Here is a 144,179-nt window from a genome sequence, read left to right as displayed (position 1 = left end):
TGGCAATACTGTTTGAAAGCAGAACAGTTACTTACCAGCAGTTCTGCCATTCTGAAATGCAGGCTCATCGTGTCAAAGGGACAATTGAAAATGGGAATTTGAGTTAGAAACTTTCGGAAGAGCTGTGAAGTTGTAACTTGGGCTGACAGCAATTCATTTAGGAAGTGAGATTACTGACTTTTTTTCTCCACTGCAGGGAAACACTCTGGGTTTTTTAGCTTGTGTCAGCATGAATCAGACACAGTGTTTCTACACTCCTTTGGCCAGTAGATGAAGAACTAATTTTCCTTTTTTTTCAACTGTTCACTTGCGTGTGTGTGTGTGTTCAGTGACCACAATTGATTTGGAAAGTGAACTCCCATGTACAGGCAGTTGTCATGTTTTGATTTCATTGGTAAGGAAACACAACAGGAACCAGTTCTCCCATCCTGATTTTAAGATCACAGCCATAAACTCATGTGCCAGACATCTCTTCCAGATCAAGCTACTCATATGCTTCCCATGTGGAAGTTAGAGCAGCAGCCTGGATATGCTGGAGGTGAGTGTAACCCCTGCTCCCAAGCTGGCATTGGAAGAACTGAGGATGGCATTTTCTCCCAGATTCAGGATGGTTTCTCTCTGATATATAAGGAGATAGCAACCTCATTCCCGCTCTGAGAAAGTGGGGAAGTGAAGCAACTGACTGCAGGTATAATCCAGAGTGTAAGTCCAGGGGAACAACAAACCACATATTGTGGTACTTGCAAGTAGTGCCCGGGGAGAAGAGAAAAGATGGTGAGCTAGGACAGCTGGCTTGTCACAGCTTACTTAGAAAGGCTTACCTGTTGCTGACAGTGGTAGGTGCCATGTAAAAGGAGAGCTTCTTTCTCTCTGAAATCCTTTCTAGCAGGATACAGCTCAACACTTCTTGCATGACTCCCACATTGGCCTTTACTGTATGAGGCATGGATGGCCAGGACCAGGGCTGAGGCTCCAAGGCAGTTCCCAAGTGTGAGGTGAGACCCCCACCAAGGCCTCTCCCTGCTGCTTCTCACCAGGCTCCTGCCCAGTAGCCACAGCCCAGGTCCCACCACACTGGTGAGGCAGAGCCCACTGGTGCCTGCAGGGCCCTTCCCAGCCTGGGGAAGTCTGACTAAGGGCACAGCCACCCCCGTGCTGCTGCCAGTCCTGCTGGGGTGAGTGCCTGTAGGAGTTCCCAGAGCAGCTCAGCTAGGGAAAATAAATGCGACGGTACTGTGTAATTTGTAACACCATGCCTTATGTCTGGCTAGAACTGCAGCATCAAATGACTGCTCTGAGGGACTGAGACAAATGACTGGTTTATATTTAACTGAGAACCTAAAGAAAACAGGCTCGAAAAAGCTGTTTAGCAGGTGGTGGTTTGTGGCGTGTTGTCTAGACCTGTGTTTGCCAGGCTGTAAGAGGCACGAGGCGAGAATGCACATCCAGAACAACACCAGATGGAGACAAGTGGGCCTCATCCTGCTACGGATGGTCTGCCACCCCTGCCATGTGCTGTAGGTTTGCATCAATGTAGTGAAGCAGCAGCCAGGGAGTAAAATACCAGGAGCCTTCAGCTATGGCCTCACATTTCACAGTTAGGTCTGTGGACATAAAGCATGGGGGCTTGTATTCCTTTCAAAAGAAGGCCTGTTAATTTGTTACAAAAAAAGCCCCAAACCCAAAAGCCACCAAGCCTCAGCAGCCAGAGGGTGAGTGACTGGTGCGCAGGCTGTCACAACTCCAGTGATGTCTTTGGTGCAACAAGAATATGCAAAGGACAGGAATCTCACAGCTAGATTAAAATTTCAGAGATTTAATAGTAGCTTGTTGGTGACATGTCAGAAGTATTTATCAATTCAGTTGCTGGGAGATTAATTTTGATCTCCCGTCCTGCTTTTTGACCTGTGTCATAAGGAGTAAATCATCCACAGCCCTGAATGACAACTGACAACCTGTAGCCACTGAACCCAAAATAATTAGCTTTTGTGAACTGACCTATGTTGCTATGTGAACAGGTATACAGATTCAAACCATAATGCAGGCAAGAGGATTTATCTGGTAGAACTAAACTCCAGAAAATGTCTCAATGAGAGTTCACAACCATCATCAGAATCTGTCGTCAGCAGTCAGATTAATTTTGACTGCAGAAAGAAAAGAAACATTGGGAATCACCCATGCTACAGTGCAATGAAATAGTACAGTAACTAAGCTGGTAGCATCCAAGGCTAGTAAAGGCAGATCTTGCTCCTAGAGATTCATGTTTACACATAGATCTTTACAATACACTGAAGAGATATCATACATCTTGTAGAGACCAAAAGGTCAACTACAGGCTGGGTGTCCAGTTGTTTGTTTAGACCAATCCCTAACCTGAATTTACTGAGGTTCACCAAAAAACATCTATTCAAGGTATATACCATAGAATCATAGAATTATCAAGGTTGGAAAAGACCTTCAAGATCATCAAATTCAACTGTTAGCACAACACCACTGTAACTCTAAACAATCTCCTGAAGTGTCACATCTACCTGTGTTTTGAATAGCCCTAGGGACAGATATTCCAACACCTCCCTGGGCAGCCTATTCCAATGCTTCACCACTCTTTTGGTGAAGAATCTTTTTTTCTTAATATCCAATCTGAAGAAGAACCAGTGGCAGAGAGGAGGTAATCATTAGTGTGGACTCCTGAAAGGAAAGTATTTCTGGAGGTTTTTCTTCCGAGGAAGAAGGTAGAGGAAGGAGATAAGGAAATCACAATGAATAGTTGGCACTGTAGGTCTCAGGCTGATGCCTTGGCTGTCATAAACTTCATGGCACACAAAAGCTAAACTCGGTACCCAGGTAGGGATATGATGTGCAGCCAGGCAAAGGGAGGTGATCTCAGGGAGGACAAACGGTTCAAATTTTTAAGAACTCCAAATTTTCATGTTATACTCTGTACTTATTTTCACTTGAACATAATAGGTTATGTTTGCTTAGCACTAACGCCTAGCTGGCCTAGTCAACACCAGTAAACATTCTATCTAGTAGTACCTGTGCACCTCTGTGACCCTTTCCTGTGACCAGACAAGCAGAGAACTACATTTGTAGGTACACAGTTAAGTCTTTGAGCTAGCAAGATCCATGTTAAACCTGTGTTTTGGTCTTCTGTTTCAGATATCTGGTGCTTTGCAGAGGAGGTCTGGGAAGGAACTTCTACTAACATGGAGAACCAACTTATTACCTTTGACCACCCAGATTTTAAAGTTATATCCATATTACTGCACATCATTTCTTTACCCCACAATGGAGCATTTCTGGCTTTGTACCTTCCCCCACACAGCTGTATTTCCAGAACTGCTTCTGTAACTACCTATCCTGTTTCTCATTCATTGTGAGAGAAACTTTGTTTGACTGATATGCCAAAATCTGCTTTACGGGCTTGAAAAATTCCTAAAGATACTCCTTATCCATGCTGAGAGAGATAGGATACTTGGTTCTCAGCTCAGCGTGTTTAAGCCATAGCTAGGCAATTATATTGAAACTCATCAGATAATTGTCTAGCCCAAATTTTGTATATGTTTGAAGAAAATTCTCATAGGTTAGCATTCATAGTGATGGTTGAAGTTGTTGTAGTTTTGCATGGATGGGTTCTGGTGGAGGAGGGGGGGCTGTAGTGGTGGCTTCTGCGAGAAGCAGCTAGAAACTTCCCCTAGGCCTGCCAGAGTCAACACCAGTTGAACTCAAGTCTGAGCCCATCAACAATGGTCATAGTGCCTCTGGGAATCACATTTAAAAGGAAATACCACAAGCAGCTGCTTTTTGCCACCAGAGAAGGGAGTGAGATGATGTAAGGAACTGTGCAGGCACCAAGTTAGTAAGAAGCTGGGGGAGGAAGTGCCACAGGCACTGGAGAGAGAGATTCCCCTGCAGCCCATGGAGAAACCCAGGGTGGAACAGGTTGTCGCCCTGCAGCCCATGGAAGATAATGGAGAGCAGAGACCCCACCTACAGCCCATGGGGAGGCTCGATGATGGAACAGGTGGAGACATGTGGAAGACTCTATGACATCCTTTGGAGCAAGCTCCTGGCAGCACTTGCAGCCTGTGGAGAGAGACAGAGAGAGAGAGAGCAACAGAGAGACTCACTCCAGAGCAGGTTTGCTGGGGGAACTTGTGACTCCATGGGGGTCCAGACTGGAGCAGTCTGAGCCTCAGAAACTGAGAGACACTCTATGATTTATGACTGCACCCCATAGAAGTGACCCACGCTGGGGCAGCTGGTGCAGAGCTGAAGCCCTGTGGGAAAGGACTCACGTTGGAAAAGTTTATGGAGGACTGTCTCCCATGAGTGGGACCCCACGCTGGAGCAGGGGAGGGGTGTGTGGAATGTCCCACCCCAATGAAGAAGGAAAACAACTCCTGAGGAACTGACGGAAACCCCCATTCCCTGCCCCTCCCCATGCCACAATGAGGTGGGAGGGAGAGGGAGAAGGCAGCAAAATCATGACTAAAGTGAAGTCTGCTAAGAAGGCAGGGGTGGGGGGAGGTGCTTTAAGATGTGACCACACTTCTCATTACCCAACTCTGGTGTCACTGGGTGTGCAGTGCAGGGTAAGAAATTAGAGAGTTTTCTTCCCTTTATTCTGTGCTGAGTCTGTTTTGCCCATGACATTGATTGCGGAATGATCTCTCCCTGTCCATATCTCGACTCCTGAGCGTCTCAATATATATTTTCTCCCCTGTCCAGCTGAAAAGGAGAGTGATAGAGTGGCTTTGGTGGACATCTGGCCTCCAGCCAGGGTCAAACCACCTCAGAAGTTTGAGTAGAAAGTATTTTCCTCTCCCTTGCACTACCTATCATCTCACTCCCCAAGTAAGAAAACAAAGAAAAGAATAATGAAAGTTCTGTTTTCTAAAGATTTGATGCAAAGCTTTCCTTGTACAATGGAAGATCTAAAATGAAACAAACCCAACTACCTAGCACAGGGTTATGCGCTACATACTTGTCCTGGCTTCAGTTAGGATGGAGTTAATTTCTTTTCTAATAGTGGATACAATGCCATGTTTGGGAGTTGGGATGGGAGCAGTGCTGATAACACACTGATGTTTCTAGTTGATGCCAAGCAATCAAGGACTTTTTCAGTTGTTCATATTTCCCTGCTAATGAGAAGGGAGGGGAGACAGCCAAGACAGGTGACCCGAACTGGCCAAAGGGGGTATTCCATGCCAATTATGTCATGCTCAGTATAAAGGGGGGCTGGTGGGAGGAGGAGCAGGTGGCCTCAGGACGTGCGGTTTTTGGGGACAGTCCAGTTTTGGGACGGCTCTGGGCTGTAAGGCCTGAGTTGTGTGGTTTGGTGAGAAGCTGCATTGTCTAACACCAGTTTCATATATGTTTTGCTAGAAAGTCCTGTTATCATTGTTGTATTTATCTTTCTGCTATTCTAGTAAACTATCCTTACCCCAAACTCTGGGGTTTTTGGTTTCTTGGTTTTGGTTTCCCCTTCCCTTCCTTACCTTTCCTTTCCCTTCCCCCAGCACACACACACCCCCACACACTTTCCTTTTAAAGAACAAGCGACTGTGTGGTGCTTGGCTCTTAGCTGGGGCAAAACCATGACAGTACTACATAGCCTGGGGAAGAGAAAGCTACAGGGAGAACTTTCAGCAACCTTCCAGCACCTGAAGGAGGCCTACAAAAAAGATAGAGAGGGACTTTTTATGGAGTGATAGGACAAGGGATAATAACTTCAAACTAAAAGTGGGTACACTTAGGTTACATATAATGAAGAAATTCTTTACTGTGAGGATGGTGAGACACTGGAACAGGTTGCCCAGAGAGGCTGTGGCTGCCCCCTTCCTCCCAGTGTTGGAAGGCCAGGTTACATGGGGCTTTGGGCAACTTGGTCTAGTGGCGGGTGGCCCTGCCCATGACAGGGGAGTTGGAACTAGATGATCTTTGAGGTCTCTTTCAAGCCAAATCAGGGTGTGATTCTATGATAACTAGCTGTGTCAGAAAGTTATAATCTAGATTTATTTACATGTACACAAGTTTTAGCTCTACAAAAGAAAATTATATAATATGTTAAGATCAAACATTTGGATTAACAGTTGTCAGACCTTGTCAAATGCACCAAAGTAAATTTACAGATCTTTAAAGTTATAAGGTAGCCCAAATGTTATGCCTGTTGACCATGGCTATGGGATTATACTATGGCTATGTGATTATGTTTTGGAGACTTAAAGTTATTTTAGTTAGGTCAGTTTCAGTTATGTTTCCTACAGAATATTTTTCTGATCCATATGTCTATGACTTTGGAGCTCAGGCAGAAAGACAGCTAGAAGCTGATAAGACAAGGAACATCATAAATTTCTAATTTATTAGTATCTGTGCGTTTATGATACAGGTTGCTTGGATTAAGCTGAGAGATGTGCATCCAGTGGGAGAATTAAAAGCATTTATGCAGTGAGTGTTAACACATGCGTATCCTATAGCAGATTCTTGAAAGTCATTGGCTCTCCTGTTACCATGTGACTGAGTGTCTATTCTTGAGAAATAATATTTAATGAAAACCATAAATTTTCAATATATTTTAATTTAGTTTGCACTATACACCATTGCTCATCTTCTTTTGCCAATTCTTATCTTCTACGTTATTGCCACCACTTGAGCATTTAACTAAAGTGGTATTTAATATTAAACTAGAGGGTTCATCACTTTCCTTGTTATCATATCCTTCAGCACTCAAAAATATATTTTCATTAGAATTAACACCAACAGTTCCTTTAATTGATATTAGGTATGCGAGGTCACTAATCTAATGGTCTTTGCATTGTCTTCTCAGTATGGGTTAGCTCCATGTATTAATACAAAATCTTTTTGAACAGAAGACGTGGGGGTTCACAGTTACAGGACATTAACTGTGTAGCATATACTGATTTATGATCATTATGCATTCATCTTTTGTCAGTGAAGTAATTTTGGAAGAGCTTTTTTAAAATCTACTCATCACACACATATAAAGGCAAATCTATATTCAAAAATTAAACATGATAACCTGATTTTAATTCTACCGAAAACAAGAAAATAAGTTGTTACAGCTGTACAGAAGGTGTATTCTAATGTATCTGCACACAGCTTTAGCTGAATTTGAACCTATTGTGTTAATATCCAGTTAAGAAATGTTGTTGTCTATACCTGAGATGGGCCTTACCAGTGAAGATAAATCTTAAATAAGCTATTTATTGTGGTAAACTGACAGATCTATATTAAGCTTCATTGGGGTTCCATCGTCCTGTTACAGAGGTGTGACATTTAAACACTACTTAAGAGCTTGTTACTTTTCACCAAGGTTCTCCAATCTGTCAAGAAAGACCTAAGAAGATATCTGGATTTGCTGCCAAAAAAGAAATCTCCTGGCTGGTAGAATTTGCAGTAGCACAACGCTTCACTATGAAGCACAATCAATTGATTTTTAAGTGGCCATTATTTTTGAAGTAGACAGTCTGTTCATTAGTGGAACTGATGAAGAGAGAGATGTTAACAGCAAGTATTTTACTGCTAGCTTTCAGAGCCATGAGAAGAATATGCAGAGGGAAGGTGAGCCTGCAGAATCTCCATTCCTCATCACTGCAGCTACATCCTTAGAAATGCAAAGAAAGCAGAAGAGCTTTGATGACTTGCCAAAGGCTGCCTTTTACAGCAATTCATGCTTTGGATAGCTTAATCATATCATGGTGCTTTTCTTCAGATATCAATTTGAGAGAAGTCTAGTCACTAGGCTCTATTTAGCCTTGATTTATCAGAAGTTTGTGCTTCTTTCTCATAGAGGAAAAATCCCAGTCTTTTCAAAAGTGCAGAACCACGAATGCAGGCAGCACTGCTTTCTTCTAGTGGTAGAGGGTACATGTCATTCTTTCACAACCCTCCTGAATAGTGGACTTGATACTACTTGTGAAAGGTGGTCAGGGCATAAGAGAAGCAGACATCATCCCCTTTCAGCGCTTCAGAATGTATTGCTTCTAGTGCAGAGATATAACCTACTCCCTTAATGCAAATCCCCATTGCAATCAGGTTTCAACCCTGTACCTCTAAAGGTATGGTATGGACAGCTACAGTTTGAGAGGACTAGTTACCAAAGATGGTAACACTAAGAATTATTTTTTAAATGTCATAGGAGATTTATTTTGAACCAGTGAGAGAGAAGAAAACAGCCAGGTATGGCTTCATTTCTATCAACTTTGCTCAGAAACTGGTGATTGCAAAGGACAGGACAATGGACCTTTCCATGTTTAATGGATAATAGGGTGAATTCTCAGCCATATGCTTGTTCTCCAGCCCTGGAGGTGAGTTTCAGCTTTAGCAGAAAATTCATTAGACCTAGGTGTTTGGTAAGGAGATATCAACCCAGGATTTTTCTTCATTACACAAGGCTCTGGAAATTCCTAGTGCTTTTGGATGTTATGATGACAACATGAGACAAACTGTAACATTTCTTTAGTCATTTGACAGACTGCCATGTAGCTCAGAAATTCAGTCAGGATGTTAGAAATGACAATTAAGATCCTGCATATCAGTAAATTTGAGATACTTGGCCTGATCTTCTGGGATGAGCTTTTGTTCCTTGCTGGGCAGAGCCTGCCATGTGAATGAATTTAGAAAAGTCTGCAACAATCTTTTTATATTAAAATCACTAGGTAACTGAGCCTTTAAGCTCTCAGTCCAAACAAACCTTACCTTTTCAAGCTTGATGTACCTCCACTTACAGACAAATTTGAAACTCAATTTTTGACAATCATAAAAATCTCTGTTGGTTGCATCTTCCTGTTAACGTGCCATTACACCCCTGCTGCAAGACCTGTAGCATACTTGTTATGATTAGTATTGCAGTTTCTCAGACACCAATGAGGGATACTATTAGCTCCAAGTACCATTTAACATTGAAAAAGCAGCTCTAACTTATCTAAATACTATCTCTGGCAATCTGTATTTCAGTATCTGTTGTGATTTCTGCTATGTTTTGCAACTGTTCATGGTTTTGGCTTGCATCTGTTCCATGCTGCAGTTTTCTTTGGTTTTATGCCAAGCAGTATATACCTGAATATATTTACACTTTATTACTTATTTAAGAAATCTCAGCAGATGAGGTGTGGAGTTTTTTTCTGTTCCACAACATATCACAAGCCTTCCCTCTGTTCCTGGAACAGACAGTTTCAGATATGAGAATTTGGTTTGAATTGAACAGTTTCTTCCATTTTCTCTTAATGACACTTTCCAGTATATACCCAGAGGTAGCTGTAAAAATACAAGTGGAAGCATGTTAAGAATAATTTGTTCTGCCTGAAATTTGGCATGTTTGATGCATTGTAATAACACAATTTCCTTTTTGATGTAGATAGTGTACAGTGATGGTATATATATTGTGTCTGATGATCCCTCAACAGTTAAGCAATTGTCACAGCACTGACAAGTCACCACACAGCAGAACATTTAATGTAGCTGCTGGGAGGCCTTATTTTCCTTCAGAAATAATAAAAAGGTTGTAAATCATCAACTCAATAAACCTTGGGCTTTTATTCCTAAGTAGTTTATTTCAGTAGGAAGTCAGCTTATCCATTGCCCAAACATACTGACCTACAGTTAATACTTGTCCATTAAAACTCCCACAACCAATGACATGACCTGCCTCAGTCTCTTCACATTGAAGTACTGTAATATAGCATCTTACTTCTGAAGGAATCAATTGTACTGATGCACATGAGAGAGCCTGCTTTAAGCTTGTGACATCTGACCAAATAAAGACAACTAAACTCTTTCTGTCAAGGACAATGGGTGAAAAATTAGATTCCATTATGCATAAGTGCCTCAAATTATTATTTTCCAAAAACAGGCTCTCAAATCTATGCCGTCCTCTTGTCACAAAAAAGTACAAGCTGGTACTCGTCTGCCTTTGAGGATTATTGCTACTTTTGTTTCTGATGGGTATAAGGGGTTCTCCTTCTATAAACTGGGTGACAATGCTGCCTGACAATTGGATGATGAGCTGTACATTTCAATGGAACACACTGGCTACTGAAGCCTTACATAGCACAGTAATTCAAAACCAAGTACATATCTTGCAAGACAGAAGCTCTGCAAATTAAGAATCTTGTTTAATGAAATGTGTGTTGAACAACCCATACTCCAGCTTACCAAAATCACACCCGTGTTTGCTGCTCAAACAGCTCCATGTTAGGGCAGATTCATGCAGTCATGGTGAAGGGGTTATTCAGTCTTTTCATTGCACATGCCAACTTGGGTAGAAAGTTTGTAACATTATCAAGCCCACAGATGGATGCACAGTGTTTCTGTCTTGTTGACAGAAACAGCAGATAAATTAATAGGGCCCTGATGGGATGCATCCATGTGTGCTGAGGGAGCTGGCGGAGGTGATTGCTGAGCTGCTATCTATCATCTTCAACAGGTCTTGGAGAACAGGTGAGGTACCTGAAGACTGGAGGATAGCCAATGTCACTCTGGTCTTTAAAAAGGGCAAGAAGGAGGATCCAAGTAACTATAGGCCTGTCAGCCTCACTTCTGTCCCTGGAAAGGTGATGGAACAGCTTGTTCTGGATGCCATCTCCAAGCAATTGGAAGAGAAGAAGGTCATGAGGAGTAGTCAGCATCATGCTTAACCAGTCTCGTAGCCTTCTGTGATGTCATCACCAGCTGGGTAGATGGAGGGAGAGCAGTGGATGTCATCCACCTTGACTTCAGCAAGGCTTTCAATACTGTCTCCTATGACATCCTGATAGCAAAGCTGAGAGAGCATGGGACAGATGAGAGGACAGTGAGGTGGGTTGAGAATTGGCTGTCGGGCCGAGCTCAGAGGGTGGTGATCTGGAGTGGAGAAGAGTCTGTCTGGAGACCTGTGACTAGTGGTGTTCCCAAGGGCTCAGTGTTGGGTCCAGTCTTGTTTAACATCTTCACTGACAACCTCGATGAGGGAACAGCATCCAGCCTCAGCAAGTACCCGATGATACAAAGCTGGGAGGAGTGGCTGACACGCAGGAACACTGCGTTGTCATCCAGCGTTGGCAGACCAACCTCATCTCTCTGCTGCCCCTTGTGCACATTGCCACTGGTAGTCTTTGACCACAAAAGCATGTTTTACCCCAATGCTCCCTTCTTCAACTTTCATACTCTGACTCCTCCCCCTCAGCACCTCCAGCTCATGTATCTGTATCTTGAAAACTCCCTCACCTCCTTTCAGGCACTCAACCCAGTCCCCAACCTATTTCTCAAGGAAACCTGGGAAGGAAATTTGAAAGCTTGACATACTTAGACCCATGTTATCAATACCTAACAATATAGTCCCTTCTTCAGATGCCTTTTCCTCTCTTCAGTCCTGCAGTTACCTTACCAGTGTAGCAGACAGTACTTTCTCTGAAATCACAGGAGTATTAAGTATAGTATCATCTGCTTGTCCTTGAAGCCTCAAGTTGTTCTGACATTGTTCTAACCACCTACTTTCTTAGCATCTGTGAAGAGAAGATTACTTTCTTTCCTTGGCTGTGACAGTTCTGGAACCAATGGCAGTCCTTAATCTAGAAGATCTTAGTTATAGGATCAACACTTCTATAGCAATCTTGGACTCACTCAGCTAGGGAATTCTACTCAAGAAACTAACACTGTCACTCCTCCTTAATGTACACCCTGAACAATGCTTTTATTTCCCTTAAAAGTACATGCAGGCATAAAAAAAAAAGGTACAGGACCTTAAAGACTTAGATGTTTTCTCAACTGCTGTAAGCATACAATTTTAACTGCAACATTAATATTTAGACAAAATCATGCATTTTTTATGTTCTTTGTGATCAAATCCCCTGATGATAATGAGAAATTCTGTGCTGTATTTCCTAGTTATGAAGCAGAATTCATAATATTCTACATTTAAATTGAGATGAACAAGAGTTTTGACAATTTTTATCTTTTATTTGGTTATACCATTACTCTTTCTACAGAGATAAAAATGGGAAATAACTTTGAATCATGGGTGCCTGTTGTAGGCAAGAGAACTTTTGAGGTGTGCTTGTACATCATTTCCTGATGCAGGAAAGAACTGTGCCTTAACTGGCAACAGTTGATTCCTCCCAACACTGTTTCATATGTATTTTAGCTTTCCTCGGGTTTAAACCCTGATGGAACATTTGCTAAGTTAAGACAATGGAAAAAAGAAATTTTGATGATTTTTTGTATCCTGAGAGCAATAGAGGCAAGGAAACATTTTAAAATTATATCCAAAACACATTGATTTTTTTTTCTTGTCCCTTCAAACCTAATAAAAACTGCAGTATCCCAAAGGTATGTTCTCTATTGCAAGAAGATCCTTGTTCAGATGGATTCTGTAGAGCATAAATAACCTTTTCCAAACTGTGGTGTTTGTTTCTGACACAAGGCCTGTCACCCACCATAAACAATAGTCTGCTCTTAATGTGTGCTTTATCGCTTTGTCAGGGCTTCCAGCGTGCTTTTGTTCAGGCTTTGAAGAGTCATCTGTAAGAAGTGATCAATTTTTGCCCCTGGTTCACATGTTAGCATTTAAATGTATTGCGGTGAACTTTAAATGAGAGCATAACAAATTAAACTAGAGGAGTCCCTAGGCATTTATAATGTTAACAGCTGGAGCACTATAACAAATATTTTTCCAATTTATAAAGCTCTAGCTCATTAAGTGTGAAGGAAAGTTCATTTCAAATCTTCAAATGCAACGGGCTATTGTTGCAGTCAATTAACTTTTGAGTGCTGTCTTGTTCTCCAACCTGAATGTTAATAGAACTCTATTAATTGAACATTATATCTAAGAGAGAACAAACAATCCATTTCATACCTAGTAATTGTTTAAATGAGCCCAATTACAGGCCACCTTTAACGCCACATGTATTACATTCCGAAGTGAAGTACATGTACTGTCTGCATTGCTGACTTTGAGATTTACATTCTGTGCAATAACCAAAATCAGGATTATGCTACGTTAGTGATAATGATGGTTACAGACCATTGAGGCTACGTTCCCTTTCACATTCATATAAGCAATTTTACCTTTTCACCAATTTGTCCATTGCTTACTGTTTTCAATCCCATATATTATAGTCAGTATGCATGTGGCTGTCTTGGCTTGTTACGTTCTTAAGGTCATCTTGACATTTACAGAGGCCATATCTTAAAGAAATACATTTGGGGAGAAGAACTGCAGCCTGAACTGCAGCTTGAAGCACAGAATGTTTTTTACTCTGCTGAACCACGCACTTCACCGTAAGGAGTAGCATAGTGGGAGGAGGGGGGTGATAATTTGCAAAGAAGCTTTGGAACAGAAAGGTATTGTGAATGGAGTTTCAGCTCAAATAAACCACTACAAAGCAGGGAGTAGCACCTTGTTGACACAGGGTAAAATTAGATGAAGTGACGTGATATTGTACGGAACTGTATGCTAGAGGCCTACACAGCCAAGGTCAAGGGTTGAATTTGTAGAGACAAGAGTTTTCTGCAGTCCATCATCTCTCCTTACTTTTAAAGGAAGGAATACTAACTTTAATTAGCAAGTATACTGAAGAAGGAGACTTGACAGATTTGTTTGCACTAAGGAAAGGGCAAGCATAGAAGTATTCAGATTCAGTACATGCATACATACATACATACATATATATATATAACGTTATCTTCAAGAGCAACAGCTACTGCTTAGTGTTTAAACCAAGATAATATTTATCACAGGTGTTTCATGGATATGCAAGAGGGGCCAGATATATTTTGAAGAAAAAATTCATAAGCAGAAAGTAATTAAGAAAGCCCTGTTCAAAAAAGATAACTGCAGCCAGTTATCATAAACCTTCTGAGAGGTGTGAGGCTGGAAGATATGAACCTGAACATGGATTCTGTCAAATTACTTTCCTTGGGCACAGGGAGACCAAGCCAACTTCAACAGATCTTGTTTTCATTCTCCCTAGTTTCTTTTTCTGTTCTCAGAGAACTTTTACTTGTGTGACACTGACTACTGAAGAATGACAATTTCATGAAACAAGAAACCCCAGATCGAAAATCCTTAACTTCACCCAAGGGGCAAGTGGCTCTGGCAAGTATCCAGACCAGGACCACCCTGGGTTTTTAATACTCAAGTTACACAGATGCATCTAGCCTAGGAAATAGCCTCCAACTCCACTATGTTTATCTGTTTTTCCTCCGAAGCTACTCACACTGACCTGAAGTCAATTTCCATCCATGTGGTAGTGGATTCTGATTTAGAAAACATTTTTTCTATTCACCCCTTATCTGCTACAAACCTCAGAAAGCACAACACATTTTAAGGCAGCATGTGTGATCATACATAAAGAGAACAGAAGTCATGAAGCTATTTTGTGCAGGACAGGAACCATACTAATTTATGCCTTGGAGAAATCAAAGTTCACTGTTGAATCTAGTGCAAATAGCTTTTCACTTTACATATACCACTGGCTTTTATGAAAAGAGAGAGGGGCAAGGGCAATAGGTCTTTTTTATTTGTCTCTGCAGTACACTCCTCTCTCTCTATTACTAGAGTAAAAGCACATCTATAAAATGTCATTCCCTTCAGCATCTCTTTCTGAAAATCCTCTATTCTTGTTCTAACACTTAATTGCTATAGCCTCTTGCTGGATGCTCTGTTCCTTCAAGCAAGCAGTACAGGCCTGTATTTCTGTTTCTCTTGTGAAAGTCTAAACCTATAGTATAATGTTTATAGATTACACTAACATCTTTGTATCTTTTCTATTTCATAACATCAGATTCATAGAAATGGAGAATGGTTTGAGTTGGAAGTGACTTCATAGTTCCAAGCCCGCCTGTCATGGGCAGGGACACCCTCCACTAGACCAGGCTGCCCAAAGACCCATCCACCCTTGAACACTACCAGGGTGGGGGCAGCCACAGCTTCTCTGGGCAGTCTGTTTCAGTGTCTCACCCTCCTCACAATGAAGAATGTTTTCCTTATATCTAATCTAACAGAGGGTAGATTTAGTGCTTGGCCTTTAACTTCATGCAGTTCACATGGGCCCACCTCTCAAGCCCGTCAAGGTCCCTCTAGATGGCATCCCCTCCCTCCAGTGAGTTGAGTGCACGAGACACCTTGGTGCAGTTGCTGAGAGTGCACTCAATACCACTTTCCATGTGTCTAATAATGATGTGAAACTGTGCCAGTCCCAATACTGACCCCTGAGGAACACCACTTGTCCTTTGCCTCTGCTTGGACATCCAGACATTGATTGCAACTCTTGAAGTGTGACCATCCAGCCAATTCCTTATCCAGCACGTGGTCCATCCATCAAATCCATGGTCTCTCCAATTTAGAGATAAGGATGTTGAACGGGATAGTGTCAGGTGCTTTGCACAAGCCCAGGTAGATGACATCACCTGTTCTTCCCTTACCCATCAATGTTGTAACCCCATTGTAAAATGCCACCAAACTTGTCAGGCACAATTTTCTGTTCATGGAGCCATGTTGGCTGTCACCAGTCACCTCCTTATTTTTCATATGCCTGAGCATAGTTTCCTGGCAGATCTGCCATTCACAGAGGTGAGACTGACTGGCCTATAGTTCCCCTGGTCTTTTTTCCCTTTTTTAAAAAATGGGGATTATGTTTCCCCTTTTCTGGTCAGTGGGCACTTTACTGGACTGCCATGACTTCTCAAATGCGATGAATTAGCTTAGCAACTTCATCTGTCAGCTCTCTCAGGACCCGCACATGCATCTCATCCAGTCTCATGGACTTCTGCACTTTCAGGCTTCCTAGATATTCTCAAACCTGGTCTTCTACAGTGGGTGCTTCTTCATTTTCCCAGTCCCTGTCTCTGCCTTCTGTGACTTGGGTGGTATGGCTAGAGTACTTGTCAGTGCAGTAGAAAAGTTGTTGAGTGCCTCAGCTTTCTCCATATCCCAGGAAACCAGGTATCCCATTTCCCCTTGGAGAGTGCCCACATTTTCCCTCATCTTCCTTTTATCACTGACATACTCATAGAAGCTTTTCTTCTTGTCCTGGATGTCCCTGGCCAGAGTTAATTCTATCAGGGCTTTAGCTTGCCTAACCTGATCCCTGGCTGCTTGGACAACATCTCTGTATTTCTCCCAGGTTGCCTGCCCTTGCTTCCACCCTCTGTAGGCTTCCTTTTTGTGTTTGATCTTGGTGTTTTTGCCTGGCTTTTTCTTTATTGAGATGCATTGCTCCCGAGTTTAGAGGTGGTCATCCTTGATTACTAACCAGCTTTCTTGGGCCCTTCTTTCCTTTGGGCCTTTGTCCCATGGTACTCTACCAAGCAGGTCCCTGAAGAGGCCAAAGTCTGCTCTCCTGAGGTTTGAGTTTGCTGTGCACCCTCCTCACTGCCCTAAGGATCTTTAACTCCACCATTTCATGGTCACTGCAGCCAAAGTTGCCCTTGAGCTGCAAATTCTCCTACCAACCTCTCCTTGTTGGTAAGAGCAGGGCCCAAAATGGCACTTCTCCTCTTTGGCTTCTCTACCACTTGGAGAAGGAAGTTATCATCAATGCATTCCAGGAATCATCTGTGTTGTTTATTCCTCCCTCTAATCCTGATTCATAAACTTTCAGATGGCTCCTCATCCATCCCCAGGTGGAGGTCCATGCATTCCAGCTGAGCATTGAAATAATGAACCACACCTCCTCCTCATCTCCTCTGCTTGTCCTTCCTAAAGAACCTGTATCCTTCCATTCCAACACTCCAGTAATAGGAACCATCCCACCACATCTCCATGATCCCTGCAGATATGTACATTTTTCTAACTAATTTTTTTTATTCCCCATACTGTGTTCACTTGTTTGGAGGCATTTAAGTTGTGACAACTTCCTTACATCATCCTCAAGAATGATTTATTTTAGTGAAAAGAATAAAATGGTAAAGTAACTATTCTTGAGAAATGCTGGTTTCATTCAACCTGTTGCCACAGGAGAGATTCAGTACAGATGGATTTCAAAACAATAATGGACATTAAAGGAATGCTAAAGAGCAATTTGGTTCCTATGTGCAGTCCCAAGCTACTACACTGTTCACATTCAAATTTAAATGTAATTTGATGTTATTATTCTAGCATAATTTAATTATCTTAAGAAAAATAGAATCACAGAATGGTTTTGGTTCAAAAAGACATTCAAGATCATCAAGTCCAACCATCTATCCAGTCCTATTAGGTCCAACACTAGATCATGTCACCAAGTACAACATCTACTCTTCTTTTAAACACCTCCAGGGATGGTGACTTAACCACCTCCCTGGGCAAACTAGATTACAACTTCTTGAGCAATGCAGGAAGATAACTAGAGCTGTATAACCTGGAATTCTAAAATTACAACTGAAGACATCACCTTCTGAAGAGACAACTACCTCAATAAGTAGGTACCATGAACCATAGAACTCCTAGATTTGTTTAGGTTGGAAAAGACCTTTAAGATTGTCAAATCCAACCATTACCCTAACACTGCCAAGTCCAACTGCTAAACCATGTCCCTAAGCACCACACCTACATGTCTTCCAAATGCCTCCAGGGATGGTGACTCAGACACTTCCCTGGGCAGCCTGTTCCAATGTTTGCTAACTATTTCTGTGAAGTAAGTTTTCCTAATATTCAATCTAAAACTCCCCTGGAACAACTTGAGACTGTTTACTCTTGTCCTATTGCTTGGGATCAGAGACTGACACTCTGCTGGATACAACCTTCTTTATGGTAGCTGTAATGAGCAATAACATCTCCCCTAAGCTTCCTTTTCTACAGACTAAACACCACCAATTGTCTCAGCTTCTTCTTGTAAGACTTGTGCTCTACACCATTCACCAGCTTCTTTGTTCTTTTCTGGACACGCTCCAGAATCTCAATGTCTGTCCTGTAGCAAGAGGCCCGTAATTGAACATAGTACTTGATATGTGGCCTCACCAGTGCCAAGTACCGATCACTTCCTTAATCCTGCTGGCCATGCTATTTCTGGAGCCAGGATGCTGTTGGCTTCTTGGCTACCTGGGCACACTGCTGGCTCATATTCAGCTGGTTATCTATCAACATCACCAGGTGGAAAACCACTTTCTAGCCACGCTTCCCCAAGCCTGTAGTATTGCATGGGGTTGTTGTGACCCAAGTGTAGAACCTGTCACTTAGCACTGTTTTATCTCATACAGTTGGTCTCAGACCATTGATCCAGCCTGTCAAGATTCCACTGTAAAACCTTCCTACTCTTAAGCTCATCAACACTTCCATACAAACTTGGTGTCATCTGTGAACTGAGGATGCACTCTATCCCCTCATACAGATCATTGATAAAGTTATTAAACAGAACTGGCCCTAAGACTGAGCCCTGGGAAACACCACCTGTGACCAGCCTTGAAGGTACTTAAAAGTTGTCTAGACAGGTCTAGCTGGCCCTACTTGAGCACAGGGGTCAGACCAGGAGACTTCCCTTCCAACCTCAGCCATTCTTTGATTCTGTTTTTACTGGGTTTGGGACAGATTCTGTACCAGCAATGTACCTCAAGAGAACCTGGCTTGCATTCACAGATCCTTAAACTTTATGCAGAGGATGTAAGCTTTTATGCAGCCTGTAATTTTCCAGGTTGAGCACTTCCAAACCTCAGGGTCCAAAGCCCAGAAGAACAAATACTCATTTTCATGTAAAAGACTGGCTCAAATCTTAAAGGCTTCATAAACACAAAAAGAGAAATTTTAACTCACCATTCATTTCTGAAGGATCTTTCTGGAGTCAATAACTTTTGTTAAGCTCTTCTTATGCAAGGTGATAAATTCCTGTCTGAACTTTTACAAAGATGGCTTTGCCCCAATCAGCAGCTAAAACCCTGGCAGGATGGAGGAGAAAATCAGAATGATAAAAGGGAGAAAACTCATGGTTTTAGATAAAGACAGCTTACTAGGTTAAAAAAAAAAAAAAAAAAAAAAGCCACTCATGCAAGACAAGGAATTGATTCCCCACTTTCCATGGGCGGGCAGGTGTTCAGCCATCTCCAGGAAGGCAGGGCTCCATTACATGTAACCGTTACTTGGGAAGACAAATTCCATCACTCCAATCATCACCCCCCCCTTTCCTTCTTCCCCCAGGTTTATATGTTGAGTGTGATATCCTGTGGTATGGAGTAACCCTTTGGCTGTCCTGGCTGTGTCCCCACAACTTCTTCACACTTCTCACCATGTCACACATCTTCACCAGTTCCCACCTGCTACAGCCGTTGAAAACCATTTCTCCCTCATTACAGCTACCAATTTACCCTCTGAACTCCATGTCTCCTCAATTATATGATTTCCCCAGTAGAAGTAGAACTTATGGCATCTGCTTTTAAAGGTCTGTCACCATTCTGAACATGCTTTCTATCTCCTTTATATCTGAGGAAAGCTAAAATGTAAGTATAAACACATTTGATGGAGTGTAAAAATCTAAAAAGAGATCTACAACTAGATACGATGTGTTGGGGGAAACTGGAAAAAAAGCCTTAGGGACTCCTCCTCCCAGGGTAAAACAGATGTTGCCCTTACGGCAGGTAATTTCAAGTTCAGAATTACCAAGTGCTTAGACATCTCTAAATGGTACACTGACCCTTCCAAGTAAAAGTAAACGAAGAGTTCAGATACCCACAAAAGCCTCTCATTTTCTCACAAAAAAGAAGTATATGATTATATGAGACTAAAGCAAGTATTTACAGATCTAGAACCTTCCAGATGACTGAAAGAAGGTGGCCTGTCAGTTATGATCTAAGATAACCTATCACAGCAATTAAATACTCCAGGAGAAAAAGAAATGTAATTTTTGCGATTATTTCCTGAGCCTCACCTGTGTCTCAGTGTGCAGTTAAAGACTATTAGGAATGAAATCTGTTGTACACATATATTACTGATTACTTAATTTTTATAGGAGGTAATCTCCAGCCCTTTTAAATGTCTTCAGGTCTCAGGTTTCACTTTGCAAGATGAGGTGGTGAGACAACCTTTAGTAGCTTTTTTATTTTCAAATAAAAAAGGATTCTAAGGTATCAAAAGGGCTCAACTTTCAGAAGGGCCAAAGTTTTTATAACCTTCCTTTAACACATTGGCAGTATCTGTTGTTTGCAATAAGGGGCTGATTCAGATGTGTTTGTCTTTGCCGCTGCTGTTGCCTAAGATTCCTGATTCTCCTTGGACTATCAGGCAATTTCTAATCAATCATCTCCAGCAATGTGAAATTCATAGTTTCAGATTACTTAGAAAACACTAAGAGCCCACATTTTCTTCTAGCATCTCTTTATCCCACTGTTTGAAAAAACTCTGAAACTAGTAAAAGTGTATTCACAGGTAAGTGTCAGAGTATGTCTTTCTCTCTGGCTCAGTGTCATGCAGGATTTTCTTATCATGGACAAACTGTGATGTAGAGAACAGGAATATCCATCGCACTCCGAGTTACTGACCTCAGTTTTTACTGTTTTCTTGACACACATTTTCTGGAGCAGTCCTTTTCCCAACAAACTTCTGGTTTGCCAGTCTGTGAGTTTCCTCTTCATCTCTGACTGCTTTCCCATGGTTGTATCCACACTTGCTGTGTTGGACCCTAGGTGCACAAGAGGTTACCCCTGGATAGACAGCTTTACCCCAGACCATGGCAGGCTGGGTGAAGATCAAGGAGAATGAGATTGATCAGAATTAAGGAGGCTTCTTTCCATGTGCAGTTGATGTTCTTTAAGGTCCCTTCCAACTCAAAGCATTCTATGATTCTATGATTCTGTGATATTACTAACACAGAATCATAAAGGTTGGTGTCGTGGTTTCACCGGCTGAGGGCCAAGATCCACGCAGCTGCCTGCTCCTTAAAGGAAAAGAGCAGGTTAAAGGGAAGGGGAGGGGGGCGAGAAGTAAGGGAAGGGAAAAGGAAGAGAAAGGGGCAAATAACCCCAAAATCAAGAAATTAAGAGGCCCGTGGGTTGGGATAAGGATAGTTTACTAAGATAACAGAAAAATACAATGTAACAATACTAACAGGACTTCAAAGCAAAATATATGAAGCTGCTGATACACAATGCAGTTTCTCACCAAACCACACAACTCAGGCCGTGCCACCCAGAGCCGTCCCAGAACCCGACCGTCCCCCAAGAACCGCGCGTCCCGGAGCCGCCCCAGGCCTTCCTCCCGTCAGCCCCCCGATATCCTGGGCAGGACGTAACTGGCGTGGAATACTCTCTTTGGTCAGTTGGGTCACCTGTCCTGGCTTCGCCCCTCCTTTCTCATGAAGAGCTGAGAAAGTCCTTGACTGTCTGACAGCAACTAGAAACATCAGGGTGTTATCAGCACTACTCCCATCTTACTCTCAAACACAGCATTCATCTGCTGTTACAAATGAAATTAACTCCATCCTGACCAAAACCAGGACAGTTGGACATGTGTCATGCCATTGTGTTAGAGAGACTGAGCAGCTACCAGACTTCTCTCCATCACTGGGAGATCCAGATGGGTTGGGGGGGCGGGAGGGGGGGTCAGTGAGCATGTGCATGCATGCCTCTGTGTCTGTGTGTTGGTGGTACTACTCTCTTAAAAGTCGTCTCATGACACTGCTTCACTAGGAGCATTTGTAATGTCTCTCTCCTACTCCCTGGTTCTCTCTTTCCACATAGCTTATGAGAGGGCGAGGCTGCCCAGCCTGAGATATCAGTCATTGGCAGAGTTTGCTTGAAGCAGAATCAGCACTTATTTGGGGGCATGAGAAGATGGAGGACAGCCTTGGTCCTACACTGTGGTGATGGATTCTTTATTTCTTTAGGAGGCTACATTATTGAGAACTTCTGAGGCTCTCCTGCAGAACAAATTGTTTCTCTTTCTTCCATCTACAGGAAAAATAGGGATTAAAATGTTAATACAGTTCCTTTTGCCATTTATTACAGCTTGCAGGTAACTAGGTCTGTCAGTGGCCTTTCCTTCCAGGGCTGGAGAATTATCTCCAGCATACTCTGTTGTCATAAAATTTTCCTCACCTTATGAAATAATTACAGCTACTAAACCATAGCTAGGAATGTTCTTCTGCCCTATCAAATATCCATGTTACTTGTGTGTCTATATATGATTCTTTCTTGTGGGGAAAAAACAAAGAAAAATAATTACTCCATAAATTTCTCTGCAGGTTCATGTTTTGCAACTGGAAGACCTACATCAGAATGTGGAAAAAAATATTATTTTCCTTATATATTACATTCTTTTTTTGAAGCAAAAAAAAATTGTTTTTCCTTCTCTTTAGCTATCATTGTCTGAAAACAATATATACAACTTGACCTTTACCAGCAGACATCTCATATGTAATGCTATTCCATCCTTAGGCAATATATAATTCTGAAATTCAAAGCTATCTCATCAAAATATAGCCACAGTATTAATCCCTCTGGCCACACGGAGCACTCTCAGAGAATAAAAATATTTGATATAATGTCAAAGACACTAAACATACTAATAGTCACCCTTTCTATAACAACTTACTAGTTTCTGTGTTTACATTGGTCGATCAGAAATATACAAAGTATTAGAGAAATAAAAATTCTGCAGTAACAAACATGACAAATGATGGAATAACATTCCCTTCTCTCCTTTCTCCTTTTCTCAGTGAAGCACTCAACTGTGACTGCAAAGGCTGGATAAAGTGTAGGTAGGTTGAGACTGTTGTATGTCTAAAATGAGTTTTAATAAAAATTTTTGTACTCTATATAATTATAGATTGTGTGTACAGTTACAGGTGTATAGAAATGTACATATGAGGTATTGTATTGTACAAATTCCTGCTACAGAATCTACCTACAGGTTCTTCTAAGACCAGAGACCAACCATCTATAACTAAAGAAGGGCCACAAAGATGAGCAGAGGGCTGAAGCACCTCTTCTGTGGAGACAGTCTGGGAGAGTTGGGGTTGTTCAGCCTGGAGAAGAGAAGGCTCCAGGAAGATGTTAGAGCAATCTTCCAGCACGTGAAGGCAGACTGCGGGAAAGCTGGAGAGGGACTCTTTATCAGGGAATATAATGACAGGACAAGGGGTAATGGGTTTAAACTATAAGGAAGCAGGTTTAGATTATATATTAGGGAAAAAAAAAATATTTATTGTGAGAATGGTGAGACACTGGCACAGGCTGGCCAGAGAAGCTGTGGCTGCCACCTCCCTGGAAGTGCCCAAGGCCAGGTTGGATGGGGCTTTGGACAACCTGGTCTAGTGCAGGATGTCTCTGCCCATGGCAGGGGGGCTGGAACTAGATGATCTTTGAGGTGCCTTTCAACTCAAACCAGTCTGTGATTCTATGAACTATGCATAGCATTTTCTATAGGTAAAGGACATAAGATGTTGGCGATATATGCTGTTCATATGTGCCCTATATTTACAAGTTAAATAATGTATTAACGTGTCTTAAGTGATTCTTAATATGCTATGTTCCAAGGTGTGATCAATATGAGGATCACCTCCTTTTTATACCCATGTAAGAAGCCTAGGTATTAATCTAAAATGACTGCAATGCAGAACACATTCTCATGACAAAATAACTTTCTATTTGGAACAAAGAAGTACTGACCTGTTTCGAAAATCATCAAAGCCAAGAAGAGGCCACAGAGTGGAAGAAAGTTTTCAGAAAAAAACCCACAATTGCTATCAATAATAAACTCTTTTGTGCAAAACTAGACATTCTGGAAAGCCATCTTTAATTCATGCAAAAAAGTAAATATGTGCAGATAGCAAAATGATTTCTAAAATCCAGAAGTAAGTCATATTTTTACTATTATAGAAGAAAGCTAAAAGTAGTAAATACATTATTTACAATAAATAATCTAGCTGTTACAGCCCTCTCAGCAATTTTAGCAGTATCTCCCATGGGACTATTGATGTCACTGAAAGGGGGGTCATGGAAGCAGACTTGAAAGCTACTGTGATTTGCAGGCTACTGTGACATTTTTTTAAAATAAACTGGTATTTTTTCTTTCATTTTAGATAATGTATCATAAAGTATGACGAGGACTACTTCAGTAAGAAAAATATAGAAGAAATTAAGTACAATGAATCACCAAACCACAACAATTAAGATTTAGACAGTATTTTAGCATCCTGGTTGACAATATTTTCCTTGGTTTTAATAGCCATTAGTAAATAATTATTTTTTTTAATCAGAAAAATATATTTTCCTTCTGAAGTATGTAAGTTGGAATATTTTGATCTTTTTTCAATAAACATTCAGTTTTTCAGAATTTTTTATACATTTCTTTAATCTTATTTAAAAATATTTCAAAGACTCCACATTGAAGCAAACAGATTAAAACCAGAAGCAGTTCTGACAAACAGTATGAAACATTTTTACAACCTAGTAAAATCACAGATTAAAATGCTGACACATTGTTATTGCCAATGAATCAAAAGGCAGGTGAATTTTTTTCAAATGACCTAACCAATATTTACTGACTATGAGCTATAAAATTAGGCATAAGAATTAGAGATCAAAAGACAAAAAGGAGAAATGGAAATTGAGGTGGTATCTTTGGCAGGGTAGGGAAGAACATAAGACTCAAAAGATGGGATAATATAGCACATTTATATTTGGAACTTTCTCTTAAAAATACCTCTGACTGAGCAGCCTCTCTTCTGTTTCCAGTCACTTTTTAAAAGGTTATTGACCAAAATATGTACCAAAGTTTCCTCGGAAACCTGAAGCAGCCCCAAAAATAAACACATTAGTAGGAAGTCATCCCCAACAGCCCTTAGTGTTTTTAAAATGTTTCTTCTTCATGGAGCCAGTCCCAAGCATTTTGTTGACTCCTTTTCATCTGCTGGTCCTAATTTTGAGAACATTTTGACAAAGGGCTTAAGCAGGATGACTGTATAACTAGCTACCCCCTTTTAGTAAGATGACTAGTTTGGTGATTTCAGTGTTATTTACTCTGCATTATGGACAAGGTTGTGACTTCAAGTAGGATATTTAATGCTATGAAACTAGAAGTGGCTAAGGAAGGATATTTAATACTTGGAGGCTTGGAGGTGTCTTGTGCTGTATGTGTTTTTAAAGATCAGTGTTGGACACAGCTCACAGCCCTAGTACATCCATGGTTCCTGCCCTAACACAGAAACCAGGACCAAGAAGGACAAAAAAAAGAGCCAGAAAGTCCAAGGCAGTACAAGTAAATTTCCTTTCTCCTCTCGCCTGAATTGGATTAAAGAAGCTGTGGAATTGATTAGTACAGAGGCAAATTAATAATATAGATGTTTTTCAGAGTGCGTGAGGCATCAATGGCTATTGTCTTGTGTCAGAAAATATCAGCTGAATTAAAGGCTTAGAAGTAAAGAGGGGAGAATCAAGGGGAAGGAAATAGATTCTTTTAAAAATGACGAGCAAGTGGGAGGGAAAAGAGCAGAGGTTTTGTTTCTGTGATTACTTGCCTCCTTGAAACAGGAGAAAGAAAAGAAAGAATGGGAACTACTTTATTCTTTTGCTCTGTATACTAATACTCAAAGTGAGTTAGGAAAGAAGGAGCAACATCCGTAACCTTGCCAAAGGCAGGTTTTATTCTGTCTTTCAAACCTCCAAGAACAGTAACTCCTTCCTGGAGTCTGAAGCAGTGTGCAAGTTGGGTTTTTTGCTGTTAAAGCACCCTAAGAAAATTGTAGTGTATCATATATTCTATAAACGTATTTCTATTCTTGCAATTTTTAAACAAGGCAACCAAAAAGTCCTATTAGTGAAGTATTCTGTCTGTTGTGATATTGCTACCTTTTGGGTTATCTGGGAAATGGAAGTTACTAATATATCACCTTTTGATTTGTACTTCTCAGGAACTTTTATGAGGTAGCTGCAAGCTGTCCCATATTTACTTGAAATAAAACAGCATTTAGAGGCATGGAAACAGAATCCATCCAAGATCAGGGTTTAGTTACAGAAATTTACAAAATGTTACATTAAAAAAAAGCCCCAAAAGTTGCCTTTCTTTTTCAGTGTTCAAGGTGTGAAGAAGGACTGAGATTTATCACATAAAAGTTGTTTTTTGAGAAGAATTAGTGCTGTGTGCCAACTGAGGAGGACCAGACACTTCCCAGATTAATGACGAGCCTAGAGCCAAGGTAGGGAGGGACTCAGAGAAGCAGTGGGCTGTCTGGAACAAGGGGGCATTCAAGTTCACATAACTGGAATTACAAAGATCATAGCAGAAATTTGGTGTTAAAGAGGAATTGGGTAGCTGCTGACCTGTATTACCTTTACATTATAAAAACAAACAAAAAAAACCAAACCAAAAAACCCAAACCTGAAGTAAGAAGAAGAAAGCCCCAAGGCAGGCTTTGATGCATGGAAGTCAGGTTTTTGCATTACCTTGAACCTTAGTGTTCAGAGCTGAGCGAAATCAAGCAGCAGGGAAGGATCACACTGTGCCAGGCATAGAGTTCCAGAAGGCTTTCATACACCTTGGAGTCTTATTAAATTTGTGTTTTCCAAACCACATTTATGACAACAAGAATGGCTGGAAGAGATGCTGGGTAGCAAGCAGAGTACAAGGGACATAAACATCAGACCAGAACACAGTACAGTGCCGTTCAGCATATTATCTCAGCTTCGTATTAGTAACACTGCTGTGAGATGTTTCTTGACTGACTGATACTGTACACTGAATAAATCTAAGATTTAATATCACTTAGAGCAGGTGAGGGGTGGACATTTATTAGACCTGTTTTAGGAAGTCTAGTCCTAAGTTTGCACATAATGAATCTCATTCTGTAATACAGTGAAAGACAAACACAAATGTAATATAATTTTTCTTTGTTTTGCCAAGGGCCTTGAGTTAATATACATGTGCTAACGATTCTGCTATAAGTAAGCAATCCCCTAAGAAAACTCCCCAGCAGACTATGCAGTCCCCTGTGGTAGAAGATGTGTAAAACCACTAGGACATGGAAACTGCTGACAATATGTAACTAGCATTTATCAAGGGAGGGTTGGAATAATTTGTCTCTCTCCAGTGAAGTGGCTCCTTCCGTAAGAGGACTAAATATCCCTATTGGAAATGATACAGGCACAAAGTGAATTGCAACTGTAAAAATCACCAGAACAAACCAACCAACCAACCAAAAAAATCCAAAACCAGAAGCAGATGAAAATTCGGACCAGAACCATTTATTGAATGTTTGGGGGTACAGTGAGCAGTAGCTTTTCATTGCAGAAGTGAGTTCCCTTATCTGAGAGAGGAGGAAAGTGTGAGTCCCTGTAAGGCTGCAGGAAGATGAGCGCTAGTGAAGGGATCCAGCATGTTTGTGAGGTGTCCTTGTGACAGAGAAGTGGGGTAGCCAAGGCCCACAGACTGAAAGGAAGATAAAGAATTAATCTGCCTCTGAGGGGCTGTTACGTTACTCCCCTGAGGTCATTGTGGGCCTAGCCAGACTGCCTCTCTCCTGAGATGGGTCTGTGGCTGAAGCTGATGAGGGTGATGAAGGAGGTCTGTGCCAAGGCAGGAGGTGGGACTGGGTTTGATGAGTCCCTGATTTCCTGTCTGCATTGGGGTGTGAGAGCTGCACCTCCACTGCAGGGTGAGAGGAGTACCTCCTGCAAGAGACACTGTAAGCTGCAGGCAGAAAACTGAGTCTTTCCTCACCTTCCCTCCTGAAAGAGGATGGGACATGCCAAGGGTTTGTGGCCCTGGTAGGACCAGCAGGTAAGCCAGAAGGGGCCCTTCCACATGCTGTCCGCTGAAGGCATAAGGACACAGGACCCTTACCCTAGGTCTCCTAGAAATCAATCTCTTCCTCCAAGACTGACTTTGCTGGAGAGAGGTTTTCTTCTTCAAGAACAATAGCAGAAGGAAAATGTTTATGCAGTTGACTCTTCAACCCCCACAGTCCAGCTCTCGACTCACAGTGCAGTCCTCAGGGGAAGGGAAAGGACAGCGCTGCCAGAGACACAGGCAGAAAGCCTGCAATGAGGGTAAGAAATGGTAACAGAGGGCACAGTAACCTCAGCCATCTGACTCATCCCCTGTCCAATTTTCCCTGAAAAAGCTCATTTCATTCCACAGTGACAAGCAGTGAAACTGCACTGTGTCTGTGGTGGAGAGCTGGTGAGGCACAGGGAAGAGTTGCTGCTTGGTGTATCTGGTTTAAGACCCTATTTTGTATTACACACAATTGCATGATAGTTTTACTGTCTGTACCAAAATACTCAGGCTGATGGTCCACCTTGGAAGCTGAGCCACAATTAGGGTAGAGCTATCTCCATATACCTCTGCTGCAGAGAATATCTGTAGATGCACTCCAAAGTGGTCATCCTCACTCCTCAGTGGAGCCAAAGGGAGCAGCAAGGCTGTCAGGGGCATCCAACTACGAGACCTGCTGTCTTACACAGCACTGCTATGCAAATGCACTTCAGTGAGTTTATTTCTAATGGGCCTTCATGTCCTGTCCTTACAGCACTGATCAGAGGTGTTATACATTACAATTTTGTTGTCTTGCTCTGTATAATAGATATGAAAATAAGTTGAGAGGAAATTAAGGCAGACACAAGTAATGGAGGATTTTTACATGTTGTCAATAAACTACCCATATCCAGGGGAAGCAAGAAACACTTATCTGTTTCTAGTTTTATTTGATTACTTTTTGTCAGAGTAGAAAACAACCTTGCAAATGTCCTCTTAATATAGAAATTAATTTATTTGTAATTATGTAAGACTGGCATTTTCTGGAATGTGTTATGTTAGTCATAGATTTCAGATAATACCAATTTGACATTCATGAACAAAAAAATGTGCATGAAAGAAAGATTTCTTAAATAACTTGGCTAACACATAGGAAAATTCAGACATTGTTTTAATTCTGCAGAACCACAGAGCACATGTGTGTGTGAGTCTGCACAGGCAGGGTGCAAGAACAACTACAAAGTCAAAAAGCAAAAAGTAAATTAATTTTTGTTACTTTGCCAACTGGGGGATCTCCAAAGTAGCACCCAGGCAGAGGCATAAAAGCAGGGATGTAGGCACTGCTGAGTTCAGCCCACAGTAGAGGATCCCCCAGTTGACAAGTTTGGTCAGTTTGGGTCAGCTGTCATCTCTCTTCCCCCTCCTAATTTCTTGTGCACCCCCAACCATCCTGCTGGTGGGGTGGTGTGAGAAGCAGAAAAGGTCTTGGCTCTGTGTCAGCACTGCTCAGCAGTAACACAAACATCTCTATATAACAAAAAATCTCTATGTCATCAACACTGTTTCCAGCACAAATCCAAAACACACCCCCATACAAGCTACTATGAAGAAAATTATCTCAGCTGAAACCAGAACAGGCATAGTCATCAGGAGCCAAGAAGTTATGCCATGGCCAGCAAAAAAGTAAAAGACTGGGGGAGGCCACAGCAGTGACTCCTCATATTCCAGGGTGGTCAACTACCGAGTGCTGGAACCTTGTGGTTCTGCCTAGCCTGGCTCCACTAGAAGCATGGTCTGAAACAGATGATGGGGTGCTGGTTACCCCCCAGGCAATTGAAATAGCTGTATGTGGACTGCCATGTGAAGTGGCACTGGAGTCTTCTTGCAAGTTAGCAGGGAGATTGGAATGGTAGTTAGTTGCTGGTCTTAGCCCTCTTGATCATGAAGTTGTAGGATTACTAAGTAAAATGAGAGTTAGAAAGGGAAGTCAGGACTTTGTAAGATAGAAAGGCTATCATGCAGGAAGCAATTACTGCAAGGTACTGTAGAGTGGTTGGTAGGACAGATATGGAAAAAGTAAGGTTTTAATCTTCCAGGTTTCTGCTGTCACCACAAAACCTTTGTGGAATCCCAAGGCATGAGATGGAAATATCTGGAGGGAATCCTTGGACTCCAAGGTTGAGTTTGAGTCAGACTTAGAAGGCAGGGATGTGGTGGAAGTATGGACTCTGGTACAAATGAAGGGGCAGCAAGAACAAGCAGATGGGGGGGGGGGTGTGCAGATCTTGTGTACTTGCTCCCTGAAAATGTTAAGGGAATTTTTAGAGCTCTACCAGCAAAACAGCAGGGTTGGCAGTCCTTTAGCACGGCCTGAGCTCAGCATTGCCAGAGTCCCCACTTCTCTGCCTCTGCCTGGGTGCTGCTTCGGGAATCCTCTGTTCGGTGAGGTGACAGAAAGGAGTGTTCTGTTTGCATTTCATCTGTGGTTTGTTGGCTGTCCCTGCGTCCTGTCTGTGCTGACTCACAGTGTACTCCCCTTGAGATACGTTACTAGTGATTTTGACGAAGAAATATCCAGACATAATTAAAGAGACATAAATGAGTACATAATGAATTTTATCAAAGTGAGACACCCATGTACTGTAGCAGTAGTATTTACAGTCTTAAGATGTTTATTCGGCACATTACAGCAGGCTCTGTACCTTTCCAGGGAAAATACCTATACCACGCTTGGGTCAAAACTGTTACTAAAATAACATATTAGTAAGATTAGAAGATTTTTTTTTCCCTTTAAAAATAGGTACCTTAGGATACTTTTTCAGTGCATCTTACTATCTTATTTTACTGGGAGCTGTACTATTTCTTTGCAAGTGTTTTTTGAGATGCATCAGATATTAAAATGGTAACAAGTAGTGTTGAGCTTTCAATATAATAGAAAATCCTTTAATATACAGGAGGGAATTATCCCACTGCTTTTTCATGACCACAGTTTAGTCAGGGGATGAACTTAACAAAGATTCCAAGTTTCTTCCATCTTAATTCCAGCCCTCCAAGCAGCTTTCAAATGATGCATTTGTTGCTCCACCTAGTGACCATAGTAAATATCTCCGCGGTCAGGAAGTATTCCTGGGTTCAGGAAACAATTGCAGCTCATGGGGCTCCAAGAATTGTAATGTCACAAGAGAATGGTTGGCTGTTTATGTACTCTGAGCTGCAGAGAACCAAAACCCAAGATGATTTACTTTTCCAATCATTTGGGTGACATAGGAAGGGTCTTCAGAAAGGATAGGGGCGAGTGATGACTCTAATGCTAAGGTGCACAAGGTCAAAAAGTCTTGGATTCATTCCAGTGTGGGATGCAAGTGAGTTTTGAGGGTTTTTTAAAGACTGGACTGTCTCCAGCACAGGTGTTATATAAATTCATAGATCTGGATGTCTCTTTGTCTTTCTGTTGTCCATGAGAAGGGAGGGGTGGGGGGAGGTGTTTTAAGTTTTGATTTTACTTTTCATTGTTCTACTCTGTTTTCGGTGTGTGCACGTGGGTGTAATAAATTAGATGAGTTCTGTTTTGAGTCCATTTTGCCCATGACACTAATTACAGAATGATCTCTCCCTGTCCTTATCTTGACTCCTAAGCCTTTCACTCCCCTGTCCAGCTGTAAAGGGGAGTGAGAGTGACTGTGGTGGGTATCTGGCCTCCAGCCAGGGTCAAACCATCACAGTTTCTGTCTGAGTTGCCCAATCTTCTGCCTGTGTATAGACGGAAATGCAATCATTGCCTATTTCCAGTTCATAGGGATGCACGAAATAGTACATATATATTCAAGCAAATCTAGTTATTCTCTCTTTCATAGCAGTAGTGGATAAATGCAGTTTTAAAAGGATTTCCTTCTCAGAACTCAAAAAAGAAGCTTATATTGCAAACAGGCTTATCTTAAGTGATTCCCATGTCAATGGCTCAGAGAAGAGAAAAAAGCATCTTTTAGTGCAGTGCTGAAAAATGTCAGGTTTATTCCATTTCTTGATGTACAAGAAAATCAGTCCTGATGGATTTAAGAATAAAAATGGAAATTAAGTGTCATTTTAAACAGTAATTTAAATTCCAATTGTAATAGAAACCCCACAACAACCTCAAACTTGTACTTCATTGTAATACGCTGCTGCTGTTCCACGCTAATTAATCCAAGTCAGCTATCTAATTGCAATGAATAAAGAACATCATTATGTGTTCAAAAGATCATGTATAACTGGTATGAAAGTCTCAGAGCAAATACTAGGTCTAAGATAAATTTTTCCAGGGAGACAACCATCTTGTCATGCAGACATCTTGAGAACTACTTACTGTGAAAACTTTCTGGATGTTCTCAGTTCTGTTCCCAGAGTGATCCTGGCCTTACCTTATTTTTTCCCCTTTTCTTTTCTGGATGAAATATGTGAAATGTTAAACACAGAAGTGTCCACTGGTATTGGAAGAAGTAAAAACTTCTATTGCACCAATGTCCTCTGGCAAGAAACAAACAAACAAACAAACAAACAAAAACCCCACAGCTGGATCTAGGTCACTGAAAACAGTCCCCAGAAAGAAAACTGTTACTTTGAGTATTCACTGCATTTTTTCACACAAACATCTGACTGGTGAAGTGCTTGCATTAATATGCTCACAGTAAAGTGGGACAGAAGAATTTCTCACCTGTACGTGTTCTTCAAGTGTCATCCTGTGGCAAAACAAGCTACAGGAGTTAGGAAAAAAATAGTTGTTGGCCATCTGGAGGGACTTGGAGAGAAAGGTGGAGTGGGAAGTTTAAAAAATATATTTTAAAGTACAGGTATGACCTTCTACAAGTAGCCAGTAAGTGAAAGCAAGATGAAAATGTTGCATTGTGCCAGGCAAAAATACCAAACCAATGAAGATAGAATTCCTGTTGTGTGACAGAATAAGGTTTGGATAGTAATGCTTTTTCAGAAAAAAACTTACTCTTGACAAGTAAATTATAAGTTGTAAAACCAATTTGCTATATAGTTGCTAGATACCTCATGACAAGTGAGCTGAGCCAGCCTCAGCAAAGGTTCTTTGGAAGTCACCAGCACAAGTTAAAGTAAAAATCAAGCACTCAAGCTCAAACTCAGTTTTACCCAACCTAGCCTGGTTTCAGTGGCAGTTTTTCATCCATGCTATGGGTTGTGGACGAACAGGATCTTGGGAAGGCTTTTGTTTTGCTTTCCAAACTTTCCTCTAAAGCTCCGAAAGCTCTCTGTTGTGTAATCATGTAAGTAAAAAAACAAATTCTACCTGCAGGTGACCGGTTGCAGTCCCTGTGGAAGACAAACAGTCACAAAAGAGGTGAAGGAAACATTAAATTCTCTCGTATTCATGGGAAACTGAGGTATGAACAGACCAGGTGCAACTACGAATCTAACCTGGAGCTTGAGCTAGATTTTAATTTGATGCAGAAGACTGTCAGAGAGGCCTGTGCTGGTTTACAAATCCAGCCCTTTCCAGATGAATCACTGCAGGTCTTTTCAGCCAGAAACACCGTCAGCAAGGCGTTCAGCAACGCCCGCTTCTCGCCCCTCCTGTCCTCATTCTGGGTGACTGCCTTCCTGGATGCCTACTTCCAGACTGGATGTGACCTCTGAATTTCCTTTCCCTCTCTACTCTTTCGGAAGAAATGAAGAGCTATTCTTTTCTCCTCAGGTCAGCAGCCTGTCTGTAATTTCTCACAGCATCTCCAAAATGAATTAATTTGTACACCATTTTCTAATATGAATTTCAGAGTGCTCAGAGACTTTGCTCTCATACTTTATTAGAGAAGGGTAATTTTCATGGGTATAAGAATTATCTTGTCTTTCTGACAGGTGCTTCTAAGTGTGGAAATTAGTGTGGTGCTGATTGCAGAGAGAAATGCATATACTCCACTCAAGCAGGAAGCTGTTTCTGCACAGGGAAAATATTTGATCCCTGAATAGGCAAGTACAACTGTAATTTTTTTTATAACATGTCACTAATGAACACTTATCATTCTAGTGGCTAGGTAGGACAAAGAACAGAAATGGCAGAAATTTCAGGTAGTTTTTTGATAGAGTCAAACTCATGAAGGAACCAATCTCAGACAAGAAAGGCCCATGGACCTGTTTTAACAGGTCCAGAGAAGGGCTAAGTAGATGATCAAAGGGCTGGAGCACCTCTCCTATGAACACAGTTTGAGTGAATTGGAGTTGTTGACCCTGGAGAAGAGAAGGCTTTGGGAGCACCTTATAGCAGCCTTACAGTACCTGAAGAGGTCCTACAGGAAAGCTGGAAAGGAACTTTTTACAAGGGCATGGAGAGTTAGGACAAGAGGTAATGGCTTTAAGGTGAAAGAGTAGATTTAGATTAGGTATTAGGAAGAAATTCTTCACAATGAGGGTGGTGAGGCCCTGGCACAGGTTTCCCAGAGAAGCTGTGGCTGTCCCCTCCCTGGAAGTGTTTAAGACCAGATTTGATGGGGCTTTGGGCTTACTGGTCTAGTTGAGGGTGTCTCTGCCCATGGCAGGGGGGTTGGAACTGGGGGAAGATCGCTTCCAACCCCAACCATTCTGTGATTCTATGGTTGATAAAAACTGCTTCAAAGAGGTAAACATTCTTGACATTCAAATTGCTATTATGCAGCCATTTATTTCTTACTCCCAAGTGGCCCATCTTTCCATATTTCACGCACACAGCCACCTTCTGTTGCTCCCTGTTTGAGTTGGTAGAGTCACCCCATTGCTGCAGTGCCATGCCTTGGTTGCTAGCACTTCTCAGGAGCTTCTTTTACAGGTGTGGGGGATTTGGTCATTATTGCTCCTGGCTCCACCCAGGTCCCACCAGCTACTGTCACCCAAGCTAAGCTTTCCCTGGTTCAGAAAAGCACCCCTGTGCAGCATGTTGTAGCTCTCTGCTGAGGTCCCTGCTGGCACCAGAGCTGCTAGCCTCGACAACTGACTTAGAAATGAAGTAAACTTACCATTGAAGAAAGGAAAAAATAAGCTCCAGGAAATGTCTATATCCTAGGAATTAACACTAGTACAGAGCTGAAATGCCAAATCTGTCTTTGGGAGGGATGGGGCCTGGCCTGCCAGCAACCTGGTTGGAATACAGGGGGAGCACTGAGGACCTCAGCTTACCCCACTACAACTGTTTCGTTTCCAGGCCAAGATGCTTGGTTCAGAGCAGTCTGCAAAACCTTGTCATCACCTGCCATAAGGAACTGCTGAGCTTCTACAACCTCTTTGATAAAAGCTGCAATTTCTGAGCTGAAGGTTGCTGAAGACTCACAGTGTCCTGCTCAGGCCAGCCATGTAAGAAAGGCAAATTTCTGGATGACCAGTGAAGGGATTGGAGTCTTCTCAGTTCCAAGTCATCCAAATGTCATAGGCCACCTCCACATGGGAAAAGAGCTGCATCCTCAGGATCTGTTTTTTGTAGGAGGGCAGTAAAGAGTTGATCCTAAAGGTCAGACTTCCTGATCTGCAGCCCCATTCTTTGACAGCAGGACAGTTCTTATAGAAATAATACTCTTCCTCAAGAACCTATCTCCTGATGGAATCCTACAAGACTGCTTAGCTCCTCCTACCACAGGGTGAGAAGGTAAAACTGTATGTAGAGCAAGGGAATTCTTGTTTACCCAAGCTGTTTGGGGCACTTTCTGTAAAAGTTGGGTGGGGAACAGTTTTAAAGAAACCAGCCCTAATTACACTGAGATTTGACAAGACTGCGGGCCCACTGCTTTTTACAGTATGTAATTTACTTGTCCCAGGGAAAGATTTATAGGCCAAAATCCCATGCCTTGCAAAATTTACTGTCAAATAAGTCCCTCTCTTCTATGCTTTTCTGAATGAAGGAAGGAGGATGGCTTGAACTCTGTCTGGCACAGCACCACACCATGTTTTTATTGCAGTATTTCAACATTTGATCTGTGCTTCAGAACAAACACAAAACCTCTGTCTTTTCTCTTTTTCCATTCCCCAACACCCCTTTCAAAATAAAATACCAGTCAAAGCAACTTTTGGCTTGATACACTACACAGTTAGCATCATCACAGATCAGCATCCAGAGACAACAGGGGTCTGGAATCTTTCCATGCTGATAATAAACTGTCAGTTGCTTCTGTGAACACGTCATGTTAGTGTCCACTCAGGCAATGCCCTCACAATCACAAAGCCAGTACCGTTACTGCCCTTTCCCAGGGAAGTATCTCGTGGTCCTTATTGAGCTCTTTTGGAGTCGAAAGGCTGAGCCAAAGAATCAATGTCTTTTTTTCTGATGTTAAACTTACCACAGATTACCGCAACGTAGGCTAGGAAGAAATTTATTTTACTGAGAAGAACCCTCTAGGGGAACGTGGAAAAGACCATAGCTGTTAAGTAAACATGTATGAGCATTGTTGAGCAAGAAAGTACCAGGACTACTGAAAGCCTCCCTAAGATATTTACTAAATTGAAGGGATTACTTTACAAAGACACAGTATTACAATCATAATTTGTCAAAGGGATTTACAATCAGCAAAACAATAATTGGCCCTGTCAAAATGGGATAAAGAAGATGGGATTTTCCATACAATGCTGTGGAGCTGGCAGAGGCACCAGCATGTATCCTGGGAGAAAGGGGAAGGATAAGCCATTTCATTTGATGCAGAGTGATCTGACAGCATAACAGCACCCCATTGGTCATGACAGCAGCCACGTTTGCCTCTTAATTGTGGCACAGATATGGATCTGGCTGGAAGGTGAACGTTTGTTTCGTTAGACTCTAATACGTCTCCTCCTTCACCCAAGTGTCCGTCCGGGGCACTCACAGCCCTTGCTGACCTGGTTTGTTTCTGTGCTTTCGCCCAGAGATCACTGAACTGCTGATGAGTCCTCCTGTCACTGTGCTGTGGCTCTGCCCTGATGGCAGGGCACAGCCTGGCCCAGGCCAGGGACACCCTTGGCTCTCCACTCAGCCTGAAGGAAGCAGCTGCCGTTGCTGTGCCCTGACAGTCCGCTCAGGCCATCTATTGCCCCAAGCTGGCCATTGCCAGGCACAGCCCTCATGCTCTGCCAGAGCCTGTCCCCATGACTCTCCCCAGTCCAGGAGCCATGGGGCCTGACCAACAGGATGCACAAGCCGGATAGAAGAGTAAGTCCTTAGGGTCTGCTGTGCCTTGGGGCCAATGGAGGTGCCCACAGGTGAGATGGCCGGGCCTGATGTCCCCATGGAACCTGGAGCATTGCCTGCTGTGCCTGGCTGCAGCTATCAGAACATTCATCCAGCACACAGGGGAGAGCCTACCCACACCCTGTGGTGAGCCCAGCCATTAGCATGGATTGCTGCAGCAGCCTCTGCTTTAGATCTCTGTCTCCACATGCCCCTCATTTAACTGGCCCTGGTCTGGTCATCTGATTCGCCATGGTCTGAGGGATGAGGGAGACTAAATACTACAGCAGAACAGCTGAGGCAGTTTAAGGGCTGGGAAAAGAAGTGCCACAATTAAACAAAGGCTTCTGTAACTTCAAGATACCATCTTGAGCTAGCAGCTATTCCGAATCAGTGTTGGAATAGGAAAGATACAGGAATAGGCCCCTGGGGAGGTGACTGCTGCACCCTCTATTCAGAGACAGCTTAGAGAGGAAGCCTTTCTCTAGTTGCATCTGTGCATGCACATTTTTACCCTCAGAAATATGTAAAAATGAAAATACCAAGCCAATGTCTGTACACTGTACACTAGGGATAGTATCTGAATCACCAATGAAATACTCTAAGGCAAAATAATTACTATTAATCCAATGGAGTGTAAATATAAATAATATTCTGTGGATGGTACAGAAGCCATAAGCTGCTCTAGAGAAACGGGAGGGGGATGCGTGGTCATCTCCAACATAGCAATTAAGAAAGATCACTATATAAACCTAAAGTCTTAATGGCATTATTGAGGTAATTTTTAAAAGGTAAAATGCAATTCACCAAACTCCATCAAAAAAAAAGTTTAATTACATAAAAAGAAATAAATTTCTTTTAAAAACTTACATTTTTTTTTGCAAACATTTAAAGAAATCAAGTGAAAAAATACATTTTATGGACAAAAAATAGTTTCTCTTGCAGCAATTTTAGGAAGCAAGACAGTAAAAATAATAAACATGGAATAAATATGAATTCACACAAGTATCAGGTTCAGATTCAGCTGACTTGGAAAAAGCAATGCTTACTCAAAACTTGCTGTTGGTCACTGGGTTCTAGTGCCACCTGCTGAAGTAACAGTATTTTTCCCCTTGCAACCATAGCTAGCAATTTAAATTAATCCACTGCATTAGAGGGCAATCCATGAAGAAAGGTCACAAAGGTGACGTGGTGTTTGAGTAATCTAAGTGCACATCCAGGCTGCCGTACACTGAGCCTAGTAAACTGAGAACCTTCTCTTGAATGATGTCAACCTGCTCTGCAGGGCAATAGTCATCTAAACTTGATCTGTAAGAAGGAATTGCAAACAAAACATGAGAGATTGCAAACATCACCACCATCACCACATTTGGTATTCCTGTAATGCTCTGTGTCTAGACTGAAGCTACTTTCACACTCTGGTGAGTTCTGCCTCCCAGTATCTCTTCAAAGCATAGTGCTGTGCTTCTCACTGCAACAGTTAACAGTTGAGTAGAAAGTTTGGAAGTTGAGTAGAAAGTCTGGAGCATATTAGGAATGTGACCTATCTATATTTCCAGTTCTATTCTCTCCCTGACTTAGAGACAGAACATTTTGCCAGTCAAAGTTTAAGCAAATGATGTACTTAAAAGTTTGGTGGCAAGTTAAAATTGAAATACTCAAATGCTACTAGTAAAGTATGTAAGAAAATTTGAAAAAAACAGATCTTCAGAATCCCAGGGATATAACATTATTTACAGTATTTACTGATCAACTGCAAAGAGATAATAATAAGAAAGAAGAGCTGACACTTCCTGGATTGTTTATCTGTCAAGATCTACATAAATGATTCTGTTATTTTCTCTGCAGCAGTGGATTATAACCCTGCAGTTACGAGGGTTATAATACAACTTTACAACTGTATGCAGTTCTAATACAACTTTCTTTTACTGTAGGTATTATCCATGCTGTTTCTTGTTGTTGACAAAACCAATTTCATGTCAGCTTCTGCTATGGTTCCCTGTCCTTTAAGAGCACAGTTAGTATTTCTGAAGTGATTAAATTACAATAATTTGTCAGCATACACACTGTGGTCTTCAAATTAAATTCCCTTGGACAGATCCCTGGTTCTTCTAGGTCCCTGGCCTCAAACTCCATCCTGTTCTCCCAAATAATTCCCTTACAGTTCTGGAAACATCACTTTTACCCCATATAATGATTTACTACAGCTTTCTAGAATATAAATCCTTTTCAGTCTATGAAAGGAAAACCACTTCCATCAAATTTCACTGCAAACTGAAATCTTACCTGTAATACAGTGAACCTGAGAACAAGAGAGTACAGAGGTGTGATTTCAGCCCATCCAGGCTCCTCCAAACTAGCTCTGCTGTAACTAGCACAACTATTAAAAGCAGTGGAGATTTACCAACTCTGGTGACAGCTGTTAATCTCAACACACAGAAGGCCTCATCACAGGCTTTATATAGCCTGTGCAGAAGCTCATTAAGTCATCATGTTTTCACTGCTTTCAAAATCTGTGCTGGCTGTGCTACAGCCCAGTGGCCATCAGTGCAGGCCGTTCCCTCAGCTGTGCAGATACTGTCACAACTTTATGATCAACATTTTCAAACATCAATTTTCACTACACTGTAATGCTTGCACTTTGAAGAGAAGATTTAAAGTGTCCCAATCAGCTATATTGATAAAATCCTCTAGCTTTGTGTGCAGAGTCTGAGCATTCTGAAGTAAAGGCATCTACACAAGTCTTACCGAGCAACTGTCACGAGTGTGGGTTTAGGCACAGCACGTAGAAGAGTTCTAATGGATCGTATGAGCCCTTCGATCTCCTCTTCAGTGCTGACATGGTGGGGAAGCTCCACATAGTCACAGGTCAGACCAGCCTGATGGACCTGCACGTGAGTTAAGCAGAGATTTAATTTCTGTTGATGAATTCCTGGTACAGCTTATCTCTAAGATACTGCCTCTAGCCCAGGAGGTAACTTACACCTCTTCAGGCAGTGAGAGTTGTGGGGTTTTCTTCCCAACTTGTTTTACAAACAAAAAGGATAATATTCTGGAGTTTGTATGGATTGTTGCATTATCTCCAGTAGCTCTCCTACGAATTCAGAGTATGCTGCAGCCCTTGAGGGTGAATGGTATAACGTTTCTAACATTTCACTCAGTCACATGCTCTGAGCTCAGCCAAGCTGGGTGCTGTGACCACTTTCCTTGGGAGCCAGTTCCAGAGTCTGACTACCCTCTCAGCAAAGAACCTTCCAACCCTTCCAACCTAATGCATTCTATGATTTTATGATTCTATTGTATTCTATGAACTTTAGAAGCTTCAAAAGAAAAGCTGGCTTAAGTAATAAGACACACAAAAAAACCCCAACAAAAAAGGCAAGCTACCAAAATACCACAAATTCCTGAATCAAGAAGCAGGTCTGAATGAAGCATGATCTTCTCCCTCCCTGCTGTTACTATGCTTTCTAATCTGTCTACTTTCTGCTCTTTTACTTAGTCACCTACCATTTCATAGTCTGGGCTCTCCATCCTGGATTTCAAACTGTGAACTAGCTGAACAAGAGACTTCATTCTGGAATTAAAACAAAACCAAAACTTGTTACATAAACAGCTGTAAACATATCTATATTTAACTTAAGTAGTTTAAGAAAAAAAGGAGAAAGAGAAGAAGAAGCTACAATGGCCTAGGAAAATGAGATTTGTCCCTGTCATTTTGCACCTGAGAAAAATGGAAATTATCAGTACTACTGTCTTTCTCAGCAAGCCTCTGTACTTGTACATGACTCTGGCAAGACCTCTTTGCATTTCTTTTAAGGCAGACCTGGAGAAAAGCTGTTGTAGCTCAAAGCCATGTGAACTTGATAGGAAATGCTTGTGATAACCATTACCTCGATCTGGCAGGGACTGCTGTATCTGACAGGGAAAATAAGTGATATTCCTATCAAGGGAAAGCTTGGACTTCTGTTGTTTCTCTTCAGGTGAAAATACTTAGTTTTAAGAGCACAGCAGATCCTGAAGAGATGTTCTGTGGACACTGCTGCTGAGGCACAGCCTTTTATTCACTTCCGTTTTTCCACAGAAAGCCAACAGACTTTGGGGACACCAAAGTCATCCTCCTCCATGACCTCCAGAGTTTGTTGGTTTTTTGAGAGCTCTGCTTTACACAGATCACTAAAATTTTAGTCACCAAATCTGCTTCCCTCCACAGGCAACAGAATTTGTATGGAGCTGTAAAAGGCTAGCCTCCTTGGAAGGCTCACTATGGCACTCAAGACAGAAGACTGCCTTTTCTTTTGTTGTGTATGACTCTTTCTCCTCTAGAACTGTAAGAAAAATGGTAGCCTTCCACAGATCCTATCCAGCTTCTCTCCTTTTCTGTTAGCAAAGTGCTAGGCTAATCAGTTCACAAGCCACTGTTTGCACCTTAAGCCATTTAGGAATCTCCTACCCAGGATATGAAGCCCACTTTTGGATGGTCTCTTCATCATCATTGTCACACAAATCTGCAAATGCTGCTTCTAGATCTTCCAGCTGATGAACACGGTTTTCAACACAATCCAGCAGGCCCTCCTTTAAATAAGCACATACAGAAATATGTCAGGGCAAAAAAAGTTGTGAGAATGTCATGGCTTACTCTATGATTTAAATCTGAAGTGACTGATCTGCTGGAAGTAGGGAATCAGAAACAACTGACTCATTACTACAGAACATCTTGTCAAGAGGATCACAATGAATGGCTGCAGAAGCTGTTACACCTGCAGAATAAGTCACCTCTCTTTGCTCTGTCTTCACAATAGATGGGTAACAACTAAGAACCTAAGAATTCCCTCTTAGGATTCTGCTCTCTGTGTTGTATAACAGCTAGTGCTTCTTTTGGCTAATGATGTCAACTTTGGGCTAATTTTTAATAGGAGCTGTGGGTATCAACCATTCACAAAGTACAGCTTTGTGATCCTATCCTGGGGTATGAATAAGATGCTCTTCCAAGCAGCACCACTAACCTTAAAGCCATGTTCAATCCCCCTCTATACTACTTTAAAAACAAAACCAAACAAAACCGCTACAATCAATCTACCTGTACTCTGAACTACGACAGCAGATTTTAAGAGACTATACACCCAGGGTATTTTCTGAAACTTTGAAAAACACAAAATTCACTAGTTTTCTACTTTTAAACCCTTTAAACTGACTCTTTCACTACAAAACCATCCATGAATCCGCTCTTGCCTTGTAAAGTCCCAAACCTATCCATTGCTCATTGTCTGCTAATCATTTCAGTTGCCCCCGCCTAGCAAAGACAAGACCTTGTTTAAAATTGACTTGTGCCTGTCTCTGTAGTTAGGGCTCAGGGGTGAGAAACTATTTTGGCAGCTGCAGCAGGTTTGCATTTCCATAATTCAGACACACACAATGCATACAATGGAAAGTAAATTGTAGTGGTATAATACCCTCCTCTCCCCATCTGAATAGGTAAAACACTAGTTAGGTACTGAGCAGAGCTCCAACTATCAACAAGGAATAACTACAGCAAGGAAGGGGAGGGCCTGAAGAGAAGGAACAAACCCCCAAACCAAAAAAACCAACCCCCAAAACACCTAAACCCCAACCAAACCTGAAACCAAAGCCCTGTTGAGTCATAAAAAGATTGCAGCTGCCTTACTATGTTTTCATTTCATTCTTGTCAATTGCCACTTGTTTACAGAAATTAATTTTGACATTCATGCTAAATATTTATGCAGTTCACATGTTTAACCAAAATGCTTAATAGGAACCTAAGATGTTGCTGATTAGCATTCAGCATGCTGCACAGCTCAATTGGGGACCACTTCATTAAGCACCTTTCACAGGTTCCTTCCTTGCCATAACTCATTTTTATTGGGTAAATCAGAAGAATCATTCCCTTGGGCATCTCACAAGGAAATACCATACCTCTGTTGCGTTTCTGTGAGGCTTCTTGAAACTGTACAACTCTTGCAAAAGCTCATATTCTGTCTTTGAGAAAGAAAGAAAGAGAGAGGTAAAAAATGAGGCTCTTCAAACGAGAAACAAAATCCTCAAAGCCCTTCTTCAAAAAATAATTTGATTGCTAAGATCATTCCTCTACTCTAGTACTGCAGACAGCTCTCTGTAAATGCTGGTGAGGAAGAGGCTGTGGGGCTTGAGGAAGCAACAGGGCCTCAGGCAAACATTTTGCATTGCTTAACTTCAAACCAGACTTCAAGAACACAGCTTTCAAAGCTGAGCATTTACTATCTGTTAAAGAGTCTCTGAAATTAAACACACATTTTGCTGAACTATGGTCCCAATGAGATGCTGGGATAGCAGATTTAGACAGGCAAAACCAGCAGGGACTACGACTGTGAACGAAAACCAGACAGGTAAAGGCTTCAGGCTGGTTGGCCAAGTTCACAGCTAATCTATTATAGGGGCTTGTCAGCCCTACTCCTTCATAATATTCAGGTTTAATTAATCAAGGATAAACAGATCTCCTTATTTATTTAACAGCAGTGAAACAGCACTCATGAATTTTTCAGGAGTAGAGGGAGAAAGCAAGCATAATCTAGTCAATTTTTACAGAAATACAAAGCATCTTTAGGGCAACATTTTGGATTTTAGACTTCTTTGGTGAGAAGACAGTATTCTTCTATAGTGGTGAAACATCTTTGCCTTTTAGGTTTTCCTTGTATTCTTACATTTCAAATGGTAACATTACATTTTTTTGATAGAATTGTAATTTGCAATTGAAGGAACCTAGTTAAATATTAACCACAAATGAAATTGTTATTTAAAAAAAGGTATACTGGGTGGTCTGCTCAAGTCCTGAGAGCCTATCACAGCACAAAACAACCAAAAAAGCACAAGAAACACCCTTCCCCCACCCCCAAACCAGCTAAACAAAAATTGCCACCAAAACTCCTCCCTTATTTTATTCAGGATGCATTTTACCTAAAGAGAGGTACTGATTTTATTCTTATATGGCAAGGCCCACCCCCTCCCTCCTCCCCTCCAGTGCTTTCCCTTTGCTATAGACTTCTCTCTGTGATTCAGAGCAACTGGCACCACACATTGTCTGGGTACTGCAATCATAAATACTGAATGTCAGAAGGTAACAGAGGTCAGGGACACTGTTCACTTCTTTATGGTGAACAAGGAAGCATTAGTTTAGCTGAAACTCAAAGAAGCCAGCTGTTCTCCAGCACTGGCTGAAGTTAAAACAGTGTTAAAGGGAGATTAAATGCTAAAACCAGTTAGGATATCGCAGAAATTTGTGAACCTAAATGCTATACCTAGTTTTCAGGGTAGATCAGTTAGTTCCTAAATATCCTGTTCACATCAAGAAAAGCTGCTGACTGCTTTGCACCTCTGAAGAGCTATGTGTTTATGACCCTATACAGGTGAGCTACAGGCAAGTTATAAATGCCATATGAGCCTCATGCTCAGAGCCATGGCATCAGGGGCAACAGCTTCTTGCTCACTCTTAGATTCAGCAGCGAGACAAAGGAGAGGAACTGCCTCTCCTCAGGAAGAGTTATCATTCTTTGGACAATCTGTCAACCCTTGCTGGTGAATGCTGCCCTGGGTATTTGCAACATGAGGGCTGGAAACCCAAGCATAGCTTTGATGTCCCAAGCTGCAAGCAGAAGTGAGCCATACACCTTTCACCTTTCATATGCACTCAAATACCTATTTCAAATACAGGGATCTACCCCTATTAGTTTGTTGTACTACTCTGGACTGTACACTCCCTTAGAACATCAACACAATTCATTAATCATGGTCAGCTGATTTACTAATTTAGCTTAAATGACTTTCTCTGTAGACATAAATGCTAGGACTGGTACTCTTTTGTGAATGCTGAGAGGCCTCTCCATTGTCACACTTACCTGTGTATACATTTCTTTGAACGGATTTTTAACTGAAAAAAAATCTAAGTCAATGTCTAAAACATAAGCATCCCCTTTCTGCAGCACTTGGCAGACATCTTTAGCAACTTCCCTCACTGGGCATTCACTGTTTCCAAGAGAGCTTGAAGCTGGGCACTCCAGCAATGTCTCTGCTTTCTTTGGGGCACTTGCACTTTGTATTCCCTTTTTCTTCAGACTTGGGGTGGTGTGATCAGGGTCACCAGCAGCCACCGGTGAGGAGACAGAAGAGGTGCTTGCTGTGTCATCTGTATTTAGCTTCAGTCTCTTAGCAGATGCTACTTCACCATTTTCTTCCTGGCTGTTTGATGCTTCAGTAGGATTAATGAGAATGACCTGTAAGTTTAGAGGCTTCTGGTTCTCTAGCTGATCAGCAGGCACATAAAGACCATCACTTAAAAAGTAATGATCTGTACCCGTAACCCTGCAATTGACAGTAACTCACAGTTAATATATATATATATTTGCAAAGAGCTTAGGAAAAAGCATGTACACTTAAGGTATTATGAGAAGAATGAATAGATGATTGATGGGTAACAAAAGGAATAGAACTGTGTGCAAAAAATTACTTATTTTAATCTGCATGTTTTTAAATTTAAGGTTTTTTTAATAGGTTTTTATTGCTGAATCAATATATTGACAGTCAGTCCATATTTTTATGGTAATCCTACAAGATTTTTAATGGATAGAAAAAACTACCACATTATGTGCTACTAAGATTAATTTTCCATTGAATTGCATCTTAAAGACAACATTGAGAACTTAACAAGATTTTGTCAATAATGTGGCATAAGACTGTAAAGCTATGGATATTTTGGTTTGGATTGCTTCTTTTTTATGGAAAAGTTTGTTAGTTGTGTTTGAGAATTGCCCTGAAACCCATGGATATTGATTTAATAAAAGCAGATTATTCTGAATTGATAGGCAGCACTTAAGTTTTATCACAGATCTAGATTCCCTGTCCTAAGTGGGAGAAACCAGGTAGCTCGAGGATGAGTAGTAACATATCAATGGAAACCACTTAATTAAAAACAAACAAACAAAACCCAATACTAAAAACTCCACTGACAGTAAGAGTTTAAAGATTATTATTTTCAAGCTATAGTGTATTTTCAGTACATTAAACCTTAAGCATCATAAATTCAGATTAAAAGACAAGCTTAAGAGGTGTGAAATTCTGCTCACCTGTGTTACTTGATTACAGAGTATCATCATCAGTAAACCACAAATGATTTCATGAGCAACAGAAATTTGAAGCTTAGTTCCCCTGTGTCTTCTGGATGGATTATCTTATGCCTGTTAAGGTGGGAGCTTGGACCACAACTTCATCTTGTTGATGGGGCATTTAGAGGGCCTCTTACCAGAAATGCTCCAGGGTTTAATACAAGCTCATGCTACAGCCTTTCCCTTAGTGGGACACTAGCTAAGGTATCTATTGCCTAACCAGCCATCTGCCAAAATTTTAGGAAGCTCCTATTTCTGAGGACTCTTTGACTTGCTTCCTTCCATGATCTTTGTAAGCCTGGAACCAAGAAGAGATACCTGACCACCTTCAAAAGGAAGCGTGAAATGCTGTTTGCAAAGTTGCTGAGTGTACTGGGTTTGCATGGCCAGGATTTGATGGCAGGGGGGCTACAGGGGTGGGTTCTGTGAGAAGCTGGTAGCAGCTTCCCCTAGGTCCAACAGAGCCAATACCACATGGCTCCATGATGAGCCCATCAGACGTGGTAATGGTACCTCTGGGATAAAGTCAAAAAATCAAACCAAACCAAAACAGCAATTTTGCAGACAGGGAGAGGAGTGAGATGATGTGAGAAAAACAACTGCAGAAACCCAGGTCAGTGAAGAAGGAAGGGGAGGAGATGGAAGGAACAAGAGCAGATATTTCCCTGCAGCTCCTGGGGAAGCCCATGGTGAGGCAGATATCAACTTGCAGCCCACACCACAGCAGGTGGATGCCCTGTGCTCATCTCAACCTGGGAACATTCCATTGTATCTTCTCTCCCCTGTACAGCTGAGGATGGACAGAGATAGAGCAGCTTTAGTGGGCACCTGGCCTCCAGCCAGGGTCAGCCCACCACACTAAGGCAACCAAAGTATATGTGGGAGAGCTATGCAGCCATCGTTAAGTATCTCTATATGTGTCTTAGCTCTCATGGTTAAACCTAACTGAAAGCACTAGCTCTTGTCTTATTATTTAGGTTTACTTTGGGCCTCAGACTCATTATTGTAATGGTTTTGTGTTTTGAGGTGGGAAAAGAAAGCAATTCTCTGCTGTCTTCTGTTAAACTGGCTTCAGAAGATTTATTCTGATATGCTGGTAGGAGACATGACTTGTAAATGTCCATTCAAGCTCAACAAAATCACAATGCAATGAATGCAAAACTGTCATTGAGTGCATCCCACAAAATGATGAGAGGCTGTCACTGGAACTTGGATCGCAGAATGATTAAGATTGGAAGGGACATCTGATTAAAGCTGAACTAACTTCAAAGCTAGATGTAGCTGCCCAGAGCATCATCCAGATGAGTTCTGATTTCATCAAAGAACTGAGAATTTTCTGTCTGCCTCTATACCTGTTTCAGTGCTTAACTAGTACATTAACTTAAAAACACCAACAAGACCATGACAAACAAAAAGGAAACCCACACAAGAAAACCAGAGTCATGAAGGGAAGAGATTTCTCCTCTTATTGAGCACTGGTGAGGTCACACGGGGCATACTCTGCTCAGGTTTGTGCCTCCAGGACAAGAGAGATGACATCAAACTGAGGAAGGGCTGCTAAGGTAACTAGAGGGCCAGAGCAAGAGCACATGACAGAGAAGCTGGGGGAACTGGGTTTGGTTTGTCCTGACAAGGGAGGATTGAGGAAGGTCTATCTGCTGCCCTCTGCCACCCAAATCCTTTGTTAGAAATTACTGCTTTCTGAGATTTTGACTTTAATGAAGAGAGCTAATTTAAAACTTGGGAGCTGAAATGAAATGTGCATGTCTGTCTATTAGAAAAAAAAAAAAACCACAATTTCAACTGTATCCACTGACACATTCAGTCACTTTAGGTCCCAAAGAACTCACAAATACAATTACATTTTCCTCTTTATGCAAAAAATTTTACAAAATAAAAATCACCCATGAAAAGCTACAGAGATAGCATTTATACCATTAGCATACTGGAGCAGACAATTTACCTGATTGTAGTTGTTGATAAGTCTTTCCCAACTAGAAAATGATGTTTTCCTTCCGAGATCTGCTGAGCCCAGGGCGGGTGAAGCCATACCACCTGAGAAATATGGCCAGCATAAACTGCAGGCATAATCCAGTTCTCAATACTTAATTCACTGCAATGAATGGAAAGAGACAGGGGATGATACTGTTACTTTCTCTGTAAGTAAAACACAGTCAAGAACACAACAAACATCTTTCAAATCATGGAAACCACCATCTGAAAGTGGTACCACGTACAGTTCACCACAAATAAACAAAAAGAGTTAAATCTTTATTCATAAGACAGACCAAAAATATCTAGAGCAGAATTTTAAAAAGTTAGGATTATAGAGTGCAATCAGCTTCAGCCTTAGGATGAAGCTTTTGTGGATTTGTTCTCCTTCTTCTCTTGACACATGATACAGAAGGAAGTGCAGTGAGCATCATCAAGGGTGTTCTAAATAACACCAAACTGTCCTCATAGGAGTATTTTACTGTAGACTGCTCTGAACAGACTTTAAATATAATCTCAGTAATTAAAGTGAGTCAATCACCACTTACAGAATAACAACTTTCTTGATTATTTACGCTACATTTTTTCAGGTGTATGATCTAGTCCACAAAACTACTTATTCAAACAACAAAGAAAACAAAGTATTTACTATGGGTAGCATGATACAATTACTTACATTCCAATTACATCGTCAAGTCATTGCTGTAAACCATCATAACACTGAATCAATCAATCAATACTTATTTTAAAACAGGAGTAGAAAGACAACAGCAAAGCCCACTCTGTGTCCTGTTACGTACCTATGAAGCTGGGGGAAAATACCGGTCTTGATCTTAGTAGAAAAATCTTGTTCAACTTCACATATTTGCCATGTCAACAGAGGATAAGTTATTTTAATCTCAAAGTCAATTTTCCAGTGTGAAGAGAGGAAGGCTTTTTTAAAACCACAGCTCTTCAGACATAAAGCAACCTCTCAGGATGCTGTCCTGATACCCAGAGGGATCACTCATTGGCCTAATAACATGATATAGTATTGAATAACTAAACAAAGTAAATGTGTAAGTCTTAAATAGCTTGATATGTGACTGAAATATTTGACCACATTGAAAAAACCCACAAACATAGTTTTTCTCATTAAAAAAATATAAAGCTTTCAGCAAAAGTCAAAGGAGAGACGATGCGACTCGAGGCTGACTTACACCCCGTTGGTTCATACGCCCTGCACAGTCATACCAGTATTCACTGTACACCACAGGCAGCGGGAAGCAGACTGTAAGTATTCTGATGCAGTACCCAGGACTTACCTAAAAAGAGCTTCTTTGTCAAATACAGTGTCTGCGGGCATATTCACAGGAATAAGAAGGTCTGGGTGGGAATCAAGATGAACAAAGCTGATGTTACTGGCAGGAAGATGCTTTGAACCGATGGCACGATAGATGAAAGGCAGCACCTACACCAACAGGAATGAAAATATTTCCATTGTAACTAGTCAGCTGAAAAATGCAATGACTTTAACAGCAAAAACACAAGTCCCACTCTTATTCCTTTAGAATTTAGGTTACAGGGAGGATGAGACAGAAAACAATACAAAGGAGACACAACTCCAGAGGCAAGACAGCTCATGAACTGTAAACATTATGGCCCCAGGAGTTCCACATGTGAGAAGCTGCTTAAGAATCACAGCTCTTTCTAGGAAATCTTGTTTGCAGAAGCTCTTCTCACTAATCATCCAATTCAGTTCCTAGGGTTTTTTTCATTTATAGCTGAATCTCAGACATGCCTTTCCTCTTCTGCAGGACATCACCCCTGCACTGCCTTCTCCATGCTACAATTCTTCCTTACCATGCATGGGTGCTGTGGAGACAAAACCATCTCATTATTTGCATTTGATAATTTAACTGACAGAGAGTGAAAACTGACCCCACCATCGCTGAAACTGTAGCTGATTTTTTAACCTATCTGCCTCAAAGAAAGAGCTTAGTTCCTAATACATGATTCAGTGGCTGCAGTAAAGAGACTACTTTTCTCAACTGTCCAACCTTATCCCCCCATGAAGGCCTTCACTCAAAGGAGGGAAAATCAGGAGATGAGGCAACTCATTTATCTACAGCATAGCAAACCACTGAAGTGTAACAATGTAGGGTAGTAAAATGAGACAGCTGATGGCTGATTAATGACACCTCTTACACTGAGCTGCAGTACAGGGAGTCCCTCCCACAGTTACGGGACAGGAACTGCCGTAGCTGCCAGAGCAAACGCAGCAAGGACAGTGAATCGCAGCCCCGTCATACAGAGTATGTGAAGACTGTAGAATTCCTGGGAAACAAAAATTACAACAGAAACTGATCTAATTTTTTTTTTGCATAAAATGGATTAAGATGCCAAATCCTGTGTACCACATAGGCAAAGGCATAAAACATGACTGACATCAAAAATTTGGACTGTATTCCATTTGTCTAGTAATAAAATCTTCGGTTTACCCACTACATATGGAGTTACATGTGTGCTACTGTAACAGTAGATAAAACAAGGTTAAAAATAACAAGGGTTCCCTGGTCCATGATGTTTGCTTGTTTGGAAAAAGGAAATAATCTGGCCTACCTAAAAAGCCACAGTCTTTGTAGGTTAAAGTTTTATCTTGGGTACATGTCAAAAATTGTGAGACTTCAAGGGAATGAAGACAACTCACAAATAACTAAGACCTCTAACATTACACATTCTCCTGCTTTGGATTAAGAACAAAGTCTCCTTTACACCAGCTGTAACTATTAATCTCAGTATGATGCATCCAGTGATACCTGGGCCTAGACAAACATCAGTATCAGCAAAGGACCATATAAAGTTTCCATGCAGTTCTTGCACTTTGGGATGAAAGGCCATATATGCTTTAGGCAAGATACACTAATACATATACACACACATACTGAAAAGACAGAGTGTGTTTAGTGCATGAATAGACTTTGTTAAGTGACAACATAGAGAGCAAATCAAAGGCAAATTATGAATAGTCATTATCTCAGTACCCCTATCAATCATAATGCCACTCTCAGGCCTTGGTTATCATAGAAAACCAGCACAATATATTCCAGTGATCCTCAGCAAAAATGGTATCTGTTAAACTATTTGCTTCCAAGATTGGAACATTAATAAACTTTATTACACTAAAATTTTCTGTTTGCAAGACACTGATTGTGTTGATATTTTAACTCCACAAGGTCTTTGTGCCCCCAGCAACCCTCACTGGTATCAGCAGGCTTCAGTGCCACTGGGCCCACCTACCACTGAGGACTCAGGCCTCAGCTTGCAGCACTACAGACAAACCAGGCAGGAACTATGACAAAAAGGGGGGAAAAAAACCAAAGTTTAAAAAAAAAGTCAGCAATAATTGGTTAAGAAAATTCCAAAACCTGATCACGTCCTTAATTAACTGGAATCGGGAAGGAAACTCAGGCCACCTGAGCACTGAACCCAATCTGTGTTTCATTAGCGGAGGCCAGCAGCGCAGGTTCAAGCACTGGGCACGGCTGGGGATAGTCCCCAGGGAGTGCCCGGGCCGGGAAGATCACAGAATCACAGAATTGTAGGGGTTGGAAGGGACCTCGAGAGATCATCGGGTCCAACCCCCCTGCCAAAGCGGCTCCCTAGGACATATCACTCAGATAGGCGTCCAGGCGGGTCCTGAATATCTCCAGTGAAGGAGACTCCACCGGTTATACTGTGGGAAGGGTCTTCTCGCCAGGAAGCCGCCGGCGGCCGCCCAGGGGATTGACCGGACACCTCCCTTCGCTTCCATCTGCACGACTAAACCTCCCCATCGCAGAGGAGGAACGGAACGGCGCTACTCCCCACGCACTATCCAAGGGACTCCCCCTTCTACGGCCCGGCCCCACCGCCCAGCGCCGAGCACTCACATCCTGGTGGTCCTCCACCACCCACACTGGCAGCGCCGCGTAGGCGCGAAGGCAGCTCCCGCGGGGCGAGTTCCCGCTGCCGGCAGCCTGACTGTTCATGTCGCGGCGGCCACGGGCAGGGTGAGGGGAAGGGCGGCCCAAGCGCCTGCCCTCCCTCTCGGCGGGCGGCGCTTCCGCCCGCAGTGCCCTCCCACCACTTTCCTCTTCCGGCGCGCTGAGGGGCCGGGCTGGCCTCGGCGGCGGTTCGGCAGGTGGGCTCGGCGGGCCCGGCTGCCTGGCGGGGTGCCGCGGGGCGGGTGGGGGCTTCCCTCGGGCCGCTCCGCTCGCCGTGCTGCTGTTTCCTGTGCGGCCTGGGGTTCCGGGGCTGGGGTGGGCGGCGGCGGAGGAGGAGGAGGAGGAGGAGGCAGGTCCCCGAGGTGCTGGGCGGGAGCGCGGTGGCCCCCGGTGCTTGGCGAACTCCTCGGTGGTGTTGCGGGTCGGGGTGGCGGGGGCCCCGCCAGTCTCTGCCGGCAGCACCTCCCGCGGCAGCCGCCCGGCCTGCGACTGAGAGAGACCGTGTGTCCGTGCGGGGAGCGGGGCCGTGCGGCGGGAAGGTAGCGCGGCACAGCCTGCTCGCCCGGGGGCTGCTTTCGTCGCCGCGTCTGTCCCCGCTGAGCCTTCGGGGGGCCGCTGGGCGGGAGGTGGTGCTTGGGCGCGGCCTGCGCCCCCCGCAGCGTTGTTCTCCGCCGGGTGCAGGCAGAGATGGGTGAGGGCTGTCCCGCGATGGGGGGGGGGGGGGGGGGTTCGTGTGGGTGGGTGTGCGTGCGCCTGGTGGCTTCCACCCCCGCAATGGGTTTCCCCTCCTAGGAGGCAGGAGAAGGAGAGTTTGTGCTTTGCACTGTTTCTGAAGTTATTTAAATGAGAACTGAGCGTGACCGGAGTTTGCAGCGGAGCGGGCTTTAAAGTAATTCGAGGGGTTTAAATGAGTCAGTGTATTTCTTTGTTTTGTTTTGTTGTTTTTTTAACTTGTGCTTCTGTGCGTTCTGAAGCAGTGGAAGTAAAGTGGTAGGAACCAGAGCAGTTCTCCGGTGTTGGGACGTCTTAGAGCTGAGCTCAGAGAGACCTGATAAACAAGGCTCTTTGTTTGAATGATATGTCAAAAGGAAAGGGCATCAGGCATGGTACAGCAGCTTTTGCTTTAAGGTAACGAGTTTAGCTCAGCCTGTTTAAATAAAATGTGCCATGTACATACCAGAAAGCTGTTTTATACCTTGCTGGCATAAACCTGAGCTTTGTGAGATTGTGGCCAGTGAATTTAAGCATTTTGCTTTGATTCAATGTCTGATGGCTTAGAATTAATAATATAAAAGGTTACTGTTGCAAAATAATGGAAATGAACTTTTTCTTTCCTCGTTTTTGAGAGCCTTTACATGGTTGGATGGTATTGATCAGGCACAGGCTGACAGGAAAGCTTTACCATCCTGGCTGCTACATCCTAGAAATGCAGGATTCTCAGTTACTTTGGCCTTTGTCCTGTTTCTCTGGAGAGGGAGTGAATCCAGACACCAACAATTCCAGTGGCTTCTGCTAAGCCCTGTTTGCATAAGGAGTGACACAGGGTCCTTTTGGTTCCTTCTGCATGATCTCTGTACTTTCCTCCTTAACTTCTCTTCCTTTATGTGACTGCCTCACTACAAATTGTTTGCGATCCCTCAGCAAGCTACATCTTTTGCAGCACTGGCACCAGAATGCAGCTGAAAGCAGTGCTCTGGGCAGTCCAGGTTGGCTATGGTGTGTGATAGCAGGTGGGAGAATATTCTCTGTGTGTACTTCAGCATCAACAAAGCCTCAGTAAAAGGGAGGCTTTGTTTTCTTTTATCTGGTGACTTTTCCAATGACATGTGTGACTTTTCCCCCTATGGAAACCAGGATTTGAATGTTTTGGGTTTTTTTTTCCCGGTCTTTGAAACTTAATATTGTAATTAAAGAATTAATTTTAACTTTAATGAAGCACAGTGGTTTTCATTTACAAATACTAATACGAGGTGTTAAATACATGCATATCTTGTAGCAGGCTTAAGCCTACTTGAAGCAGTGCCTACTGCTGGAAAGGTAACAGGGCCAAGCAGGCAGATGAGGGATTTTTTTGCAACCATGAAATTAAATTGCAGTAACAGCACAGTCTACATAATTCTTTTTCTGTAGCCTCTAAGATTCTCGCTCCACAAATACATAACTATCTAAAATACTTTGAAATAACCATTGAGTTCAGTCCTTTACTAAATTAAGATCTCAATGGTCAACGTAAATTCATTTAAAGCTCGCATGATTTGTTGGACCAGGTAACTTTGAATGAGGTGTTAGTAAAGTCATTCTACCTGAAGTTTAGAAACATGTTCTAGAAAAGACTCCTCCATAGAGGATTCTGGGTGGCAATTGCAGTTGCTTGAAATGAAAGGTTTCTTTGGTGTGGGGTATCTGAAGGCACTATATCTAGTCTCTGTATGTGTAGTGAGTAGTAGAGGTGCCTGTGTCCTTGGCCAGTCACTGTATAAATGATTTGTTGAAATTAACATTGCCCTAATTCAGAGAGCATTGTCAAGTTGGGGTTCTAGTTTAAAGATGGTAGAGTGCTTTCAGGGATTAGAAGCTTAAAGGAATGTAAAGGGCATAAATGACCTGTACTAGAGGTCCAAGGAGCACAAAGCTTGCAGTGAAAAACTGGATATCATTTACTGCTTCTGCCAAAGGAAACTGCAGAAACAAACTTCGATGCTTTAGGAGCGGTTCCTACAAATGCATTAAGGACACTGTACAAAAATTATGTGACACTGGACTTTTATTTTCCCCATTTAAAGGTGAGCCATGTCTTTCCATTCCGGGCGAGGATGTCCCCGTGGGCAGGGGGGAGCAGGATCAAGAACTTCAACACAGACCTACCGCCCTCAGAACCTACGGCAGCTTCACCCACAACAGCCCTCTGTACAATACCAGTATGACCAGCAACCTACCCCTCCAACAACCTATTCGAACCCTCCAACCACTGGTTACATGCCTCCCAGGCCAGACTTCATGCCCTATCCTCCTCCAGTGCCCCCTTCCACACAAAATCCTATCAGCCAGTGTCCCATGAGGCCACCGTTTCCAAACCACCAGATGAGACAGAGCTTCCCAGTGCCTCCGTGCTTCCCTCCCGCTCCTCCACCAGTGCCAAACCCTAGCAACACTCCTGTGCCAGGAACTCCCGCTGGGCAAAGCACCTTTCCTTACCTGATGCCTCCTCCCACAGTACCACACCCTCCCCCCGCCCCAGTCATACCACAGCAGGTCAACTACCAGCCTGTGTACTCCGCAGGGTACTCGCAGCAATCCTTCCCACCACCCAGCTTCAGTAGCTATCAGCACAACTCCAGCTCCTTTCAGAGCAGCACTACCAACAGCAGTGGCAGCAGCAGCCACTTTCGGCACACGGGTCAGTACCAGGGAGAGAAGCCGCAGAGCGATCGGCGGTCTCCGGAGAGGAGCAAGCACTACGAGGAGCACCGACATCGTGAGCACAGTCACATCCACGGGGACCGGCACCGGTCCACTAACCACGGGGATCGTCGGGACCGAGGCCGCAGTCCGGATCGGAGGAGACAGGAAAGCAGTCGGCACCGGACAGACTATGACAGAGGAAGGCTCTCACCTCATCACAGAAGTTACGAGCGTAACAGGTAACGTGGGGTGTATGCCTGTGGAGATACAAGTGTTACAGTTTTCCCTGTAGCATTTGTGTCTATCAGTGTTCCTCCCTCACCCTCATTTTTCCCTCTAGCTTGGGAGGTAACCAGTACTTGGGTCTGATGAAAAGACCTGTTGTTTTGACATCTTTCCTGTACATTACCTCCTTGCCTTTGCAAGCTTGGCAGCTTTGTTGCCCTTGTTCTTGGAGATACCTGGAAGTAAAGCAGCTCTCATTTGAAGACTGAGTGCTGACCAGTGTTCTACTCTCATGAGTGTTTACCGTAGAAACTCATGTGGTATCGAAGATTTGGCACAACTTTGTGCAAGACTGTGTTTGTAGTTGAGCCTTATGAACAGTTAAGTCTCAGCAGGTCAGACTTCAAGATTTAGGTACCCAAGTTAGAGTTTTGGGTATACTTGAATTTGGTCTTTCTTTGAGTAAGCCTTGAATTTGTAGAGATCTAGCATTTGTAGGGTTTCACAACTGTTCACAAGGGCATGTGGAAATAGGACAAGGGGTAATGGTTTTAAACTAGAAAAGGGGAGATTTAGGTTGGATATCAGGAAGAACTTCTTCCATTCTCGTGTTTTAGATCACTGGAACAGGTTGCCCATAGAGGTGGTGGAAGCCCATCCCTAGAGAGTACTGAAGATCAGACTGGATGGGGCTCTGAGCAGCCTGATGTAGCTGAATGTGTCGCTGCTTACTGCAGGGGGGGTTGGACTGGGTGACCTTTAAGGGTCACATTCTGTGATATTCTGATAGGTGCACATATCTAATCCCTGCAGTGAGGTGTTTTAGCAAAAAGCATGTTGTGTAGCATTCTTCATCCTGCCCTGCCCTTGACCTCGTGGGGCACGAGTGCATCTGTTTGCAGGCTTCATGGGACCTCCCAGTGACTGTTTATACTGGCCCATGTGATTTTCTTCAGGATGAAGACCTCAGTAAGCCAGCCTGTGATCTCAAGAGAGGACTGAGGTGAAAATTAGCATACACCTGCTAAATAGGCAAGTTGTAGGCTATGTTGCCATGATGCAGATGGATGAATGCGGACTGCATATTTTGGGAGGTATCATGAAGCTTCATAGATGCAAACAGCTTGCAGATAGAGCTGACCTGGTGCAGTTTGATGTGTGGTGTTTCAGAGAAAAGCACCACCAGTTAAATCTTACAGATGTGTTTGATCTCTTGCCTCTTTTTTTGTGTCTAATGATCTAGGTCAGAATATTCAAAGAGATACTATAAAGTTTCTAAATATGTCAGGGCACCTGGATCACGTACTCTAATTTTAGAAGCTCTAAACTTTCTCATGTCATGGGTGAAATGTGAATTTACACATAGTGCCTGTGGAAATGAAGCCACTTGAATTCAGATATGCAGAGATTTAATTGCAGAATGTTAGACAGCTGTATGAAAAAACACTAAAAAAACCAAACCAAAAACCCCAAAGCTCACATTCAGTAGGTTTACTTTTATTTCAGAAAGAGGCTTTTCCTAAAACTGAGTTCAGCTGGCATTAAAGCACTGGCCTTCTCTGCGTGACAAGCTTGTGGAATTTTTTTCCCTTTGTAGGTCATTAAAAATGGAAACAATGAATTGTGAAATTATGTAGCAAATATTTGAAAGTTCAATTTTAAGTTTTGAATATGTTTTCAACTTCTTTCTCAAACATTCCCCAGTACAAAAAAGCCAGGGGTCTCTTGGAAAGAGTCCAGAGAAGGGCTACGAAGATGATTAAAGGACAGGAGCATCTCCCCTACGAGGAAAGGCTGAGTGAGCTGGGGCTGTTCAGCCTGGAGAAGAGAAGACTGAGAGGGGATCCTATTAATGTTTATAGATAGGAGAAATGGCCCAGCCCCTTTTCAGTGGTCTCTGGAGACAGGACAAGGGGTGATGGCCTCAAGTTGGAGCACAGGAAGTTCTGCATCAATAAACAGAATAACTTTTTCACAGTGAGGGTGACAGAGCCCTGGCACAGGCTGCCCAGGGGGGTTGTGGAGTCTCCTTCTCTGGAGATATTCAAGACCCGTCTGGATGCCAACCTGTGTGACCTGTCCTAGGGAACCTGCTTTGGTGGTGGTGGTGGGGGGGGTTGACCCGATGATCTCTGGAGGTCCCTTCCAACCCCTATGGATGTGTGATTCTGAATTTCTGGAGTACTGCTTGAGCAGCTTCCAGGCCTACTTGGCAGTGAATCTGCCTATTTTAATGAAAACTTTGGTGGCCTTGGTGTGTTTTTCGCACAGCATCCATCTCAAGCAAATCAGATATGCTCTCTCTGAAGGCTGACAGTAGATAATTTATATGAACTTCGTGCTTTGTACATTTGCATTCTATTTCATATTATGCATATAGAAATGTATATGTTCATAAATAATCTTCATTCATTCACACATTTATAATTCTTTGTGTATCAGCAGGCTCATTTACTGGGAGACTTGACATATACATGAATGATTGTGGAGAAATGAGTTGTCAGGTGTTAGCAGCGTATGAAAACTGCCTGTGTGATATTTGCTGGCTCATGCACGGTGATGTCAGAGTCATTTAGGTTGGAAAAGACCCTTAGGACAAGTTCAACCATAAACCTCATGCCACCAAGTTCACCATTAAACTGTGCCCCTAAGTACCGCATCTGCATGTCTTTTTAAATATCTCCAGGGATGGTGACTCGCCCACTTGTTCCCTGGGCAGCCTGTTCCAGTGACTGACAACCCTTTTGGTGAAGAGATTTTATTTTTTATTTTTTTTTCCTAATGGAAAATGTAACTTGAGGTCACTTCCTCTTGTTCTATTGCTCTGTACTTGGAACACAGCCTGGCACCCACTTGGCTACAACCTCCTTTCAGGTTGTTGTAGAGAACAGTAAAATCTCCCCTCACCTGAATAACCCCAGTTCCCTCAGCTGCTCCCCAGAGGACTTTTCCTCTAGACCCTTTTGCAGCTTTTTTGTCCTTCTTTGGACATGCTCCAGTACCTCAGCATCCTTCTTGTGGTGAAGGACCCCAAACTGCACACAGCCATACAGGTGCAGCCTCACTGGTGCCGAGTATAGAGGGACAATCACTTCCCTGGTCCTGCTGGCCACACTGTTTCTGATACAACCTGGGATGATGTTAGCCGTCTTGGTCACTTAGGCATGCTGCTGGTTATTTGTCTGTTGACTGACACACCCAGATCCTTTCCTCTAAATCTTCAGTTAATTTAAAGCTCTTTTCCTCCAGAAATAGGTTTGTGTGGTCAAGTTCCATAAGTGTATGTGCAAGATGAGATTCGTATTTATAGCTTGATGCAGATTTTCTGTATTTAACAGGGATTGACACAGTAGAAGGAAAGGAAGCCATCCAGAGGGATCTTGACAGGCTGGAAAGGTGGGCCCGGGTGAACCTAATGAGGTTCAACACTGCCAAGTGTGAAGTCTTGCACTTGGGTCGGAAGAATCCCAGACGTAGATACAGACTGGGAGAAGAGCTTCTTGAGAGCAGCCCTGCTGAGAAGGACTTGGGGATTGTGGTGGATGAGAAACTTAACATGAGCCAGCAGTGTGCACTTGCAGCTTGCAAGGCCAATGGTATCCTGGGCTCCATCAGAAGATTGTCCCTCTCTACTCTGTCCTCGTGAGGCCCCATCTGGAGTACTGTGTCCAGGACTGGGGACCACAATACAAGAAAGATGTGGAACTGTTGTAGAGGGTTCAGAGGAGGGCCACAAAGATGATTAGAGGGCTGCAGCACATCACCTACGAAGAGAGGCTGGGGGAGCTGGGCTTGTTCAGCCTGGAGAAGAGAAGGCTGCGGGGGGACCTCACTGAAGCCTTCCAGTACCTGAAGGGAGCATACAAACGGGAGGGGAATCAACTTTTTAAAAGGGTAGACAATGGCAGGACAAGGGAGAATGGATTAAAACGAAAGGAAGGAAGGTTTAGATTAGCTATTAGAGGGAAGTTTTTTACGGAGTGAGTGGTGAGGTGCTGGAGCAGGCTGCCCAGAGAGGTAGTGGATGCCCTGTCACTGAAGGTGTTCAAGGCCAGGTTGGATTGGGCCCTGGGCAACCTTGTGTAGATCCAGGCCTGGAGGTTGGTGTCCCTGCCTGTGGCAGGGGGGTTGGAGTTCTATGATCCTTGGGGTCCCTTCCAACCCATGCCATTCTATGATTGTTTTGTATGTGCTTGAGGTGATTGCCAGGAAGAGAGGCCTTGCCTGAAGCACTTGAATGACTGCTGTACTTACAAAGCTATTGTGGGTGTTACAGGTTCCCCCCACTTTGCTTCTTAATGCATTAGCAATGTTTAAAGAGGCAATATTCTTACACACTGCCACTTGTAACAGAAGAGGAAGAATGGCAACGAGCCCTGCTTCTGTGCTCCTTTCAAGTGTGGAATGTATGAAATACCAGATTTTACACTTACCTTCTGTTTTGCACTCTCCAAGGGAGCGGGAGAGGGAGAGGCACAGGCACCGAGACAGCAGAAGGTCACCGTCACCAGACAGATCCTACAAGAAAGACTACAAGCGAGCAGGAAGGTAAGGAAGGTTACGGTCAGTCCCGTGGGCCTGAGGCCCTGTGTACCCACACGTGAGTCTGTGTGTATGTGCCTGGTTTGAAACTTGAAAAATATGAGCGTCTTGAACTTACAGCCATCTGTGTGTATGTGCAAATGTAAGCTATCTCAAGACCTTGTAGACCTGGAAACAAGATTAATGTCTGGAGAGGGGGCTTTACTGCTGTGTCCTAAAGACTTCCTCTTACATCTGCTTCCAGTGTCTAAAGTACCAAGGCTATTTAAAGTCAGTCTGTATTTAGATTATATTTTAGGAGCTTGGGTTGTTTTTTTTTTACTGTTGAGATAGAGAGATTCCTTCTGCATCCTGCATAGTCGAAATCAGTAAAACATTATTGGCTTCGTAGACAGAGGAGATTTAAAGAAAAAAAAAAAAAGTAGTTTTTCTACATTCAACTTTTGAAAGCATTATTCTTGCAAGACATGAAGAATATCACAAGTTGGGGTGTTTGAGCGGGTACCAGAATTAGAATGAAACAAGCAATGTGGCATCTGTATAATCCTCCGAATAAACCTCTAGTTCTTTTGTCGTGCAAATAGTTCATGAGCTATTAATTAAAATTTCTTTATATTGTACCTTTTAGTTCTGTGTGATGTGACTCTTGGGTTCTATTGGGTTTTCTTCCAAAGTTTCTAACTTTGGAATAAACTTAAATGAAAGTCATCTAGAATGCAAGTAGGAGTTTTAATCTAAAATAACATGTTGTTTCATTCTAATTCTTGAATAAAGTTTAACGTACAAAAGCACTTTCAAACTTAAGTCTTTTTTATAGTATGTCAGAACTACAATGTACTCTGTTACATGTTAAAAGCAGAAAGATGCAGTTGAATTTTGATGTAGTTGATATGGTAGAACGACAAGTTGATATGGTAGAACGACATACTGATCCGAAGCAAACTATTTGTTTTTCCATTATAAAACTGTCACATAAAATAATAGAGAATTGCTTTTGTTTGTTTTCTCCCACTAAGCCGGTCTCCAAGCAGAGAAAGAAAGAGACCTCGATGGGAGGAAGACAGAGAGAGGTGGTCTGAGAACCAGAGTTCCAACAAAGAGAAGAATTATGCTGCTATTAAAGAGAAGGAATCAGAGGAGAATGCATCTGAGAAAAATGAAGAGGAAGATGAGGAATTACTTAAGCCTGTCTGGGTTCGCTGTACCCATTCTGAAAACTATTATTCAAGTGATCCTATGGATCAAGTGGTATGTCTGTGAGAACTCTAAAATTGCTGTTCACAGTCCTTTATTGATTACTCGATTAACATGACACAAAACACGATCCTGCTGAAGGGTTCACTTAATCCTTCTCTCCTCTCAACCATATCAGTCTTTTAAACCTGTTAAGGGCTTCATTTGTTGCTATTCTCTTTTTTCATCAGTTTCTTCTGTCTGTTTTAATTCAGATTAGTGCTACATGGCAGAGGGGTCCTTTGTTTTGTCTCCAGGAGGGAAGGGTGGGTTTCTTCTTCCCCTTACAGCTGTATTTAAGCAAATATGCTTCAATCATCACATCTTCCCACAACCTTACAGAATTTATGTACAGAATTGGAAAGTCAGGATTATTTGCACTTGACAGTAACACTTGCTGGTGGAGTAGTGATAGTGGAGGGGAGGCTTCCAGCTTTTTGTGGTGGTTTTTTTGGTGTTTCTGTGATTGGTTGTGGAGTATTTTTGAGAAATAAGAGACCTATGGAAAATAGGTAAAAAATCGATGTTGGGCTGTACTAAAAATGCTTACCAATGGTTCTACTTTGTTAGGCCAAAGGTTTGATGATAATGCACCAGCAAATTAGGTAATATGTCTGCAAATTCATCTGATGGAGCAATGTAATGGTATGCTAAAGCCTCCATGTTTTTATTGCACTACTAAGGTTCATCTTCCCCCCCCCTTGCCTTTCTTTGGAATGCTGGTGTATGTTGTGTTTGTGTGCTAACACTGTCTGTTGTTATTGTTTTGTTTTCTTGATAAACAGGGGGACTCTACTGTGGTAGGAACAAGCAAGCTCCGAGATCTGTATGAAAAGTTTGATGATGAGTTAGGAAAGCGACAGGCAAAGGCCAAGGCAGCCAGGCCACCATGGGAGCCACCAAAGACCAAGCTGGATGAAGATTTAGGTAGGCAGAAATGAAGCCAGAACTCTGAATTGGAATAAACTGTAATTAACCTGGTTTGGCAGTTGTTTGTATCTAATTGTTGTCAGGTCAATACTTTTTTTTTTTTTTAAATCCTTTCTGTTGGGTGTCTGTGGGAGTTTTCCTGTTGCTTTTGACTGGAGGAGAGCTAGATTCTTTACCCAGAAAGCCTGAGGTGTAAATGGAGAGTATCCAGCACTGTCTTATGCTGAAGTCTATTCTATGGCTTCAAAACACACTGCGAATAATCCGATAGGTCAAAGCATTGTGCATAACAGGCTTTGAGGAGCTCCTGGTTTTCCATTTCTAAAAAGGAAGCAAGGGTAGTGGTGGTAAACTCATATGGTTGCTTGTTTTAGCACTGCATTCATCTTTCTTTTGGGATTATATTTTGGTTGTGCAACTCTGTGATCTTATGCAGAAGTGTCAGTTTTCAGAACATAGTTTGTCTGCATTGTCATGCACCATCTGTAGGGATTTTCTTGTAGTGAAATATCAGTTATCTGTATCAGTTGCTGGGGAAATCATGGTTGAATTAGCAGGACATACTTTTATGGGCTTGCCTTTTAAATTAACCTTAATGTCTGCCCATTGAGCTGCTTCAGATTAATAACTGAACCCAGCAACTCTTTAAAAATCTCCTATCAAAAATTCTAAAGCTTAAATACAGGTATATGATGACGTGGGCAGTTACGTGCAGGCAGTACAAGAAGATATAATGATGACGTGGGCAGTTACGTGCAGGCAGTACAAGAAGATACAATAAATGTGAAAGAAAAACACAGATTAAATAAAATGTGAGTTCACTTCTGTAAAGGATACACCTTTTTCTGAGCAGTGGATTTGGACATAATTAAATCAAAGTTAACTGCAGGCTTTTTCAGGAGGTATTTTCTCCTGTGGGTGAAGCCAGGACAGAACTACTACATTAAGCAGACCTGTGTGAAGCTTTGATTCCTTGGATCTCTGCAGTAAGAGTTCCTTTGCTGCTCCAGGCTAAAATACAGGGCCAAGAGCAACTTCTCTGTGTCTTTTTCCACTCTTTCAAGAGGATCTAAAGGCTCTGTGTTTGCACTGGTCTCCTGGGCTGAGTTGGTTTCTGTGTCAGCTTCACCTACACACATCCTTCTGCAGCATCTACTTGTTTGTCTTATGTTGTACTTCAGTAAATGCTGTCTCTTTTCTGCTGTGTGTTCGCAGTAATTGTGTATTCTCGTGAGGTAGTGATGGACTTGAAGAGCACTTTGAGGTCATAAAAGGTTGATTTTAGTACGTGAAATGCAAAACGTTCTACATTAGTGTTTCAGAATTCCATCTTAACTCTGATTTTGCACCTAAAATTAGACTTATACAACTAATTAATGTTTATCAGAAACTTCTAGAACTCAAATGTTTGTAGGGATACATATGTATGTACATTCAGACAAAACTTAGTAGCAACTGAGCAGATATGACCTATGTAAATCATAAGTCTCCATAACACAACTTAATAACACTGTATGCATAATTATGGACTGTATAAAAATCCATCTGGGTTAAAGAAAAAAAGGGGAAGCATATTTTAGTAGTAATATTCACTCATTGTCTCTCCCACTTTTTCTTTTGACTAGGGAGAGTCTTGTATTCAGTAAATCACCTATTTTAAATTATCGTTACACGGTTTATCAAAGGACTGGCAGTGTATTAGTGTTTGCTCTTCAGTCAAAACTTAGAAATGGAATATATTTTGCATCCTTCCTTCCAAGAAATAATAAACCTTACTTTCTTCATGCTATATGTCTGGGCTATCAAGGCATTTATTTCATTTGGAGCTGAGATCACCTGTGGAAATGAGTGATACTACATCTGTAAGAACAGGAGTCACTCATAAGTACCACAGAAGGTTAGAGATCGTGATAACAGGCTCTAGGGTTTTTTGAGGGTTTGGTTTTGGTTCTTGTTATCGTCCAAACACTTATTAACATAACTTTGACAAGACCACAAAAGAGACATTTTAACATGTTTGTTATCTTCTGTTCTTTTTTTTTTTAACATTGTTCTCCTCTCTGATAGATCAGGAAAATTGTTTTAGTTAATACAAAGAAATATGTCATTAAAAACTAAAAGTAAGGAGGAGGAAGACTCACAGAACAGGGCTTCCAAAACACTTACGGCTGGATCCACTCAGCTAGTAGTTCCAGACTTTCTTCTTGTCTGTCATTTTTAATATGTGATAATGAATTTATCAGAAATAATGGATTTTGAAAAATTAGTTTAACAGTACATGTTCTATAATTCTATCTATGTGTGCTGTTTTGTAGCTGTTAAGCAGATAATATCCTCCTACAGACAGGAGCATTTTTAGGTAAAGTGAAACTAGGTACGAGCACTTTACTCATAGTAATTGCTCTTCTACAACTGATTGGTGGTGCTTCTGGACAGCCAAGCAGCAATCTGATGCATGCAAACAAATACAGTTCTTGTAGGCATTCAATAGCCATAGCATTTGCTGTCATTATGCAGTTGCTGTCCCTCTTTTTCTTAGTGTGAACATCATGCACAACTTTTAATACCTTTCAGTATGTCACAGTTATATCACATTAGAGAATGCATTGATACTGGAGAAGAGAGTTTTTCAGCTGACTTCAGTTTTCCCTGTGTGAATCAGAGACCTCCAGTGACTCAGAATGTGACTCTGAAGATGACAGCAGCTGCTCCAGCAGTTCAGATTCCGAAGTTTTTGACGTCATTGCAGAAATAAAGCGTAAAAAAGCGCACCCTGACCGGCTCCATGAAGAACTGTGGTACAATGATCCAGGACAGGTGCGGTGAGAGGAAAAAGTACTATGTTTTTGAAAGTCATTCTTCCCTACAGACCTAAAATTCTTTGTTGTTGCCAAACATGCCAAGTGATACTACATTTCATTACACGTTTTTTATCCCCCCCCCCCCCCCCTTTTCTCTCTCATCTTCTTGGAAGCACTTTTTTCAAGAGAGTGGTTCCAGCTAATGAATCCTGGGGATTATTCAGTGTTAATAAAACCTGAATTGCTAACGGTGTGGTAATACTATCCTCTTAGCCCTGAGATAAAAGTACACAGATTAATTCTGGGATGGCGAAAAGGCAGCATGTTTACCTCCTCTCCAAATTTTTCACCTAAAAGCTCTCAGCTCATAATGATAAATAATGTTTTAAATATGCAGTTAATGCTCCTAATTTCTTGTCTAATGGCTCTTTTGTAATTGTGTGGAGATTATAGTTTTCATTAAATGTAATTGCTGAGCTCATGAAGTGTTGTTTTGAATATATACATTGCACAGAAGACTAGTTTTTGTTTGCAAATTTGCCATCTTCATCTTTCTCACTTAAATGTTTTACAGTGTATTCTAGCTCCTTGTCAGATGGCATCTCAGTAAATGTATTTTTCTGGCACTTTGTGTGATGCACGAGTTTAGTATGCAACAAATCATAGTGCCAAGAGATACTGCAATGCTTATTGCCACTGTGGTAATTCAAAGGTCTGTTGAATATTCCGTTGCAGACTCATATGTATGCTTCTAGTTTATAAAAATAATAATAATTTGCCTGAGCCTAGCTAGCTGTTTATATTTGTATGGAAAACAAAATTAGCCAACCGTTTAGATATTTAACTGAAGAAATTGCATAGCTCTTGGGCACGCTTGAAAGTAATGCTCTAGGCCAGAACATTAGCTAAATGAAAAGAAGTGGAATTACTGTAGGATTAATAGATTCAAGAGTGTGTGGTTTGAGATTCCTGCTGGAAAACTTTCTTGCACAAAAACTTTCTTGAGACTGACTCATCAGCTTTCTTGAAGGGGCTAAAATCAGGATGTGGTGAGGTTGTCACTGCTGTACTACTTTTGAGTAGGTTTTATTTGAAAATGTTTGAAGGTTTCCTAGGTATTTATCTGGTATGCCAGAATGCTTTCTAACTGTCACTGCATAAACCAGGAATGATTGCCGTGCACACTGACACATACAAGTACACCGTCCGACATGGAACTAGATTTTTAGGATGGATCTTCCCAACCCTTCAGTCTGAGTGGTGTGTTTGTTATTTTGGATTATATCCAGCAGTCCTGGCAGTTGTCAGAAAATAAGTTGTTAAAGCCAATGCCACCACAGTGGCCTTTTGCTTACAAGTGTTACCTGGTTGTGTTGGCCAGAGGTGAGAAGCCGCTGCCTTAGTTTGTGTAAAATTGTGTTATTTCAGCATCATTTTATCATACTTCATGATTGCTCTTATGCTTTTTGTCCAAGAGCTTTGTCCTTAGGGACAAGAGAGATAGGTATCTGACTTGCTTTTTGAGTCCTGAGCTTTACAGGTGCTTCACGTCTCCCACTCTTTTGGTCCTGGTGCTTAATGTATCAGAGACAGTTTTCAAGCTTAATGATTCTAAAGATTAAAGATGAGATTTTTAAAAAATAACTGATTATTATTAGCCTCCGTAAGGCTTTTATTTCAGGGGGAGCGATGAACAATTGCTATTGACTGCATTTTTTTTAAACTCTGCTCTGTTTTATGGCTGAGCCACTGAGGAAGTATGCTTTTACCTGTAAGCATTGTTCAGTTTCATTGAGCTTGTACTCTCTTCAAGGGGTTTTTTAGAGTGCGGGAAGAAAATGTGCAGACAAAGAGCTGTCATGTCACCCTTGTTAAGATTGCATGACTAAGTTCCCAAAAGAGGAAAGAAGTGCCCTACCCCTTATGTTCTTTGGATGGATGCGCTGTTGGAAAAAATTAAACTGAGATTAATGTTCAGAGAATAAATCTCGGAACTAAAGGAAAAAAACTGAAGTTCTGAAGACAACATTAACAGCACTTCAGTGGTTCTTGCTTCCTGAAGTTTCTTCATGTTGTGTCTATTTGTTGATGATACCATTTAGCCCTGCCATTGACACTGTTTCCAATTTCAGGCTGCTTATAATGGCATGGAAAGTTCTGCGGGGTTTTGCCTCGAATTGCAAGGTTGTTGGGTTTTTCTAAGAAGAATCACAGAATCATAAGGTTGGAAAAGACCTTTAAGATAACCAAATCCAACCATTCCCATCCTAAGCTAAACCATATCCCTTAGTACCTCATCTACCCTTTTTTTAAACATACCCAGGGAAGGGGACTCAGTCAGCTCCCTGGGCAGCCTGTTCCAGGCCCCGACAACTTTCAGTGAAGAATTTTTTCCTGACATCTAATCTAAACCTCCCCTGGCACAGCTTTGTGCCATTTCCCCTTGTCCTATCACCTGGCTGAAGAGACCAACACCCACCTCTCTACACCCTGCTTTCAGGTAGTTGTAGGTGGTGATAAGGTCTCCCCTCAGCCTCCTGTTCTCCAGGCTAAACATCCCCAGCTCCCTCAGCCGCTCCTCATATGATTTGTCCTCCAACCCCCTTCACCAGCCTGGTTGCCCTTCTCTGGACTCACTCAAGGACCTCAGTGTCCTTTCTTATGGTGAGGAGCCCAGAACTGGACACAGTACTCAAGGTGCAGCCTCACCAATGCTGAGTACAGGGGCACAGTCACCTTCCTAGACCTACTGGCCACACTATTTTTGATACAAGCCAGGATGTTTCTGCTAGATTCAAACTTTGAAAAACTTGATTAAAGCCTGGGGTTGGGAACTTCATTTGTTTTTTCTGGTTTGGTTCTGGACTGTTTGGTGGGTTGGAGGGTTTTTTTGGTGTTTCTGTTTTGTTGTGTTTGATTTTTTTTTTTGTGTTGAGGTTTTTTTTGTTGTATTTCTGCAGTGGGCATGTTAAAAGCAGAAAGCTTTAGGGTATTGCAGTAATTGATAGTCTCCATTAAACTTGGTCGTAAAAGTGAGAAGAAAGCCACTAGCCCTATACCGTGTGCACCCTTTTTGATACAGCTACTTGATGCACCCATACAGAATACTGAAGTAGATATTCCCACTCCCACCTTCCCCTTTGTTACTGATCTGTTCCCAGAGGATGCATTTGAAGTTACTACTTTGACAAGGAAGTCTTCCAGGGGTCTGCTTTGCATACTTGTGGGGGTAGCCTTGCCACACTGCAGAGGGGTTAATGTGCGGTGAGATTTCAGTCGTTGAACTGAGAGGAACTGTTTGAACACGGGGATTTCAGCATGTAAATACTGGCATGTGCCTGTTTAGGACCTGAATCTCACTTCAGGCAGATGGTGTGCTGTAAGAAGTGGGAAAGTTCTATACGGTAGTAGAGTGGTACAATTCTGCCGAGAGCATTTTTCCATCTTGTGCTCCTGAAACAGTGATGAAGTTCTAATGCTATTGTGCAGTTTTCTTAGAATAGTCTATACTATTTTCAGTTTTATTGGCTTGAGAACATTCACTTAATCTAAGCATGACAGGCTTTTAGAAGCATCAGCACTGCAGGCATTAAAACCAACATACTTTTCCAAAATCATTTTTCAATAAAACCAGAATCCTATTTTGTTTTTGGCAGATGAATGATGGACCTTTGTGCAAGTGCAGTGCTAAAGCCAGGCGAACGGGAATCAGACATGGCATTTATCCTGGTGAAGAGGTAAGTAATTCTAAGTATTGCAATTATGAATACAAACTTGCTGCTGTATACTCATACTTGGGCTGATTTGAGGGTTTTTTCCATGATTTATGGGCTTAGTAAAAACTCCCGTGCAACTTTAAATCACCTAGTTCTGTAACCTCTTATTAAAAATGCAATACCAGTAATGAAATCCACCTGAAAAGTAAAAACTTTTGCTTGTATTTGTTTAACTTCAGTTGGTTGGGGTTTTTTTTTAAGTTTTTGAAATGCATTTACATTAATTAAAAAGAACTTGTTAAAGATCTACCATCTTCAGGTGGACGAGTATCTCACATGGGCCCTCTTTGTGAAGGGGTTGCTTTGAAAGTAAATAAAACAGTAATTCCGCTGCTGACAGGACAGGAAACTTGTCAGGATATCTTCTTGCTTTAGCACTAGAGCATGTCTCCATTGTAAACATTCTTCCTCACATTGTCTCTAGTGTTTTCCTTACAGAGAAGGAGGGAGAAAATTTTAGCAGGAGAAAATGGATATATAAAGCTTGCTGCATCAAGGCAGCTGCTCCCTGGAGCAAGACTAGCTGGGAATTTGAGGTTTCAGAAGGTCACCTAGGATATATGAGGTTTTACAGTGTCCTGTAGATAAAACTGCCTATCTTTAGACTGGCTGGTTTGTAGCTTTTGCATTGCAGCAGTGAGAAGTTTAATTTGGGGCTGAACAGCCAGAGTAATTACCCTACTTATTGGGTGAGTTTTGCAAAGTGCACAGAGCTGCGTAGTGGTGTAGCAATCTCACTGTTGCCATCTGGGCAACTTTTGTTATGCTGCTTATAGTAGTGCTGCAATGCTGCAGTTGAGGTATTTTGATCTTTTTCTTTTGCCATGCAGACACACGTATTCTGAACAGGCTGGTGGCAGCCTCTGAACTGCAGCAAATTGGATGTAGGGCATATGAAAAACTGGTTTTGTCTTAACTGCTGAGGATTTTTTTTTTTTAGTCTTTAAACTGGATTACCTCAGAACAAGCTGAAAGAGAACAGGAGTCCCAGGCATTTCATGCTGCATCACGGGCAGCCATTGCAACCTGGTAGATACAGCAGGTTTGCAGGGTTGCCAGAGCTCCCTCTTGGTGATAAATGGATTAATCCCTTCTCTTCAGACCTTGGATTTGCCCCAAGCAGATGAGCTGATGATACCTGTCTATCTTGATAGCATACTTTGAGATCTTCTCTTGTGAGGTCCAGGTTCCATTTCACTAGCTTTTAAAATCAGTTTCCTGAAACAAATGTATATCAAAGAGGATAACGTTCTGGCATATAAGCAACTAACTGCTGTGGATAAGAAAGTTGGAGAGTCAAATGGAAGATGAAAAAAATTACAGCAATGTTTTCCACTTTTTTCTTTTGAATAGCTTTAAAAATATTTCTGAAAGTGAAAATGTAGATAAGGCCCCACTTCCCTGCTTCCCAGAATGCCTAATTATGACTACCTGCTTTTATTTAATTTTTCCTAGTGCGTATTTCATGGCTATTAGAAATGCTTTATTCTCTCTTTTAATCTAAATTTGCCTTGACTCAACACATAGTTCTACTTATCTCTTTTTCTTTAAGCCCATTAAACCATGTCGCCCCATGACCAACAATGCTGGAAGACTCTACCACTACCGAATTACTGTGTCGCCTCCCACAAATTTCTTAGTAAGTGCTTTATAAATCTTAACTAGGACTCTAATTCTGTTTTCAGTGATAGTAGTAATGCTACTTGTTGCTTACTCTGGTGGTGGTATTTGTTGTTTGGTTTTGTTTTTTAGACAGACAGACCTACTGTTATTGAGTATGATGATCATGAATATATCTTTGAAGGGTTCTCGATGTTTGCACATGCTCCACTAACAAATGTAAGTATGTTCATTGCTACATACATGGGGTTTAATTAGAAGTCAAGCTGTTTCTTTCCTGAAGCAGAACTTGTCTAAAACAGCAGTACATGCCTGTAACAAACATCTTGCCAGTTTTGAGGACAGGGGAAAGATGTGTGCTACTGAGTCTCAGGTTTTGTCGTGACTAATTGTTGTAAGCATTGTCTTCAAACTGTGAGACTGTGATGTGCATCAAAGTCATGTTTTTATGTATTTTACAGTTTGGAAGCTAAATAAACCATGGAATAAATAGTTAAAACTGTTCATTAGATTTAAATTGGATGAGGAGCATTGTTAGGTTGAAATAGTTTTAAAAACAGCAATATAAAAAAGTTTTCCTTTTATGAAGTGACAGATGGGCTTTGTTTTCAGAGATCAAGTGTAAAAGGTTTTTCCTCTTCTGAAAACTTACCTAGATGTATCCACTACTTTCTAACATCTGTTCAGGTTCTTCAGGTACTAGGCAAGTTACTGATATTTATTAAAAGTTGTAAGTATTTAAAGGCAATTAAAGTTTTGAAAGCATATACAAAAAGGGGAGCACGATTGGTACCTGACTTTTCCAGTGTAAGCTGAGTTAGCCATATCTGAATGAAAAACAAAAATAATAACGTTCTGTACATTTGAATGTTTTTTTTTTTGTTATCCTGATAATTCAGGAACTGGTTTTTTTTTTGTTTTTCTCAAAAGTTCCAGCCTTTGTTTGTTTCCTTGATTTAATGCCTATTGCTAGGTATACCACCAGTGCCAAAACCCAGTGTAAGGCTGGCTATCAGTACAGAACTGGAATGTAAGAATGCTGGAACTGAGACATACTGAGAACAAAGCAAACTTTTTATTGACTGTTTGTTTGCATAATATAGGACAGCTATTTTTGGTGGTCAGAGGGAGGGACTGTAATGTTGATGAGAAGTCATTAAGAGAGTAGAATTCACCCCATTCATACTATTTCCCAGTAATCATTGAGCAGGTCAGATTATGGGGAAAATAATTAGAACAGTCATAAAAAATTATAATTAATGTAACCACCAAAACAATTTTATAGAACTGACCACATGTTCCTTTGCTACGTGTTTTCTTGTGTGTTTCTATCTCTTATTCATGGAGATTTTGGTCATGGTCACTTCTCTAAAGCATTCATTTTCTATTTAATACAAAGGAAAATAGCACAGGCTGCTGACTTTCTGAGTATCCTCTCCTAGTTAAACTTGTTAGAAAGTAAGCAGGTACTCCTCTGACTTAAATGTGACTAGTTCTCCTCTCTTCAGATTCTAAGTGGTATATTTGACTTCAAAGATTATTTTTTTTTATTCACATTTAATATTGTATCAAATTATAGGACATACAGTTTTTTGTTTAGTTGTTTGGTGTAGCTGCTCAGTTTATCATACAGATATGAACAGGTTTTGTAGATGAAATAATTGATTGACTTGCTAGAAGATGCAAACAGAATATTGCACCTCTGCCAAGCCTGTTTGTTTCAGTTCAACCCCAGCACCATCCAGGTATTTATTTGCCAGCTTATCAATGCAAATAAACATAGGTAGCCTCACTTAGACCATTATTCTAACATCCTTTAATGCTTGCAAGACCAGTGAATAGTAAAACTTGCTGAGAGCTATAGATGTGTAGGGTAGGATTAGGCATTTCTGTCGTCTTCTGGAAATTTAGCATTTTTGCTTTAAAAAATCCAATTAACCTCACAAACACCTTCAACAATCCATGAACTTTGCAAACAAAGGAAACTTTACAAATTGAAAAAATAAATTAGATATAAGTCTTACTGGTTAGTAGTAATGTTGTGAGAGTATTTATTGGGTGAAATTAGTATCATTCTATAAATTTACCCTGAAGTGCTTACATTGTGTTGCCATGACTTGAAGTTGTATTTTAAGACTGTATAGCTAATAGAATTGGCAGTGTGCTTAAAACACCTTGCCTTCAGGTTACTGATGAGTTGCGACACCCAACAAGAAATTCACTTCCAGATAGGCAAGTGAGAGAAGATAGGGGTTTACCTGAGCTTTGCTTTTCCTTCTAAACAAAATTTCATCTCCAGTAGATGGCATTATTTAATCTTCCTTTGCCATGGTCCTGTCAGCTTTGTGTTAGTACAGAGGTGGAGGTTAGACCTGTTACTTTGCTTGTACATGCTTGTGTTCCTGTCTTTGCCTGATCCCCCAGCGCAGCTGTTTAGGAAGTGCCCTTTCCAGCAGACAGCAATACCTTTGCATACAAAATTGTGTTAACTATACGTTTGGCGCTCTGCAGTTTTTCATACTGCATTTCTGTTCTCCTTCCAGATTCCTCTCTGTAAAGTAATCAGGTTTAACATTGACTACACAATTCATTTCATTGAGGAGATGATGCCTGAGGTAAGAAGGTTAATTAGTCAGAAAGTCAGAGTGGGTTATGAGTTGTTGATAAATATAATAGATGAAACTCTTTAGAATCCCAGGTCTCTAAGAGATGGGCTGTGTTCTGAATGATTGGTTGCAAAGGAGCTTGTACGTCCAGGTACTAGCATAAATCAGTCTGCCTAGGCTATCATATATTAAAATCAAATAGTAAGAAGTGCTTATGTCCATAACTTTTTTCATTTTAAGTTGCATAGGATACGTGTCAGGTACTCTTATCTTCAAGCGGAGGTAGGCATTATCCTTCTTTTATGGATGACAAGAATAAGGCACATGGAGGTGCTGGTTTGCCAGGACCACATAAGTCAATGGCAGAGCTGGAACTTAATCATGAGTTTGAAGCTCTGAAGATTGCTTATCAGTACTTAATATAAGCTGTTGCCAAAACAAATTTCCGGTGGATGCAAACAAAGCACGTTCAATTCATAATCTTTTTTTTTATTACAAATTAATCCCTGGTGAAGCCAGTTTGTGAAGTAAATTGCTGTAGTGGAACAGCATGTGTAGGTACAGAATCCCCCCTGAATATTAACTACAAAGATAGGATCAGTGTTTAATTTAGTCACGTATATTTACATTTTTCTTTCTAGTTATCTCTTTCTGTTGCTCAACAGCATCTAAATATATGCAAGAGCTCTGAAATTCCTCAGCAAGATTAATGTGATCAAAGCAATTCATTTCTTGTTACTGAACTTGCTGTGTTGTCTCCAGCTTTTGTTCTAAACCAACAAATGACCACCAGGCAAAATAGGAAATTTGACATCTTTTGGGGCTCCGGGTCAGCTGGCTACAGCAATTGGCTGTAGCACTATTTGCAGACCATCTTTAATAATGCATTTCTGTGAAAGTTTGTCATCTTGTGTTTGTCATTTATGGTCAGTGGCATACACATGCAATTTGTATCAACCTTGTCTGATGTTAAGGGGCTTTTTTTAAGCCCTCATCACTTGATGAGAAGGATCTTACTTCTTTTTTTACTCTTTGTTTACTCCTTTCCTGTTGGCTCCTGAGGTCAAAATTCTCAATTTGCATTGTGCTGATACATTGCTATGGAAGTGTCTATGTCATCCCATAAGGTGATTTATAAACATTTAATATGAATGTGTAGGAAAAAGTGAATCAGGAAAAATATCCTTCTCAGAAATATGTCATCTGCTTAATTTCCTTGGGTGAAAGGGTTCTAGTGCATGGCAAATAAGCACAGATTCATAATTTCTGCCGATAGAGTTGATTTGAATGTTGATTAAAGAGTCTTCATTACAATGCATTCTTGACAGTGCTTTCTGGGGAGATCATTGTATTATGTTACAGTAGATGATTACAGATATGTCAATACTGTTTCCTAGCAGTTGGCAAATATGAAGACACTGGGTTGTTTTTCGGGTTTTAAATTAAATATACATGAGTGGCATTATCTGCATTACAGTAGTATATAATTCTGACTTGTTTGTTTGGTTTCTTTTCCCAGAATTTTTGTGTGAGAGGTCTTGAACTGTTCTCTTCCTATCTATTCAAAGATATTTTGGAGCTCTATGACTGGAATCTTAAAGGTAACTTTTACTTAGGAAAAACCCATACATAACCCAAATTAATTGCAGCTTTTGTAAATAGGACTATTATGTACTCCAGTTTAAATAGCAAAAAGTGGGAAGGAGCCTCAAAGGAACCAAGTCAAATTCTTGTTTGTGTGAGAGGGACAAACTTCTGCTTTATTCTTCAGGAAAATGAAATATATTAGTGTTCATTAGTGCTGGCTGTAGCAATTAAAATGCATAAACTGTATGGGATTATATTCTTGGAGATTAAGTAAATTGCTTCCTTAATGCAAAACTTTTAAATCAAACTAAATATTATTGTTTGTTTAGTATTGCACAGTGTTGCATGGTATTTTAAAAGCCAAGGTAATGGTGAACTATTCGGTTTTTACAAGCTAAGAGGCAAGTTACTCCTGTAGTATTTGTCTACAGTCAACTTACAAAGCCATGCCATATAGACAGCCATGAAGGGATAACATGTTATTATAGCTGAATGTTTTTGACTTGACAAGATGAAAATACGTGTTTCTGTGAAGAATGTGACAAAGAATTTCAGGAGTCAGCCTTCTTTTGGTCTAAAAGAAAACAGAGACTATCAAAGGGGTTTAATTTCAGAATCTGTAGGTGTGTTGTGGTGTCTTGACTTTGTCAGTGGAGATGCACTCTCCACTTACTGCAGCTAAATGTGAGCACACAAGTTTTCTATATTTGTAGCCTTCTATGATTTGAGATGCTTTGTTATCAGTGTTGTCTTTTGTACTCTGATTGTTCTTTCCTTTCTTAACCCTGGGTACATAATGGTTTTATTTTCATGCAAAGCTTTAGATGATGAAATAGGAAACAAACAAAAACCCCCATCCACCCCACAAAATAGCACCATGGAAATTTCCTGATCTTTGTTATCGTAACCAAAAAATACCCCTCTAATTGGGGGGTACTAAGAAACTAGTGTTTGTGTCTGTAAGGCTTAAATGAATTAGAAAAAGAAAAGTTTTATATAACTGTATCACTGTTTTAAATAAAATTACTGTGGTTCTATTAGATTCTTTTAATTTTTAAGTTATTGTAGATTTCTTTGTCCACATAAAAGCTTTCAGTTCAAGTTGATACTATATTCTACTCTACTGTGTGTTTTGTTACTTTCCTGATTGAACCTTAGGCCCTATGAAATGTAGTTACTGATTTAATCTGCATCAGGGTTGCCTCCTTTTTCTTTCTTTACAAATATATTGCTGGTGATAAATCTGTATTTTTTCATATTTAAGGTCCTTCACTTGAAAATGATGCTATTTCCTGCCCCAGATTTCACTTCATGCCACGATTTGTGAGATTTCTTCCAGGTAATGTTTGTATTACGTAGCATTATGGGAATTAGTTCTAAAACTGAAAAACAAACAAACAAAACCAAAACCACAACCCCGAAAAAAACCCAACAACTTACTACAAGTCAAATTATTTGGTCCATGTAGAGATTTCATGATGCCATCTGAAGCTGGCAGTATGGTTGGTTTACTTAGAACTGGGGTTCAGATGGGCGGGCCAAGTCTTTTGTCTCTATTGTAGTCATTTTAGGCAGTGCTGGGTCATACTTGTCCTGCCCTGTGATGGACCTGTGGCATTTGAGGAGTGTTACTACCTAATCTCACCTGTGAAACTGAATTTAATGTCCCCTCTGCTCTTCAGGATGCTGTGTGATTATGTGAAAGCTGTCAATGTGCAGTTATGAGGGTCAGCAAGATTGGCACCCCGGAGCACATGTTGTTCTGTTTGTATCTTTATGTTAATGCAAGCTTAGACCTTGCGGTGAACGGTGAAAGAGAAAAACACCATTCCAGTGCAATTCAACCCTAGCCTGCTAGCCAAGGACAAGCTTCAGTGTGGAGCATTATGCTCATTTTGAGGGAACAGCTTACGCAGGCGTTTCACACATCCTGAGATACTAAGACAGACTTTCAGTTGATATAAATGTCATGGCGCCACTGGAAATGTGTCCTGCTGAGATCCTGCCAGTGATTGTTCCAGAAGGGTTGTGTGGACAGGAGAATGCGTTTCAGCTGCTGGACTGAAGGTGCAGATGGGACATGGAACTATCTTCATCAAGAGGGCTGTGGCCTGGAGGTGCTCTCTGCTCTGGGCTTTGAAACTTAGTTGAGATATTAATTATAGCTGTAGCTAAATGAGGTTTAGCTCATTACTGTGGAGAGTACTGATGGCTAGATGACCGTATTTCTAATTGTTGTTCCTTCCTGGATACACGATGCTGTTCAATCAGAAGCAGAGCTCTGAGGCTTGCTAGCAAACATTGATTTGGTTCTGCTGAAGCAATTTACAAAATAAGCCATCAAGCCACATGTGGCTGATTAACTTGACCTCATCACAAAATGAGAGCAAGTTTGACCTGCCTGGTTTCTATAGCTTGAGGGTGTTTTCCTGTTAGTTTTGGGGTTTTGTATTCTGATTTGTTTTAGTTCAGAAGTCAGCTTTTTCTGCGCTGTTGGATTGTTTACTGATAGGGAGAGATAAGCCTCTAACGTGTATTCCTGTGTGCTTCCTTTTTAAGGTTCCCGGCATTCCAATACTTTATAAAAATGTCTTTCCCTGATATTTCTGTGTGTATAGTTGCCTTTTAGCATCTGTATGACAATTTTTTTAAATCAAGTTTGTATTAATTATTTTTTTGAGAAATTCTTGGAGATGGAGGGAGATTTTTAATTTCCAGGAAGTGGGAATCTGTTTCCTTCGGGTATCTTTGCAAAGTATTATTTATCTATGTCTAATCAAGGAAGATATATTGGTGCAACAGATCTCCACATATCCATCAGCTGTCCTTTTAAAGATAGAAATAAGTTGCTGATTTCCCATCTCCTCTGGTTTTCTTTCTTTTTACAACATGGTCTAAAAATACGAGGTTTGGGATGTCAGGTTTTCTATGTGGATTACTTAAAGACAGGCCTTGGGGTAGCTCTAAGCTTTTGAGCTAAATCATACTGGCTTTACTGAGTGCCAGAGATGCACAGCATGTGGAGTAGTTGCTGTATTGTATTCATTGTCACAGATTTTTATGATGATAAATATATTAAGAGATTAAAAGACTAGGAAACCCCGCCCAAAAAAACCCCCACCATTTGAGGTCCCATGTACTGCATGTTCTGACCCAGGAGAGGTCTGATTTCTTAACTACTATTTAGCAGCGTGTGCTTTTGGTGAGTAAGGCTAGACTTTTTTTAGTGATTGCTGGAGATGGGCTACCTCTTGCTTAACAGTATAACCTAGTTGTTGACAAAGACAAAGGTATTGTAAACAGTCCTCTGTTAATTTGAAGATAAAATATGTGCATTTGAAAATCTGCCCCCCCCCCCCCCAGCTATTTAGAAGTCTCTTGTGTTTCCAGTGAGGTCGGGGGTGTATTCTCCCCATGTTAGATTACATCTTGGAGTTTGAATGAGGTTAACTGTTTGCAGAAGCTGAGTTACATCATTCTCTTTTATCTTCTCTGTACCATAGTTCTGTAATCCCAGTCATAGTAAGAGAAGTGCCTCTTCCCCTCATGTGCCTTGTAGAGGACATCATCTTACACAACACTGCTGTTACACAGCAGTTCTGCAAGGCTTTTCCTGTGTGCCTGGGATCACCTCCCTTGTGCTGTGGTGTCATTCCCTGTATTGCTCAAAGGCATTACTTCTGGCCTTCTGCCATTGTATTTTGTGTGTGTGTGGTGATAGCGAGAGTGCACTCAGTGCCAGGATCAGGTTGCTCCTGCTCCCTGGGGGAGGGAGATCAAGGTTTGTGCTCTGCGTGGATGAAACTTGAAGATACATCCATGCCTACAAACTAACACCCTGTCGTTATGGGAGAGGGTTGGAGAGATGTGTGTCATAATGAAAGCACTGTAGTAACACACCTTTCTTTTCACTCATGAGTGGATGGACTGAATTTCAATAGTCGGTGTCCTCTCAGTGCTGGTTGGTCAGGACCATCACTCATTTGTCTTTCCTGTTTGCATCTGCATATCTGTAACTGGCTACCTGGAGTCAGTCAGATGTTAATTACAGCGTTGTCTTTTGTTACAAGCAGCCTTTGCTGTAGTCTCAGGGTCTCAGAAGTATTTAGTAGTTTTCATATGCTCTTGATTCATTTAATGACAGAAGACAGCGTGAGGCTCTTTAGTCTTCCTTACTGCAGGTACACCATGTAGCAACTGCAGATGAGTTTAAAATGCAAGGATAACTTACTGCATTCATCGAAGTATCCTGTAAAATTTTGAGTGTTCTTTAAAAAAGCGGCATAAATGCCTAAAGGCTTTTTAACTACCATTGTAAAAAGAACAATGAAAGTGTGAAAAGGAAGACATAACTGGAAAATGTAACTGATTGTTCTGTCTGCTCATTTTAAATTTTTTTTCAGGCAAGTTAGAAACTTAAGCTTTACAGTGTGATTCAACTGTTACTCTTGCTACCATTAACATTATCGCTTCCAGTTTAGCAAGGTGTTAATGCGTGTGCAGTATGAATCAGTAAAACATTTGCCTTCATATTTCTCAAGTCATTAAGCATTTTATTTTGCTCATCCAGATATTTTGTGTTTGCATATTTTCTCTTGCTCACATGTGTGTGTTTATGTTTTTAAAGATGGAGGAAAAGAAGTACTCTCAATGCATCAGATTCTTCTCTACTTGTTACGATGCAATAAAGCTTTGGTGCCCGAAGAGGAGATTGCCAACATGCTTCAGTGGGAAGAACTGGAATGGCAGAAATATGCAGAAGAATGCAAAGGGATGATCGTTACCAGCCCTGGCATGGTAGAGCAAATAATTTTGATTTACGAACAACCCAGTGACACGTACATGTCTTGTTTCAGAGGCTGCTACAGGCTGAATTGGAAAGGGAAAAGATGACAAGTGACAGTTGCAGATTGCTATAGGAACAGTTCATTGACTTGTTCCAACCCTGGGAAGAATTGTACCCTCTGCTCTACACAGGGGCAGATTTCCAGATGAGCACTGTTTCATTGTGCATGTTAAAAGGAATGGCCATATCTATGTATATGAAACTGTAGTTTGCTCCTCTAACTTCTTATTTTCTCAGACAGTCTTCATGTGCATGATCTCATTCTCTTTTCCCTGACGCAGGACCAAAGAATTAGTAACTATTTGCTATTTCCTTTCATCTTCCTCTTTTGACCCCTCTAGCTCTATTTAAAGTGCTCTAACCACATTCTGCCCTGGATATGGAAAAAGGGGTTTCTGCCTATGTGTTGGGGTTTTTTTCCTGACGTTGTTTCTACTTTACTTTTGCTCACATGGGGGAATTTTGTGTACATTAATGAATGCATCCATTAATTTTCCGTGCCAGGCTTGAAACCCCTATGGCCTTATTATTTTTGTAAAAATTAGTGGTTTTGTGGTCGTTTAAAGCATATGTTCACTGAAGACAGTTCCTTTCAATGTCAGTGTTTCTGTGAATTTTAGCCCATTTTTCTGATTCTCACACTTAAATGTGGGTCACAGGAATAGATGATGTCCACTAAAAGCTGCAGGGTTCTCTTTGTGTGGTTTGGTCAGTACTGCAAAGTGGTATCTCAGTAGCAGAGGCACGTTTTGGGCCTAATATTTTTGACTGCCATGCAGCCTTCTCAGTTGTAATACCTTTCTTTCTCTGACTTCATTTTCCTCCTTTGCTTGTAGCTCAACTTCTTAGCTTCTCCAGAAAAAGTGTGACTTGATATCATGCCTAAGGGGAAATTGAGTTTGCTAACTGAAAAACCTGTCCCCAAACTGCAGCCAAGGTGATTTCCTAAGTGTATTTTTCAAGTTCATATTTTTAAGTATAGCAGCGTTACATTTAGTAAACTACTTTATAAACTAATAATAACTTGGGCAAGATCACTTAATTTTCCCTTGAATTCATTCTGGCTAAAACTTTCTAGACCAAAAGGAAAATAAGATAATCTCAGGGGACATGAAATACAGAATACATGTGAACTCCTAACTATGGAAAATTATATCTGAGCTGGTTAAAACTGTGAGTGCGAAATGAGAATCTTCTAATAGAAATGGTTAGACAGCCTTACCTGTTTAATTTAATGTTGCCTGTGGTTTCTGTGATACAAGGTACATGTGAGTGCCCAAGCTGTCACCACCTTGGCAGTATACACCGTTTTGCTGAGGTTGTGCTGATTTCAGCCAGCTGAAAACTCCCCTTCTTGTTTAGCATGTAGGAGCACACATACGCTCCTTCCTTGTGTCACTGGACTGTAAATGCCTGTGTTGCCTTCCCAAAGCAGCGTGTGAGTGGTAGTGTATCCATTTTGAGGTGCTTTTGTGATTTTTACTGACAAACTTTGCACTCATCTCTAAAAACATTGTCTTGTAGTGTGTGGACATCAAAATACTGGAGCACAAAGAGAGCTGCAGCGCTTTGAAATGTTGTCATGTTATAATGCCATCATTTGAACATATTTGTTCTCTGAAGATTGCAGTGACTTCTTAGTGTGTGGATTTTTTCTGTTCATTGCAGCTTATTCTATTGAGTATGAAAGTGAAAAATAGTGTGAAAGTATTTTCTGTGCATTTTATGGTATTAGTAGATAAACCAGCTCTGTTATAGAGACAACGTGAAACTGTTCTAGAAAATGACAGCTCCTCAATTCAATTTTATCCACTTGACACAACAAAGTAAACCCACTAAATTTTATTTTGCTGTTTTCCTCTACAACATCACTTCAGAAATAATAAATCCTCTTGTGAGCAGATCTAGGTTTTATATATGTTTTGGATTTTGTTAGGGTTTTTTCCAAAGTGATGTGTATGTATGCATGATGGAAAAGGGAAAAAAAACTTTGATAGGCACAGAAATCCCATTTACTTGAACAGCTAACAATAGTTCAGCATTATTTAAAACCATTTAATTTATTCATGGTGTTTCATTAGTTCAGTGAAACTTCATGTTGGAATAGATTTAAAGGTTCAAAAATTTTAATCTTCTTTAATACTTCACTCTTGTAAAATATTGCTGCTTTTCTCACTAGTATGAGAATATATGTATTTTAACATACTTTTGTACTACATCTGCATGCAATCTCATCATGTCTTCCAGTATCAGCAAAGCCTTGATTGATGAGATTTGAAATCAGAAACAAAAGGACTCTCTTCTGTTAGAATCTGTTTTCAATGAGATTTTAAAAGAAAGGGGGTGATTAGGTGGTCTCTTGCAGCACTTTTTAAAAGAGCACAGGACTAAAAATCTGGAAGAGTAGCATCTAATTTTCTTGCATCCTGTCTGCTGGTGTGCAGATGTTTTCTCTGCTGGTTGTTGTATTAACCGTCAGGAACAGCACCAGGGTGGAAGCTGGTGTTCACTGTGCAGAAGTGAAAAAGCACGGCCCAGCTACTCCCCTCTTACAACTGTTAGTTCAGGGACAATTGTTAATAAGTTTTCAACAAGGATTTCTTTGTCCTGGTTGTCATCAGGCATCTGTGCAACTGAGTGATTAAAAACTCAAAGGCAGTGGCATATAAATAGAGAATGAGCAGAGTTTTGAGTTATCCCAAGGCCACGTTTCACAGAGACCTTGCTACAGACATATTGGAAGCTCTTCTCCCTTTTATACTTTTGAGGATTCAACTACTTCTATTTAATTGTAAAAAATCAAATATTTGAACAAGAATATATGGTCTTAATTTTAAAGAAGTTATAATTCATGTATTGAATATAATTATTGTTTCATATTCTGTTAATCATATTTTGCCATGTTGGTTCTCAGAGGAGTTGTCGTGTAGCAAGGCTGCTGTGCAGGGATGGGGGAAATTCATCACTTTTAGTGTGAAGAGAGGGGAGAACCAGTAAACAACTCTTGTGAGGATAAAAGCTTCTCATTGCTTTTGTGCAAGTGTAACAAAGCCAGATAAACTTAAATTTCAAGACTTCTTAGCACTGGTTTAGAGAACAACTTTCTGCCTGGTACAAATCCTCCCCATGTTTTTCATTAGATTTTATTTTTTTGTCATGATCCCTTTTCATATGCAAATCATCAGGGTCATAGTAAACCATCTCTCTTATGGCTGACTTCCTCAGGTACTGAATACTTAGCTCCATGGTTGTCCACTTGCCTGGCTGACACACAACATCTTCAAGGAATGGATACCTTTTCCTTTCACTAGGTAGAAGTCACTTCCAGAGTCTGAGGTCTTGGGACTTCTTTTCAATTGCCTTGTCAATGCCTCCTTCTTGGGACAAGGATCCCAGCTGCCTGGCCACCCTGCCTTCTGATTCCAGGCTGCTGGCCCAATTGTCCCAGCATTGGAGTAGCCAGGTGATGATGTGCTCCCCTGGGAGGTGGCTGAAATATTTTCTCATGTCTCTCAGCTCACTCAAGGACAAGGATCGAGTTATAACCTCAGGTACTGCCTCTTCTTCAAGTTCTTACAACAGTCCAGGTTCATCATCGTCTTTGGTAACGAGGACTGATTTCTTTGTATGTATCTTCTTTTGTACAGGGGTGACTGATGCTGGTACTGGTTGGCTGTCTGGCTCAACTACAGGGCTGGCCTCTGAGATCTAACTCCCATGGAGCTTGTGGGGGTTGGAAGAGCTGCAGTCTCTGAGGTCTGAGTAGCTACAGTCCCTGTTGTAAGGGTTCTTTCTGTCTCAGTTACGGTATCAGTTTCTGAGGTTCAGGTAGCCACAGTGCCTTATAGGTTTGTTTTTTTTCTGTAGATCTTTGCTCATACCCTCACATGCGCCATGCCACCCTTGACCCTTCAGCCCCAGGGAAAATCTCCTGGTAATATTCTTGAAACATTTTTTTTTTTGACACTTGAGACTTGAAAAAACACTCAGGAGGATGAGCAACAGATGCATACTTGTCTGAATATCCCAGGGTAGTCAAAGTTACCAAAAGGTGTTGTAACAAGCCTGAAGGAAAGAGAGGAGGAAGCATCCCCCAGTCTTCCTCATAAATTGAGTGTGATTAATAATGCTAAGATACATTGCCCAATAGTTGGAAATGACAGAAATGCCACACATAGATACCCTTTGAGGCTGACAAACACAGATGATGTCGTAAATCAGTATCACACAGTATAACTGAATTAGGAACCTGACTCCCCTCTCTTAAGTGATAAACAGCTGGGTAGGGATTACATACAGTGGGTGTGGGTTCACATGGCAAAGCCAGGTGAACAGGCAAAACATCAATGTTACCATCAGCTCTTCCACTAACACGATAAACATTTTTTCCATGCTTTTTAGCACAAAAATCTGGTCAGATCTATCATTATCCCAACCCTTTGAGCCCCACATTGGGCACCAAAAAGGACTGTGGTGGTTCAGCCCTAAGCAGTGGCTGAGCACCACACACCACTCACTTCCAGAGCCTCTGTGGGTTGGGGTAAGGACAGGTTACTGACAAAAGCACCACAAAAGGGGAACAATAACAGCCTGTGGCCAATGACACTCACACCCAGTGATAACACAGAGCACATTACTGACCTGATCATTATGGAGTGCTGCATGACATGAGGACCACCCTGATGCCCTGGCTGCACTCAGACTACCCCAGAGGCACCTAGGAGCACCCCTTCCCCACCAGCCCCTTTTATGGGAGAGTGATGCCAGGTGGTGTGTGGAAACAGCCTGGGCTGACTCAGCTCACCTGTGCTTGCTGCTTGAGAGGTTGACTCTGGTCTGGCTGGAACCAGGACATTTGGAAGTTCTGTGGTGAAAACATTTTCTCTCTCTTTTTTTTTTTTTCCTTAAACCTGGCAGCATGAGCTAATTATTTTCCTTCCTTTTTCTCCAGTTTTTGCTGGGTAGGTATAACTTTATGGGCAGTCATTGTGTCCAAAGGGAAGCTGATAAGCATTTTTCCCTCGGAAAATGCTTTTCTATCTGAATGTCAAAGTTTAAGTAAGTTTTGGGTTTTTTTTTTCTAGAATAGATTGGAAATGTGGCCGCCTGATGAGACTTACCTTTATTTCTAGAATTGGCTTTGCTTACCCAAGCAAAAAATGACTCTTGTGAACATTTCTACCAGGATGGTTTGAAAGGTGAAAGCTTTGTTCTTGACACTGTGCTTATAGTTTTGTGAAGACAGTGGTGGAAGCTGTTTCTGTAACGCTGAAGCTCATCTTTTGAGAAATTCACAGTGCTAAATTACAAGTTTTGAGATGCAGGTAACTAGAAGTAATGCCCTTTTTGTGAAACCTTACACAAGCAGAAAATACTGGGCTCATCCAGCTGATTGGAAAGTTGGGAGTAAGCAGGCACATAACACAGCCGCTTGTCAGCTAATGGAGAAAATATTTACTTGGAGGCAAACTGTGCACCTTCAACTGAGTTTTTAAATATGTCAGATAAGTGCTCTGTATGTCTTCTGCAGCGATGTACAGTTACTCATTTTCTGTGTCTTTGGAGGTGAAGCTGTCTCCTGCGCTGTCCTTTTTGACTACAAAGGCAACATCTGTTTTGAAGCGTAAAAAGACAAATGTCTCCTCATTACACAAGACTATTCTTTGTACACATCAGCTTTGGAGTCTTTTCTAAGAGTAGCATGGCAGATTTTTTTCTTCTAATGCTTTTTAGTTGGTGTGATTGAATGAATCTGATAATGGCTTCGCTTGCTTTGAGAAATCAGGAACAGAACTGAAGTTAGAGAGGCAACCTGATGTTAACGAACTATTTGGGCATGTGGGAGCTGAGATGCCAGAATGCTAATACTGATTTTATTTCCACTGTGATGTTTGACTAAATGAAGTTGCTCTAAGTTCTTGGAAATAATCAAACTGTAAATGTCCTGACTTTTGCTGGGAGAGCTAAGTTTATGACATTTCAGCCACTGTCATTCCAAATATTTTTTTCTAATACTAATGATTAGTTTTATGTGTATGTTAATAAACTTGGAATGTTGCTGTTTCATGGTTCCTGGATAGTGTGGGATAGAATCAATGTATTTTGCATGGGGCTGTTGTCAATTAGGTATACTTTGTTTTTTTTCTCCTAGAAACCAAGCTCAGTTCGCATTGATCAACTGGACCGTGAACAGTTCAATCCTGATGTAATTACTTTCCCCATTATTGTCCACTTTGGGATACGACCTGCTCAACTCAGTTATGCTGGAGATCCTCAGTAAGATGTTTTTCCTTCTACTTTTTGTTCAGAAACTTACTACTTTGTTCTTTGTAGCTTAAATAGGGATCATCTGTGTGTTTTAATTGAGCCTGATATGAAGCTTAGTGCTTACGGCATTGGATTTCAGCTCTTGTAAGGTATAACCTCTTCCTAGGCATCGTTCGGGATCTGCTGAAATAAATGTGCATGCCTGTGCAGTATAAAATTTCTCAGCCTGAGACAGCTCTTCTAGGTCAGAATAAAGGTTTCTCAAGCTCCATGATATTTCTCTGCGAGGCTAGATGCAGCGTTTTAGAGAGAGAATAGTGTAAAAGGAAGGCAGAGGGGGAGAAATACTTACCTAGGCTTCCAGAGCTCTGCAGAATATGAACTTCTGAGCTAGAGGACAGCATGTTGTTTAACAGCCCTGAATGGACCTTCTCTGAATTTCTCAAATCACTGCTTTAATCTTTTTGTGCTACTGACAGGGACAAGATTCCAGGTCATTGTTTCCCCAGTACTACTGTGCGTCATATGAAAAAGGACTTGTTTTAGAGCTGCTACTTGGTCACTTCTTTAGATGCTCTTCACATCTCACATCTAATAATGAAGAATATAACCCTTTTCTTTTGCTTGCTTTGTTACATTTATGCTTCTTGCAGCCTGCTGTATCCTACTCTAGTAGTCTCTGTGCCTTGTAGTATCAAGTCTGCGTACTGTTCCTTTGCTTGGAAGCTGTTGCATCAGTGCTACTTCTCTCTACTTATTCCATCGTTTCAGAGATTGGGAGGGATGTAGTGAAGGAGCAGAGAGGGATTTGGAACTTCAGCCAGAAGTGGATTCATGGAGTGTCATAAAAGTGTTTGCTGGGTTTTGTTCACAGTTCTTAATCTCTGACCATATCAGGGAACTCTCCTCATTATTTGGTGGTCGGTTTACTGAACGATGAGAGCAGGTGTAGAGCCCTTCTCTTGTGCATGTATAGTTTAGGTTTTCTCTTTCCTCATGCATTTTCCTCCAGTGTCTTTTAAGGATGTTGAATTTCACCTGCAGTTTTGAGGCCCAGTTGCTCCTATGTGCATTGACAGACAATGTTCTTCTGCAGTTCCTTGCTGAGAATTTTAGATTGAATATGGTGGGAAGAATGAGTGCTTATCTAGATGATAACATATTTTCTTTTGGCTTTGAGCATGACTGTTAATCTCCCTTGTCTTTTAGTTTTTTTACCTACAAAAATAAAATAATTAGACTAAAGAATAAAAGAACCATATCTGTTTTGATGCTGAATTTCTTAATATCTGTAAAGTTCCAATACCTTACATTAAAAAGGGTATGAAGATACAAACATCATTCTTCCCATACTTTAACATTTTTTTAAAATTTCTATCACTTTTTTTCTTCTTTTTTCAGAGCCACTTACAGAATTTAGGTGTACTTCTTTTTATCAAAGTAACAAAGCAGTTTTTGTGAAAGTTTTGGGGTGCTGTCATAAATCTCAGGCTTAGCACTGCTGTATGTATGAAATAGGTAATCCCCAAAGAAGGTTTTCCTTGGGTGTCTACTTTCTTTATATGGTTCTGATATAGAATTTTTGTTATTGTAATTTGTTTATTAATTCTCAAACTGAAGTGAAGTAACAGAGCTTGTTCCACTAGTAGTAATACATACATTATAGATAATAGATTCAGGCTCTTGGGTTTGGATTGAAACCTCCTCATGGCATTTGTTTGTTTTTTCTGGTTGGTTGGTTGGTTTGTTCATTAACTCACTTTTCTCCTTTGGATAGGGATTTGACAAAAATAGATGTGTTATTCTGCAGATTGCAGAAATGTGGAGAATGGAGCATAGGAAAAATCTATGGATTGACCATTTTAGATGTGTTTATAGACTCAAAAAATCAGCATCTCTAGAGGCAGAAAATATATGTTCAGGAATGCTGCAGAGAAATAGCTGTGGAAAAAATGCCAATAAGAAAAGATGTGCTTGCATGCCTGTGAATGTGGGATGCTGGGAACATTATGAAATAGTAAAAGACCTGCTCCCTCATTTTCTGCTTTGCCACTAATGTGGTAACTTTCTACTAAACCACTGCTCAAAGTTGATGCTGAGAAGGATCTTCTTTTAGGACACAAATATAAAAGAAAATAAATTATGCAGGTAAACTTCCTCCTCCTCTTCTCTAATCCCCTGCTTCCAATTAAAAGTCTGGGTTTATGTTTTTTCTTGGAAAAAACCTCTACAGAGGTGATACTGTTTTGAAAATAGCATTGTTTCCTAAGGACACAAGGTCAGTGTCATGATTCTTTTGGTTGCTTCTCCCATTGTAACTTTTGAAGTTGATCATTTGCAGCTGAATATAACAGTGGGGTATGTCTACAAATGGAGTAAGTTCTTACATGGTTTCTGAAAGTCCATGCTAGATCACAGAGAGACTTCTACTGAGGAAGAGGTATGTTATTGACGTTTGGGTATGATTAGACACCCCCTTCTCCTATTTGAACAGGCTAGGCAGCTGGAGAAAACCAGAAACCAAAAGCATTATGCTGATCCCAGAGAAAACTTGACTTGCTGTTTGCATTCACCATGAACCTGTAGGGAACAAAACTTACTTTGCTGTGCACAGAATGACTTCTTGTTGCACGTGACCTGTAGAGCTTTTCCTTGTGTGCGTCACTGAGAAGTTTCAGCCAGCGTAAAGACAGACACTTCTTGAGAAAGGTTACTGCTGCCTTCCAGTCAGTGATAGGTAAACCCTGTGGGGGAGAGGGAGTGCCTGAACTGAGCTGTCATACTGTGGGCAGATCTTTTCAGCAGGTGGAGATGGCCCTTTGGACAGGACGGGTGGGTATCTGGGGTTCCTGGGTTGTGCCCTGAGCTTTGCTGCTCACCTAACGCTGCACATGGATGCCTCCTCTCGGCTGCGGTGTTCCACGGGAACGGCAGCAGAGACACTCTCACCTCTCTTGGAAAATGCTTTGATGTTTATTTTTTTCTGTAGCATAGAGATGCTTGTGGACAATCTGTGTTTGAGTGCATTAACATCAACTGGTGTGATCAGAAGGACAGATGATGAGACCCCTGTATCAACCAAAATACTGGTTTTTCTGGTTTTGTCCTTTAGATACCAAAAGCTGTGGAAGAGTTATGTGAAGCTGCGTCACCTTCTGGCTAATAGTCCCAAAGTCAAACAGGCTGATAAACAGAAATTATCACAGAGAGAGGTATGTTGAGCCTTCCTGTAACTGATAATTGAACATGGTAATTCAGGATGGAATAAAGCCATATGACCACCCTGTTTATGGAAACAATAGAAATCCTTCACAAAAGATTTTCTTTTCAGGCTGTTAAGACTAATTCCATTTTAATTTTGTTTGTTAGTGAATGGATTTTTTTTTCCTTTTTTTCAGCTGTCAAACTACTGGAAGTATTTTCCCAGTTATTGAAATGAGCATTGTACACTCGTCACTTCCTTATAGCCGTTGCCATTAATGGTTTCAAGAATTAGTATAGAGAAGGATGGATTTCGGAGTGCACTTTTAACTGGCTTGTAATTTGAAACATCTCTGCTCTGAGATGAAAACTGCCACACTTGTGCATGGTTTTAAATTGTAATTGATTAGGGAACCTTAGTGACATTTTTTAAGCTCTTTGAGTCAAAAATCATCTGTTGTTCTTTTCAGTCGTCTTTAATGACAAATGAGGTATGTGTTGAATCGTTGTCTTTTCTCTCTTCCCCCCCCCCGCCCCCCCGAAGTGATGAGCAATAAGCATTTCCTAAGTGCAGTTGTTCAACCAATTGGGAATTAAAATTAGAAAAGTAAAGTCACTTAATGTATAGACTGAAGCAGCCTGCTCTCAGGTATCTGTTTTTTAAAATCTTGGGATGAAACTTTGCGTTTGTTTGGTGCACGTCTACCAGACACTCTTAACTGAATGACTTACATAAAGATTGCCTAGAGGAGAAATTAACTACTTTGGTACTGGATGTAATTTAATTAAGAGGTGGTGTATTTTTATTGATTAGAAACCCTGATGGTTTATAGAAAATCCTGAGTTGGAAAGGACCTGTGAGGATCATTGGGTCCCAATTCCTGAGTATTCTTCAGTATACTAATTCTGTAGCTTTGATTGCAGTAAATGTTTGATAATGTTGCACCTGAGTTTTTTTATTACTGCAAAGCATGGTATGCTGTTGCATGAGCAAAAGTCTTAGTTAACACTTTATTTATGTTGATATTAAATAAGCCCTTAGCTTCCTTACTTGTAATTGAGGAAAGAAAAACAATGTTGTGTCCTTAACTGTGCCACAGGAAAAAAAAATTGTCCCTGTAGGAGATGAATTTGTTTGCTACAGCTTTTTACAGAGCAAGTAGAAGGGAAGACCATAGTTTTATGGACATGTTTTCATTAGGGGCTAATAGAATACTTACTTGTAAAAATGTGGTGGATTGCATGTAGGGGAGTGATTATGTTTTGCTTCAAAGGATAGAATGCTCCTTTGCTATTTCTCACTGTGCCATGAGCTGATTTTGGTTTCTAGACCGTCTTATTTGGGATACGAACTTGATCAAGTAGTTTGCCATCAGAGAGCCATGCAGGGCTGAAGCAGAAACTTTATGTGATGGTAACCTATGTGTTTTGCTGGTGGACGTGTCTGTAATTTATGGAGCTGTAGGGCTGCACCTTACTTGTACCTGGGCTTTTAAAGATTGTGAATCATATATTGAGTAACGCTGGAGTGCTCCTGAGCCAGTCAGCCTGAAAGTACACCTAGATCTAGCAAATACTGTAGCACCTCTTTCAGAAAACACTCAATGACACAGCCTTGAAATGGAAATTTTAGACAGTGCACGAGGGGTGCAGTGCTGTAAGTGTCTCTGTTCCCTCTGCCATCAGTTATTCGATACTATGAGACTGTATGATGTTACTTGTGACAAGGTCATGCCTGGGGGCTTTATTCCTCTAACCTAACTTTAAGCATTTACAACAGGTGCATAAATTGGGACCTGAAGGCTCACTTTGAAGTCAATGGACAGAGAAATGCATTTTTTAAAGCCATTTATCCACCTTCACTGAATATAAAAGGAGCCAGGGCTAACTACCCTCCTACCCTAGATGCCTCAGTCATGAGGCATTTGAGGTTTGATGACTGCGTCTGCATAGACGCGCCTCTAGGAACCGCTGTGTGAGCGCAGAACAGAAGACGGAGCCCATTCCTGTCAAGAGATGCTTGCAGGCTTCAGACTAGAAGCTGGGAAGAGATGGCTTTGAGCAGGTGCCCTGTAGTGAAAGGGAGAAGGAGAGGGAGGCTGGGTTGCAGCTTTGAAAAGCTTCATGTTCAGAAGAAGGAAGAGCACTGAGGGAGTGCTTTAGTGCGTGCTGCTTGGGGACCTTTTGTACCCTGGAGGCTTTGTAGTATTGGCACCAGGAAGTCCCGATCCAGGGATGATTTATTTTAGCTGGGTGTTTTAATTCCTTTTTTACAGAACATATTTTCTTGTAATGATTGTGTCATAATTTTAATGATTCTGTCTCTTATATTTTCTAGAGACAAATTAACTGTTTACACACCACTAAACAGCCAGTGGTCAAGATAATTTATTTATTTTTTAAATTTTTAATTGAAATAATACTGGTAGATTTCATCATAATAGGCTCTAATGAATGCTGACCCCTTTCCCACACCAGTGCTAAGTGTTGAACAGGAACTGTTATGAAGTAGCCAAGATCACAAGACAAAGCCTTTCTTTCATTTAGTCTGTCTTACTCCTGCTGAATGCTTCAGACCAGGAGTACTCATATTGATGAACTTAAATGAAGAGGTTGTTTTGCAAACGGGGCAAAGAAAGTGCTTTCATTATAAGGACTTAACTTGCTTGCTTATGGATCGTCTTGGATATATGAGTTGGACTGGTTTGTTCTGTTGTTTCCATAGAAAAATGTAGTCACTGGTGTTCTCTTCTTGGTCTACCAAAGTCTTTTTTCTACACTGTACTCCAGCATGTCCGCTATAGTCTGCAGCTGGCAGATAGAACATTTGGGCTAGTCTTAGAAACCACACACCAAACCTTGAACGGCTACCATGAACACACTCGAGTGCATTGATACTGCTTTGTTGTAGAAGGTTCTTCACAGGAGGTCTGCTCTCTCTCTCTGTCTAGGAAGCACTGCAGAAAATTCGCCAGAAGAACACGATGAGACGCGAAGTGACGGTTGAGTTGAGTAGCCAGGGGTTCTGGAAAACGGGGATACGCTCTGATGTCTGCCAGGTGACTGAACCGCCGAGGGGTCTGATGTGTCTTCTTTCCTGATAGCTGGCATTTCCCTCGTGCCGGGGTTGGTTGCGGTTCTAGGCTCAAGAACCAAATGGAAATGAATACTTCAAAATAAGGTCTCTTGGTTTAGGGAACTATTCCTATTCAACCCCTCTCTGCACAAAATGTTATTTTAAAATGTTCGTTTTCTTGTAACTGGTTAATTAGCACAAGGAAGAGAGGGTAGGAATAGCCAGCTTGAGGGTGCAGGTTAGCCAAGTAATGAGTGTAGTGTGGAACTCCAAAGGCTGCTTCATTCATCAGTTGGGTTGGTTTTAGATAATTTTTTTAACATCTTTTTTTCTATTTAGATATTTTAAAAACCCCAGATTTTCAGTGAAGCACAAAGTATCTTTTTACATGAAAGAAAAGTCAAGTGAAAAGAAACACATGGCAACTAACTTTTGGATTAAAACAGGTGACCCTCAGTAAGAAGGTATCTTCCAGATACTCAACGCACTACATTCATATACATGACATTTCTAAGGTACAGATCTTTGCCAGTGCCTATTCTGAAACAGTTGACAGCAACCAGTTCTGTGATATAATAAAAATAAGTCCAATTTTGATTTAATATTGTATTAGTAAAATTCAAGTAGTTCTAACAGCCACATACATACACTAGACATATACTTGCATTGTTGTTTTAGCTGCTGTTTTGGAGATAGTAACTTAATGGAATGAAGTATTAACTTTAGAGGTTGCTAGGCAAAGGTGTTAGGTAGAAATCCTATTGTAATCTTAGAAGTTTGGTAAGGCCAAAGGAGAAATCCTACTGGGAGAGAAATACTAATAACTAAAATTGCCTTTCTTCTGTCTGAAACATTTGTTGTGATTCTACTATTGCTTCTGAAGTCAAAGAAAGGGAATAGTGGGGCAGTATCTTCTTGCACAGCTGAGGAAAATTGCAGCCCTTTTCTAACTTTTTGCTGTGAATTGTATCTGGTTTTGCAGGTTGAGTAAACAGTAGAAATTTCTAATGTAAGAGCTTTGAAACAGTTCTGTGTTATTCCTAATATGTTCTGTAATTCATCTCTTAATGTCGTCTTGGATATTCCCATTTCGTTTTGCTACTGAAGGACAGCAAAACACTAAAGCATGATGAAAGTAAAGCTATTTCACATTTTTGTGCCCATCTGCAGCCGTAATATCTAAATCAGCCAGTTCTGGTATGAAGGTCCTTTGATTTGATTTCTTTGAGAGGCCAAGAGTAGGCAGGCTGTATGTCTGTAAAATGAAAGATTGCTGCTGTTGCTACATGCTTTTTCCCAGATTAAAGAAGACTAAAACTAAATACACATAAATCAACTCTGTGGGCAGAACTAAAGAGCAGTGATTTAAAATTAAAAGCGTTGCTGTTAAGAAGATTGAAACTCTTTTAAGTCACTCTGATAGCTTATAGTTGCTCTAGGTTCCATGCTGCAGTGATGACACTGGTCTTTGCAGTCTCAAAAATATACCACTTGGAGAGGGAGGAAAAAGGGCGAGTGAAATGTTCCAAAAACATAAAATGGCTGTGTTCTACCCAGCTCAGTTGAAGTTACTGAGTAGATGAAGTGCACTACTTCACCCCTAAGCTAGGCAGCAGTTACTGTGCAGTCTGGCGGGATGGTGCCATGCTGAGAAGATACCACCTTCCTTTGCGCCCCCTTTGTTGTTTGTATTGTTGCTGGTGTGCCCTCAGTAGTCGTGTCAAGTGTTCAGGGTAAAAAATGGTTGAAGGGTAAGAATAACCAGGCTTACCTGTTTGTTCTTGGTAGCTTCAAGGTCAGGAATATCTGCCAGCCTGAGGGGTGATGGCATTAGCTGGAGGCACCTGAGAGAGTCCCTGCCTTGCCCTACCAGCTGCAGCAAGAAAAGAATGTCCAGCATAGTTACAATCATACATACTTAAAAACAAAACCAGAAGCTACTTGTGTACTTACAACCAGGTGTGAGCTCCAAAGTTATGGCATGACTCCTGTGGCCATGTGATTTCAGGAGATTTTTTTAATCACTCGACATTCTTTAGCTTAGTGCAAATTTTAAAGCATATAGTTTATTTTCTTACAAAGAGATAAATACATAAAACATCAGAAGCATCAAATAGCTATAATCCAGCATGATGCACGTTAATTGAATCAATCAAGTATTTAGTGCCATGAAAGCAGCACTTTGTCAATATAACTGCAAAAGTCAAATTAAAAGCTTTCTGTGTGCTCCCAGGGAGATGTCAATTCTTCATTCACTGCACCACAGCTGATAAAAATCTAAAACTTTATTTTTGATCTCAAATTTATGACCACATGTATTATAAAAAATGTTAAACTTTGCTTGAGTGACTCCACCCTGCAGTCGCTAGCTTACCCCTCCACCCCCTTGGGGATGGGAATGACAATGAAAAATAAACTTGTTGCCTGAGATACAGAGTTTATAGGATAACAAAGAGAATAATAATTTTAATAATAATAAAAAACCCCAACCAAGTCATGCACAAATACACTTGCTTACCATATGTGAAAGGAGAAAAAAAAGCCCCCCCAAAAATGCCAGTCTAATTCTGAGTGGTGAATCAGCTGTCCTGGCTGTGCTCTCCCAGCTTCTTTTGTACCTGGCAGGGCATGAAAAGCTGAAATGTCACCGACAGTCTAGACACCACAACTACCCAGCAACAACTGAGAACATTGGTGTGTTGTCAGCATTATTCTCATACTAAATCCAAAACATAATATTATACCAGCTGCTAGAAAGAAAATTAACTCTTATCACAGCCAGAACCAGGACAGTACTACATTTGCATGTCTTAAATACCTCCAGGGATGGTGACTCAGTCATGTCCCTGGGCAGCCTGTTCCAGTGATTGGCAACCCTTCTTTTTGAAGAAATTTTTCCTAATAGCCAATCTAAAATTTATTTAGTGTCAACAACAGTGTGGCCAGCAGGACCAGGGACGTGATTGTCCCCCTGTACTTGGTACCAGCAAGGCCACATTGAATATTATGTTCAGTTTTGGGCCCGTTACTACTAGACAGACATTGAGGTGCTGCAGCATGTCCAGAGAATGGCAGTGAAGCTGGGGAGGGGTCTAGAGCACAAGTCTTACGAGGAGCAGCTGAGGGAACTGGGGTTATTCAACGTGGACAAAAGGAGGCTGAGGGGGGAGATAAGTCACCCTCTACAACTACCTGAAAGGAGGTTGTAGTCTGTGCGGTGTTGGTATCTTCTCCTGAGTAACAAATGATAGGACAGGAGGAAATGGCCTCAAATGAAACCAGGGGAGGTTTAAGATAGGATATTAGGAAAAAATTCTTCACTAGAAGGGTAGTCAATCATTGGAACAGGCTGCCCAAAGACGTGTCGGAGTCATCATCCCTGGAGGTATTAAAAGGCGTGCAGATGTGGTGCTCAGAGACATGGTTTAGTGGTGGACTTGGCAGTGCTAGCTTAATGGTTGGATTTGATGATCTTCAGGGTCTTTTCTAACCTAAACAATTCTGTGATTAACTTCAACTATGTGTTCAGTTCCAGAGAATTTTTCAGCCTTTTGCTTAAACAGGTTTGCTGTTTGATTCTTCTTGACTTTTCAATCTTGTAACATTCTCCAGGATAGTTTAGGACATTGAGGTCCCTGAGCAAGTGCAGAGCAGGGCAACCAGGTTGGTAAAGGGGCTGGAGGGTAAATCATATGAGGAGTGGCTGAGGGAGCTGGGGATGTTTAGCTTGGAGAAGAGGAGGCTGAGGGGAGACCTTATCACCACCTGAAAGGAGGGTGTGGAGAGGTGGGCAATGGTCTCTTCAGCCAGGTGACAGGTGATGGAATAAGGGGAAATGGCACAAAGTTGTGCCAGGGCAGGTTTAGATTGGATGTTAGGAAAAATTTCTTCACTGAAGGAGTTGTCGGGGCCTGGAACAGGCTGCCCAGGGAGGGGGTTGAGTCACCTTCCCTGGGTGTGTTTAAAAAAAGGGTAGATGAGGTACTAAGGGATATGGTTTAGCTTAGGATGGGAATGGTTGGACTTGATGATCTCAAAGGTCTTTTCCAACCTTGTGATTCTGTATTTTCTGCTTGTTTTTAATGAAGTGTAGGAATCCATGACATCATTTATTCTGTAAATTATGCATCATCTGCTTTGTATGCTTGTTTTTTCTTGCATCTCTCTACACCATGCGCTCATCTTCTGTGCATTTCGCATTCCTCTTTCTGAAATTAATAGTGGTAGCACTCAATTTTTTTGATTCCCTGAAAGCACATAATTCTTTTGAGGATCTTCATGTCATGTTGCTAATAGGAACAGTTAGAGAACTGACATTTGATTTCGGTGTCACCATAATGGTCACATGCATAAAATTAAATATCAGTATTTTTTCTGTAGCTCTTACTTATCACTCTTAGACAAGATTTTTGATGATATGCTTGCTGTACTACTGAATTGTTAAACTGTGGTACTTCCTTATTTCAACCCAGGTCCACCCAACGTCAAAGTTAGTGTAGAATTCCTGCTTTGCAACACTGAAAAAGGGAGGCTTGTCGCAACCTAGTGTTAGTTACGTTTTTATTGAAATTTCCTCCAACAGAAAAACATTATCTGTTTCTCAGATGATCAAACAGCAACCTTTCTGACATTTTTTTAGCATATTAAGCCGGGAAATACCAGGCAACAGCATTTCAAAAAGCCCTTAATTCTTCCTCAGAAGGAAATGAAGCAAGTCACTAATAACTGTGCTTGAAAATCAAGTAGCTGCTGCCGCTTGGTGAAAGCTGGTTAAAGCAGTATAAAGTGCTTCTTCCCTAATGTTATGAGGCAGAGGGGAAATGGTCTGTCTTAATCTTTGGTTCTAACTTAAAACAGCAGAGTGTTAAATCAGAAGGTACAAACATGAGGAATTGTATTCAGCCACCGGTTACTGAAATTTGATGTTAGTGGTGACCAGATTGATTTTTTTTTTTTAATTTTTTTTTTTTTTTTTTACTCTGATTCTAAATACTTAAGTAGAAGACTGAGTTTGTGGATTTATTTAGTCTGGGTGGGGCTGCATCTGTGCTGTGATTATGCTGATGGACAAATGTGATGCGGTGCTCTGATGTTGAAGGTTGGGAAACTGTGATTTTTAATTTTTTTTCATTTAAATGAAAACTGTAAAACTTAGTGTGGTGGCCAATGTAAGATGTTTATATTTGTAATTTCATCAGTCAAGTACTCTGTATGCTGAACTTGAATACTTTTCCTTGCTGCGGTTGTTTCTTAGCACGCGATGATGCTTCCTGTCCTCACCCACCATGTCCGCTACCACCAGTGCCTGATGCATTTGGACAAATTGATAGGCTACACTTTTCGAGATAGGTGCTTGCTGCAGGTAAGATATGAACAAAATAAATGGCTTTGTGGTTTGTTTTGCTAATGTTGCTGAGTTTATCCAGAAGTCGTCCTGCTGTACAAATTTAAGAGATGCGCTGCATCGCCACAGCTTGGACATAGGTGATTGCTTGCACTGCAGATCTTTCAGAAGTTTCAGTTGTCCCAAGAGACTTTGAAATAGAGACATCTCTGTTGTGTATGTAACTATTTCCATGTAAATTCTCTATTTTAGATATTTGTGAAGAATATGATGCTGTTCTGCAAATGTGTGTACAGGCCTTGCTGCATCCTTTTTAGAGTCTGTTCCAAGAAAGAATAGCCTTTTTTTTTTTGTATTTATAGCTAGTGAAAAGGAATTTGTTCAGCTCTTTGATTTCTGCAAGTATGTGACGAAATTGTTGCATTTATAAAGAAGGGCAGGAACTGGAGAATTTCCTTGTATCAAATGCATCTGTGTTGCGTGACCAGTCATTTATGTAAGTGCATATTTGAAATTGATCAGCTCCAGAGAGCTGCCCCCTTTCCACTTAGCCTTTTTTGGAAGTTACTGAAGGGAAATGGAGACTTCTCTTTGGCATTTTTCCTGAAAATAAGCATCATACCTCTCCACTGAATGGGACTGAGAATGAATTTATTCTAAATGCAAAATACGCATTTTCTGTATGTGCATGGAGACTTTAGTCCCCAACTATGTGAAGTACAGAAAAGTACAGACTTCTACTTACAGAGAAATTTATTTCATAATTCCTCTGTTTTCTACAAGTCAGTTTCCAGGGCTTATTCTATTGAAAGTTACATTAAACATTGAGCATCTTGTGGGTTTTCATTATCTGCAGGTTGCCTTCATTTTAATAAGAAAAATAAAATGCAGTGACGAAAACCTTCAAAATGTTGAGACTAAACACAGAAAGCAAATTGAAAAAGAAAAGGAGGGACAACAAAAAATCATGTGTGACAGCATTAGTCAAAGTATTATTTAATATCTTCATCAGTGGTATTGATGATGAGGTTGGATGCACCCTCAGCAAGTTCACAGATGGCATTAAGCTGAGTGGTTCAGCTGACACACTGGAAGGATGGGATGTCATCCAGAGGGACCTGGAAGAGCTGGAGAAGTGGGACTGTGGAACCTCATGAGGTTCAATAAGTACAAGTGCAAGGTCCTTCACCTGGGTTGGGGCAACCCTCATCATCAATACAGGCTGGGAGATGAAGTGATAGAGAGTGGCCCAGAAGAGAATGACTTGGGGGTGATGGTGGATAAGAAGCTTGACATGAGCTGACAATCACATAACAAGGACATGGAACTGTTGGAACGGGTCCAGAGGAGGACCATGAAGATGACAGGGGGGCTGAAGTACCTCTCCTATGAAGACAGGCTGAGAGAGTTGGGGTTGTTCAGCCTGGAGAAGAGAACGCTCAGGGGGAGGCCTTATAGCAGCCTTTCATAGCAGCCTTTCGGTACCTGATGGGGGCCTATAAGGAAGCTGAAAAGGGACTTTTTAGAACAGCATGGAGTGATATGATGAGGGGAAATGGTTTAAATTGGAAGGTGACAGATTTAGATTGGATATTAGAAATTCTTTGCTATGAGGGTGGAACAGGTTGCTCAGGGAGGTGGAGGCTGCCCCCTTCCTGGAAGTGCTCAAGGCCAGGTCTGATGGGGCTTTAAGTATCCTGGTTGGATGGGGCTTTTGGGCAACCTGGTCTAGTGGAGGATGTCCCTGCCCATGGCAGGGGGGTTGAAACTTGATGATCTCTAAGGTCCTTTCCAACCCAAACCATTCTATGATTCTGTATTGAGTTATAACAAAAGTACTTTTTAATGCTTGATCCCTACCCAAATTTGTTTAAAAACCTACAAACTTGTTCCGAAAAAGAAAGCTTTTTTAAATGTTTATAGTACCAGTCACCTATTTAAGCATAGGTGATACCAGATGTGTGATTTTGCATCGATTTTTACCTGTTTCATCACAATGTATTATTTTTAACATACAGACTGGGCAAGAAAGGTTACACTGGTTTAACTATTCAGAGAAGTTGTGATGTCATCCAGAGCAGAAGTTGAGAATGCACCGTTATGACAAAATCAATATTAACGAGGACTTAAAAAGGACTTTGATAATGCTGGCTGGTACAAATATAAAACAGAAGATGGATCTTGCTATAGCTGTTCACTTCCAATAGAAGAGTGGCCTTGTGTAGTCATGACAGAGTTCTTCTGTGAATAGCCATGCCAAAGATAGGGTCCTTGTCTGTTGTTGTTTGCTTTTTTTAAAAGTAGGAAAGGTTTATAGATCAAATCAAGTATGTGAATGGTTGAACAGCTCTTTCAGTTTTCATATTTTTAGTACAATAATTTATGCTGCAGTGTTAGTGAATGTATGTTTCAATAAGCAAATGTATTGAAATCGGGTCAGCAAAGCTTGTAAGCAAAATCAACAGTTCATGCTTTTTCTCTTTTAAACCAATTTTTCTTTAAAGAAAAAAACTGTTGAAATTTAATTAGTTAAATTGATGATTGGGCACAAATGTTTCTTCTTTCTGACATCTGAAATAGTACATCCTGCATTTAAATTGCTGGAACCAAGCTGCTAATTGACAACATCACTTTGTAGCCTTTCTTCAAACTAAAAAAATAACAATTATTAGCTACTAGTCTAAGACTTCTTTTTACATTTGCAAAAATACATCTAAGCCTCTTTTGGTCGTTGTGGTCCCCCCCACCCCCACCACCTCAATATGTGCTACATTATAGCTTGCCATGACTCATCCAAGCCATCACTTAAACTTCGGGATGAATCCGGATCATGCTAGAAATTCCTTATCGAACTGTGGAATTCGACAGCCAAAGTATGGAGACAGAAAAGTTCACCATATGCACATGAGGAAAAAAGGTATGCTGCCACACCTCTACCGATTTTCTCCCTCTTCATTCACACTTAGTCAGTAAGAAGACTTTTTGTGCATTATTTTGTTGGCTGTTGTTTTTTCTGAGAGATCCCTTCAGCAGAGGATCTCAATGGTTTCACACAGACACTAGTGAGAGCTTTCTAAAAGACTGGATTTTGCAAATTGGTCAACAAGTAAAGAGCTGAGAAAAAGCAAGGATAATATATGGGAGGATGTATTTCCTTTGATTTTTGGTGGGTATTGTTTTCTTAAAAATTCAACATGGTGAGCAAATTGGAGGATGTTTTGTAAAAATGTCTTGGTAATGTGAAAATATGCTGCCTGTCTACTGCAGAATATTCCTTACCCCTTAAAAGTATATTCAGCTGTAATAACTTAAATTACTCATTGTTTATTTAATGTTTGGAATGTCTTTTTCAAGCAAAGGTGGTATTTTTACCTGGTGCTCTGAATGCAGAAATACAATAATGTTGTAATGGGTCCACGGTCAGTTAGGCAGAGAACATCTGTAAGGATTATACTTGCTGGAAGTAAACCCTGTAAATAACAGGATGATCTTGTGTATGGCAATTACCAAGTAACATTTTGAATAATTATTTTCTGATCCTATTCAGATTGAATTAGTGGTTTTATTTAATGGTTCATTGTTTATATTTCTAGGGATAAACACCTTGATAAATATTATGTCCCGTTTGGGACAGGATGATCCAGCTCCTTCCAGGTAAAGACAATCATTTGCTTACAAGTAGGGAAGATGCTGCAGAGGGAGATGTTTTCTAGAAACAACCAACTTCCTGTCAGCAGCAGCTTTGGCAAATAGCTGAAATGAGAAGTCATTTTGAATTGACTTCTATATTATGAAGATGTGCTGAACCTCCATTAACAGTGACATAGTAAATGTTTGGTCATGCCTGCAGAAAATTCCTGAGGAAGGTTTTAACAGATAATTCTATCATTTTTGTTTATCCTTGAAATGAGAGGGACTAAATGGCTACCTTTTTGCTTGCTGCAGACTGAAAAATAAGATTTGTTGTTACTGTTATCATGGCTATAAATTGGATTCTCCATCACGTTTCCTCACAGTGCTACCTTCCTGGCATGGCACCTTGTTAACGCGAGCGTGACACTGAACGTGGCCCCCTTTGATTTACTGGTCCAATTTAAAGACATATACAGAAAACATTAATGTTGTAATCTAACAATCCTTAAATGACTGCTAAGAATTCTGTGCAAATAAATAATGCTTAAGCTGTGGTTTATAGCCATGAGCATCATATTTAGCCAAAGTGGATAAACAAAGCTCATAGAGCTAATGCAAAAAGCAATTGCATGTGAAATCTCCTAAATGCAACTAGAGGCCAGAGTGCATTTTAGTTAATTAATGCTATAACTGGGCTTTCTAAGAGTCATCATTTTGGAGGAAGCTTGGAATGGGTGAAGTTGAGGTCTGAATAAATGATTGTTGCTGTGTTCCCCAAATGCTGTTTCAGCTAGACCATGCCCTTTTCTGAGAGTCAGCCTCAAGCTTATTTCAGCCCTCTTAAGATAATGTGAGATAAGGCTAAATTACTTTAGTTCATACAAAGTAGCACACAAATACAAAATCCCACCTCTGATATCTGTATTTTCTGCTGTGCTGCTACACAGAGTTGTAGTTTTGCTCACACTGCATTGTTTTACACAGCAGAGGCACTTGAATCCTTTCAGCCTATAACAAAGACCTGCTATTTCAGAAATTAGACTAACTATATAATTGTGGGGGGAGTGCAAATTACAATAAAAGCTGTCAAACACTTGAAGGATCTTCTTGACTAAAAAAAAAGAGAAATTCCTATGGCAGTGGCCTTGATTCTCTTAGTCCTGTGAAGTCAAAATAGTGTTACTCTTCTGCTCTACACATCAAAGCATGCATTTGTATATACTTGAAGACAAACTCACATTCTTTCAGCTGCTGTGTCCTGTTAGTCCTTTGTTGTGTAAGGTATAGAGTTTGGAGGAAACTCAACTTCATGCAAAACAAAGGAAAACCAGGAGCAGTGGAAACACAGGAATTCCAAGATTCTGCTAGCCTAATGGCATCTTTGAATGCATCGTCTTGTACAGCCGGGTTTTCTATTGAGCTGAAAGGAAGCTAAAGAAAACAGGGCATTTAAAAGTGCTAAGAAAAAATAAAATACTTTCTCCCTTCTAGCTTTGCCATACCAACAAGCCTGTGGCAGTCATCACACCCTGCAGGTGTTGATGTCACGTATGTGCACACCCTTAGTTGCATGCACAGAACTGAAGACAGGCTGTTTGTTTCAACCACCTGGTGCCCTCTGATGGACAAAAGCCTGACCTCAGTGCCAGTCAACCGAACTGTTGCCTTGTTAAGCTCTGACAGCAGCTCAGAAGGGAACATAGAAAATTTCAAAGGGGGTGGTGTGGGTCCTGAGTTTCAGGATTCATGTTGTTGTTGTGGTTTGGAAAGGGTTGTAACCCAGAGAGGGTGGGGAGGGAGGGCTGCAAGAATGTCTATCATGGTTGATCAGCATTCAGCTCTGATTTGTTCTGTTTTAACTGTATTGTGTAAATAACCAGCGTGTGTTACTTAGCTGACTGTAAACCTTAAAATGCCTCTTTCAGGATTAACCACAACGAGCGTTTGGAATTTCTGGGAGATGCTGTCGTGGAATTCTTAACAAGGTAAATGGGGAATTCTTCCAACAGTCCTCACCTTTGTACATTAATGTCATAATTTAGTGAGCTTTGCAGTGTCTGTTTTATGACTCTGTGTGTTTGCAGTCCTGCCTGATATTTGGAGCTGTGCATCTGTGTACAGCTCGCCTGGAAATTCCTTCATTGCTGATGATACAAGGAAAGTTTCTGATTCATGGAGTGCAATTTTAAATTGATTTGGATTAGAAATTATTCCATTACAGACATGTTGAACTTCATACCCTGCTTTTAGAGGGGAAAAAATAATTTTTTAGCATGCCATTTTGTCTCTGTGGGTTCTTTTTCTCTAGTTGCAAGTGAAAAGTGTTTATTGGTAATATTGAATGTGCTGCAGTACTTACATTCCCAGTTATTAGGGCTGTAGTTTCCATAGTGTCTGTATGAAAAATAAAATAGTTGAGCACAAATGTAATTTATTTAGAAGTAATAACAAAAAAACATGAGTCATCAGAAATTGCTCTGGTCGTGGTCTGTTTTGACTATTTTGAAATTGGCAAATGATACAGGGATATTATGAGTTACCTCCATTGACATCCCTTACCTGAATACTAGAAGCAGGCAGTTTGCACAAAATAAAGATTGTAATCCATTTTAGCTGCTTTGTTCCACTGTTTTTAATAGGGGAGTAGGCTTGTCTACTGTGAAGCTTCTCTTTAAGCACGTTTGTTGTATGAATAACAAAACTGCCCTTATCTCCATTCTCTACTAGCTTCTACTAGCCATTAGCTACTGGATATTAAAAGCTATTAGTCTACAAAGGTCTCCACTGCCCTTAAAACCCATGGCCTTTTCTCTCATGCAACAGTACAGGCTGATAAGATGGAAGACTTGCTGGTTAAAATGTCTTGCATTTTTCATTGTCACTGTTCATCAACCATCAGTTGACTCTCTGAGCTAACTTTTCTCTTAGTTCAGAAAAAAACCCGAGCTATATTTTTGTTCAACAGAGCATGTAAGCACCAATTTAAGTCTGAACTTTTTTCCTATTCTTGATTTCGGGTCTCTGCTTTTGTGAATTATGATGCTTGATTAGATTGTCTCTAAGTTCTGTAGCAATTTTTGCCCTTAAATAATCTCGTATCCATCTGTGCTTTTCTCCCTGTGTACGGGGTTAATAAAATATTATGACAATTACTGCCATCCACAGCCTTATTTTGTCAGATGGTGAAATAAGCCTGTATTAACTTCCTTCCAACATGGCTTTAGGTAGTCATATATGAAATACTCAGATTCACTTATGCTTTACTCAGTGATCCTGTTTCAATCACTGAATTACTCTGTTTTGTTTTGTTTCTGGCTTAATGAAGTATCTTATTTGCATGATGACAAATATCATTTGAAAGCCTGTGGCTTTTTACTCTTCCCCCCATCCCGTGGTATTGATAACTTTGCACATCTGATAAATCCAGACTGCTGAGTTCTGTTCTTTGGCTGCATTGGTATCTATTAAAGTACCATAAGGAACCTGTAACCCAAATACCCTGAGCAGTGCCCAGGCTGAGTCAGTCAGCCCAATTCTGACACACTTGGTACCCGTAGCACAGTGTTGCCCAAGGCTGGCGGTTCCCCTGGGGTGCAGCAGGTGCCGGCCTCATCTGCCCACTGCTGCTTGGGGCTGGGAGCAGCATGGCCTTGCAGGGGTTTAGAAACTACATGCTGCCCAGCAGAGAGAGGAAAAAGCGATCTTCCTCCCCTCTTGGCAGTGCTACCCAGTCACGTGTTACTGAGCATTGTTTTAGTGTTTGTTTCTGTTCCATACTTCCAGCTGAGTTGCTGCCTTGGGCAGAGGCCTGTGTTACCAGCTCGGGTCTGATGGAAAGGCTCAATTCTTCAGGCACATGTGATTCCCCCTTATAACCAAATGCTGACAGCATCTGACTTGAATTTTGTTTTGCCAGTGTCCACTTGTACTACTTGTTCCCCACGCTAGAGGAAGGAGGATTAGCTACATACCGCACGGCCATCGTACAGAACCAGCACCTGGCCATGCTGGCTAAGGTACAGTTTTACACATCTCTCTATCTGACATCCGTGGGTGGGACACTGCTAGTGCATGGATTGCTTCCAGAGGGATCGGCCTGATTTGAACAGCACTGTCTTTACTGTGTTTTGTGTACAAGATGTAAAATACAGGAACTCTTTTAGTTTGAAAGTGGATTTCAAAGATGAAGTAGGACTTGGTTTTGTCCAAAGCATGCTCTCAGGAGGAGTCATTTTTGCAGTCAGAAGGATAAGTTTCAGGATGCTTATGTTAAAGGTATGTTTGTAGTTACCTTTAAACTGTACAGGTAGTGAAGCAGCGAAGAAAAAGAAACGAAGTGGTGATTTATAAAAGGGCTTCCTGATAGAACATGAAGGGAGAATATGGTAACAGGTGGTAGAGAAAGTGGGGGGAAAATAATTTTGTCTGCTCCCTAACCTACGCAGTTGCTTTCACATTCACTGTGAACTGTGAGAGAGAAATATGTTAGAAAGGCTTGTGGTGAAAAGTTGGTTTATGTCATGGGAAAAATGGAGATGCCTCTGAATTTTATTTCATTTAATTCTGTGAATGACAGAGCTTTTTACGTTTCTACATGATGTTGGGGGGGTGAGAATATGAGAAATTTGATTAAGTCTCAATTCATATTCCCTTATTCATACTTGGTTTTGTTAGAATGTTTTTTAAAAAAACACTGAGACTTTCTGATGCGATTTATTAAGCTGTGCATGCACACATGCATGCACGTGTGCCCACTGTGTACTGCAGGTAGTTTTCAAGTGCTCTTTTCATCTTCTCTGTTAACATTCATGCAACAAGTTAAACAAGCATATCCAATCTTGAGATCTTGGCAAAAACTACGTGATTTCTAACATGTCATCTTGTTGCCTGGTTCTCAAGAGAGGCAGAGGATAGTGAGTGAACACAATCTTTTTTCTCCAAAGCTTTCTTTAATGATGTAGGTAAGCATGAATTGACTGAAATGTTTCAAATCAGGGTTTTGTTTACAAAAACGGTTTCAAAGTGCCTGACATCTGAATTCATGTTGCTATTTTAGAACCTGCTTCAGGAAAGCTCATATATTCTTAATGCTCTGCTGACAGCCTCTATCACTGTGTGTGGACAATTTTTGAAAAAATTTATTGCAACATTTCTTAAACTGTGTTGATTTGTATTAGATACATCTGCAAACATCAGATATCTGTACACTCCAGATTTTTGAACTTAGCTTTTTTGCCTCTCGTTTATCTTCTGTGATGTTTCTGGTTTCATCCCCTTTAATGTATCCCCTGCCGTGTCACATTGCATTCACTTTACTTACTTGGAATAATTCTCAGCTCCTCAACTTCTCTGGTACATGTGAAAGGCTGTTTTAGTTGTGGATCAAATGATAAATTTCTACAGCTTCTGAGGGACTTTGTAGCAAACATTTAAAAAAAAAATCTGAATCGTGTTGTGATCAAGAAATGAGAAGCAAAATGTGTGCAAAAAAAGCTGAATGCATGCGCCAAAAATGAAGATAAGCCATTGGAGGTGAGGGAGACGCTGACACCCAAACACAACTGTTTAACATCAATAAATGACAATAATCTCTAAGAATTTTCAATTGAGTATAAAACAATAAATGTCCCACTCTTACATTGACTCTAATGGGTGATCCCTGCACTTTATAAAGTGTGAGGAAACATCCCTGTGTTCTGGAACAGTGAATAGTCAGAAAATGGCAGGCTCCTTTTTTCTAATTGAAATGTGTCTAAATTACCCAACTCAGACAACTTGGTTTCCACTTTACATATTCTTCAGGAGGATGAAGTGGAAAGTTAATGAGAAATTAGTAGAAACTTAACACCTAGTTGGAAAGAACCTATCCTCTATAAACTTTGCACAATGCACAAATACCTTCTTTATATATTCATCTTTTTGACACAAACCATTACTGAGGTTTTTAAAGAGCATCTAGTAGCTCTTGCCTGCATTTCTTAAGCAAATGCGTGCCTCCCTGCCTGAGATTCTGGCTGGCAAGCAGAACTGTGGTTGAGGCAACAGATGAATGTTAATGATGCACATTTGAAAGGAAAAAGAAAACTAGGTGGCACTGCAGATCAAAATATCAGTCTTCTCCTCGCAGAGCCCAGAGACTTCTGTTACCGCCACCTGTTGACACTCCTAGAGGAAAAAGCCAGCTGTTCTGTGGATTGTGTCTACCCGAGTTCCTGTTCCTCACTGTCCCACTTTATCTTTTTCTTGTAGGCAAGATCTTTTCCCTCAGCGTTAACTCCCCTCCCTTTGACTGTCTCTCTGGCATTTCTGAAGGCAAATCACATGAGGGTAAACTAACAGCAAGAAACAGTACACTGCAGCAGCCAGTATCGGGCTGTTTTTCTGACATACCCTCAGCCCTCCTCTTGAACTTATTCCTAGATCATATATAACATGTTTTGATCTGACTTCCCTTGCAATTTGCTTCAATAATTCCTAGCTTTCCCACGCTATCACACTCTAGTTGCTTGCCTCTGATAAACAAATATGAAGTCTTCTGATTTTAGCCTGTGTCTGAACTGAAACTAGAGAAAAAGCGTAAAAGTTCCCTCAAACCCACTTGCTGCATAATAATAGTATAACTGAGCTCTAGTGACTAGAACTAGTACTCTTGTACTTACAAAGCCGTGGTTTTCACTCTTTCCACATACTCTGCAGAAGCTGGAGTTAGATCGATTTATGCTTTATGCTCACGGCCCAGATCTCTGCCGGGAATCGGATCTCCGCCACGCCATGGCCAACTGCTTTGAAGCCCTCATAGGTAAAGCATGTGTGTTTCTGTGTGCAGGCAGTTATGTTTTTTGGTATGTCTACATGCCATGTTGACTGTGATCTTTGTCTCTTCCCATTTGCTTTGTAAATGCCACATCTATAACATGATGAGTGTGCAGTATTACAGTGAAAATTTAATCTTCCATATCCTGCCTCCTTTGCCCATAAAATGCACCCATTTCGTACTGTTGGGCACAGCACTTTTCTCCATCACCTCAGAACTCCACCTCTCATGTGCCACTGTGGCCTGCCACCTGTAGTTGTCTGGGGTGGGTGGATCAGTCAGCCTCACTGCTTCCAACAGTACTTGCACAGACCTGCAAATGAGGGAGACCCACTTCAGCCCTAAATTTTAAACTCTGCATCTTGCTTTCTGGATGCACTGGGTACTCACAACCAAGTCACCGGTCTCCTTCCTCTGTGCCTTACAAGGCTGCTTCTGTGAATTGAATGTGATGTTTGCCAAGTAAATACTTTGTGTCCTTTGCATTTTCCTTACAGATAGAAAGTATGGCAATATGCATGCCATGGCTGGTGCCAAAATCCCCTAGCTAAGGATGAAGAGGAATTGTCAAACTTGCTGTCAGGCACTACAGTGCTGATCAGTGACTGACTGCACTGGTCAACAAATCTATGTTGGAGAAGAAATCAGGACTGCCTGAGCATAGTAACCAAATGAGCAAGCAGTAAAGTGGAATTGTGATCTGTTATAGCCACACAGGCTCTATTTGAAATGGCCTATTTTTCTAAAACTTGTTTGGATGCAGAAAGCAAGCTGAATCTCACTGATCTGGCTTTGTATTCATCCAATGTAGTGTACATGATAGTAGCTGTGGGAATGGTTTTGCCCTGATCCAGGTCTTTACATACTACACAAGCTCCTAAAGCATTTTGTCCTGCTTTGAAAAATAGATCATGGTTGGCTTAGATGTCAACAGTTCCGTGCATTCTGCCTCAGGCCAAATTGCATTTCATCTTATCAAGAAATAAGATTTGTCTTTTTAACTCTATTTTGCTATCCATGAGTGCTTTGATCTTTAATTTAAAAAAATAAACAGAAAAGGAATGCTAGATATGTATCTGTGGCTTTGTTCATATATTTCAGCTTGTCTATCATAGAATCATAGAATCTCCTGAGTTGGAAGAGACTCATAAGGATCATCAAGTCCAACTCCTGGCTCCACACAGGGCCAGACAAATCAGAACATGTGACTGAGTTCAAGAAGTGTCTGGACAGTGCACTCAGTTAATCTTGGTGCTGTGACCAGGTCCCTGGGGACCCATTCCAGGGCCCAACCACCCTCTCAGTAAAGAACCTCTTCCTAATATCCAACCTAAACCTCCCCTGTCTCAGCTTCATGCCGTTCCCTCGGGTTCTATCACTGGTTACCGAAGGGAGGAGATCGGCACCTGCCCCTCGCTCCCCCATAGGCCGGGATGAGGTCTCCCCTCAGCCTCCTCTTCTCCTAGAGGAACAAACCAAGGGACTTCAGCCTCTCCTCATAAGACTTCCCCTCCAGACCCTTAACCATCCTTGTTGCCCTCCTCTAAGATGTAATGATGAGGACTATTGGCAACCATTGAGATTTGCTAAGAGAATTGGCTTGCTGTTTAACCTCCAGTGTAAAGTTGTTCACAAAGTTATTTGAGCAATAAGATTTTGTCAGGGCCATAGCTAAAATCTCAGAGTTTGTTAAGGGACTGCAGAAGTATGTGTGGAGTCTGGAGTTTCTACTTGAGAACCTTTGTAAAAGTCTGGTGCTTCTTCCCTATGATGAAAATAATAACCAAAAGTATAAGCAGGCTCCCTAGGACCTGTTTGAAATTCTGTGCTCTTGTAATATGCCTCTGGCAAGAGAGTCTTCTAAAACCCCAAACTGTTCTCCAAAGAGTCCAAAGAAAGTAGTTGACATAGTGAGAAATTAAAAGGAAAAGATGAGGGGGGGAAAGACACAGCGAGGCAAACCATGTTCTGCCTGTATGTGGGAACATAAACTCCCTTTCTCTGTGTTCTTCATGGGGCTGCGTATTCCCTTTGCTTTTATACAGATGTGCTTACAAGAACTAGTTTGAGCTTTTCAGAAGCCCTCCTGTAAAGAGTATCAAAGGGCAAAGTGTTGATACTGAATTTATAACGTGCCAGTGCAGATACAGAGTGCATATGGTGCATACAAAAAACCATAATACGCTGGCACAGGTTTTGCAGCACTTGTTACTGAGGGGTGTGTGGAGGGCTAGCAAGGGCTGTATATGCAGTTTAAAAGAAAAGAAAAAAAAGTTAAAGTACCAAAATCTCCAGAGATGCAGAGGTAGGGTTTCCAGTTCAGACAATGCTTTATAGTGGTACTGGGGAGACACTGAGGTTTGGAATAGTCCTGACACATGCAGAACATAATGTTGTTGGAAGTACAGAATAAATGAAAATTTGCTAGCTATTGAAATGTATTTCATGGCTTTCACTATTAGTGTACATGGTATAGCTAACTGATTACTGGAAAAATTACTTTTCGAAAAAAGATTGTTTCTATCTTAATTTGTTTAAACATTGCCTTTTGGATGTATCATTTTTTATAACTGATGTAACTGTTTCAGGTTTTTCTGTTCATTTTATGACCACTGATTTATGTTGGTGTTTAGCATGCCTTAAAGCTCTAAGAAAAAAAAAGAGGTGTTACTACAGCAAACATGCTTTTTTAAAAATACATCTATTGGACACGAAAGAGGCAGAGATCTTTGACTTTCCTGTGCTTTGTAATTTTCTTAGTACCAGTGCATTATTGACCTTTGATGTGTTGGTCCCCTTATGCAGGAGCTGTTTATCTGGAGGGAAGCCTAGAAGAAGCAAAACAATTATTTGGGCGTTTACTCTTCAATGACAAGGTATGTATCCATTTATATGATTTGATTTCATTTTAAAAGTAACTGGAGACATGCTTTCTTGTTCAGTCTTTTACTTGAGATTCACAAATGAACAGGAGCACATCTGTTGTGCTTGGTTCCTGGGAGCTGCATGTAGCATATCCTGTTTGGGAAGCTGCACTGGTTCAGGGAAAAAAGTAAATCGGTGTTCCTCAGGTGAGCTGCTTGTTGGTTGGCTTAGGTGGGGAAGGGCAGGTGGTGTGGGAAATCTGCAGGCTGCCTTTCAAAGTGCTGCTCTCTCAACAGAGGTGAGTGCTGTGGATCCAGGCAGCGTGATTTGGGGAAATGATGCCCATGCAGAGCGACTGTTCCTGTTTGACCAGTTGAATCCTCCCCCCCTCTAAAAGTTTTAAACTTATCTTTGGAAAAAATACAGGGGATTTCATCCAACATTTTACTCAGTAGCATAATAAAGACTGATCTATTCTTGAATTGCTCTTACTTGGAATTTATCCCATGTGATGGATAAATGTACGTACTGGAATGTAACCAGTACGTACTTCTGGGACAATGCATGAGGCAGTAGTGAGGAGTTGAATTATACAGTATTTTCCTTCTTGAAGGTCTGAGTCTGTGGAATGACAAAGCTTATTAGAAATAAAAGTATTCTGAAGTCCGTTGTAATTCAGCATTTATTTGCTGCTTAGTGCCTGCAGTGAAAGAAGCCTATATGAAATAGAAGAAAATAAGTGGGGTTTTTTTTCTTAGTCCTTGCCTTTGGTGAAGTCAAACTTGGTGCTGAGGAGTACTTGCAAATAAAGTTAGTCCTGAGGCTTAAACAAATCTTTTTCTTCCTTTAACCACTTTCTATTTGGTTTGAGGATTTTTCCACCTCTTTGACACAAGCTAATTGGGAGAACTACAGGCAGTTTGAGCAGCAAATACACGATTTTAAAAATTAGTTTGCCAGCACTATTGAATTTGCAATAAGCAGAGTCAGCATCTGAAATAGTTCACTATTTCAAGTAATGACATTTTATTTAGTACTGTGGAATTTGTTAAATGACTCCCTTGAGCATTAAAGGCATCTTTCAATGTTTGCAGGACCTGCGGGATGTATGGCTTAATTATCCACTACACCCACTCCAAGTAAGTGTATCCCTTTCTGTAATAAATTTCATAGCTCTCTTATTTTTAGGGATGCTTTTCCATAGGTTTCCATTGTAATGACATCTTAGAAACTGTGCTAAAAAGTAGCCAAAGGAATGTGTGTATATATAATTGTGTTTGGTTTTGGGTGCGGGGGGTATAAATAGTGATTTGTCTGCCTCTGAGGATTAATCATTCGGCTTTCCTTGGCTCATGTTTGATATATAACTGTGCGTATACGATAAATCTAGTGATAGATAACATTGTGGTGGCTTCTTGTTCATCTTCTCGAAGTTGGAGGAAAAAGGGTCCAACACCAATCTTTCGTTAACCTCAGAGACTGAAACCTTAACAGTAGGAAGGCACATTAGTTGGGTGGAGTGAGAGTGTGATCCTGAGTGGAGAGTTTCTGTGTGTGGGGGTTGATAGCGTGGCTACCTCAGTGAGTCCAGTAGGGATCTGAGGGGGCTAGTTTATCCTCCCGTGCATGGGAGGATACAGGTTCACAGAAGGCTGGAAGTTGGGAGAACGGTTCCTTGACTTAATTCTAGGGGAGAACTCTCTGCACTGTACCCCTTACCTTCACAGCAAACATGGTAGCATTTTCCAGGGTGCTGCAAGAGTAGCTGTACTCAAATAGCCATCTAGTCAGTTAGTATGGTTTGCAGGGTCTTATGAAAATCTGAGAGGTTTCTTCTCTCGAACCAAGTCTCCGACGTTTTTTGCAGTCATTTTGACTCCTTTGAAACTTTTTATGAGCATACCTTGCCAACAAAAGGCCACTTTGAGGCCTCCATCTGAAATGTCTTATATATTTGTATGGATTTTGCAATGGATACATAGACAAAAATCTTCAGCAGCAAATCAGAGCACATGAGGTGTTTTTATGACCAACTCTCTGAGTGTAAATAGAAAAGAGTCTTCATGGGAAGATAAACTTCTGAGATTCAGCACCAATTATCCTGTGTGGTGACACAAGCTCCCAAGAAAATTTGTCATATTCTGAATTTTAATTTTAACCTTTTTATCTCAGCTCTCACAAAGAACGTCTGGACTCTGCCTAGAGATTGGAGACAGTCAATGTATGCAGCGTATAATTTCTTGCTACTACCTTGTGTGATGAAATTTTTTTTTCCATGTCCCAGAAGGCATCCTACATCTTCCCTTGCCAGTAGGGGAAGCACAGGCTGCTCAGGTTGGCCATTGGGCATGGCTAGCCTGAAAAATGGCATTTTAAAAATTATTAAAAGTCACTGTAACAATATGACAATTAAGGTGCCAATTAAAAAAAAAAAGAAAAAAGTAGTCAAAGAGCAATTTAAAAAAAAAAAAGAGTGGTCACCTGGATAAATGTGATTTCTGTAGAAAAAGCCAACATGTAAAGCCATGTCCCTCCTCACAAGTGAATAAGAGATCTTACAGCAGATAAAAAAGCATGTGATGATGCAGATGATGCTGGTTGGAAGAGTCTGTTGGAAAGGCACTCGCAAAAGGCTTTTTAAAATGTTGGAGTTTTTTTAGGGAAAAAAGTCAACCCCAGTGAACACTGTCAGTTGTGAAGGACTGAAATGACCACCCCTTACAGGCGTTGGAGATCACTGGCAGATTTCCCTAGGGATGTCTGCTGGAGTACAGGCTGTTTGCATCAACAGCTTAGGGAAGAGGATGAGCAGTGAGGTGGCGGTTTGTTGACAACACCAAATTATTCAGGGTAGCAGGGACAACAGCAGGGTGAAGAGTCGCAGTCTGATTGCAAAAACACAGGAGCGACTGACAGACTGTGGGGGAAAAGAGCAGATTAAATCCTGTGTAGGTATACACAAAGGATGTGTGTGAGGAAACAAAGAGCAGCCTCAGCTACACATGCAACTGAACTCCAAACTGACCGTTACCACCTAAACGTGGGTTTTATGCCTGGGATATGTAAGACTATGAATATGTCACCTGAAAGCTCAGTAGTTTAAGGAAAAAGAAGTAATTAGTGTAATCAATTCATAGAAAAGGGGCAGGCAGTAAACCAAAAATTATCTTAATGCCACTTTAAAAACCTGTGGCTACTCTTACTTTTCCTTTAGGCATCCTCATCTGGCTGATTCTTCCTCTAAGGCATTGCTATACCAGAGAGATGCCCAGAGTGGCTGGAGGAGATGCTTAAGCCATTTCCCAGCTCCAGAAAGCCATTTACCAGTGTCACCACATCAAGGACATCAGACAAGAAACTGATAAGAAAAGATAGTGACCCAAAGTGATAATTTTAATATTCTTGTGTTATTGTACCCTTTTGAATTTCATATACTAAGTATTTATTCTTGATTTCTGATAGTGAAGGAAAGTGGGAGAAATAGATTTGGGTTTTGTCTCATCTTGACACACTGTCAGTCTGCCAGCCCTATTCTAATAATTTCTGAATCTGTTGCTCAGTTGCAAACAATGTGATCATATTAGGAAACTCAGACACGTACAATTGTACGTTTTGTGAAAATAAGTAGCCTGTGCTGTCCATGTATACTGACAAGACCATGTAAGCAATGTGTTATAAATGCCTCAAGTGTTAAGAAAGCATACATCAGAGCTCACATCTTCTTGGAGTGGTAATTATCCAAGACAAAAAGCCAGAGGAAACAGTTTTCTCAATTCAGCTGTGCACAGGACAACTTGTTCACTGTATTCTTTGCCCTTGGTTTACAAAGTCTTGCTTTTCTCTGAAAAGTTCTGAAACTGTCAATTTAATTTTATTTACAGCTGCAGGAGTCCAATACTGACAGGCAACTCATTGAGACCTCTCCAGTGCTTCAAAAGCTTACAGAGTTTGAGGAGGCAATTGGAGTAATCTTTACTCACGTTCGGCTTCTAGCACGTGCATTCACTCTGAGGACAGTGGGCTTTAACCATCTGACACTGTGAGTACACAGCAAGAGTCCTCGTGTAGCTCTGTTGGTCCTTCTGTTAGTATCTGAGATTGCTCTGTATGTGATTGGACTCAAGGTGTTAGGCCTGTTCTCCAGAAGAAAGTTGAGCAGCTGTGTTCGCCAGCCCGCCTGGCGCAGTGTCCCGTCTGACACTACAGATGATGTTAGAGAGCCGTCCTGGTGTTTCTTCCTACATCATTGATATTTGCATGTCACTGCTGAGGCAGTAGTGAAACATGCTTGGAGGTACATTTGGGCAGAGGAAAAGAGGTAAAATCATGCTTCTTGGTCCAAGTGCAGCCCTTGTGTTCTGTGGTGCATAGAGCTGCCAGGCCCCGTTTTAAGTGGTGCAGCCATACCACTGGTGTCCCAGTCAAGGATCTTGTATGGGTTCCAACCCTCATCTTTATGTTTCTTGTGGACGGACAGACCTTTTTCCTCTTAGCAGTCATTGCATTCATTAGTTTAATTTCTTGTAAGAAGTTGCAGATAGAGACCTTATCCCATTTCAAACTTGATGTCAATTGCTCTTCTCCTTCTGTTAGTCCCAGATCTGCAATCTAATACTTGTGTTTATGTGTAGCTACCCTGATTTGCTTTCTCGCTGAAAGTTGGTGTTACAACAGTAATGAACTGTGTTTTCATCCTACCTGGTTAACACTGGAAAATTGTCTTAAATGCATTTGGAAATGAGTGAGGCTCACTTTCAGATCACCATTTTAATTTGTGTGTGCATGCTGGTTTTGTTTTTTCCTCCCTGAGTGCTTATTGATTTTGCTGCATTGATGTCTCATTTTTCAGAGGCCACAACCAGAGGATGGAATTCCTGGGTGACTCCATAATGCAGTTGGTAGCCACAGAGTATTTATTCATACATTTCCCTGATCATCATGAAGGGCACTTAACGGTGAGACTGCTATCAATCATGCTCTTGGGGAGAGCGAGAGTGGGATGGAGACTAAAATTATGGGAGCAGCTAGTGAATTATTCTGAATTTGATTAATAAAAGAAGCCTCAGCAACCACTGCTCTTAATAAGGCTTTGTTAATTTTTAGTCATGAGCTCTGCAGTGAATAGGAAACGGTGATTTATGAGCCCAGTGCATTAATTTTTGTTCTGTCTGTGAAATGGATCAATAATTTTGAGGATGTCAGTAGTGAAGTTGGGAGATAAGACTAGTTCTTGTTTAAAGATGGGCATCTTAAACCATTTATTTAGATAGGCACGTTACATGACTTTTTTTTATTCATCACTTCTAGTCTGGTGAACCTGCAACTAGCCAGGCTTATGCTTCCTGATAAGTTTTTACAATCTATTTTAGACTGGTTTTCCTGTTGCCTTCAATTGGAGCTCCTGTGATAGCTTTTGAATTTAATTTCACCATTGTTACAGTCGTCCGTTGTTGATTAATGTAGCCTTTCAGTCTCTCCTATGTGGGCTCTGAACAACCCAGTTTGGGGATCTTTTAGCAGTTTTAAACAGTTTAAACATAGGGTGGTAGTACATGTTTGGGGTTTTTTCCAGTTTGATTCATTTAGTACTGCAGCTAGACAGCTGTGGCTTTGTGAGGAAGAAATTTTCTTAGGCTTACAAAACTTTTCTTAGTTTTCAACTCTTGGTTACAATAAAAGTGATATGTGTATCAGGACTGAGTCAAGTCTTCTAGGTAAAATTATCATGTAGCACCATAGGTTTTTTAGCTACTCAGAGTAGTAGTAGTACTTAGCTTTCTCAGATCAATAAAGGGATGGCAGTGCTTAGTCTTTAGCAGGCAGTGTGTTTTCAAGAATATCCTTCTTGGGTCTTCCGGGCTAAATCTGTTTACAAGAAAAAAATACATGTGCTGACTAAAAGTAATTCTAATTTTTCTTCATCAGTTCTTAAGTTTCGTTTCAATTTGTATGGATTCTTCTGCACCATTCAGGAGGAAGAATGAATAAAGCTTGAACTTTTGAAGTAAAAGTTAAAAGGGGAAGAGCCTTGTCTCATTAATTCTTTAGAGAAACAAAAACATAAGGCAGAAATCCAAGATTGGTGAGGTGCTGGGTTTTTTTTGCTTTATCAGTGACTTAATAATGTATCCATCAGTGTTGGTATGGTAAGATAAATCTTTCAAGAACTCCTTGGCAGGAAGGATATGAAGTGTTGCTATTAATGGGTGTAAATATGCAGAGCAATGATCAGAATGCCTCCTTTTGCTGATTTAATGATTAGTGAGTTGGCAAGTAGAAGTTGTTGCAGGATCAAAGTTTGCAGAGGAAATTACAAAGTATAGAGTGGAATTGATGCTGAAAACGCATGAAGATAGGTACAGGGAGGCAATTCCTAGAATAAAATTTCAACTCTGATGTGCCTGCAGTGAAAATTGTTTTAGAATGTTTTTTAAATGAGACCTGTGAGAGAGGAGAGTGATGACACGGGATCTGAAGGGAACCAGCAAACACCAAGCTTTTTCTGCTGTTATTTGGGAACATATTTTCCAGGTAATAATGGAACATCAACTGAATTGACCAAAATTGACAGTTTTGGTCAAGGATAGAAGGGTTCCACTTGACTGGTAATACAGTGGCTTCCTGGTGTGTAGCTACTACTTTTGGAGAGATGTCTCTAAATTAACTATATTTAAGAAAAAGGAAGTACAAAGTCGTCTTGTTTATGTATCTTGAGCTATCCAAGTGATCTGCCCATAAAAAGGATAAAGTTTTGTTGGCTGTTGGAAGATGTAATCACTCCAGTATTGGCTTCTGCTAGTCCTGGGTGTGTGAAGATGGAAGAAATTTAAAAAACAACAACAAAAAAATCGCTTTGTAATTAGAGTTAAGCTCTGGTTGAGCACCCATCACATGTTACAGCATCTGCAGTGATGCTGGCTGCGTGTTGCTAGAGTAAAGCCTAGCTCTGTGAAAGCTGGGAGGGCACAGGTTAACGTGTCTTCCCTGTGTCCTTAAGGGGGATTGAGTTTCTTGCTAGATCACACTCGCAGAGGAGGCAAGTTCTACCGATGAAGCAAGTTGGTAACTACAGTCCTCCAAGGACAACTCGTTTTCTTTCCATCTCTAATTCACTGTGTAGTGTATATGTTGTTGTTTGTTTTGTGATGCTACTAATCATGATTATGGGTCCCACTGAAAGAAATTCTGTGCAAACACAACCAAAGGGGGGGGTGTCTTAACGTTACAGGAAACAGATGTTTGTCATGTGATAGTGCGCGGCCATCACGTAGGTTGCATATCGTGCTTTGGATTTTGTTGTGGGAAGTATTGTTTGTTTATCTTAAGGACATAAAAGGGAAGAATTTTGGAAAGGAACAAGTAGATGATGAGTTTAAGCAGAGGTTAGGGAGGCAGGTAATAATCCTATATGCAGTCTGCCTAGTTTATGAAGATCAAGTTGTGAGTATCTGCTTCATACATCATTGCCAAGCAAATTATGAACATACTGTTCTTTATTTATCTGTTGTCAGAGATGAAGTATCAAGTGCAGCAAATAAATCTTGATTTTCATGAGCTCAGTTGACATCCTGGAGCCAGGTAGCATATAACTTGGATCTAATAAGCTGAGCAAATGTGACATGGAAGATAAAGAGAGAAAAAATGTGTATGCAGCTTCTCAACTGTAGATTACATTCTTTCAGTTCTGCTCCCACCTCCTGTAATATCCCTAACTTCCTAAATTAAGGCTGATTAAAGCAAAAAAACCCCAAACAAACAGTAAAAGCTCATGTTAACAAGGGGTTCAGAAAATTGTATGAAACCCTAAAATTCCAAAATCTTTCTCTAAACTGTATGGGATTAGATCTTTGGCAGAGCTCTATGTTTAGTTAAGCAATCTGCCTGGAGCTAGGGTTCAGCACTTCATGGAACTCTAATGGAGACCCAGGTGGCTTTGAAAATACTAGAGGCAGATTTTGGTCAGGGATGCATCAGTTCAGCTCTACTAGCTTCGGTAGAGCAAACAGTACATAGAGGCTTCCTGGCCTAATGAATGGAGTCGTTTCCTCATCTGCTTGTTCTGAAGCACCAGACTGTCTTGCTTTAATGTATGTTTACACTTTATGTGGAAAAACAGATATATAAAAACCCCTCTGTATTACTTAAACTAGAGAAATGCAGATTAGCTGTAAAAATACAGGACTGATGAAGAGATGATATATGACTGCAAAGAAGCTCACAAACAAGCATTTTAAATGCAAGACATACCTACAGAAGTAATGCATCCATAGAATAAATAACATTTGGTGAGAAGAACTGAAACAGAAGAGAAAATCAGCAGTAGAAATAATGGGTATGTGTGTGATTGCATAAATCATTTAAGGTGTGATGAAACAGAATGTCAGTAAACTGAGAGAAGTGAGGTGCTACAAGGATAAAAGTAACTTTTTTTTCCTCAGCTCTCCCTACCTTTTATGTTTTGGCATTGTTAATGTTAATTTGGGCATTGAGTGGGACTTCTTCCTGTTGCAGCTGCTAAGAAGTTCTTTGGTGAACAACAGGACGCAAGCCAAGGTGGCAGAAGAGTTGGGTATGCAAGAGTTTGCCATCACTAATGACAAGACAAAAAGACCTGTTGCTCTTCGAACTAAGACTTTGGCGGATCTCTTGGAATGTGAGTTAATTTGTATATAACAGCATAGTGCTTGGCAACTTCTTTTCCTCGGGGCTTAAGACACCCAGATGAAATCTGCCAAAACACTACTGAAAATGTGTGTTCAGGTTTTCAAATGAATTATGCCCACACCTCTGAAAACCAGATTCTTGAAGCTTGTATAAAAGCATGAAGAAGGCATAAGTGCAGATAAGAAGTTGTAGGCTTAGAAATTGAGGGGTCATGTTGATCAGGACAAAATCATGTATAGGAAGTTAAAGCTTGTAATCTGAGTTATTTAACAGCAGTTTCAGTGTTTCATTAATATGTTCTTGTCACTGTTGAAAGATAAAGTAGCTCCTTCATCAGGTGACTATTGCTGTGGTTTATTTGACTGCATTTTAGGGCTTTAAGAATACTCATTCCACAAGAGGGAAAGCTACATGGACATGAAATTATTTTAGTCCATTTCATAGACTCACACACTGGTTTGGGTTGGAAGAGACCTCACGATCATCTAGTTCCAACCCCCTGCCATGGGCAGGGACACCCTCCACTAGTGCAGGTTGCCCAAAGCCCCATCCAACCTGGCCTTGGACACTGCCAGGCAGGGGGCAGCCACGTGGAAATTTGTGCTACCTTCTTTCAGAAGAAAGTGGAAACAGTAATCAATATTCTGCAAAGAAAGTTAATCTGTATCTTGTATATTTTGATATATTTGAGAGCTGTTCAGACCCTGTGGCTTTTGGCAAATCCTCTAAACAAATGGAAGTAGCACAGAAATGGGAGTGATTTATATCTAAACCTTCATTATGGTACCCAGTAGTGATTTATTGGTAAGTATCCTGGTTAAAATGTGAGATTAGGAGCTGAGTGTATTTTTTAGGTCTTTAAATGGCTGAATGGATTTGAGTAAGTAACTTAATCTCTTGGTCAACTTTATTTTTCCCTGTCTATGCAGGTTAATACCACCCTCATCGGATCAATGCTGTGAAACATAATTGGATATGGCTTTAGAGTACTCAGAGATACTAGTTTCTAAAATTGCAAGCCATTAACATTCTTCTTGTGGATGAGTGACAGTACCTTTTCCTTTTTTTTTCCCCCAGCCTTTATTGCTGCCCTGTACATTGACAAAGATTTGGAATATGTTCACACTTTCATGAATGTATGCTTTTTTCCACGGCTAAAGGTAAGATCAGTCAGGTTTCTACTTTCCTGCCCCTATGTTTTAGCGAATTATTGCATTTGGGATTCATGTCATACTGTCTCAATCATAAAAGCATCTCTGTAAATGTCTTACAGGAGTTTATTTTAAATCAAGACTGGAATGATCCTAAATCTCAGCTTCAGCAGTGCTGCTTGACTCTCAGGACAGAAGGAAAAGAGCCAGACATTCCTCTTTACAAGTAAGAGCTGGCATTTTATGGGTACAAGCTAATTATCAGTCTTTCTTGCATATGGAGGAAGATGTGATTGCTCACCCTATGCTTTTCACATAGCTTGGTTTTATTATAGTTATCCCTTCCAGTTTGTCTTTGTTTGAAGATGGAAAATGTTGGACCAGTGTTTTCCAAGCTTTAGGTGTTCTAAGTCATTACAAGGAAGAATTAGTAAGTGTTTTACCTTGTACAGTTGCAGAGGAGAACATTATGTTTTAATACAGTATTTCATTGTCATTGTTCTACATTTGTTCTTTTAATGTGAGGAGTGGTAGTGCTTCAAATGCAATGAATGGAACAATGGCTGTTTGGGTATGAAGTCAAGATAGCTCCGTTCTGTTTTCAGTAGCGGTGTGAAGTTTCTCTACGCTCTACATGATTATGCAAACTTCATAAACACCTTGTGTCACACATCCTGATGGTAGGGCTTGTTTCTAATCCAGAGAGTCGGGCACTGAAGGGCAGCACAAGTTTTGGATGTTTTCACTGCACAATTCAGCCCATGTTTGTCCTACAGTTTAGTGATACAAGAGGTTCAGCATAAGGAACCTTTTAACTTGTGCACCTCAGGTACCCGAAGCTGGATGGGATGGATCTCCCTTCTCTGTGCCAGTTGAAAAATAGTGTAATAGCCACTTCAAAGAGGCCATAATAAACGTAAGATTGTATATTGCATCCATATCCATTCAAGTAACATAGGAATGGTTCCAGTGTTAGTCCCCAAAAGAAGAGATAAAGGATATGAAAGTTCCAGGCTTGTATTGTTTGGATTATTATATCAAGAAGGATGAAGAATGAAAGTCTTAAGTGCATTTGTCACATTTACTGAGTAAAGTTTTTCGATGAAATGTAGCGGTTCAGGTAGTGACAGACAGTGCACTTCAGAAGTAAGATCGCTTTAACACAGCAACTGATGCTCTGCAAGCCTGACTCCTCAGTGTCACTGTGGGAGGGCTCACAGCTTTGTCTTGAGTGAGGGAGATGAATACAAAAGAAATAATTTCTGGTTCTTGTAAAACCCACTGTGTATCAAGTAGCAAATGTTTGTTTTGTTTTGCTGTGATGATAAATTGATTTCTGTAGTATAGCTTAGAGCCAGTAAAATGCTGTTATCTTCCTATTATCTTGTTAAATTCCTTTTCTGGGGGTTATCTGTTTCACTACAGTCAGTACTATTGCTTTACATTTGGGGTGGGTTTTATTTGCTCTTGTCACAGTGCATGGAGACAGAGTACCTTAGTTTAGATACTTTAAAGATTGATGTGAAATCGGTGCTCCAAAGAAACAAGGTAGTGGACAGAACTGAAGCTGACAGTGGAGAGAGATTTGGAGCAGAAGGAAGAAACAGCAGAAGCAGCAATTCATTGCATGTCTAGGGAATTACCTTTTTGCTCCTTTGGATGGGTGTTGATGCATGTCCTACAGTTAAGCTCAAATGGAAAGTTTGTTTTGTGACTAACTTTTCAAAGCTGATGGAAAACTTCTTTGTACTGTGATAATTCACAGCAGAGAGCTACCATGTCCAGTACAGAGTCCTTCTAAAACCTTGCTAACTGCACAGCTCTCAGGGACTAAAGTTTTAGCACACACAGTAACTGTATTGGTGTGATTCATTGTGATGGCAATGCTATACACAATTTATATGACTTTCTTACAAGTGTTTTCACAGTGTTTAAGCACTTTGTGTTACAGTTTGCATTTTTGCTTGTAGATTCAAGTTTTTGTTTTCATATGGTGCTCCTGAGTGAGCCTCAAGGAGTATGTGTAACCAACATAAGTAAGGTGCACGTTATGTAAATTTCTCCTTGTTATTGTGCACCATACTGGTAGTCTCTGGGTTAATGTGATTTCTGGAAGCATCTTTCAACCCTTGCTCCATACCTGGCACAAGGTCCATTACATGTATTGACAAGACTGAAAGCTTGGTGATGTATGTGCCCTAAGCAGGTTCTGGTTTTTAATACTTCCTGCTTGAATAAATCATGTCTTTTTGTTTTCAGGACTTTGCAGACAGTGGGACCATCTCATGCCAGGACATACACAGTAGCTGTTTACTTCAAAGGGGAAAGAATAGGATGCGGTAAAGGCCCAAGGTACAGTGAAAAATTAATCACCTGGTGTTAAAGTTTGAGTGTGGCAACGTCCAAAATGACTAGTCAAGTGTGTGGTTTGCCTTAGAAAAGGAAAGCTATAGAGCCTTTTTTGAGTTATTCTGAGTTCCTGCCTTAGGAACACCTGAAGGGTTCAGTGTCTTTACAAATTTTGGTCTTAAGGTTTTTTGGGAAACTTGCCTTCAAGGTGGCTGCCAATGCCAACTGGATTTGTGGCTCTCAGACTAGTATCTGCAAAACAGTTCCCTGGAAATAATGACTTTATCTTTGGCTTTCTCACTGAATTACTATCCAACTTAAGCCAGCAAGTTAAGGGTGCACGGGTCTCATTTTTAATTTTTTTCCTGATGCCATTACTTCTGGGCATTTTAGAATGGTTTCTGAAGTTGCAAATCTTCAACCATGAACCCCAAAGATCTCCTCTTATTTTCTGCTACCAGTTCTGGTAGCAGTTAAAAATCATCATTGGTATTATTGCATTCACACCTCTGATTTTATTTTTTTTTCCTTTTTTCCTCTTAAGGAAAACAAAATGTTTCAGTGAAAAATGGAATAGAATGTTCTGCTAGTGCTATTGATCCAAGTTTAAAAATATTCTACTGGAGCTGTAGTGCTGTTGCTCACATGTTTCTGGAAAGGCTGATAGATTGTACAGTCTGGGAATTACTAGCTACTAGTTATCCAGAGAGTTTTATTACAAAAGGGTAGCTAGTGTTCCACTTTGTCAGAAACTTCACTTTATTCTGCACAGCTTACATCTCATGTAACGTGTTTTTGTTTGGCTTTCACAGCATTCAGCAAGCGGAAATGGGAGCTGCTATGGATGCACTTGAAAAATGTAAGATAATTTTGGGCAACAAAGAAAATAATCTGTAATTTACATCCTTGGTCTTTAGTGAGGTGCAGGTTTTGTTGGGAGATAAGATTTGAGCAGAATATACACGTGGAACGCCGTCGGCTTCTTAGCAGCAGGTCTTCCTTTTAGTATTTTCAAGGCAGTTTTGTAACAGGTGGCATTAGTATGTAATGTAATTATTATGTATGCATTATGTAAATTAGTATGTAATTGTAACAAGTATATTTTGAAGGGAGTTGTTCAGTGACAGAGGTTGCAGCTTACAGGGAGCTGTGTGCAGTGAGGCCTCATTGAGATTTTCCATGGGATAAGACTGCTTAGTCTCTGATGGTGAGTTTGTCTCATCCTCTAATTCAAGGGAGGAGGAAAATTGCTTTTCAGTTGCCAGTTCAGAAAAGGAAATTAGATCTCAGGTTATATAGGCAGATTCCCCAGTCATTGTAAATCAGTATCTGTTAAGAATATCTTACATCAGCTGAGGATTCAGTGATCTCTGTCTGCATTTCTCCAAATCACACATGGGATTGCCGGTGTGGGAGCAGCCCTTCGTGGAGTGTCAGATATGTGAGTGTATGCAGGCGTCTTACGTGAAAGCACTTTAGCTGGTTGGGTTAAAGTGCCAGGTGTGGATGTAGTGTAAGGAAACAGGCTACATGCATTTTGTGAAGCAGAAGTTCTCTGTTCAGAAGAACATAGGGAGGTACATTTTTGTAAAAATGTGATTCAAAGGAAAGAATGTAGCTCCTCAAATGCCAGAGGTTTCTTTAAAGTGTTCTCTCTGCATCTGGAGATCCCAGGGCTTAAAAATTTCAGAAGACAATGAAACCCTGTAATTCAGGTTTATTTTTTTTTCATAGCCATCTACTAAGCATACACTTCTCACCATCAGTAAATTTGACAAGTAGGAATATGTAACTTCTCTTCTCTGCTGAATATCTGCAAAATGTTTCAGAAGTTTCCTTTGAGTGTTCCTCCTCATGACAGTTATCACTGTGAGCTTCATCTCCTATCAGTCTGAGGACTCCGCAGCTCTTCTCTGACACACATATTTGTTTGATTACTGTGGCCCTCGAGAGGTCTGTACTCCAAATGCCCCTGAAAGCAGAGGCAATTCTCAAGTTGGGTCATGTTTCTCAGTGCCTTGCCAGTCAAATTTTGACTGTCTTTAGGGATGGAGGCTCCACAGCATCTGTTCTAATAGGTCTATACTTGTGGAGGGCAGTTTTTGGTTTGTTTGGGATTTTTTGATGCATAAGTAGTTAACTTCAAGTAGAAGTAATTTTTATGTGCCTGTTCATAGACATGATGAGTTTATTACATAAATTTCCTTCTCAACATCTTAAATAGATTATAAACAAACAGGTCGCTACCAAGCTGATTTCTTCAGAGTTCTTAAAGATTCAAGTTACAGGCACAGTGCTGAAAATCTGATTTTGATTTTTATGGTGAGCACAAGCAACAAAATATCACAGAATTCCATTAAGCACAGCACTGGTGTTTTTAAAAACAGCAGCAATTTAAATACAATTTGCTTTTATTTAGATTGCTTTCTGGTTTTAATAAATATACCCTCCTGCGCCCCAGTTGTAAATAACTGATGAAGAAACCTTTTATTCCTGTAGTATATAGTAAAAGGCACAAATTTCACTGGCCAATAAAACAAAGCAGTAGAAAATCATTCTGCTGTGCCACAAACTTCTGCAGGTTATGTAGTTTCTGCACCATGTTCTCTAGATGAACAAATTTGTGCTTTCTGGCACCCAGAAGGAGGAGGAAGACGTGTAGTGTCGAGGGACTCTTACCTGAGGAGCCTCAGCTGAATTCTCTCTTGGTAGCCCACTAGAGAGTGAGCAGTCCTATGCTGAGACATCCTCCAGATCAGTTTATGGCGTTAAAGGTCAGTGTAGTGACCTTTTGCATTCATCTCACATGTAAGTAGCCAGTGCTGCTGCCCGAGCTCTGTGTGATCCCGGCAGGATTTACCACCAAATGTGTGCAGGCTGCCACACATTACCACCTCCTTTCCTGACGGGCTGGAGGGCGCAGTACTCTGCAGCACAGACACACAGATGAATCTCACCACCTTGGTCGTGCAGAAAACATCATACTTCACCTGCTGTTCGCTAAATTGAGAGCAATTCTGATCAATTATATAAGCTGTTTATACAGCCTCGGTTGTAACTAGCATACATAGATACCAGCTAATGGGCAGATGTCTGAAATTAGAGGTATCTACCCCCCTAGCTATTCCTCCATCCCCCCCAGCCTTGTCTAGTCTGTGTTAGCCAGTCTTCTCTCCTCCATGCCCTCCAAACCACGCTGCGGCTGCATGCCGGTACGTAGCCAAGCCTTCGCTCTTTCTGGAAGGGATGTGACTGCGTTCCCTTTTGCTGCACTATTACTTTCCCATTAGGAACCCTGCCATAATGTGTGGGAATCTAGGGGATTCCACATGGTCTAAAACAATAATAATAATAATAATGGCAGCAACTGTACAGTGCTTGGAACAAGTGGCTTATACTTTTTGGAGTGAGAACAAGACAAAAAACCCTGACAGCTTTGACAGTAGTCTCACATTAATTTTTCAGTGTCGACCACCTGTTGCTAAGGGAACAGAAAGTAAAATCCGGGTAATACCTGGCTGTGTTGCTATACTAGGACTTTATATTTTATTTTTGTGAGTGTAGTAGATTTGGCAGGGCTTTTGTAGTGGGAGAAACAGATGTCGAAATCACAAAGAAACCAAAGTCTTATGACACACAGCCCTGGTTTCCTACGAATTACTGGAAATAAATGAGTGAAAATGGTAATAATGTTATTCCTCCCCCTTACCCCTAATCTTATCAGAGTTAAAAAAAGCTGAGGCTTTGTGTTACCTGTTTTTTGTTTATTAATGTAAAATATTTCTCGTTGTGTCAGATAACTTTCCCCAGATGGCCCATCAGAAACGGTTTATTGAACGGAAGTACAGACAAGAGTTGAAAGAAATGAGGTGGGAAAGGGAGCACCAAGAGAGAGAGCCTGAGGAGACTGAAGAAGCAAGGAAATAAAAGGAGGACACAGAACCAGTGGTGTATTTGCTTAATAACTGACTGTGGCCTATGGAGACCTAACCTAGTTTCTTGCAGATGATGAATGAAGAGCACCTGTTGATATCAAATGGAAACTCATTATCTCTTCTTAAAAAAGTGTGTGTACATATCATTATTTCTTTAGTTTGGTTTTAAATGCAAAGTTTGTTTGGCTTTTTATTAAGATTTGGTTTTAAATCCTTTTAATTTTTATGAAAAGCTGTGGGATTATTTTTATTATTTTTACTATCTTGTATGAAGTAATAAAGTGTTAATTTCAAAAGCCTGTAGGAGGAAAAGCTGTTTAACAATTGTCTCCTATGTCCAAATGCTGTTTTGTCAGTGACTAACTAAGTTATTACATGAAGTCTACTGCGGAGGCGGAAAGTGTTATGAGAAACTAATTCAGAGCACTTAAGCATGAATCTAACAAGCTTTGCAGCTAAATGTACTCTGTTAAACCACAGCCATGTACTTCAGGTCCCCTCATGGAAACTGGTACCATAATTTAAGCAAAGCTGTTACTCAGTTTTGTTTTGAACAGAGAATTTCACATCTGGAATGTGACACAGATGATCGTGGAGGGTTGGGAGTTTTTGTCTTTAGATCAGTATTACAAAAACCTAAAAAAACCCAAAGGTAATAATGAAGCAAGAGACTGACAACTGTTTCCATAGACTACTCATAGAATGAGTTTACATTTACAAGTTTAGTTTCATTCTCAACTTCTCTCTTTTCTCATCTGCTTTCATGGATTTCTTTGTCCGGAAGATACTGGCATGGCCATAACATTCAAATTATGTATGAGAAACGCCATACAAGTGCTGTTCCAGTTAGGTTCACTGAAAATAGGTTGTATCCAGAGGAGGGCAGAATTTGTCCCCGAGGTGTAGTTCAAAGGTGGTGTACAGTTTTAAGTCACCCAGGTTCCTGGATTTTTGGTGTCTTGTCTATGGGTTGCATTAGACAGCCAGGTCTCTCTTCTGGAAAAGGTCTGAGTGATTCCAAAAGCAGAAGATCCACTGTGTCTGTTGGTGTTTTTTTCCCATGGGCTACCTGCTTCATTACCCTGTGCAACTCGCTCTAGGTGATCCTGCTTTAGCAGGGAGTTTGGACTAGATGATCTCCAGAGGCCCCTTCCAAGCCCCACCACTCTGTGGTTACCTGTAGAAGTCCATCCATGCTTGTATTCTGCCTGTGTCGAGCCATTCATTTCCATTACACTCGTTTCTGAGTTAAGCCAGTCCCTAAGTACATGTTGTGTAGTCCTTTCTCTTTCTCTTCTGATCAGTGAAACAGACACAGCTCTCGCCATTGTTCACAGCTGCGCCTTCTCTTCCTCCTCCAGATCTGTTATGGTGAGTTATTCACACATCAGTTTTGATGTAACACAGATGTGTGAGATAAGGTACCAAGCAGCTCTGTGAGCGTGGGTGCACCGGTCTGGCCCAAAGAACTCGTACAGACTCCTGAAAGAAAACTTGCCCAGTGGCCACACTACACACAGTGGTTGGCTGGAGCACCTTTCCATAGGTGTGTGGTGGGCGCCCATGAAGGCGCTTTACTCCCGGTGCCAACGTAGACACAAGTGTAGCTGAAAAGTTCAGGCTGCCCAAACGTCTTCCCAAAGTTCCACTTCTGAGCCAATCAGTGTGTGTATTTTCATAAGCACATTTCTGTACATGTGAGATGCACTTAAATGTGTTTTTTAAAAAAAAAAAACTTGACCCCACAGCACTACCTCACTTCTTCCAGCTTCTATGATTGCCTTTTCTTAATGGATTGACGCTTTAAATCCATTTCAGAGGATGAAAGGGAAAGGGGAAAAAAACCACAAACGCATTTTGCAATTTAGAAAGTGATAATAAACCATTAAAACATAAAGGGGGATAAAAACAAGATGAAGGCAAGGAGCTGCTCTCTGCTGGATTCTTTGACTTTTGAGAAGTGACTGTAACTCCTCATGGCTTCAATCAGTAAATAAAAAGCTGGAATGCCTCTGAACAGCAGCAGGCTAGAAAAGGAAGCAGCAGCAACTCCCCTGCCCTCAAGTCTTTTGTAGTTCCAATTCTTTTGTAGAATTGCCCATCTGCTTCTAGCAGAAGTTGAACTTGGTGCATTGGTAGAGGGTTAAGGGTGATGGTGTACACCATTACTTTATTGTTCCCTCTTAACTGTGACCAGATTCATGTGTTTAACAAGTAGGAACATGTGGTGACTTCATTTGCAGGTGTATGGTTGCTTTGCAGATCTCTCTCATCGTATCAGATATCGGCAATATACCCCAGTGGAGTCCTTAGCTTGTAGTTTTAACAGTGCTTTCATTCTCCCTGTACATCGCTGCACTCTTCAGCTGCAAGAAGACTGTGAGCTTATTCATAAACATTTGCTTAAAAATAGATCTGAGTTTATCAGATTTGCTTTTTGAGGGAAGGGAGCCAGAACAGTTCTGTTCTTCTTTGACCCAGAAATTGCTTGAAAACAAACAAACTTTTAAAATGCTTTCTGCCTTCCATTACTGCAGTTAACGAATTTTAGGTGTTTGGTGATAAAAAGTAAATAACTTTTTTCATGAGTGGGCTATTTTCCCTGCTTTCGCGGTAGAAGCATGTGCTGGAAGACTGCCAGAAGAGATTTTATTTTCCATGCCTTAATGGCAGAAAACAAAGGATAAAGAAATTCATGTTTCCTTTGCCTATGTCAAAACTCAAGTATCTTTCTGCGTATGCACTGTCTGAAAACAGGGGCTGTCAATGTTTCTGCTGATTTAAGGAGAGTGTGTAACGTGAGCACAGTCCTTTATAACGCACACTATGGAGAGAAAGTTTTTCTTTAAGCTGCCTTAAATTTGGGGGGAAGAATATTGCTAAGTTCATATTAATCACTGGAGCAGCCATAGTCTATAGTGAGGCACTTTGGCTGCTCTTCTTGAAATATGAAGGTGTCTCTGACTTACTGATAAACTCAGGTCCTTTTTTGATCACTCGGGGGCCTGATTTGTTTGTTGACTTTATTTGTGTATGAGTCAATGAATGAGGAGCGAGACAGATCTGCGTGGATCCAGCAGATCCTGTGAAAGCACATTCTTTCTTTCTTTTTTTCTTTTTTTTTAATGTGCATAGGTACAGAGCACTGAATAGAATTGTAGCTCGTTTGATCAGGAATCTTAAGCAAAGTTACATAACATTCATTGCTGTTATTCGCAGAGCTTAAGTTTGCTTTGTCACATTGCAGTTTCTGTGCGATTATTTAATAGTGATACTACGAGAACCTTGGTCTCCAAGACTGTTGTAAACACTGTTGCTAATAAAAATTTCCAGAAAAGACTTCAGGCATAGTTGTTACTTGCTAAAACAGTTTGGAAAGATCAAAAGGCAAATCCTGATCATCTGTCTCCCTGCTTCAAAGGCTCTGATTATACAGGCTACGTTTAAATGAAGCAAGCGGTTCACTTGTAAAAAAATCTCTTGTCGGGTGGAAGTGTGTAAAGCCCCAAAAATGCTCAAGGAGTTGGTCATCTACACTGTGCCATTGCACACTGGCTTTGGTGGGGTGGTGGTGCAGGAGAAATTTGCAACGCATCCATTCCTCTGCTTCGTCCCCCTGCCCCAAGGTTATCTGTTTGGCTTTGAGCACGTGAAATAGTTTTGCCTAAATGGGGAACGAGAACCAGAAAGTGGTTCCTGACTTGTTCCTTGAAGTGTAGCAGTTGAAAAGTGCTCTGCTGTCTTCTGCTGCCTGCAAGCCTAAGCTTTTAGCTCTTGGAATGACTGACAGCTTACTGTGAATAGGCACAGAAAGGAAACGTGGCACATCCCATCACTGCTTGCTGGTAATTACTCTTGGCCAGTAAGCCCTGGTGCCCAACAACAGGAATTCTGGATTCTGCTGTTCTTTCATTCGTAGTTAAGCAAATATGGTGAATAACCTGGAAAGCAGCTGCCAAACAAACTGGCGGCAGCACGATGAACTTGTGTATTACACTAATGGGGAAAAAAATACCCTAACAATACAATAGGTGGAGCAGGGAATCAGATCTCTCCTCTGTCACGCACACATTTAAATGCCATTTGTTCGTATTGCAGAGCTGCTCATTAGACCCATCTACCACTGGAAAATACGCTAACTCCTCGTATTTTGAAGATGCAGCTTCTTTTTGTATGAAGGTGCTGATGTAAAAGGGCTTCCAAATCTGGAGGTGTACTGGTCACTTACATACAAGGTGAAGAGGTTTATTTCAGTGAGAATGGCCTTTTATAAAAATGCTTCAAGGCTTTTTCTTCCCTTATTCTGATGTATTTTGTGTTCCCAGCTTGAGTTGCAGATGGTGTGTTTCTTAGCAAATTGTTCACGTTTACGGACATACTGTGTCTGCCTATCGATGAAATTCTTTGCCTGTAGAATGAAACCAGGGCCAGGGATGTTGCACTGGTCTTGCTTTGTTTTCCTTACTGACTTCTCTTCGTGGTAGCCTGCCTCAGTGCTGCTGCAGCAAGGTGCTAAGCTAGAGCAACGCTCTGAAGCTCGGGGAAGAGAAGGTCTTGGCTCTTGTGGCCATGCTTTCTGCTCGCAGGCACGTTCTTAGTGTGGAAAGGCACGTATTCCATACGTGTGTTGTGTGGAAAGGCATGGACCCTGATCGTGGTGAATGGAAGACAACTTTAATAACAACTGAGCAAACTTTTGTACCCTCTCGATGGCTGAGGCAGCAGCCTGCAGTCAGGTTCCAGTATTTTCATTAACACGGGTACCACAACTTTCCTATACAAAAGGTTGTCCCACCCTGGCAAACTGTCTTTCTGCACCTTGGTAACATTACAGAGCTCACCGTGCCATCTCCCTGCTGAACAGCACACACATCTCTACAAGACCCTCCATCTCCTGCTTTACTACTTTGCTTTCACAGCTTCCCTCCAACGAGCACAACTGTGTCTCCTTTCCAGGGCCGCTCTTCCGTTTCCCACAGCAAGTAATACGCTGGGGGAAAGGAGCATCTCTGGCTGGTGTGCAGGAAGCTCTGCGGGGAAGTCAGGGAACCAGTGTGGAGAGGCTGACCCCACAGCTCAGCCCAGGTTGGCCAGGCCAGGTTGTCTGAGTTTGTGAAGAAAAGTTAAAGGAAATCCCTGCCCTGCTTCCTGAAAGTTGAAAGGCAAGGACTGCTCAAAGACGAAGAAAAGAGCGACTATCTTCTCTGACTCGCCTGGATTTTTTGTTTCTGTGGCTGTTTTTGCAAGTACCCTCAAGTGTTGCAGATTCTTTCTGTGGTCCTATGACAAAGTAAGTTACGTGCTCTAGCCACTCTGATTTCCCTGCTCACGAGGGAGCAGGTTTACCTCAGAGGTCCTTCACCTGCTTGCTACAGATAAAGCACTAAACAGCACTCAAAACCTCGCTTACTTGGTGTATCGCCCCTGTCTGAGTCCTCACTGCTTTCCTCAGAAGAATTCCCACATCTTTCATAACCAAGGGTTATGAAGCAATGAGATACCTGTGACTTAGGAGTGCAAACGTACCCGAATGCCTCACGCATGTGATGCTGTTGCATGTCACAGTGCCTGTGAGGAGGGAATAAGGGGGGTTTACTCTGTTGCTGAGACATGGAAACAAGGATGAAATCGTCACCTTGGCCTCAGGAGAACTGTGGTGGGGCAATGATGCCTCACCCAGTGGATGCCCTAGTCTGTGGATTAACTACCTTGTTTTCTTTGAAAGCCTGCTACATTTCTCTTCCCAGTCCTGAAAGTGTCTTTGAGGGAGAAAAAGAGAACTTGTCCGTGCAAGCTGGCCACTGTCACCTTCATCCCTTAGCCCTGCAGAGTCTTGGGAAACAATGATGAAGAAGGTTTCTAAAATTAGAGATGCTACTGCAAGAAGCCAGAGCCCAAGTGTATGTGCCTGTAAGCACTATATTTTTATTTTTTTAAAGAAAATAAATAAAACCTACTTACAGCAGACATTTCCAAAAATAATCCATTAGCAAAGGACAGACTCTTGAGCTGACAAATCATGAACTTTCACTGGTGGCAGAAGCAGCTCATACATCACTGTTCCAGAAGTGATGCAGAAGTGATGGGTCAGTGTTTGTCACCGGTGGTAGCTTGTTACTTGATTGAAAGATGGGGATGGTGGTCAGGGGAACCCATGGGACCCCACTGATGTAAGCTGAGCCAACATTTCTAAGACAGTAAAAAAAAAACCTGAAGATTACTTCCCTGCAGATTTCCTCCTGTCATTACTTCAGCCATTTACTGTGTCAGAGCAGTTCTGTCATGGTGACCAGCTTTTGCTGCCAAATAGCATTACAATTCAAATTCTGCAGCCCTGTTTCCAGAGGAATACTTGAACTGGCAAACAAAAAGCAGTCATCTCCCAACCCAGCAGCACTTGAAAAGGGTAATGTTTTTCAATATCCAATTATAAAGTCCTTTTTAAAAAAAAAGGAAAAAAAAAAAACAGAAAAAAAAGGCAAAAAATCCAATTAAAAACCTCCAAGGCAAGAATTTTTAATGACCTCATTGGACAAGTCATCTGAAATTACTGCTCTTACCTTCTGTTCTTGTGATGATAAACATTGTCAAATACGTAAGAATCTTTTAAGTTCATTGTCATTAAGAAAAATAAGTATCATGCCATCCAAAGGACAATATAAGAAAAAAAACCCAACCAACTGGTTTATGTTTGATGTTTAAAATTTGTCATTCAATACTGTTGTCTCCTTCCTTCCTCCAAAAAACAAGCTAAACATGTTAAATAAGTCTTCCACCTGTCAGAAAGTGTCAGATTTTACAACCAAAAGGCTCAGTAGGTGTCTGTAGGCTAACAAGTGAAAGCCATCTCTGTGTTACTGCTTGTTGATTTGGGACTTGACCACACATCCAAAATTGCAGGACACTGCCAACCTTATAAGCCCTCAAAACTTTCGGAGAACTCAATAGCTTTACCCAGCAACTGGTTTTCCATACTTCACGTTCCTTTTTCTCTCATTACTATAAATGTTCTTACATTTGTGTTGGGTTTTTTTTTAATTTTTCAATGTTTTCATATTTATTTGGTTTTCAATGTGGTCTATAGCACTACTGCCTCCTATTTCATTTCCCTGATCCTTCCTTTTGGTGAGCAGATACAGCATCAATTCCTTGACTGCTGTGAGAAAAGAAAATAAATGACCTTGCAAAGTCATTCCTCAACATCATTTATATCAGAAATCAAGTGCCAACAGTAAAAACAAGAGCCTCACTGTGCACCCATGCAAATAACATACTCTCCTGTATAATCTGGGGGGGGAGAGATTCTGTCAGACTTTTTAAGAGGGAGTGTGAAGTCTTCAGGCATGTAGTGATGTATCTTTGCAGCTCACACAGCCAATTTATGCAATTGGATAAAGTCTGGCATCTACTTCTGCTGGCAGGTTATAAACGGACATTTACACATGGAAGTGAGGACAAGTAAGAAAAAGCAGAACTGTGACCTAAGCCACTAGAAATAGGTCTGCTTCCACACTGACTGCTGACAGGCTGTTTGATTTGGATAGAAAAAACACGTTAACCACTTCTAAATACATACTGATAAATAAGGAATTTCTCTGTAATGTAAACACAATTCCGTGCCGTGTGCTTGAGATAATGATGGCTTTAAAAAAAAAAAGCATTAAAAGCTGAGGTTTATGCAAAGCCAGAGCATAAATCTTACAGATAAGGTATAGAAAATCAATACTTTTTATTAGAAGTTTGGTGATAAAACTTCAATATCTTCTGATACAGAGGTGGGAAATAATCCAGCAAAGCTGTAATAGGTATCTGGAATTTAATTCAGGACACATCTGAATAAATGCATTTGGAGTAAATGCAGATTATATATATGTATAAAGTTATTTGGTTATAACATAACTGAAGTTTTCACTCATTGTGGCATGCTGCTTTTTTACCAATGGGAAAAAAAAAAACAAACCACCTCTCCTCTGTGTTCATTGTTTGTTTAACAGGTATTTACCTATTGTTTGTATTGTAGTAGTATCTAGAGATCCTCAGTAGCACGGGGGCTTTTCATGCCAGCCACTCTATGAACACAAAATGACAGGCAGTCCCTGACCCAGAAAAAAATAGAAAGAAAGCAATGACTTACTCAAAGTCACCAAACAGGTCAAGGGTAGAAATAAGAACAAAACATGAGCCTGTCAAGTCCCAGCTGAGATTTGTCCTCTCCTTACCACCTAGCCACTCATTTACAGCATTTAGCTTTAGATGTAGCACTTGTTTCATTCCTGCATTAATGCAGGTGTTTTAAATTCCACGCACAGCAGACTAGAACGCAGTTTTACATAATCTCCTTCGCACTGAAAGCTTATAAAAGTAATTTTTAAAAAGTGAAATAAAATTCAAATGGCTGCTGCTGCGCCCTAAGAATTCCTTCGCAGCCAGCGCGCTCCTGTTTGCCTCCTTTGCTGTGGAGCCCCTGCTGTGGCAGCTCAGGCTCATGGCTCCAAGGTCTGCTGCTCAGCAGGTCGCTACGCTGCGCCTGACAAGTGTCACTCGGGTAGTAACAAGCAGCATGGTTGTGCTGCGGCAGAGCTGGCGTCAGCTCTGCTGTGCACATGCTGGTCAAGGCAGGGCTCTGCTCTGGTTTCACAGCCAGAGCGGCTCTTAGGGCTGTTGGGTTTTAAAGTTGGATCACAACCCCACCAAACCCAGTAGAGGTGAGTACGGCTCTAAGCTCACGTGCTGCACATCTACAGCATGGGTGCCTAAGAAAACAAACATGCAAACAGCTGCGCTCTGGTTAACACAAAGTACTTGGTTTTGAAGTGCCCAAGCAATTTTCTCATCTCCTTGAAAAGAAGTTGTCTTAGAACCGTTTGCCTTCCCGTAAGGGCCACAGGTCGGTAGGCAGGACCTACCTATCGGGCAGGACCAACCTTTTCAGTTCATGTGTTGAAAAGAGGAGAGTGTCCCCTCTTCTTAGTCTTGTGCTGCCAGGTGTACTTGTTCCTGCAGGATGGTTAGTGGTCACCCACCCCCGTGGCAGTACTGGGAGAATGTTGTGGTTTTGGGTGACTGGGTTCTGGTGTAGGAGGGGGGCTGCAGGGGTTGCTTCTGCAAGAAGCAGCTAGAAACTCTCTGCTGGCCCAACAGAGCAAACACCAACCAGCTCAAGGCTGGAATTGTTGCTGACCAAAGCTGAGCCCTCTAGCGACAGTCACAGCGCCCCCGGGAATCACATTTAGGAGAAAAAAACCTGCAAGCAGCTGCTTTTTGCCACCAGAGAAGGGAATGAGAAGATGTAAGAAACTGTGCAGGCGCCAAGGTCAGTGAAGAAGAAGGAGAAGGACGCACAGAGAGATATTCCCCTGTAGCCCATGGAGAAATACATAGTGGAGTGGGTGTCCCTCTGCAACCCATGGAAGATGACAGGGAGCAGAGATCCCACCTGCAGCCAGTGGAGAGACCCCACACTGGAATGGGTGAAGACATGGAAGACGCTGTGACCTGCATTGGAGCAAGCCCCTGGCAGGACCTGCAGCCCATGGAGAGAGAGACACACACCAGAGCAGGTTTGCTAGGGAGACTTGTAATTCCATGGGGGACCAGGCTGGAGCAGTCTGGGCCTGAGATACTGAGAGACATTCTGTGATTTATGCCTGCACCCCATAGAAGTGACCCATGCTGGGGCAGTTGGTGAAGAGCTGAAGGCCTGTGGGAAAGGACTCATGTTGGAGAAGTTTGTGAAGGACTATCTCCCATGGGTGAGACCCTACACTGGAGCAAGGGAAGGGTGTGAGGAATGACCCCTGAAGAAGGAAAACAACTTGAGAGAAATTGACTGAAATCCCTGTGGCCCGCATTCCCCTGTGACACCTGGCAGGAGGAAGGGAAAGAAATCATGAATAAAGTTGAGTCCATGAAGAAGGGAGGAGTGGGAGGAGGTCTTTTAAGATTTGGTTTTATTTCTCATTATCCTACTCTGAGAGGGTGAGTGTGTGGGTGTGTGTAGTGTAATAAATTAGATGGGTTTTTAAATTCCATGTTGAGTGTGTTTTGTCTGTGACCCTAATTGTGGAATGATCTCTCCCTGTCCTTATCTTGACTCCTGAGCCTCTCAATATATATTTTTTCCCCTGTCCAGCTGAAAAGGGAAGTGATAGAGTGGCTTTGGTGGGCATCTGGCCTCCAGCCATGGTCAAAACACCACAGAGGGGAAAGTGGAAGCAAGACCACTCGCCACATGCTTGAGCAGAGTCCTTGGGCTGGCAGCACTGGGTGCTAGTGTTGAAATGGGCTTGTGGGAGTGCACCCAGTGCATTTTCAGCTGGTAAGAAGGCAGGCAGAAGAACAAACATTGGTTTCAGGCCAGCTTTGGCTGGCAGAAATCAGTGAGAGGGGAGTGAGAGCTGAAGGTAGAAGCAGGACCTCTCTTAACAAGCTGTGGTGCAGTTTGCTCCAGCCAGCAACTGAGCCCCACAGAGCTGCTTGCTCACTCCCCGCCAGAGGGATGGGAGAGGTAATTGGAAGGGTGAAAGTGAGAAAACTCCTGGGTTGAGACAAAGAAAGTTTAACAGATAAATCAAAAGCCACATGTACAAGGAAAGCAAGATAAGGAATTCACTGCCCACTTCCCATGGGCGGGCAGGTGTTCAGCCATCCTCAGGAAAGTAGGGCTCCATCATGTATAACAGTCACTTTGGAAGACAAACGCTATCACTCTGAATACTGCTGCCAGACCCCCACCCCATCCTTCCTCTTCCTGCAGCCCCTTGTATGCTGATCATAACATCACATGGTATTTAATATCCCTTTGGTCAGTTGGGGTCAGCTGTCCTGGCTGTGTCCCCTCCCAACTCCTCACGCACCCCCAGCCCACTGGCTGGTGGGGCAGTGTGAGAGGCAGCACAGGCCTTGGCTCTGCACAAGCCCTGCCCAGCAGTAACGAAAGCACATCTCTGTTATCAAGGCTGTTTCCAGCACAGATCCAACACATGGCCCTGTACTAGCTACTGTGAAGAAAATCAACTCTGTCCCAGCTAGCACCAGGGCACGTGGTTAATCTCTGACTGAAATAGTATTTCCTGCAAGGTCCAGAGGACAGGATTTCTGCAGAAGAGTTCCACTGGATGAGCTGCTACTTCCACTCTATTTCATAATGGCTTATATCGCAGCTTCCCATGTCTGGGGGCAGATTTTTGTGTGGTCCCACTCGTGCATGTATTGTCCGGACATACGTGTACGCTTACATGCGTATGGAGTAAAGCAGACAAGACTGCATGTGTGCACAGAAAGGAGTTGTGGTCTGTGGAAGTGTGGGGGTGAAGGAGGCCCAGAGAGACAGCTGTATGACTCCTTTGCCTCCTAGGCAGATCTGTCATTCCTGGCTACAGGATTGGTTTGTTTATTCTGTTTAATGATACTGACCTTTGTGTTGAATAGGTTGGCCTGTTGCAAAGCTAGGATTTGTGGCCTTTTGGGACTTTAGTTGTTTGGAAGACTGAGGATATTTTTTACAACGTTGGGTCCGAAGAGAATGACTTCTGATGACCCAGCTGCCTTTATAACTCATTTGCCCTTTACCTTTCGACAAACAAAGTGACTTTAGATTTAGTCATATGTTGGAGCCTTTTTACACTTGAAGAACAATCTGGTAATAAATGATGTCTTATGCCAGTGAGATATCGAAAGTAGTTTTGAAAATGCCTATTTTTTTATGTATTACATGTACTCTCTTGGGGGAAACTAATTTGTACTGTGAGTTTTAGAAACATAAAATGTAACAAATGTAACCCAAATCTTATTTGATTTTTGAGACCCCCTCCAATCTGGTTCCACAACTTTTTTCAACTCAGGATTGGCACAGAAGTATTCACACCTCAGATGTTTTGCAGCACATCAACAAATAGCCCCATTCATTTTTTAGTCCCAAGTCTGCTAATGGCCCTGACCTGGCAGTGCTTATGTTTGAGAATAATTTTGAACACATGACTGTCAGTTGACTTGAACATGTCAGCAAGGATTGGGAACTCACATTGTTTCAACTTGCACATCATCGCTGGCAGCAACCTTTGCACGCTCTGCTTGTACATACAACCCTCCACGCTGTCTCCATCCAGAGACCTGCAGGCTGACCAAGTGGCCCTGCCATTTGGCTAACTGGCCCGTAAATACACGAACCAAAATTTCCATCCTGTTTGCTTCCCCTCAGCTGAGTTGGTCCTTCTGGGTGGAAAGCAGGGAAGGGTGGGGGAAAAGAAAAGCTTTTTAGTACTTTTTATGGTAAGTTAGGCAGTGCTCCTTCTGACTTCACACAGGAAAGGAATCTGCTGAGTAAGAAAGTGCTAATTTCTCATCATTGTTTTTTGCAGAAGAGCTACACTGTAAGTACCGAGCCTGAGAGGAATGAGAGCGTAGTCAAATTAATGAAAAATAGGTTATGATGATAAATTATTCAAGTGGGTAAAATTACTTCGGATTCGGAAGATGCTGAAACTTAAGGGCCAGATCCTTTTTTTTTTTTTTCATATAAAAAGATTCAACTTCATCACTTTCAGGGAAACAGTGGGAACTTATACCATTCAGTTGAGAATCTGACTATGATTGGCAGCATAAGCAATCATTTAAAACTTGGTGGCATATATTTCATCTACTTTGGGTGACAGCCATAAGGTGAATGTTTTAAATTCTGACATGGCATAGCCTTTCTTTTGAGATCTGTGGTGTGATTTTAAAGGGGATGAGATAAAAGCTGTGCCTCTCCAAAGGCACCTTTTCTCTGATGTTAAAAGAAACAATGTAAAAATATGCCCACTAAATAAATCATCAGGGACTTTCAGAATAGATCACATCCTTCTGTCTTAAAACTTGTAATACAACTCAAGGTGTTCACCTTAACTCAGTTTCTTTTGTTCAGCAATTTTTCTGTACATGGGGGCGTATGTAGAAAAGGCAAGTCTGGAGGAGACGCCCCATCAACAAAGGTGCCAGTGAGAAGAGATAAGAAGTTCCTCTTTTGACTGCTGGCATGTCACTTTCAGAAGTTTAGTCCTTGTTATCTCTCTCACATTTCCAAGGAGGGGACAGTGAAGGAGAGACTGAGGGATGCTGTTATGCTGAAGACGGATACCAGTGACCTGTGAACGTACCTGGGTCTGCAGAGTAGCCTCTGGTTTTTGAAGTACCTTAGCCAGCATAGCGGAGGAGGTGCGCTGATTTGGCTTCTGCTGCTCTAGAATGAATTTTCAGTAGCATTTATCTTCAACTTGCATGCACATAAGCACACAGAGTGGTGGAGGGAAGCATAGACTGGTACAATAGGCTTTTAAGAAACACATCTGAAGTTGGAGCTTGCAGCAGGTTGCATCTATAGGAAACTAAAATACCCCAAACTCAAGAACTCATGGCAAGTTCATCTGCCGTACTAAACCCCAAGGTTGATATACATCCTACTAAATAGTAGACACTGATGTCATATCTACAACCTCCATGCCACTACCGTGAGAAGTGGAGAGTGAAAGCAACACATCCAGAAACTAGTTCATGGCTTAGGCAAGATGAATCACCCCCTCTTGTCTGAGAACTGAAGGGTGACAGCTCTTCTGTCTTTCTGATTATTCTGATGCCCACAGTTAGATGACCTGAATCTGGGTTTTAAACATTTGTGACATGTAGCTCTAATAGGACACAAGTTCTCAAATTGAGCCAGCATGGCATAGCCTCCTTAACACTTTACAGAGCCATTGCTGTGAGGAAGATGCTTCTTTATCCCCAGATGACTCCTTTGTCCATACCCTTCTGTGCAGATGTGAGGAGGAGTGATGGGCTCTCCAAAGTGAGGGCATTTTCAAATGTCAAGAAGCTTCATTTTTTAATGTGTTAAACCATATAACATCCCCGGATAATATACCTCATAAATGAAACGAGACTAATTAGTAGGAAGGTAATGAGAGAACATTTACAGAGGTTACATCCCAAGGTCTGGTCATTGCTATGGAAAACGTGGAAGAGGGGTAAAAACTGCAGCCTGCTGTGTTCCTCTAGCACTGGCAAGCAGAGTTGTTAATTAACCCCAGCAAGGGCAATTTTATAATGGCAAATGGAGGAGAAAAATGTGAAGGGACTGTGAACTTTGCCTTTCCCTTTGCCTCCTGTCAGTCTCCCTGGGCTGGCACGAACTCCTTGCTGATACACCACTGTGCCCTTGTATCCATAGCAGGGCTGTGGCTCCATCCAGCTTTCCTTGTGTAACAGCCACACACTGGGAGACCTGCGTTCAGGTCATTTTTTCCAGGAAAAGTTTGAGGGCTAGTGGGACACTACAGAAGTCCTTTTGGCAGAGGCCATCAGGGCTCTGTAGGTGCCCAACTCCACTTTAAGAACTCCTCAATCAATTGTCCACCTGCAAAAGCAGAAAATGGCACTTCTTAACCTTAGAGAATTAAAAGTCTAAGTTGATTACAGGGTTTTGAGCACTTGCTTACACAGGTATGGAGAGTTGTGTGAGGACTTAAAACAGATCCGTTGAATTGCAAAGCCATCTGTGATAGCAGAAGTGGAAGCTATTGTGCTGACTGCACAGTAAAGGACCCAAGTGGAAAATTTATGTTCTGGGTTACTTAAGCTTGAATAGAAGTATAAGGTCTCGTTCTAAACTCATCTGAGTTGATGGGGTCCTTCCCTTGACTTTAATAAGCGCCTGTATTGAGCTGAAAGTTAAACCTTGAAATGAATCCTTGGCATGTGAGTAACTGAGAATTTAAAAGCACGGATTTACAGTTTGTCAAAATATCAAGGAGATACTGCTGATGAAACAACATCTATGCCTTGTACTAAATCATAATGTATGTAGTAAAACACAGATGTCTGTTGAAAGAAAAGACCTATTGAAAACCAGCCCCATGTTGAACAAGGGTCATCCATTTGCACAGCTTTTAACAGTCCTCATTTACCCCTGAAACATCTACAGGCGCTCTTGGAACACGGCAATTCACAATGCTCGAGGCAAATGCAACTGAAGGAGCAGAACACACACAGTCGAGTCAGCGCTCACTCTTAAAGAAGCATCCATGTCTATATACTGATTGAAGGAGCTGGATGGAAAGGGAACAGAAAGATGAGCTGAGGAGATGTGGTGACTGAAGTATAACTAATGAGAAGTCAAATAAGATATGAAAAAAGAAAAGAATAGTGCTGATGTCAGCTGTCACGAAAGAAAAAAGCCAACCCCAACGAACAAGCAGGTGTAACGAGAAAACAGGTATGTTGCAAGTAACAGAATTTGAACACTGTGCCACTCAGGCTGATCAGACCATTGCGGAGCAACATCACTGACAGGGTGCCAGGGAAGACTTTCTTCTTTGTTTCCTCTCCAAACTTAAATTTTATAGATCTGATATCTTCATTTATTCTTGGTCCCGTGTTCTTGGTCCAGGTGCCTGAATTGCACCTCAGCTGCCTTTGAATTTTCCACTAGCCCAATTACTCTCTGGTTTTTTGCTCATGTTTAGCATAATATTTTCCTTCCTTTGCTTATGGTCGTTACTTTTTTTTTCTGTTTTCTTCTGAGACTTGGTGTAATTTCCTTCCTTCATTTACATTCTTACCTTGAAGATATTTACGGGCTACATTCATTCTCCTCCTGAGGTTTCTCTTTTCCCCTGTGTTGCTCTTTTCAGTTCCTTTCTTTTTCCTTTTCTTTTCCTAATTTGTATGCTCTCTGTCTCTTTTTATCATCAGCACAGCTAAGCATTTTAACTAATTTTACATGTGATCTTTTTTTCATGTTTAAGACTAATAGTTAAACAGCGGAACTGACCTTAAAATGCTGTGAGGGATATTTGCCACAATAATGCTCCATAACATTCTCCCTTTCATCACACTGTAAGAAGTAAACTTCTTGGTTTGCTAAACCAGTTGCTGCAGTTATGAAATGAAAGGGGGGGGGGGGGAAATAGCCTTCATTTTTTCAAATAGGATTTTATATTCCCATTGCTTTAATTTCTCACTGGTGCACAGGCTGCTGCCCAGACTTGGGTAGGTTCTGCACAAATTGTGGTACGTATGTGAATCTGGCATGAGCATTTGAACAAGGAGTCAGAGTCTGTGCTCCCCAGTTAAAAGACAAGAGTGGCACTGGGTAGGTGTGCGTGTCCCAGTGTGGATGCTTTTCCATGTAAGAAAGGCCAGGTCGTTAAGCTGCTGTTAAGCACATTGACCCGCAGGTAGGTGTCTAACCGGATTTTCAGAAGGGACTAGGCAGACTCAGTTTCTAATCCTTAATGTCCTGATTTTACCAGTTTACACCTCTGGATACCTGTCACCTGTTCTTGGCCAGTTTTCTGGAGTGGGAACTGCTGTTTTCTCTGTGCAGTGCCGAGGAAAGCAGAGCCCTGCCTTTACCAGTTCCAGAGCGGTAACCACCTGAAAACGCAGAGCAGCAGCAAAGCAAAACCAGAGTGGTGCTGAAGGGCCACGCACTGCGATTTAATGTGAAGTAGAAGGAGCCAAGCAAAAAGGCACCATGCAATCAGTTCATCTGATGACAAGAGAGTGAAGGAGTGACAATCAGAAACATCGCACTTAGCAACTCAAGATGAGGCATTGTCTTTCTGTTCTGTGCAAATAAACTGAATAAAAACATCCCTAAATAAAGAAATAGTTTGGATGTATAAAAAGTGCATGAATATACTTTTCCTTGCAGACTCTGGCCTCATATTTGTTTATAAAGGTTATTTTGTAGGGGCGTAGCTGCAATCTGAGAATGTGACCACACTGGCCATCTGGTGCCAGGGACTGGGAAGAATCACAGACTGGTTTGGGTTGGAAGGGACCTCAAAGACCATCTAGTTCCAACCCCCCTGCCATGGGCAGGGACACCCTCCACTAGCCCAGGTTGCCCAAAGCCCCATCCAACCTGGCCTTGGACACTGCCAGGTAGGGGGCAGACACAGCTTCTCTGGGCAGCCTGAGCCAGGACCTCACTGCCCTCACAGGGAAGAATTTCCTCTCTTTCAGTCTAAAGCCATGACCCCTTGTCCTATCACTACATACTCTTGTAAACAACCCCTCTCCATCCTTTCTGTAGACCACTTCAGGTACTAGAAGGCTGCAGGAAGGTCTCCCCAGAGCCTTTTCTTCTCCAGGCTGAACAAGCCCAGCTCTCTTAGCCTGTCTTCATGGATAGGTGCTCCCGTCCTCACATGAAGAAATGTGTATAGTAACTCACAAGCTCAAGAAGCTACAGCTCCTTTGTCAACAGGAGGGTTTGGTTTCAATGTTGTGAGAAACCTTAGGCAATCTCACACAATGCAAGTGAGAAAATGACAGGCCCTCTGATGATGCAGCCAGTTTTCCTGATCAGTGTGATTGTATGAGAACGCTGTACTTAGTTATATCGATTTGTCT

At 41.3% G+C, this 144,179-nt stretch overlaps 2 protein-coding genes across 2 annotated transcripts; one reads left to right on the top strand and one right to left on the bottom strand.

The window, feature by feature from the left end:
- Positions 1-37,624: 37,624 nt before the first annotated feature.
- LOC311205772 (UPF0489 protein C5orf22 homolog) lies at positions 37,625-51,963 on the bottom strand (the record flags this gene model as incomplete). The annotated part of the gene is made up of 9 exons (XM_084280269.1): positions 37,625-38,120; positions 39,561-39,700; positions 40,320-40,386; positions 41,263-41,384; positions 42,744-42,806; positions 44,699-45,161; positions 47,925-48,074; positions 49,258-49,403; positions 51,865-51,963. The coding sequence occupies 9 exons, from the start codon at positions 51,961-51,963 to the stop codon at positions 37,988-37,990; spliced, it is 1,383 nt and encodes a 460-aa protein (XP_084136395.1). The 3' UTR covers positions 37,625-37,987.
- A 2,745-nt stretch (positions 51,964-54,708) lies between these two features.
- On the top strand, positions 54,709-127,091 carry DROSHA (drosha ribonuclease III; the record flags this gene model as incomplete). The annotated part of the gene is made up of 31 exons (XM_084280055.1): positions 54,709-55,559; positions 60,001-60,093; positions 61,104-61,335; positions 62,106-62,247; positions 64,913-65,067; positions 68,708-68,788; positions 70,380-70,466; positions 70,580-70,666; positions 72,991-73,062; positions 74,573-74,654; positions 75,905-75,979; positions 79,268-79,437; positions 85,638-85,762; positions 88,866-88,965; positions 91,906-92,013; positions 97,285-97,392; positions 100,153-100,291; positions 100,968-101,028; positions 102,933-102,992; positions 104,924-105,023; positions 107,704-107,806; positions 110,627-110,697; positions 111,781-111,825; positions 114,568-114,725; positions 115,536-115,641; positions 119,198-119,339; positions 120,428-120,510; positions 120,624-120,727; positions 122,761-122,853; positions 123,663-123,709; positions 126,647-127,091. The coding sequence occupies 31 exons, from the start codon at positions 54,709-54,711 to the stop codon at positions 126,775-126,777; spliced, it is 4,011 nt and encodes a 1,336-aa protein (XP_084136181.1). The 3' UTR covers positions 126,778-127,091.
- Positions 127,092-144,179: the final 17,088 nt, after the last annotated feature.

This window comes from Gallinula chloropus (genome assembly GCF_964237585.1).
Source record: "Gallinula chloropus genome assembly, chromosome: 2".
In the NCBI taxonomy this organism is placed as follows: domain Eukaryota; kingdom Metazoa; phylum Chordata; class Aves; order Gruiformes; family Rallidae; genus Gallinula; species Gallinula chloropus.
This window is presented reverse-complemented; position numbering and strand designations above follow the sequence as displayed.